General features: G+C 49.7%; 2 protein-coding genes and 1 pseudogene across 2 annotated transcripts; 2 read left to right on the plus strand and 1 right to left on the minus strand.

Moving 5' to 3' along the window:
* Nucleotides 1-4052: 4052 nt before the first annotated feature.
* On the plus strand, nt 4053-11977 carry R3HCC1 (R3H domain and coiled-coil containing 1). The gene is made up of 8 exons (XM_070417027.1): nt 4053-4181; nt 4603-4730; nt 5099-5236; nt 6203-6806; nt 7806-7978; nt 10104-10174; nt 10706-10801; nt 11670-11977. The coding sequence occupies exons 1-8, from the start codon at nt 4053-4055 to the stop codon at nt 11804-11806; spliced, it is 1476 nt and encodes a 491-aa protein (XP_070273128.1). The 3' UTR covers nt 11807-11977.
* Nucleotides 11978-12932: 955 nt separating this feature from the next.
* LOXL2 (lysyl oxidase like 2) lies at nt 12933-119450 on the minus strand. The gene is made up of 14 exons (XM_070416596.1): nt 119330-119450; nt 83694-84120; nt 75642-75817; nt 52812-53023; nt 46774-46996; nt 42393-42576; nt 33279-33430; nt 28131-28298; nt 25327-25489; nt 23395-23638; nt 18939-19054; nt 17860-17996; nt 14527-14638; nt 12933-13813 (listed from the first exon to the last, which is right to left on the minus strand). The coding sequence occupies exons 2-14, from the start codon at nt 84046-84048 to the stop codon at nt 13734-13736; spliced, it is 2322 nt and encodes a 773-aa protein (XP_070272697.1). The 5' UTR covers nt 84049-84120; nt 119330-119450; the 3' UTR covers nt 12933-13733.
* Nucleotides 63411-64815, plus strand: LOC139011208 (zinc finger protein 296 pseudogene; annotated as a pseudogene).
* Nucleotides 119451-142172: the final 22722 nt, after the last annotated feature.

Below are 142172 nucleotides of genomic sequence, written 5' to 3' on the forward strand. Positions count from 1 at the left end.
CTTGATTGTTGTCGGCAATACTGGGGGTGAATTGACCTCCAGGCTAACTGGCTATGAGAGTCAGCTGTATCTGCAGTGGGAGAGCTTCTGTCACTTGGTCTTGTCTTTAGTCTAGGTCCTTTTTATCTTGAAAAAAATTATTGGAAGGATAGTGTTTGTAAATGTGATATAATACCACCATCATTTTTAGAAATACTCTGTGAAAAGCTGCAAGGGGGCAAAATGCATCATAATTTTTCTCCTTTTTTCTGTTTCCAGCCTCTTGTCCCACCTGGCCTTTTGAGTCTACTCTTCCCTGACCTTGCCCACATAGCCTACCTAACAGCCCACTCAGGCTATCCTACCCCTGAGGGTCCTAGGCCTGGAACTTAAATGCTGGAAGCTCATGGCCCTGCTTGGCTCTAAGCTTCTGAATTCAGGATGGTCAAGGGGATTACAGTTCAGCACCTTTCAGAAAACAGTAGGATGGATTTCAACCTTGGTCTCCCAGGTTATTATAGCCCCTTGTTCCTTGGTAAGAATTACAAACCCTCTTTAAGATGGGTGCCAGAGTTTTTTCTGAATGTAGCAGGTAGTATATTTGATGGCCTGAAAATCACCATGTAAGTGGCTACCCTGCCTGTCACCCACAAGGCTGGGACACCTTGTAAATGGTTTGGACCTCTTTGCAGGTTCCATCAATGAGGAAGGGAAGTGATGCACAAAAGCTAGAGAAATATTTGGTGCCCACCTAAATGCCCCAATCAAAAGATATAAGGGAGCTGAATCAGATAAGAAAACAAGATGCATTTACGCACATACTGTCTACAAGAGACTCACCTCAGAATGAAGGATACACACAGACTAAAAGTAAAGGGTTGGAAAAGGACATTTCATGCAAATGGAAAGGGAATAAAAGCTGGGATAGCAATACTTACCTGTATATCTGAAAGAATAGGCTTTATAACAAAGGCCATAGTAGGAGACGAAGGAGAACACTATATAATGATAAAGGGAGCAATCCAACATGAGGATATAACACTTGTAAACATTTATGCACCCAACATACGAGCACCTAATATGTAAAGCAAATCTTGATGGACATAAAAGGAGAGATTGACAGCAGTGAAGTCATAGTAGGGGATTTTAACACCTAACTGACATCAATGGACAGATCTTCCAGACAGAAAATTAACAAGGAAACAGCAGCCTTAAATGACACACTAGATCAGATGAATTTAACTGATATCTTCAGAGCATTTCACACCTAAGTAGAGAATATATATTTTTTTCACATGCACATGGAAAATTTTCTAGGAGACACCACATGTTAGAACACAAAACAAGTCTCAATAAATTTAAGAAGATTGAAATCATATCAAGCATCTTCTCTGACCATAATGGTATGAAACTAGAAATTAATCACAAGAAAAAGCACACAAACACATGGAGGCTAAATAACATACTACTAAACAATGAATGGGTTAACAATGAGATCAAGGAAGAAATCAAAAGGTACCTTGAAACAAATGAAAATGAACACACAACAACCCAAAATCTATAGTTCACAGCTTAAATAATGCTAAGGGGAAGCTCATAACAATACAGGCGTACCTCAACCAACAAGAAATATCTCACACAATCTAACTTTATACCTAAAGGAACTAAGAAAAGAACAACAAACAAAGCCCAAAGTGAGTAAAAGGAAGGAAATAATAAAGATTAAAGCAGAAATAAACAAAATAGAGTCTTTAAATAAACAACACAAAAGATCAATGAAAACAAGAGTTGGTTCTTTGAAAAGATAAACAAGGTTGACAAACCATTAACCAGACTCATCAAGAAACAAAGAGAGATGACTCAAATAAGTAAAATTAGAAATGAAAGAGGAAAAGTAACAACTGACACCAAAGAAATACAAAAGATTATAAGAAAACATTACAAACAACTACATGACAACAAATTGGACAATCTGGAAGAGATGGATAAATTCCTAGAAACATACAATCTTCCAAAAATGAATCTGGATCAGAAAATCTGAATAGATAGGTTACAAGTAATGAAATTGAAGCAGTGATAATAATAATAAAAATTCCCAACAAACAAAAGTCCTGAATCAGATGGCTTCACAGGTGAATTTTATCAAACATATCTAACACCTATCCTTCTCAAACTCTTTCATAAAATTCAAGAGGGAAAACTCCCAAGCTCATTTTATGAGGCCAGCATTATTCTAATTCCAAAACCAGATAAAGACACCACAAAGAAAGAACATTATAGGCCAATGTCCCTGATAAACATAGATGCAAAAATCCTCAACAAAATATTAGCCAACAGGATCCAGCAATACATTAAAGAGATCATACACCATGATCAAGTGGGATTTATTCCTGGGATGCAAGGTTGGTACAATATCTGCAAATCAATAAACATGATACATTGCATAAGCAAAATGAAAAACAACAACACATGATCATTACAATAGATGCAGAAAAAGCACTTGATAAAACCCAGCACCCATTTATGATAAAAACAAACAAACAAACAAACACACACAACCCAACTCTTGGCAAAGTGGGAATAGAGGGAGCATATCTCAATATAATAAAGGCCATATATGACAAACCCACAGTAAACATCATACTCAAAGGGGAAAAACTACAAGCATGTTCCTTAAGATTGGGAACAAGACAGGGATGTCTGTTTTCACCACTCTTATTCAACATAGTACTGGAAGTGCTAGCCACAGCAATCAGACAAGAAGAAGAAATAAAAAGCATCCAAATTGAAAAGGAAAAAGTAAAACTGTCATTATTTGTAGATGACATGATACTGTATATAGAAAACCCTAAAGATTCCACCAAAAACTTACTAGAACTGATAAATGAATTCAGTAAAGCAGGAGGATATAAAGTAAATATCCAGAAATTGGTTGCATTTTTACTCGCCAATAATTAACCATCAGAAAGGGAAATTAAGAAAACAATCCTATTCACATTTGCTTCAAAAAGAATAAAATACCTAGGAATAAATTTAACCAAGGATGTAAAAAACCTGTACTTATAATTATAAGACACTGAAGAACGAAATTGAAGAAGCATATACTGTGTTCATGGATAGGAAGAATTAACATCATTAAAATGTCCATACAACCCAAAGCAATCTATAGATTCAACGCAATTCTTATCAAGATACCAATGGTGTATTTCACAGAACTAGAACAAATATTCCAGAAATTAATACGGAACCATAAAAGTCCCTGAATAGTCACAGCAATCTTGAGAAAGAAGAACAAAGTTGTAGGAATCATGCTACCTGATATCAAACTATACTACAAGGTCATAGTAATAAAAAACATCATAGTACAGGCATAAACAGAGACATATAGATCAATGGAACAGAATATAGAGCCTAGAAATAAACTCACACCTTTATGGTCAAATGATATTTGACAAAGGAGGCAAAAACATACAATGGAGTAAAGGTTGTCTATTCAATAAATGGTGTTGGGAACTTGGACAGATATGTGCAAAAAAATGAAACTCGACCACCTTCTTACACCACACACAAGAATAAATTAAAAATGGATTAAAGACTTAAATGTTAGACTTGAAACCATAGCAACCATAGAAGAAACCAAAAACAGTAAAATCTGGGGCATTTCTCGTAGCAACATTTTTTCAGATCTATCTCCTAGGGCCAGGGGGAAAAATAAACAAATGGGGAGATAAAAGGTGATGGATGGAGACTTGAGGTGGTGAACACACAATACAGTGCACAGATGATGTGGAATTGCACCTGAAACCTGTATAATTTTGTTAACCAGTCTCACCCCAATAATTCAATAACAAGGAATAAAAAAAGAAGAGAGAAATATTTTTGGTGCCCAGAAACTTCCTTTCTCTTTGTTACTCCGTTACTTCCCTAGGGAGGGAAACAAGGAACCGGAAAATCTGGTACCCGCAAGACCTATATAGGTGTCACTCAGAAGTGTTGGCTGGATTTAGAACACAGTGAGCGCTCAGGGGCAAAAAAAAAAAAAATCAATGACACGCCTCCGCTATAGTTGTGCAATGCCTCCCCCGGGCCGCGCAGTGGCGCTGCGCCTCCGTCGAGGCTTTGTCGGGCGCAAAGGGGCGCGCAGACTTCTGGGGATCCTCCGACCGTCGGCGGCGCGCAGGGCGGCTGCGGTGAGGGCTGCGGTGAGTGTGGCGGGCGGGCCTGGGGCGGGTACCCTCCATCGCGCCTGCCCGCGCTCTCCGGCTCCCTGGCTCCGGGCTGGGGAGGGCCGACCGCGCCCCCCAAGAGGCTCGAGGCGGCCCGGCCCGAGCCCTAGAGCCGGTGAGCCTGGGGCGAGCGTGCGCAGGTTGGGCACAAAGGCCCCGCAACATCGGGCTCGGGGGCGGGGGCAGCGTGCGCCAGCGGGGGCGGGGCCCCTCCGTGCAGAGCTGCTGTTGTGCCGGGAGGTCTGGACATGCTCCTTCCCCACCTCGGAGCCTGCTGCTCTCTGGTGGGAGGAGAGACCTGCACTCGATGCCTCGAGTCCCTTGCAGCGCCGACACTGCGGGGTTGGCGTGGCTCGGGTCTGTGCCCTGATCCTGCCCCTGGCCGTCTGCCCCACAGGCTCTCCCACCCATCACCCTGGCCCTCCTTTGCTTGGATGGCGTCTTCCTCTCCCCGACGGAGAATGACTTCGTGCACCGCGTCCAGGAAGAGCTGGACCGCTTCCTGCTGCAGAAGCAGCTGTCCAAGTAAGAGTGTTGGAGGGGCCCGCCCCCTGCCCCTTCCCCAGTGGTGCCTCCAGGGTAGCGGGCCTGCAGTCGTCTTTGACCTTGGCCTTTAGGTTTCCCAATCTGCACTCTGGCCTCTCCCAGATACATTTTTCGTTTGTAATTCTGAGCATTACCTGGAGACTGAAGGGGCCCAGCACAGGAATGGGGACAGGACAGTAACTCCCTGTGAGAACCGCTGTGCGCAGGTCCTTTGCAGTCGGCTTGAGACTCAAAGGGGCAGAGGGAGCCTGGTGTTAGGCCACCTTTAAACTGGGAGAGCACCTGGGGGGTCAGGCCTCAGAGGCTGCGCCTGGCGCCCCTGCTCAGACTCCTCTGCCCCTTCCCAGGGTCCTTCTTTTCCCCCCACTCTCCAGTCGCCTTCGGTACCTGATCCATAGGACGGCAGAGAATTTTGATCTTTTGAGCAGCTTCTCTGTTGGGGAAGGCTGGAAGAGGAGGACGGTCATCTGTCACCTGGACATCAGGTGTGTATCCTGCCTTCGAGGGTCCTCGGTAGTTCCTTGTGGGTGTGGGCAGGTGAGTGATCTGATCAGCCTCTGGGAGGAGGGAGTATAAGGCGGGGGGGTGGGGGGGCTGCGGCTTGTCAGGAAATTGGGGCAAAGAGCCCCCAGGCTGCTGCCTCTATCCCCAGCCTCAGTTGCTTAAAGTCAGCGGTGCCTGTTTCAGTAGTGGAATAGATGTGCATTGTTTGTGGAGTTCATTTAGCAAATTCAACTGTACTTGTTGGGCCAAAACAGAGAGAGAGAGAGAGAGAGAGAGAGCGCAGTTTAAGCAATGAGGGTGTCTGCGCATGACTCGGAGCAGGTGCCCTAGAGGCCATTCAATGAATGTGAGAAGCTCATCTGAGCCTTCACTCATCTCTGTGTCCATGTGCATCTCTTAGGATCTTATAATGACTAGGAGCCCAGTGCCATGGTTGGCAAACCGCGGCTTGCGAGCCACATGCGGCTCTTTGGCCCCTTGAGTGCGGCTCTTCCACAAAATACCAGGTGCGGGTGCGCACGTATTGTGCGATTGAAACTTCGTGGCCCATGCGCAGAAGTCGGTATTTTGTGGAAGAGCCGGTAGTTTGCCGACCACTGGCCCAGTGTTTGATTTTTTTTTTTTTTTTGGTTGCCAAAACCCAAGATGGAACCATGTTTAATATTTTCCTAATACCACCAGGTATTTACCTGGTACATAACGGAAGGTTCGGCCATCTCTAACTCAGTTTAAACACTGGAGGGAGAGCTTGGCTGCTTGGGGCTACTTCAGAGATAGCGCTCAGCCTCTGCTAGGGTGCCTTCCTAAGGTATTTTCAAGGGTTGTTTTGGCGTTGGGTTTTGCCTAATGCTGACTTGAGAGCCTCAGGCCTGAACGGCTGGTCGCTCCAGTAGATCATTTTCCTTGGGGCCCAGACATGCTCTGATCACCTTCTGTTCCTGCTTCAGGTTACCCAGTTCAGATGGACTCTCTGGCCCCTGCCGCCCTCCTGCCTCCCACCCTAGCAAGTCCCGAGGTCCGTGGCCCACCTCAAACCAGGGACCGGCTGCTGGTCCCCGAGGGGCGCGGGCAGGCAGGGGCCGGGGGCATCGAGGACGCAAGCCGGACCAGGCTTTGTACGTTCCTCGGGTACTGCGCAGGCCAGAAGAATGGGCGCCAACCCCTCCCCCGGGGCACAAGGTTGACGTTCCCGCTGGCAGACTCCTGGAAGAGCCTGGAGATGTTGGTGCTGGGGACCCCAGCGTTGCTCAGGAACCTCCTGTGTTGAAGACTCAGGCAACAGAGGACCTACAGGGCCCCGGCCCGCCATGCGAGAATGAGCAGCTGCAGGACCCAGGGGGAACTGAGCCCTCGGAGCCTGGGAGCCACTCAGGAACGGGAGACAGCCTGGAGAAGGCCACACAGCCTTTGTCCGGGGCGCAGCTGGACTTGGAAGAGGGGAATGGGAGTGAGCTGGAGAAGAGTGTGGCAGCAGAGGAGGAAGAGGAAGAGGTGGAAGTTGAGGGGCCTGGCAGCTTCTCCGAGGAAGATTACAGTGAGCTGCTGCAGGAGGTGATGAGCTCTTAAGCTTGGAAAAGGGAGGGGGGAAGTGAGGTGGGTGCAGTCCTGGGTGGCTGGGACCAAGGGTCATGGAGGGGCGGGGCACGAGCTGGCTGAGAAGGGCCGTGCGTTGGGTGATAGGGGTCCCTGAGGGGACATGGAGGTAAAGCACGGGGTTTTGGCCCGAAGGAGTCAGGACTGACACCGTGGAGGGAGGAGGCTCATGGATATGGGGTCAGGGGTGTGGATTTGGGTCCCAGCTCAACCACATAGAAGCTGTTTGACTACGGGCAAGTCCTTTTGCTTTTCTGAGTCTTGGTTTCCTCATCTGAAAAGCAGGTGATACTACATCCTTCACAAGGTAGCAGATAGGATGTGTGTGGGCTTGCTTTGTAAGGAACTACAGATGTTGGTCATGAAAATTGAAGACTGCAGATGTTGGTCATGAATTTTTTTCTTCCGCCTGAAGCTTTGTCTTACAAATCTTGTTTCCTTGGAACAGAGTCTCCCTGAGACTGGCTGTGGTGTTCAGATGGGAGGGCAGGTGTGTTTCATTGCTATTTTATAGATGAAGGATGGACACCAGAAGGACTTGCTTAATATCACGTCATTCATGAGGGAAGGAAAGATCCTGGACTTCCCCAGCTCTGTCTCCACTGACTGTGCATCTTTGGGCAGAATTACTTAATTCCTTGACTTACAGTGTCCCCTCTGTGAAGCAGACATAGAATAGAGCTTTCAGGATTCCATGAAACACAATGTGTGGGTGCCAGTCACCCAGTGGGGACTCCATAAAAGCAAGTTCCCTCACCCACTACCAGCCCTTCTCCATCTTCCACTCCTGTGTGCTGCCTTTCCTAGGCTCCTGCCAGGTGTGGCTCCCACGGGCACCCACCCTTAACTCTCCCCCCTGCCCACCCAGAAGCCTGCAGGCCTCTGTGTGGGTTTGCAAGCAGTTGTGTGGAGCCCTGTGCCAGAGCTCGCCTGGCTAAACAGCCTGATCTCCCCCAGATAACGGACAACCTGACCCAGAAGGAGATTCAGGTGGAGAAGGTTCATGTGGACACATCCTCCTTCGCAGAGGAGCTGCCGGGAGAGCAGGACTTTGCCCACGTGGTGGAGATCTACGACTTTGACTCGAAACTCAAGACGGAGGACCTGCTGGCAGCATTTTCCGAGTTCCAGTGAGTACAGGCCAGGTTTCGGGGAGGCAGAGGAGGCGGGGTGCTCCCTCTAGAGAGGAGCTAGGACACGCCTTTGTTGTTGGGCCCCTCTCCCGGTGCTCAGCCATCCAGAAAGAAAGGCAGAAAGTAGATGCCAGTGCTGTGGGCTCCATACTTCTGGGCCGTTCAGCCTACTGGCCGTGTGGGGGAAGAGGAGAGTGGTTTTTGGTTGTAGGCGTGTTCCAGAGGCCCTAGAGCTGGTCCTACTGGCACATCAGCACCCTTGCAGGCCCACATGCCTACCAGCCCCAGTGGGGCCCTCCTACCCATGCAGGACACAGGCAGCCCACCCCCCCACCTCCTTGTTCCACATCCCAGCTACCCAGTCAGTCCGTCAACAGAATGAGGGTCATCTCCGTGCAGGAACTGAGTCTGGGGAAGAGTCGGGTGGAAATGAGAGCTGAAGGGATATACCCAGAGAAAAGACTTCTCCTGTTTCCCCGAATTCCTTAACTCCAACTCCAGTCTTTTCTTCTTCTTTTTTTATTTTTATTTTATTTTTTTAAAATATATTTTATTGATTTTTTACAGAGAGGAAGGGAGAGAGATAGAGAGTTAGAAACATCGATCAGCTGCCTCCTGCACACCTCCTACTGGGGATGTGCCCACAACCACCGTACATGCCCTTGACCGGAATCGAACCTGGGACCCCTCAGTCCGCAGGCCGACGCTCTATCCACTGAGCCAAACCGGTTTCGGCTCTTCTTCTTTTTTTAAAAAAAATATATTTTATTGATTTTTTACAGAGAGGAAGGGAGAGGGATAGAGAGTCAGAAACATCGATGGGAGAGAAACATTGATCAGCTGCCCTCTGCACACCTCCCACTGGGGATGTGCCCGAAACCAAGGTACATGCCCTTGACTGGAATCGAACCTGGGCCCTTCAGTCCGCAGGCCGACGCTCCATCCACTTAGCCAAACCAGTTAGGGCTTCTTTTTTTTTTCTTTTTTTTAATGCTCATTTTCCTTTCTCTAGTCCCCCTTCTCTTTTCCTACGTATGCTTTTAAAAATCCCTTTCCTGCCCTAGCCAATATGGCTCAGTAGATAGAGCATAGGCCCCCAAACGAAGGGTCCTAGATTTGATTCCAGCGAAGGGCACGTACCTCGGTTGCAGGCTCCATCCCTGGCCCTGTTCAGAGCGCGTGCGGGAGGCAACGAATCGATGTGATTCTCACATGGGTGTTTCTCTGTCTCTTCCTTTCCCTTCCACTCTCTAAAAGTCAGTGGAGCCCTAGTCGGTCTTGCTCAATGGATAGAGGAGGTTTGGCTCAGTGGATAGAGCGTCAGCCTGTGGACCAAAGGGTCCCAGGTTCAATTCCGGTTAAGAGCACAAACCTTGGTTGTAGGCTCCTCCCCGGCCTGGAGGCAACCAATCGATGTGTTTCTCTCACATTGATGTTTCTCCCTGTCTTTCCCTCTTAAACTCTCCTTAAAAATCAGTGGAAAAATATCCTCGGGTGAGGATTAACAAAAGGAAATAAAATCAATGGAAAAAATATTCTCAGGTGAGAATTAACCAAAATAAGTAAATGAATAAATAAAAATCCCTTTTTCCACGTGGCCAACCAGGGCACCTGTGACTTCTTCAGCCAGCGGAGCCTCGGCCCGCAGAGGAGCCGGGTGGGAGCTGCTGTGTGGCCTCAGACTCGGGGCTGCTGGCCTGAGCACCGGGAGGAAAGTTGATGGGGAGCAGTAACACACACATGCGGATTTTAGGTCCTATCCCTTGTCCCTGCCACACAACCCTTTTGTCTCCAGCCTCAGACCCACGCCCTTGGGGGCTGTGCCAGCTCCAGTAGGAGCCTCCATCCCCCTGGGTGTTGCGTCTTTGAGTTCTCTCAGTCCTGGCTTCGCCAGACCCAGGAGTAGGGACCCACCCGACCAACGGGTGATTGGTCTTGCTGAAGCCAACCACATGGTCTTCAGAGAAGGTCTGTTGCGAATGATTGTCTCCTTCCCCAGGAGATGGAACTTGTCTTGGGCTCATAGTGTTTGTGGATTGGAGGTGGGAGGGAACTTCCTTTAGCAGAAAGGGTTTTGCCCGTTTGCTTTCATAATCTCTCTGCTTCCTCTTCCCCGACTCAGAGAGAAGGAGTTGAAGATTCAGTGGGTGGACGACACGCATGCGCTCGGCGTCTTTCCCTGCCTGTCCTCAGGTAGGCGGCTTCACCTGGGCTCGTTCCTTTCTCTGTCACTGAAAGGGAGGGGCCTGGTCTCCCTGGTGTAGACCGCCCAGGTCCAGGTTGCAGGCCACTCCCAGCCCTGATGCAGGAACCCAGGGAGCAGGGTGGGCTCGGCCAGGCAGTCACAGCCTTTCCTATTCACGTTAGTGCCCTCCGTCCAGAGGCTTTGGGTGCAGGTGACACTGAGCACATGTCACAGGCCAAACCCTAGGTGCTTCCACGTGTTGAAAGTGCTGTTTTTTTAGGTCTAAAGCAGCGCAGGGCGGAGGGTGGAAGCTGGACTCACAGGTTTTCCCTCTGAGAGCACTGGGCGGGGCCATGCAGGCATGTGGGGAGGGGGTGGGTGGGCAGCTGGCACAGTGGCCTCCAGGCAGCCCTGTCCCTGGGCTTTGAATGGGCGCATGAAGTGGCTGCATTGGTTTTGGGTGGTATGTGTGCTCCTGGGCCCTGAGGGGGCCTTTCCAGGAAGAGGAGAGGATGGCTCCAGATGTTTTCTTTCCACAGCTGCAGAAGCCCTGACCAGGGAGTTCTCAGGGCTCAAGATCCGGCCCCTCACGCAGGGAAGCAAGCAGTCGAAGCTGAAAGCCTTGCAGAGGCCAAGTAAGGGAGCGGCTGTCCCGCGGGGCAGGCCGTGTGCATTGGTCAGTCCCCCTTGTTCAGCTCTCTGCCTGAGGACCCCTGAGCTCAATGGCCAGTGGGGTGCTCCTCCCACACCCGGGTGCCGGGGACGCCCAGCAGGCGTCTGCCAGCTGCCCTGTTCGGGGCTTGCCCTCCCGCTCACACCTGCTCAGGGAGAAGCTGGGTCTTTTCCACAAGTCCGTGGGAACCATGTTGAGCAGTGGGGTAAAAGAGTCCGCCCTGCGTGTGATCCTGGCTTTGTCACTTACTTAAGTTGACCTTGAGTGAGCCACCTAATGTCTGTGAGTCGGTTTCTTTCTCTGTACAATAAGCAGATCATACAGAGTATGCTGGCGGCGTAGATACAAGAGCCTGGCAGACCCACCGGGAGAGGAGAGGCACACAAAAGGTGCCAAATAAGTGACGGCTCGTCCCTGGCCCTTTCTCCTTCCAGACAGCATGATGGGGACTTGTAGAGGCCAGCGACTGGCCCAGAAGAGGCCTGTCGACACCCTCCACACTGTAGATCGTGTGGCCTGTGCCCCGTGTTTCTTGGGGACAGTAAATACCCTGTCTGTCCAAGAGCTCTCGGTGTCCCACCCTGACGTGATTTCCCTCCCACTCCCACATGGCCCTACAGAGCAGGGCGGTGTACTGTGGAGGTGGAGAAACAGGGCACAGAGAGGTGGCAGGATTAGGTCAGGACCCGGCAGCCCGAGGCGGGCTCCTCTCACTGCATCTGGCCAGGTCCTAGAGGTTGGCTCAGATGGCCTCTGAGGCTGCTGTCACTGGGAGGGGAGGTGGTCATGGTCTTGAATTCGAGTCCCCACCCCACGGGGTTTCCTTTCAGAGCTCCTGCGTCTGGCGAAGGAGAGACCACAGACAAGTACAGCAGTGGCCCGGAGGCTGGTGGCCCGGGCCCTGGGGCTTCAACACAACAAGAAAGAGCGGCCTGCTGTTGAGTCTCCTACCTCCCCGAGGCCCTGAGAGGCCCGGCCAGCCTGAATCAACACCCCGTGACAAGCTGGTACCTCAACACCACAAGCCTTTTCATATCAGCCCTGTCCTCCCGTTGGAGCGTCACTGTGGAGTGTGGTGGGCTTCAATTTGGTCTACTTCCAGAAGTTGAGAAAAAATAAACACTTAAAGTTGTCATAATCTGCCCTGGCTGGTGTTGCTCAATGGTTAGATCGTCAGCCTGCATGCCAAAGGGTCATGGGTTTGATTCCCGGTCAAGGGCACCTGCCTGGGTTGCAGGTTCCATCCCTGGCCTGGCTGGGGAGCATGTGGGAGGCAACCAACTGATGTGTGTCTCTTTCCCCCTCCCTCCCTCCCTTCCACTCTCTCCATGGAAAAAATACCCTCAGGGTGAGAATTAAGAACAAAAATTCTGTGATTGCTTCAAAACATGGTCTGCCGTGGGACACTAGAGGGTGCTGTTTGCCTCCCGTTTTAGACCTGGGGACATTGAAGAAACTGGTCACTCACAAGACTGCCTGGAGGGATTCCGCATTTTTGGGCTGAACCTGCCCAGCTTGGAGAGGAGGTTGCACCAGTTGTGTGACACCTGTGCGGTTTCCCCTGATGAGCTGGGTGTCCTAACCTGCTTTGGGGAGTGCAGAGTGGCTGTGGCTATGGCAGTGCTGATGGCCCACCCTGGACCGGCCCCAATGTCTCCTGTCAGTACAGCTACAAAAGGGCTCCATGCAGAAATAAACACGAACAAGGCCATGTGGTGAAATCTGAAGTGGCCACCGAGTTTGCTTCCCCCACAAGAGCAGCTGCAAGGACAGGCCCCGGAGCACTCAGTTTTCTGGTTTGGACGGAGCCCGTGTGGAGGCTAGATGTCCCTTCTGGGCCTAACAACTGCTGTGCCCCCGACAAAAACCAGCAAAAAGCAAGAGCTCAGGAGAGGTGGTGACTTGTATTTTTGTGACCTTAGCTCTCAAGGGGCAGGTGTTGCTCCTTTGGGGGTGTACGGAGGGGACCCCCTGCAGCCACACCAAACCCCAGCTCTCCGCAGGAGTGGACCCGAGTGTCCGAGACTCCCGGCCGACTAGACAGGAGCTGTGCTGCTCAGGGGCGGGGCCGCGGTCCAAATGAAACACAGACGCACGTCGTAAATGTTTTATTCCAAGTTTCAAGTATGTGTAAGTGTCCGTGATGACACGGTGTTCGGTGAGTGTCCTCGTCACTCGGGACCCTGGTTATAGCACCGTTAGCAGTTACCCACCGCCTCGCAACGACAGAAACGGGAGCCACACGGGTGGGCGGGTTTTCCTTTGAGCTATATTTTCAAAGGCCTAGATCGCCAATATTAAATACCACTACTTTGTGTTTCAAAGTCCATGAAAATATAATATAATAATGTCTTGAAAATAGGACACAGGGGGTGCGGGGAGAAGCACCAACTCTGAGCTCACCTCTCAGAAAACATGTGGCAGCTTATTTTATACGGGGGTAGGACGGAGGGGAGGAGAGGCAGTGTAGCTGGAAGAGAGCTCTACACATTCAAGTTGGCTGGAAACGACCTAGGAGGAGGAGAAGCGAGTCAGCCTGACCCCTCAGGTTGTAAGCTGGCATCGCCAAAGTGGCACCTGAGGAGAAATGGCCCCATGTTATCAGTGGTCAGCAGAGCAGGGTGGTTGGTGTCAGGCTTGGGGGGCTGTGGTTTGGATGGGACACGTTGATGACAACCGGGGGTCCCGGACAGGATGGCTGGTGCGCTGCTCCCACGGCCTGCGGACACTCACTCCTGGGGGCCGCCGGGCTCTGCAGCAGCCCCTGCAAGTCAGGAGCACCCCTTCCTCCTGAGCGTGGCCGTGGCCGCAGGGTCCGGAGGGCGGGCGGGCGGGCGAGGGGAGGGTGGCGTCCATCGGTCAGAGCCCGCAGGCGGGAGCGGCCCGCAGCTGCCTTACCGCGGGGAGAGCTGGTTATTTATGAGTCCACTGAAGTGTTCAAACTTCTTTTCCGTCTCTTCACTGAAGGAACCACCTGCGGGGTGGGCATTGGAGAGACAGTTTAGCACATCAGACGCGCAGCCCTCTCCCTGGATGAAATGGTCAGCCGCCGGCCTGGGAGCTCTGGAGCCACCACCCTCCACCAGGGGGCCTGCCGGACACCTCTGTGTGCACCACCGGGCAGCACCAGGCGCTGCCAGGTGCTCTGGGAGTGGAGCGAAGGGGTGAATGAACACCGTGGGCTCAGGCTGCCCTTACCACGAGCAAGGACCACCCCTTCCTGCAGAGGAGAAGGCTCGGCCTCCCTCCTGTGCCCCAGGTTGTGTAACGCAAGGAAAGCTTTTCTGGCGACCAAGGCCACATTGGTTCACTAGTTTCTAGTTCTGGGCAAGGAAATGATACACAGAGCCACAGACTGCTGACGCCCACATGTTTGAGGTCACGTGCACGATGAGGTGTGGCCTCAGCTCCCGCCCCCAAATAGCTGTGGGGTCTGTGCTGGCCGCTGGTTCTGTGCCGCCCCCTCGGCCAGGCTGGTGTGAAAGCCCAACCCGCAGCCAGGCCATTCGTGTGTCCCCTGCGTGGGAAGGGGAGGCTGGTGGCATCCCGAGCTCTGCACCCAAATTAGGGAGCTGCTCTGGCTCCTTGAGAAAGCAGGGACGCCCTTGCCTGCCCCATGGGGGGCGGGGATGGGGAGCCTGGCAGGCCCGGGGGGGCCTGCCCGGGGGGCTCGTCCAGAGGCCTCACCTATGTGGCAGTTGTACATCCAGATGCGGTGGCCGTCGTAGCGGGTCCTGCACTTCATGATGTTGTTGGTGTAGTCAGACTCTGCCACCTCGTAGTTGGGGTTAATGACAACCTGGGGGAGAGTTGGTCGGACTGGCTGCCGAGTCCTGCCTCAGCCACCCACCACCCAGCCCAGGCCCTGCCGAGGCCGGCGCTGCCTCCAGAGCCGGTGGCCTTGGGAGAGGGAGCAGGGCAGTGCTGCTCACGAGGAGCCAGCGCAGGACGGGCCAGAGCAGGCCAGGCAGGCAGCAGGCAGGTCCTGGAGGAGGGAGAGGCCCATGACCTCAGTATGGTTCACACACAGCCTGCCTAAAGCAGCCTTCGGAAGGGGTCTCCGTCTCCCGCTGCCCTGGGAGGCCTGAGGTGGGGAGAGGCGGGAGTCGGGGCCTGGGGAGGGCACAGAACAGACTGTTGAGGAACAGAAGGGGCAGGACGTGCTGAGACGGGAGGGGCAAGGACAGGCACCGAGGGAGGTGGGAGAAGGGCCGCCCTGTGCATTGGAGACTGGACGAGGCTGGGGCGGTGTCACTTGAAGTGTCCCTCCTGCTGTCTGGGCTTTGGTGTTGCTCCCAGTGGTTCTCAACCTTCCTAATGCCGCGACCCTTTAATACAGTTCCTCATGTTGTGGTGACCCCCAACCATAAAATTATTTTCGTTGCTACTTCATAAGTGTAATTTTGCTACTGTTATGAATCGTAATGTAAATATCTGATATGCAGGATCTGTTTTCATTGTTCACGACCCACAGGTTGAGAACCGCTGCTAGGCAGTCCCTGAGCCCTCCCTGCTTGGCCAGCCCACGGGCCTGGGCTGTGTGGAGACTGGACCCCCTTGCACTCCTTCTGTGGATCACCCCAGCTGAAGGGCATAGTCCAAAGGGCAGGGATAAGGAGGGCCGTCATGTAGTGAGGGTTTCTATGAGGGACAGAAAAGGGACAGGAAAGGGAGACGGGAGTGGGGGACCCAGAGGAGAAAGGGAGGGGGAGGGGAGAATAGACCAGAGCTGCACCTGGGCTGTGGGTGAGGCACGGGGGACAAATGACAGGTTTTCCCTTGAGGGCCCTGCTGTGCCCAGCGGCTGAGGGGACAGTGCTGCCCTGGGTCTATGGGGATGAGGGAGCAGCATCCTGCCAGTTAAGGAACAGTTTCTCGGTTTGGGGCCTAAAGATCCTTCCGCCCAGGAGGGCTTGGGCATGGCCCTTTAGCAGGCTGGCTGGGCCTCCCAGAAGTACCGACACCTGGGGCCCCGCATCTGGCCCTCTTGTCAGACCTGCCCTAGGCCGTGTCCCACTTTGACATGGTCTTCTCTGCTAAGGCCGGTAAACGGTAAACGTCCCGCTCTGGGAAGGCCTTACTTTTCTTTGATCTCTTTTCTACCCAACAACCTAGCTGTCCCCTGTGGCCTGCCCCCAGCCACGCATGACTCATAGCACGGGGCAAACAAACCCCGCCCACTGAGGCCTGTGCAGCTCCTTGCCCACAGATAGCTGCGCCCCCAGGGAGCCCACCCCACAGTGTAGCCACGAGGGCAGCGGTACCGCCCGGGCTCATCTCTGGAGCCACCGGGGTCAGCTTGACCCACTTGGGGTGGGGGGTGGGGGGTGGGGACTGAAATGTGTGGTCTCCACGATCCCATTGGATTCTCATTCTATGATTCCAAACCTGGAGAGGACCTGTGGGATGGGGCTTTAGTTTATTAGATAAAAGATCTGCTGTGAATCCAGGGACGGTGAGAAGGCAGCTAGAGAAAGGCCTCCAGGAACCTAGTCACCCATGCAGCCACCTCAGCCTTGGCGCACAGCCCCTCTGCCTGGGGCCTGCTGCCCCCCTCCCCCAACCCCGCCCCTGCCACATGCAGCGTTTCTGATGTCTGCATGGGGATCCACGTGGGGATGGGGAGGGCTACACTACTGAAGCTTCGTGTCTACCCCAAGGGGAATATTCTTCTCCATTAATCAGAGGCATTAACGTGCCCACAGTGCACTAATTTGTGGATTGTATAGTTCAGGGGTAGAGAACGCAGAATACAGAGTAGGTGTGAGCTGGGTTTGCCTGGCTGTCAGATGAGTAACAGTGATGCCATCGCTGGTGATGACACCAGGCAGTGCCTGCCATTGGTCTCCGCTGGGCCAGGCATTACACAGAGGGCGTCCCTCAGGACAGAATGCACGATGGTACGCACGCACCCAGCAAAGTGACAGCAAACCTCCAACGCAAGCCACCCTCCACGGCGTACGTGCACAGACACAGAGATTCCGTTTTTAAAACACAGAGCACTGCCCTTTGGCGGGGCCTCTCCAAGTCTGCGGTTTTGGGCTTGTGGGTGGAAAAGTGCTTGGCTGTCTGATTTCTAGCCTCTGAAATTGCCAGGGAGACTCTTAAAGTCCCTCTGTGGTTACTTCTCTGCAGGTGTTGGTTCATCCCAGGGCTGCCATTGGGTGGGGACTGTGGGCGGGGCCCTGGGCTGGCTGAGTGCCCCCTGGGGAAAGCTTTCAAGGCACAATGACACATTTCTGGTCACCTACTTTGCCACCCATGGGGCAAGCTGGAAAGCAAGAAGGTGAGGGAATGAGAGGGTGTGAGGAAGCCTGTAAGGGCACAAGTGCACCTGCAAACCAGGAGGGGAGACCCGGGGCGGGGCTTGTCTCCCCACGGGTCGGGGCCTTGGCTGGAGCATAAAGCCATTTGCAGGAAGGTGTGGGGGGCAAGCCTCCTTGATTCCTCCCCAGGGCTGGCCTTCCCCCGAGACGGAGTACGTGGAAGCCCTGGCAAGTACACAGTCACTGGACAGGTTGTCTCTAGTGCCAGACATGCTCCGTTATAACAGCCTTTTTCTGTGACTGCTTTCAGCCTTGACAGCACAGACCACGGCAGGGTGAGGACGCCGGGAGAAGCCTGGGGTGGGGTTGAGGGCTGAGAGTGTAGCTCCAAGGGGAGCAAACGGGGCTGGTGGCCTTAGTGTCTGTGGGACAGATTCCTGGCCTGAGGACCACGTCTGGCTGCAGATGCATTTTGATTTGAAAGCACAAGATGTTAAGTGAATTGAGTGCCAACGTCTCGGGTCTGCAGTCCACCTCCCGCCCCCGCCCTGCCCAGCCTGCCTGCCTCACACACTCAGGTTCCCGGACTGAGCGCACAGGCCTCGGGGCGCAGGACTCCTGCACTTTAGACAGCCTGGCCTCCATGTACCCGTTTTGTATGGGCACCAACAGAAACGAGGCTGCCCTCCCCTCCCTGGGAAAAAGGCCCCTCCTTCCTTCCGCCGGGGCCCAGAACGCCTTCCTACGCCCTCACCTGAAACAGGTAGTCTCCAGGCGGCACGTCGGTGATGTCCACCCACTGGCAGTCGATATCATGGCGGTACACGTCCCAGCAGCCCATAGTGATGCCCTGCTCACCAAAGTTGGCACACTCGTAATTCTTCTGGATGTCTGCAGGCAGGTGCCGAGGGAACCCGTCACCAGGCACACGTGGTGCCTCTGCCCTCTGTGCCACCCTCCCCACAGGACCTCAAACAGCCCTGCTGGGTGTGTGACATCCCAGACCCCGCCCTCAGTGTCTCAGACCCCCCAGCCTCAGCTTCAGCAGAGCTCAGCATGCCACCTCATTGTGTGGTGTCTTTCAATAGAATCCCTTACCCAATTTCCTACCCACATCCCAGCCAGGGTCCCCCTCCTCCACGAAGCCTTCGCTGGCCACTATGGCCCACCTTGGCCTTTCTGAGGAACCATTGGCCTGGGAACGAAGCTCATGCTTGTCGGGAAAAGCATATGGCACACAGTAGGTGCTTAAAACCCACTTGTGTGGTCTCATGGCACATCAGTGGCAGCCACATTTATTGAGAGGCTCCACGTCGGACACTATGCACTGGATGTACTGAGAAGAATCCGGTGTCTCCCCTTGAAGAGCCCCAGGCATGCCGGGAGGGCAGGTGTGCCCACAGTGCCGGTGGGTGGCCTCTTAGCAGTGTGAGCAGGATGCTGCCTCTGCCTGGGGGAGCTGAGAGTCTTGGAGTTGCAGACGGGCTCGTTTGAGCTCCAACTTGAAGGGTAAGAGCCTGTGGGGCAGGGGCACTTGGTATTGGGACACAGGGAGAATGGCTGTGGCAGCCAGAGTGGGAGGGGACTATGTCTCTGGTCCAAGGGTTAGAGCCTGACCAGTGCCCATCAGCATAACTCTGGGGATCCTGGAGCCTTTATAGCCAGGCCTTGCCCACACCCCGAGTGTAGCCATGGAAGCCCCCATAGAGAAAGGTCATGTGGGGAGTCAGCAGTGGCCAGGGTCCAGCATCATACCTGGGCTCTGGGCTGGGTGGGCACAGCTGTTAGGGCATGGTGTCCCTCTGCAGCCCCCCAGAACCCCCACAAAGATACCTCCTTCACATTCCGTGTCCTCCAAGCAGAAGCTGGCCTTGTGGCCCTCAGCCACCTTGGTGCCATTGAGGTTCAGGAGATCGTAGTGGGTGAACACTTCCATGCTGTGGTAGTGCCTGGGGCGGGAGACAGGGCCAGGGAGTCAGTTTGGGGAGCAACTGCCACCTGCAAGCAACTGCCTGGCTGGCGATTTGCTTGTGGGGACACCTTGAGTAGCATGGTCCAAAGGCGTGGCTGATGGGAGAAGAGGGGTGACGGCATAAGGTGGTACCAGGGTGTTTACGTGGGGTCCAGAGTGAGGCAGCAGCTCCTGGGCCTCAGTTCTCTCATCAGCTAAATGGGAATAATAACGAACGGAATGAATGGGGTGCGGGAATTAGTGAGATGAATGGATGAGCACAGGGCCTGGTGTACAATAGCTCAATAAACTAAGGTATCTGTCCTGAGTGCCTCTAACACCCCCTCCCCCCTCCAGCACTCCAGTGGCTCTCACAGCCCCTTCCTATTTGGTACCCATCCCGCAGACTAGTAAAAGTTACTGTTCGATGTCTTTTGAAAACGTTTTGAAGTGGGAATATGGTGGAGAGGGAGAGAAGAGGATGGGGAGGGTCCGTGGAGTAGGCCCTAACGTGTCCCAGGGACAGGCCGGCAGGAGTGGGAGCAGGGTGCAGGGTGGTCAGGCACAGCTGGTGGCGAGCAGCAGGAAGTCTGTGCTCCCTGCACGGAGCAAATGCACACGAGGGGCCAGGCAGCTGTGGAGGGAGCGAAGCCGAGGAGGGGTTGCTGTGCAGCCGGCTCCCTGTTTACATACAGCGCCCCTTCTCGCTGGGTGGGGATGGGAGGAATTAAGAACAGATGCAGATTCCTGGAAAGTGATGTGTTTGGTGCAGAGCGCACGAGGGGAAAGTGGCTGCTGGGGCCTCTGAGGCATTGGCTGGCCCGGCTGTCCTGAGCTGCAACGTGTGTGTCAGTCTGCAACTGCCGAACACGCTCGCCTCCCTCTCACAGGGGACATCTGGGAACGGGGGAAATGGACAAGGCGCCAAGGCACGGGAGCAGGAGCCCTTGCGTTGCCTACGCGTGACCAGAGTTGTATCCTCGGGAAGAGAGAATGGCAACATGGCCCCACCTCAGGAGTAGGATAGGATCGGCAGGAGACAGTGCAGAAATGCCTAACCCTCGGCCGTGACAGAGGGGTACTCAGTACCTGTTCACTCTCTCCTTATTGCTAACCTTCCCTTAGTAAGAGGAGGAGTATTTTTATTATCACCACCACCGCAACCATTCCTGCCATTATTCCCAGGCCCACGGTAGCTTCTCCCCGCCCAAGCCGCCGCGGCTGGCCCCAGGCTCCCTCCGCTGGAACTGGCGCAGCAGAGGACTGAGGGAAGAGGGGAATTAGAAGGGTAGCTTTTCAGAGAGGAAATTAGAGGTTCTTTTCCTCTTCCTCCTGTGTTTGCCTTTGCTGAAAATAATGTCATAAGTTCCTACGCTGGGTTTTTCCCAGGTCACTCATGTTTCTGGGTAAACGAAGCCGAGCCAGGGCCACTGGCACTTTCACAAGGACACATTCTGTGGCAGCTGAGCGATGACTCTGAAAGTCTCTTTCGGCTCCTTGGAGGAGCAAGATGAGGCTGAGGTCTGACTCACTGCCTAAAATATGTCTGCATCTTTCTGAGAACAGCTTCTGTTACCCTGTTTACCAGCTGGAAGACGGAAGAGAAATAGGGTTATGTTCCGTTGTCTAAACAAAACTCAGACGGAGACCACAGACAAACTGTTGTGAGGCTGACCTCCTCCCGCTCCCCCTGCCTCTGTAAACTTGATTTAAGTCTTCCCCAGCTCTTCAGTTTCCCCCGTGAACCCCGGGGATGAAACAGCTGGTTTGAGCCTCCCAGCTGTAGCTCGCTGCAGTCTGAAGCCCCTCTGTCTTGCCTCTCCAGCATGTGGACACCACCCCTGGGTCACGTCTCCCTCCTAGCTGGCTGGCTGGAGGGCCCAGGGCACCCCAGGGGACCCCACCCCATCACCCATGCATGCCCCACCCTGGAAGGTGGGAAGATGCATCCTGGTAATGAGGGTTTATACTTCCTCTTCCCAGGCTGAGGTGTCCTAACCTTTGGGCGTCTGAGAGGAGAGGTAAAGACAGGAAAACTTTGCTTGGAAAGAAATACCAGAACACTAAGGAGACAGAATAATGTGACCCTTGATGGAGCCATTGTAAGATGGATAAAGGAAGCACGGCCTACTGACAAAAGACTCGAGCCCAGTGTTTGAGGAAGGAGACTGCTGCGGGGTCAACCTCTGTGTCATCTTGGGGCTTTCAAAGAACATAGCCCTGTTTCTCATTGCAGGACCAATTCAACTGGGAGCGATGGCTTTCCTCATTTGCGCTAATTCGGACCAGGGTTCTCAACTTTGGATCCAGGGATGGGCTCAGAGTATCTGTGGATCTGCTGAGCCAGGATGTTAAATATTCTAGAAAAAAATAATTTTTTTTGAGTGGAGGAAGGGCTAGCTTTCATCAGACTCCCACAGGGACCCCATAAAGGTTTGGGGCCAGAAGTCCTGTAGAAAGGCCTCCCGCGGAGCCTGGGGAGTCCCCAGAGCTCTGGGGGCTGGGCGGGGGCTCCCATGCTCCCTGGATCCTATGGCCACAGGTTCTCAGTTCTGGACCAGCAGGGGAGGTCTGAAGGGACACATGCTCAGCCACATGTTCTTCCCCTCCCAGCCTCCCAAACCATTTACTGGAACATGTGTAGGCAAGGAAATGACAGACCCCAGGCAAAGCAGGGGCGGCGATCGGAGCAGCACTTCCTCGATTCCCCTGGTGCTTTCTCAGAGGAGAGCCAGCATATGTCGCACAGACACACCAGCCATGTAATGTCTGGGTGGACTGTCATGTGTGGGGCAGAGATGCAATTATCTTCCACTTATAGACGCACAGGCGGCGTCCGCCCGCAGGCCCAGGCCTCCTCCATGTGTTCCCCACGGAAATCAGGCACCAAGGCAGTCATGACTCTCATTTTACCCTTTGCCTTCCACCCTGCACCGACACGCTTCCGTATGAAAAGCACAAGTTCTTTGGCCGATGACAACTTTCAGAACATAGGGACAGTCATTATAAAGGAAAACTGGCAACCCTACGTTCTGCCCTAGTCCTTTCTTTCGAAATGAGTTGAACAACTCTATCCCCAAACTGATTCGAATGGGACTAGGCCCTCAGTTGTTCTGTGATAAAGCAGACAGGTTTCTGATGAAGGGTCAGCGGAGGGGACGGAAAGAGCACACACGTTGGGGTCAGACAGGCCAGAGTGGGGTTCCCTGCCCAGTAACTTCTTGTGTCACACCAAGACGGAGCCTCCTTTTCCTTACCCCTGAAAATGAGGGTGCCCCGTGCCTGGCACTTAGAGGGGGTCCCTAACAGGGATCACCACATTATAGGGCAGGAAGGATGCCTGGAGATGAGTTAGACCGGGCTTCTCAGACTGCGGTGTGCACACAAGCGCGTGGTGAGCCTGTTAAATTAGATTAGAATGCACCGGGCCCCGGGGCGTAGCAGTGACGGCAGACACACCAGCCCATGGCCTCGCTGTGAGAAGCAGGGATCACGTGCCAAAGCTCTGCTGTGTAGATGGGATTCTGAAGATAGAGACGGGCACTCACTGGACCCACGCCTGGGCCTGCCTTTCTTCCTTTTCAAAAGTGTGCTCCTTCTGTTCCCTCTACCTGTCCAGCCAGGTCTGAGCAGGAAAACATGACAAGCAGGGCCAGCAGGCTCTGAATTAGAGTTAGAATCAAGGCAAAGAAAAAAAAAGGAAAATGCAGGAGATGAATGAGGTGGCTTCTGTTGGTTCCAGCCAGAGCTGGTTCCAGGATTTCACTCTGCTCTTGTCCAGGATTTACAGCCCTGGGATCAGACCCACAGACAGGCCTGGAAGGGACAGCAGAGGTCCTGGGTGATGTGGCCCAGATGTCCTGACATCACACAGCTTGTTAGAGGCACAGTGGGGTTGAGAGACCAGGTCTCTGGACTCCTGGGGTTAGAACACTTTTCTCCAAACCCACTGTCTTCCTAGAAATATTTAAAACACATACTGGTATTTAAAATATATTTCTAACTGAACCTAGAGTCCAATCATTGCAGACCCCCAAGCACCCTGTAGAGGACCAACCTCCTGTGGACACACTTGAACACTGCTGACAGGTCAGTGGAGGGGCATGGGGTACTCAAAACCAAGTCTCTTTCCTAGTGCTAGAGGCATAGGAGGCAAGAGAGAATGGGCTCAGGGAAGGGGGGGTGGGCCAGGGCGACTGGGAGTGGAGACTGGCAGGCCAGTGTGGCAGACCGACTCCCTCCAACTTAGGATCACCGGCCCCCTGGACTGTGAGGTCTCTCTGTGACCCTGTGATTCCCAGCCCCATCTGGGCCTTGCAGACGGAAGGGAGGCCTCACCTGTGGCAGTCATGCCAGATCCACGCATGGCGGCCGTTCTTGGGCCGGAAGTCGGACTGGCCGTTGTTGTGGATCTGGGAGGAAAAGCGCAGCAGCCGCCGGTGGCCCGTGGTGGGGTTGGTCTGGGCAGCCGAGGCGGAGAGGCAGTTCTCCTCCATGGCGCACTGGAGTATGAACATGGGCCGGTCCTCCAGGTAGGTGCTCTGCTGGACAATCTCCGCATTGAGGACCAGGTCAGGGGCGGCTGCGGAGGGCAGACACTGTGCTCAAGCAAGACCCGAGACCCCTCACCCCTTCCCAAGCGTTTGACTTTGATTCCTAACTAAGACAAACCCCTGTGCCTGCCTAGCACCACCTTCTGGAACTGACTCGCGGTCTCCCTCTCTCAAGGTCACCGTCCTTGAGGAACACCAGCCCACATTCCTCTTCCCCCTCTGAGTGTCCTGTTGGACGCCTCCGCAGGTATCAGTGCAGATGGGCAAAACGTTGGAAATTGTGCAATCTTTAACGGGTCCATTAGAGTTCATTATATTATTCTCTCTGCTTTTGAGTAGCTTGAGATGTCCCATATGAAAAGCAAATAATAATAAGGATGATGACAAACAATAACAATGTTCTCTCTACCAAAAAGAACCCTCTAATACGTGGGTCCAATTCTTTTGGGAGTGATATAGATCTATTTTCCAAGGTGTGTAATATTGTATGTAGACTTAGTCTTTTTGCCAATATCTACTTTTCTTTCATCAGCTTTTATTTTATGCTACCTTGAGTTTTATTTAGGTTTATGTTATCTAAATGACCTTTTTGGGGGGCGGGAGGTGTATTACAAATATAAATGAATTAATAAGCCAAGACAGCGGTGAGACCGCCTCTCTCTGCTTGGATGTGTTCCCCCAGGGGACTGTACGGGTGATGATCTCAGGCTCTCCTCTCAGACAGGATGCAATAGCTTGGGACGTCTGCCCGAAGAAGCCAGCGCTGGCATCCAGCGTCCTGCCTTAACAGGCTGAGGAAATGCTGAGTGAGTCTTAAGGGCGTTGATGAGAGAATTGAATTGACTGAACTCAAGGTTTAATCTTCTCCCTCGTGCTCCGTGATGGTAGATGACAGAGCATCATTTTTTATCAAGCACCTGCATATATTCATTGTCATGTTTAATTTTCAGTTTCTAGAAAAAACAACTGTAGATCATAGTGGTTAACTAACTTTGCCAAGATCAGCAGTAAGTGGCAGGCAGGGTCTGGTCTCAGATCCTGGGCCTCTCCTGCCTCCCTGATTCATGAGGGAGTGGTTTTACAAGGCCAGGGTTGGGGAGAGTGGAGTTTGGGGATCAGGAGATGACACTCCCAAAGGCCATCCTCTGGTCCTCTCTCTCAGAATGGGAGGGAGACTTCACACCCTCGGTCATTCTGAATCCTTGCAGGGCTTCCCCTTCTATATTTTCAGTCTTTCTAGAATGTCCACGGAGTCACCAGGAAGCAAAATCACCTCCAGGCTGTGCAACAGAAAATGACCTACAGAGGAACGCGGAAGGAAGAAAGGAGGTGGTGTGCGCCGAGCACCTAGCATGGTCTTCATGTTTCGCTAACCTCAGAACCATCCTCCTGCTAAGAGCAAGGAGTTCTCAGCCACGTAATTTGCCCAAGGTTGCTTAAAGAGTCTACAGTGGCCCTGAGATTCGAACCCAAGGCCTCCCAGACACCCTGGTTACTCTCTAACCCTAACCCACCCTGCCATCAAGCAAGGTTCTGTGGGTGGGGTTGGGGGAGTCCCTTTTGCCCCCACCTTCTCACTTAACAAGAATTAACCTCTGTGTTCCTTTTTTGCTCAGTCAATGGCAGAGGCCCCAGAGCCTTGCAAGGAATAACCATTGAGACTCTGGTCCTTTCCTGGAGCCTGGCAGGGAGGGTGGATCCGACCCCAGGAACTCACTTTCTGAGCAGGCAACTCCAGCCCCATAATGTGCTCCGCCCTGGGGGCAGGCCACGTCCTCATCCTGGCGACAGTGCGCCAGGGACAGCTCCGTTCCTGAGCACTTCACTCCGCTCATGACCACTTTGTTGGCATTGATGTTTTCCTGCCAATACCAGGTCTCCTGGGGAATCAACAAAAGAAATGGCCAGTATGTCACCTTGAATGGTCACTTTCTTATATTCTACTAGGGACCCAGTGCATGAATTCGTGCACTTTGAAAGGAACTGTGGGCTGCAAGGCTGCCGTGGGTGGGCACAGGGGCAGGTCTCAGCCTATCCTCTGCACCCCCACCTGGCCCCTCCAGCTTCGGCCCCAGGTCCCCTGTCTTCTGGCAGCCCTGCTCCCGTCACCACCACTTCCACATGCTGATGGCGCTGGCTCTGCTCTCGCCCACTGATGGTGCAGAGTGATTGGGCCGGTGCCATCAGCAGGTGAAAGCATCGGCTACTGCCCCAACCGCCCCTCAGGAACAGGGGGAGGTGGAGAAGCCCTCAGGGGCAATCTGGGCCGGCAGCCACAGCTCACACCTGCTGACGGCGCCAAGCGATCAGGACTGGCACCAGGCGCCGGCAGCGAGTGCGAGCGGCAGCTATGGCGCTGGCGACGGGTGCAAGCGGGGCTGTTGCCTGCAGTGGGTGGGAGAGGCAGCTACCAGCACTGATCACCCCTCAGAATCAGGGGGAGGTGGAGAAGCCCTGAGGGGCATCTGGGGCTGGCAGCCACCGTTGCACCCATTGATAGCGCTGAGCAATCGAGGCCAGACTTCTGTTCTAATTAGCATATTACGCTTTTATTATTATAGATCGTCTTTCAGCCTCACAAAAGTCTCAACGCTTTATGATCCCATTTGCCAGATGGAGATAACTGAGCACCAAGAAGCACTTACCCAAGCCATGCAGCTTGTTGTGGCAGAGTGAGTGAGACTCCAGGTCTTCTGACCATGAGCATTGGAGTCTGTCACACCCCCCTCCACCCTGGAGAGCATTGCTAAAGTAGCTTTGGTCAAACAACTGTTCAGTGCTGTGTGTCAGGAATGCCGACACCTGCAACTCATGCTGCTACTGACTTATCCTGAGCCCAGGGCAGACATTACTGATCAATCACGGCACTCTCCTCTGAGTCTGACTACGATCTCAGAATCCTTCTCAACACAATGCCCCAGGAAGACACTACCAATTGATCAGAATGGGCAGGAGAGAAGAAATGTATTCACATATTCAGTAGCTAGTTTGCTATCCATACATATAGAGAACCTGACTATACATCCCTTATCCTCTGGATAGAAAACTGGGGCCTCGAGAAGGGACAGATACCAGATGCAGGTCAATGCACAACCCCAGCTGAGGCCTGGGTGTCTTAGGAATGGGCTGATAAGGAACAAAAATAGCCAGACAGCCACTATGTGTAATGAGCACTGTTTTCTGCTCTCCTGGGAGAGACAGTGCCCTGGCTTGTCACAGGTGGTATTAGCGGAGACGCTGTGCTGCCCAGGGAGCCGGCTCCCAGAGGGTGTGGGCAGCAGTGGCAGAGGCCACGGGGCAGCCCTGCTCCGGGCTCACTGCCTTCCCGGACCTGGCCGACAGTCAGGCTCAGCAAGGCTGCCAGGCTTCTTCCAGGTCTCGCCCTTAGAATCCCTCTTCCCTAGCAGGGCCACCTGGGCACGGGAGCTGGAGTCGGGGTTAGCAAAGCGGGGGGCGGGGGTGCTCCAGCCATTCTCCTGCTCTGTGAGAAGCTTAAGGAAAGTGTTTGGAGCCAGGGTCCTCTGGACCTGGGACTGTCCATTCCAAGTCACAGGAGGAAAAGTGAGGCCAGGAAAGCTGGCTGCTCTGCCCCAATTGTTGTGCCGTGGCTGTTGGGACTACAGCTGGGAAGATTCCAGCCTTCTGTCTTCTGCCCCACCCCAGCCTCTTTCTGACACTCTTCTGCTCTGGGGGTGCCTGTTCCCTCACAGTAGGGTCCAGAGGGAATAATTTTTGAAGCCAAACGCTACTTGTCTTCTGCTGCCTTTCGGTAGGGCAGGAGCTTGGCTGCCCTCTGCTGAGTCACTCTGAGGAAGGGGCCCAGGAGGCAGGAGCAGTGGCTGTGACAGGGTTCTGGACGGGCGTGGAAACTTAGCAGCTGATCAACCCGAGAACGCATGAGCAGGGGCTACAGCTGGGCCTCCCAGGGAGCAAACTAAGGCCCGGGGTGTGTTGGGCCTCGGCGTGGGTGGTGTCCACTACCCCGTAGGACTGAGCTGCTTCCCTCTGCAAAGGGATGATTAGCCCTCGGCCTAGGGTGAATCCCAGTGCAAACTGAGTGGACTGGGAAACCAGAGTCTAGGCCAGCCGTGGGCAAACTACGGCCCGCAGGCCGGATCCGGCCCGTTTGAAATGAATAAAACTAAAAAAAAAAAAGACCGTGCCCTTTTATGTAATGATGTTTACTTTGAATTTATATTAGTTCACACAAACACTCCATCCATGCTTGTGTTCCGGCCCTCCGGTCCAGTTTAAGAACCCATTGTGGCCCTCGAGTCAAAAAGTTTGCCCACCCCTGGGCTAGGCCCTCGCTCTGCAGCGAGGGAAAGCAGAGGGTGACCCACCCCGGGACTCAGAGTCCTGAGGGGCAGAACTGAGGCTGGGAGGAGGTTGCTGCCTCCCACCCAGCCCATGGCACGAGGCTCTCCTTCTGGGTGGCTGGGGAAGGTCCGTGGGGGACGGGGGCTGACTAGAGGCGGGAGGATCAGACTGGATGGAGGGGCGGAAACCCGGGCTTCTCACCTGGAAGGCGTTGCTGGCGAACCCCAGGCCCAGCTGCCGGCAGACCACCATGGCCTCCACGATGCCCCAGTTCTCGCCGCACACGGTCCCCCATACAAGGGACCCATTCCTCTCCACCAGCACCTCCACCCGGCCTTCGAAGGGGTTTCGGCCCCCGTTCAGGCGCAGCTGTAGAGAGAAAGGCAGGCATGGTCAGCAGGAGGGATGGAGAGGAGCAGCGTCACTGACCTGCCACCAGTCCCAGTTCTCCCATAGGGTCCTGCCTGGGACACTCAGATTCAACAGTATCCCCCAGAGCCATGCTCTTACACATTAGGTCCCGCCGCAGGCATCCTGGGGCCCTCGCCTGTGTAGCCAGGAGGCCCCTGGACCACCACTGGGTACCACAGCAGAACCTGCCTCTTGGAAGGCGTTGCCTCAGTAATCAAAGCTCAGGTCAGGTGCTTGCCTGGCTCCCCACTGCTCCTCTGGAGTCCACCAGTGGGGAGCTACTCTTAGAATCAGACACGTGATAGGACGCGCTCAGGCTCCCTAAAATGTTAGAATTCCCTAAGATTTCTTCTGGAACCCTCTTCTCGCACACCCTCTGCTTGACTGGTTCCAGCTCCTGATCCTGTCTCCTCCCATAGTGCCCCCTGCTGCCCTCTCCACCCAGAACTCTCTTCTGGGACCAATAGAGCTAACTGCCTATTAGATAGTTACACTTGGTACCTCTGAGACTCTCAATCCGAACTTGTCCTCTTTTCTCTTTCCACCTAAACCTGTGCTGCATGTTCCCTATTTCAGCTAAAGTCACTACCATCTGCCCCAGGGCAGCAAACTTTGTACAAAGGCCAGCCGTGAAATATTTTAGGCTTTGCGGGCGTGTGCTCTCTGTTGTAAGCACATCTCTGCCATGTGGTGTGCAGGCAGTCACGGACGCCATGCAAATGACTGGGCGTGGCTGTGTTTCAATAAAGCTGTATTTACAAACACAGGCGGAATGATGGGTCTGGCCTGCAAGCTGTAGTCTGCTGATCCCTAATCCATTCTGTTATTCAAGCCAGAAATCTGGGAAGCACCCTCAGCATCGCCCGCCCTCTCTCTTGCGTGCCCCACATCCCGGTGGAATTATCTCCCAAGTCTCTTTCCAGCCCACCTACTTCCTTCCCTTCTCCCGGGCACCAACATCTCTCGCCTCTACTCTTACTTTCATCCCCGTCAAAGGAAAGAGAGAAACCTTTAATATAATTAATATATCTCACAGGATCCATGAGAAAGAAGCAAACCATGAGTCCAGAGAAGCCCATTCTACTCAGAAGCCAGTCATTTTTAAGAAGCACCTGCTCTGGTCCCTCCCCCGCTTAGAACAGGTGAGTGGCTTCCCAGGGCTCCACTGCTCTCCTCTGCCACCTGTCCCGTGTCTTTCTCATCCTTCTCCCCGACCTCCAGGCGTGTGGGCCTTCTTTCAGTTTCCGTGGCTCCCTAACTGTCTTGAACATGTCCCACGGTAAGTCACACATTTCACATGGAAGCCCACTACACACAGAGGCCCTTTCCTGGCTGATCTTGTTCCTCTTTCCAACTTCACACCCACCGACATTCCCCTCCGACTGGGGTCAGCGCCCCTTACATTCCACGGCTCCCACGGTGGTGAAAGCCTGACCGTGGGTTTTTCTCTTTGTATAAGGCAAGCGCCTGCCTTAGGCTGATTACCGAGGTGTCTCCTTCCAAGAAGCCCATCTCAAATGAGCACATTGCTGGCCATTCGACTAGATGATAAAGAGGCAGGCCCCTCTGCCCACGGGGGTCCCTTTGTTTCAGAGATCTTGGTTGATTTTTATAACTGACCATTTGGGCCACTTGTTTTTCCTACCTGCTCTTTAAAACCCATCTCTTACTTTTACAGCCAGCAATAAAAAGTGAGCCCACAGAACCCTCGGTTCCCATCCTTGACCCCAATAAAATCAGAACCCCTGCCCTGAGCACTCTCTCTCTCTACCTGTGACCTCACGGTGTGGCCCCAAGTGTGCTGTGTAATTTCAGTCTGTGAGTAATAAACCTACCTGTATGTGCTCAAAAGTCTCTGATGGTTATAGCTGAAGGGCATCTTGTAATCATAACAAGGACCACAGGGGCCAGTCCAACCACAACACTGGCTACTGGTAGGCTGAGCCCGGCACAAAACACCTACACATCCCCTTAGCACTTGTGACAGTCATACTTAAGCTACCTCACAATTTGTTTAAGGTCTGTGTCCTCCCCTAGAATATAAGATCCAAGGGCAGAGCTGACTCTGTCTGTTTTCCTGTGTGATCAATATCAAAGACAGCGCCTCAGGAATGTTAGGTACTGCACAACCATTTTTGCAATGAATGAATAAATAATCAGTCTTACAGAATGGAAGCATGGACCAACGTATATGAGCTCAAGCAGGGAGATCTGACATTTGGGGAAGGGTTCTAAAAATGCAAACCTTAATCCAAATACAGTACCTTGTTACCCTTCATGCTACTAACAATTCATGCCTTTGGGATAAGGCATGACACCTCCAGGAATCCTCAGCACCTCAAGCTGCCTGGTCAACAGTTCTTAGAAACAGCACAGCAACCAACCAATCCTTAGCTACAGTATGGCCCTTGGGGTTCAGGTCTTAATTCCTGTTATGGACTTAAGGGCTGCAAGGTCAATAGGTCAGCCGGCAAAGAGACAAGCCAAGGGCAGCCACAATGTTCCATCGACCTCCCAGGGTTGTTGAGTAGATGAATGAAATGAGATAGCTCACGGACACAGGGCCTGGCACTCAGGAAGTGCTCAAGAAATGTTAGGCACCGTCTTAGCTATCATCATTATCAGCTGCGAGTCCCATCAGAAAACAAAACGCTCCTCAGAGCAGATGGAAGGGCTCAGACAGGCAAGAGGCCTGGCCTTCAGGAGGCCGACACTGTCCTGATGCCTCCGGCTCCGCTGTGGCTGGATAGACAACCAGCTCCAAGTCTGTGGCCTGCATTAGCCATTTCCCGAAAAGTCAACTGATTTTTCTAGGAATCATCTCTCTTAGGTCCTTATTGCTAGAGGGGCAAACTGAAGCCTCAGAGATTAAGGAATTGGCTAGTGAGTGATTGTTATAAACTAATGTGTGCCCCTACCCCCTCCAATTCATACAGTGAATTAATATGCTAATCCCTAATGTAACTGTATTTGAAGAGCCTTTCCAGAGGTAATTAGGTTAAATGAGGTCATGTGGGTGGGGCCCTAATCCAACCTGACTGGTGCTCTTACTAGAAGAGGAAGAGACACCAGGGATGCACAAGCGCAGAGGAAAGGCCACGTAAGGACACAGTGAGAACTGAAAGCCCAGGAGAGAGGCCTCAGGAGAAACCAACCCTGCCAGCACCTTGATCTTGGACTTCCAGCCTCCAGAACTATGAGTCAATAAATTTTTATTATTTAAACTACCCAAGTCTGTGGTATTTTGTTCTGCCCTTGCCAGCAAACTAACAGTGATAAAACTCAGGAGTCTCTGCCTAGTGTTGCTGCCAGTATGAATGGGGGCCCTAAGCCGGCAGTGCAGGAGCCTGACCGTCTGCTGTGGCGAGAACTGGTGCAGCCCATAGGGATTTCTTTCAGAGGTGACTACCCTCATTCCCTTCCCAGGGGGCAGAAACAGCAGATCTAGGTGTAAAACTCTCCCACACGCTGTAGCTGAGAGCAGGGACCACCTTCTGGAGCCTGGAGGGCACCCGAAAGGGTGGGGGCTGTTTGTGCTGGGAGTTTGGTGCCTCTGCTGCCATCACTGGGCCTGGCTCAGCAATTCCCACCATAAAATAGTTCTGGAAAATTTCACTTCCTTTGGCCCAGATCTCTCATTTGGGTTGAAAATCCCACTCCACCCAACTCCAATCTGCCTGAAGTGAATGGTGCCACAGCAAGCCAGACTCAGCGCAGTCGGCATTTACAGCTGTTATGGCTATCAGAATACTGCGGGGCAATCACAGATGCTGGCCTTCCCGCCGCTGTGAGGCTGTGGCCCACACTCCTGCTCACACACCAGCAAATGTGTGGCTTGGCCGAGTGCTATTGGGTGCCCATTTTTGGCCTGTTGGGCAATGAGTTGCACAAGTTCAGTAGCACCTTTGGCATCACTGTCCAAGCAGGAGCCCAGCTGGGGAACCGTCCTGCACCCTGATGTGTCTATGTTTGCTCATTTAAAAAAAATATATATTTTTTTTATTGGTTTCAGAGAGGAAGGGAGAGGGAGAGAGAGATAGAAACACCAACAATGAGAGAGAATCATTGATTGGCCGCCTCCTGCACGCCCCCTACTGGGGATTGAGCCTGTAACCCATGCATGTGCTCTTGACTGGAATTGAACCTGGGTCCCTTCAGTCTGCAGGCTGATGCTCTATCCACTGAGCCAAACCATCTAGGGCCATGTTTGCTCATTTTAAAACATGCACTCAGAAAGCACTTCCAACGTGCCACCCACCAGATGATTCACAGACGTGACCACACTCGTGACATAATGAAGAACATTACATAGGCTTCCCCGGGCCTTTTGGTAACATTGGAGAGACCTCGTGGCAAAGAGGAAGTCATCTGTTGGCTACTCCTGTGGGCAAGGACATCCAAGCTAGGAGACACAATGTAGGTTTTCGAGGCCCTATCTCAGGACAGGAAGGTGTGTCTTTGGCTTAATGCTGTTAAGATTCCCTTTTCTTTCCCTCTGGTTACCAGCGTACTATCTGTACTTGCTTATATCTGTGTGGTTTGCAGATCTGCTGTCAATGTGGTTCCTCTGGGCCCTTGGAAAGGGCTCCTGCCAAGGGTGTCACAGGTGCTGTAGACCTGAGTCCCTCAGAAAGGACTGCCTTGCGCTCTCACCGTACGTCCAGTCCCAGTGCAGATGTGGCACCTGGCAGACGCTCAATGTCTGCCACTAAGGACAGTGGTGCTTATACATGTTTATTTTTGGCACATTTACAAATGCTAGGTGGCAATGCCATGAATAGTGATGCAGCAGAGCCTGACACCTTCCTGAGATCGCTGTCAGAGTACCCTCATACCACCTGCGAGAAACCTTCAGCGTGAGGCCAATGGGCCTGCAATTTCTGGAGCCTCAGTGACCTAAACATGACACGGTCCCATCTGTGTGTCCAGTCCCTTCACCTTCTTCTGGAAGCCCATGGCAGGGGTATTACATCTCACTCCAGCATCCTCCTCGTGGTTGCAGCCCTGGGACTCGGCATTGAACTTGCAGTCAATGATGGACTTCTCGTTCCCAGTGCACTCGATCTCATTGAGATGGATGGGTCCTATCCCTGGAGAAGAAAATAAACATGGGCTAGGAGAGCTCCTGAAGGAAAGTTTCCGCAGTTGGCAAGAAAATCCCAGATAATAAGAACACTTCTCTCCCATCCTCAGAACTCTCCCAACAGCCTCCCACAATCAGCTCAATGACCCAGGCTTTCCTCCCTGGAAAGAATTGCTTCTCCCATAAGAGCAAATGAGGATTGTACTAACTTGTGTGATCTTGGACAACTCACTCAGCCTCCTGAATATTGGTTTTCTCCCTTAAATAAAGGAGACGAACCAGAAGGTATCTAGGTTTCCTTCCCAACTTGCATTTATGAACCTGAAAAGGGTGACTATGGCTGCATGGTCGGGGTCCCTTTAGGAAGAGATGGCATGCTCAAATTGGATGATCTGAAGAAAGTTAGAAAAATAGATTTTTACAATAAAGGTATGAACAGAGTGTAGTGGACAAAGGACAGTCCAGTGGTCGGGGGCTACTAGCACTGGGCACAGATACCAGCCTAGACCTGCAGGAGTGAGGGGAGATGCCAGTATCTAAACCAGGAGAGCAAAGAGCTGTGTGGAAAGGCATCTGAAAAGAGCTGTTACCCTTGGTTGAGAGACAGGGTGGCCACAGGGACCTCACAGGGAGAAGAAATACCTGGCCTCTCTCTTCTCCCCATCTCCAGTCTGCTGTCAGTGCTCCCTGCTGGCCACACCCAAATGTGCCTCTTGATTTTATGGGTAAGGATTTTCTTGCCGAGCTGGAGGGGGCGATGGAAGAATCCTGCAAATGACCTAGGTGAGCACGCGGGACGCTCTCATACAGGCAGAGATAACAAGGGGAAGCTTCCCATTGCTTGGGAGAAAGAATTCCCAGGCTGACCAGCATTCAGCTCAACTCAGCCACGCATCACAACGGATCAAAGCCCACTGTTTCCAGCTGTGGGCTGCATCGACTCCCATCTTGGTCCCTGGCCTGTCTGTGACCTTCTCCCTCTCCCTCATCACTCAAAACCCGCTAAAACCTCCCATCTTTACAATGACCCTCCCCTGACCCCTGCACCTCCCTCTGGCTCATCACTTTCGCCCCCTTCAGAGAGAATTTCTTGAGAGCAACATCTGTTGTTCTGCTTCCATAGCCAACAGTAGGATTGTCCCCAGTCTGTTTCCTCGCCAGCCCTTCCCCATCCCAGGAAAAGGCCCCTCCACCCACCTGGTTATTCTCACCAGAACCCAGAGCTCATCTCTAGTACCGCCTCCTTTTTCACCAAAAGCAGCCCATTACCACATTCTGTTCACTCCCCCAAAGCCAAGTGCTTTTGTTTTTTTCATTTCTGCTACACTAGTCCAACCCTGCCGTCTCCCATTTGGATGAATTCAATAGTCTCTAGTCTTCCTCCCGTTTGCTTATTCCAAAATATTTTCCACACAGCAGCCCAAGAGATTTCTAATGCAAATGGAATTATGTCACTTCTCGTCTTAAATCCCTGCAGTAGCCTCTCACTGCCTAAAATCCACAGTCATAGGCAGCCACCTCCATCTTTTACCACATTATATGAGGTCTTTGTGGAAGTGTCTGCTTCCCCCAGGGGGCTTCCCAGGCCCTATGGAATCTGACCTCCACTTAGCCTTCTGGCTCTGCCAGCTCCTCGCCCTCAGCCATATCGTCTCCTGAGCCAAGTGTTTCCCTCTGCATGGACCCCCTGCCTGGACGGTCTTCCTCCCAGTCCTCACCACTAACTCCTGCTCATCTTTCAGGGCTCAGCGTCAATGCCATTTCCTTGGAGAAGCCTTTCTGACCCCATCTAAGCTGGGTCTTCTCAGGGAGCCTTCCACTGAGCACTCTGCTTCACGTTCACTCACGTGGCTCTCTGTTCAATGTCTGTGTGTCTCCCCACTAGGCCAGAGGGCCCACGAGAGCAGGCGCCATGTCTGTGTTCCTTTAGTTTCTTTTTATATTAGTTTCTATTTTAAATTGATTTCAGAGAGGACGGGAGAGGGAGAGATAGACACATCAATGATGAGAGAGAATCATAGATCAGCCACCTCCTGCACACCCCTTACTGGGATTGAGCCCACAACTGACCAGGAATCAAACTGTGACCTCCTGGTTCATAGGTCATGCTCAACCACCGAGCTGCACCGGCCAGCCTCTGTGTTCCTTTTGTATTCTCAACCAGGCCCCGGCAAATAAGAAGTGCTGCAAATAGTGTCTGGATGGATGTTGTCTCCACTGAGAACTTGTTGTATGTTGGCCTCTGTGCTAGGAGTTGGGGACACATACATGAGGAAGGCAGGCCCCTGCCATGAAGTGCTCAGTTAGTCTGTGGGGGAGGCAGACACTTGTGCAAGGACTTGTAATGTGGTAAAAGATGGAGGTGACTACCTATGATTTTTAAAAAAATTCTCACCTGAGGATATGTTTTATTGATTTTAGAGAGAAAGAGAGTGAGAGAGAAAACATCGAAGGGAGAAAGAAACATCAATTGGTTGCCTCCCATACACACCTGGGTCAAACCCACAACCTAGGTATATGCCCTGACCTGGAATCGAACCCTAAACCTTTTGGTGTTTGGGATGACACTCCAACCAACTGAGCCACCTGGCCAGGGCCTACCTATGTTTTGAACCTAAAGGAAGGGCCCTTGGCTATGCCACAGGGTCTGAAGACACCAGTATCTAGGCTCACTGAGGCCAAAAATTAACTTCTAAGAGCAACCCCTGTTATAAAAGCCAAGTTCCATTTCCTTGGAAATTCATAAGCGATGAAGCCTACAATTCCCTAGAATTTTACAAAATTTACAAAAAACACATCTGTAACTATGGCTGTAAGCATCCAAGGACTCAGATTGGAAAGGCTGTGACAAAATAGAGATTCTAAACAGGGCTCTTGAAGCAAGCGGAGGCCACAGCTCATGAATTAAGATGGGCGTAGAAGTGGGCAGCAACCCGGGACTCCAGTTAGATCAGGCAGAATTTGTTTGATGATTGTGAGGATCATGATGATGGTGGTGATGATGATGGTGATGATAATGGTGATGATGATGATGATAATGGTATAATGATGGTGGTGGTGATGATGGTGGTGGTAATAATGGTGGTGATGATGATGGTGATGGTATAATGATGGTGGTGGTTATGATGATGGTAATGATATAATGATGGTGGTGGTGATGATGAGGATGACAGTGAGGATGATGACTGTGGTGATGAGGATATCTAATATTTGAGCACTTACTCTGTGCTGGATTCTGTCCTATACACATTGCTTCTATTAAATCATTAAATCATCACAACAACCCAATAAAATGAGGAAACTGGAGATGAAAGATTAAATAACTGGCCCAGTGGTAGGTATTATTTTCATTATTATTATATTATTAGAGGCCCAGTGCACAAAAATTTGTGTACTGGGGGGGGGGGGGGGGTCCCCCAGCCCGGCCTGTGCCCTCTCACAGTCTGGGACCCCTCGGGAAATAACGACCTGCTGGCTTAGGCCTGCTCCCGGGTGGCAGAGGGCAGGCCCAATCCCTAAGTGCAGCCCCTGGTTGGGCTCAGAGAAGGGCCGATTGAGGAGTTGGGGCGCTGCCCCGTCATGCACAGAGCAGGGCGGATCGGGAGGTTGTGATGCCACCTTCAGTCACGCTCAGGGTAGGGCCGATTGGGGGGTTGGGGCACCGTCCCCTGTCACACTCAAGGCAGGGTCGATGGGGAGGTTTCGGCGCCACCCCCTGTCACACACAGAGCAGGGCGGATCAGGAGGTTGGGGCGCTGCCCCCTGTCACTCACAGAGCAGGGCCCATCAGGGGGGTTGGGGCTCCATACTCTGTCACACACAGAGCAGGGTCGATCAGGGGGTTGGGGAGCTCCCCCCTGTCACTCACAGAGCAGGGCCCATCAGGGGGTTGAGGAGCTCCCCCCTGTCACTCACAGAGTAGGGCCGATAGGGGAGTTGGGGCACCACCCCCTGTCACACACAGAGCAGGGCGGATCAGGGGGTTGGGGCACTGCACCCTGTCACACTCAGGGCAGGGCCAATGGGGAGGTTATGGCTCTACCCTGTCACACACAGAGCAGGGCCTGTGGGAGGGGGGAGGTTGGGGCGCCGCACACTGTCACACACAGAGCAGGGCCGATCAGGGGGTTGGTGCTCTGCACCCTGTCAAACACAGAGCTGCAGGGCAATCAGGGGATTGGGGAGCTCCCCCCTATCACGCACAGAGCAGGGCTGATCAGGGGATTGTGGCCCCGCCCCCTGTCACACACAGAGCCGCAGGGCGATCAGGGGGTTTGGGTGCTGCCCCCTGTCACGCTGATCCCGGTGCCGGGAGCCTTGCTGCTCTGTTGATCCCGGTGCCGGGAGGCATATTACCCTTTTATTATATAGGATAGAGGCCTGGTGCATGGGTGGGGGCTGGCTGGTTTGCCCTGAAGGGTGTCCTGGATCAGGGTGGGGGTCCCCACTGGGGTGCCTGGCCAGTCTGGGTGAGGGGCTGAGGGCTGTTTTCCGGAAGCGGGTGACTGAAGCTCCCAACCGCTCCTTGTTTTCTTTCTTTTTTTTTTTTAATTCTGGGCCAGCTTTAGCTCTGAGGCCTCGCTGCTGAAAACATCGATACAATGTTGTGGTCTGGCTGGATGAATCCCGGCCGAATGAAAGCCGGTTTCTGGGGTTTTGTTTAGCTTCTTATTTGCAACATAGTACATAGTTGCTTAGAGTTGCAGCTGAGAGGCCGGCAAGTTAGGCGGGGAACGTTGGAGTCTGCAGTCACTGGAGCAAGCGAGCCTCCCTGCTCGCTTCAGTGCATGGCTGCCGGCCGCCATCTTGGCTGACAGTTAATTTGCAGATACTCACGGATTAGCCAATGAAAAGGGTAGCGGTCGTACGCTAATTACCATGTTTCTCTTTTATTAGTGTAGATTTTGTTAATCCTCACCAGAGGATATTTTCTCCATTGATTTTCAGAGAGAGTGGAAGGGAAGGGGAGACAGAAAGAGAGAGAAACATAGATGTGAGAGAGACACATTAATTGGTTGCCCCCGTATGTGTTCCAAACAGAACTGGGGATCAAGTCTGCAACTGAGGTACATGCCCTTGACTGGAATCGAACCCGAGACCCTTCAGTCCACTGGTCGACACTCTGTCCACTGAGCCAAACCGGCTAGGGCTTTTTAGTATTAGTTCTTACATGTCATCACCTCTTTGTTAGTGTAAGTTATCTTTGGGGTTATATCATTTTCTCCACTTGAGATGAGCTCCTAGAGAACAGAAACGACTACCACAAGTGATTGTGGAATAAGTAAATTCTCCATTGCACCGTGTAGACCAAATACTAACTCAACGAGTGTTTGTGGATTGCTAGACTATAGAGGAAATATTAACACAAGAGTGTAGCATGCTTTAGACTCCAACAAACATCTGGTTAGTCTCCTTCTGGCCTAACTGATGTAAACTTACGTGGCTTTCTCAGACACCGGGGGCCGAGGCCCAGAGAGCAGCGCCTGCTTTCCAGCAGCATGCATATTCATGGGCACCAGGCAGAGCACCGAGCTGGGGAAAACAGTGCTTCTCACCCTTGTTTTCTGCACCACCCAGTTCTGAGGTGGGTTGGGCAGGGCAGGAGGTGTCAATGGAAGGCACTGGCTACAGCACAGCCAGTGGGGTCTGAGGCGCCTGCCTTCTCTTGTTGAGCAAGGTTTAACCTGCATCCTGATCCCCAGCTTTTCCTTATTCCTGGGCTCTGGACTGTACCCTGGATTGCTCCCCACCTCCACTTTGGCCCTGCTCTTCCTTCTTGTACAAGCCCTGGCCCCAGGTGACTACAGGGAGCCAGGTACGGACTCTGGATCCACAAACAACTCTGCAGGTTGCAATCACATTTTTAAGCGCCCAAAAGAAGAGACTAGGAGACAGCAGTGTTTTTTGCATGTTGTAAAGGTTAGCATTGTTTCACAAAGTTTTATTTCAGCTTTATGTGTCTGGCATACACTGTCACATGTATTTCTGATTGGGCATTGCAAGCAAAAGGGTTTTAAAGCTCTAGAGCAGTGATTTTCAACCTTTTCATCTCATGGTACACATAAACTAATTACTAAAATTCTGCGGCACACAAAAAATGTATTATATTTTTTGCTAATCAGACAAAAAAAGTTTTATAAATGTTGATTCATTCACACTGGACGGCTATTGTTGTATTGGCAGTTGTCACATTGGCACTTGATAATCTAAGGGAAAAGAGGTCAGTGCTCCTGACTAAATAGTCAGGTATCGCATGTTTTAAAAATTCTTGCAGTACACCAGTTGAAAATCGCTGTTCTAGCGCTTCCCTGTCCAATGCAGTAGCACTTGGACTGTGGCCAGTGCAGACTGAGATGTACTGTGAGTGTACATAACACCCTGGATTTCAAGGAGTTGGTACACAAAATGTCAACTATTTCATTAATAGCATTTATATTGATTTCATGTTGAAATAAAAATATTTCATATTTTCTAGGTAAAGAAAATATATTATTAAAAGTAATTTCACCTGCTTCTTTTTGTTAATATTTTTATTGATTTTTTTTTGAGAGAGAGAGGAAAGGAAAGGGAGAGAGAAAGATCAAAGTGGGAGCAAAACATCAATCAGCTGCCTCCAGCACGCTCCCCACTGAGGATTGAGCCTGCAACCCAGGCATGTGCCCTGACTGAGTATCAAACTGACAACTTTTTGATGGATGGGACGATGCCCAACCAACTGAGCCACCCTGGCCAGGGCTCTCCTGCTTTTTAGTTGTTTGTTTGTTTACTTATTTTACGTGGCTACTAGAAAACTTAAAATTATGTCTAGAAAATGTTAAATAGGTAAATGGCTTGCATAATATTTCTATTGGACAATGTAAGTCTGGAATGTGTAAACTTCTTTACTATGTTAGTTCAGCTGACCCTACTTGTGCAACCGGAACTCATTCATTCATCCATTCATTCACTCTTGATAAAATTAATATTCCTGGAGCACTACAAGCTGGACACAGACTTGGCACTAAGGACACAGAGATAACAGACAGAGGCCCTCCCCGACGGCCGGAAGGGAATGCGGTCTGGGTGCTGGGGGTCCCGCACCACAAGGTGCAGTGCCCGACTCTGACCTGACATCCATCCTGGTGAGAAGCACAAGTTTCAGAGAATCACAGGAGGCTGGAGTCAGACAGAACCTCAGACATAAATCCAGAAAAAACTCTGAGGCCCAGAAGGCCACTCAAAGGCACTGTGCAAGCAGGGGCAGGGCTGGGACTGGGACTCTCAGTGGTCACCCTCTCACTGCCCTCACTTGGGTGTGGTCACTGCTCTACCAGCCAGAGCCAGGACTGCGGGACAGACCCCATCTGCTCTGTGACCTGACACTGAATGCGGACTTTTCTCTTTCTGCCCATCAGAGTTGACCCCACCCAGTGTGGCAACAGATAGTAAATCATCCAATGGTTCTTTCGTGCATCATAAATGTCAAACATCTCATTCTCCCAGAGTTCCGCAGGCCCTTGGAAGCCTTTGGCTGCTCTGGGCAGTGCAGTAATTAGGTCAAACAGCACATACCCAGGAGACATGGGATATTTATGTTACCCAGTGCTTGTTTATTCCTCAAAACGAGCTTGGTCTCTGCCCTGTTGGCCTTGGGAGAGCACAAACCATCACATCAGCCAACCAGAAAAATGCTCTGTCCTACATATTCGAGATTTAAGGGAAGCCCATACCAGGAAGAAAGAGGACTGTCGCACGGCCTAACAGGTACACTGTGACATTAAAGTCCACCCTAGACCCCAAACTTCAGTGCATGCCCAGGAAGTCTGCAGAGTGACGGTAGAGAGGTGTTCTGAAAGTGAGCAAAACTTGTTGCATAGGGAAAGGCCCAAATCTGAGTCAGAGGACTGAGGTTTCAGTCTTTCTCTACCATTAACTATCAATTGACCTCGGGCTGTTCTCCAGAGCCTCAAATTCCTCATTGTTTGGAGTAGACAGCCTGAGCTCCCCTCCAGCAATGCTGCCTCACAAGCCAGCATTGCTATTATTTCCATCTCTGGGCTGGGATCTATGACCTCACTGCATTCCTTTTTGTGGGGCAATGGCCCTATGTCTGACAGCTTGGAAACATCCTTTCCCCTCAGGACAGGACACCGCACACCTCCTCCCTGCCCATGCTCCCTCCTCCCCGGCCCTCCAGCCAGGGGCACTGCAGCCACCCTGCAGGTCAGCACTGAGGGCTGCTCCCCTGCTCAGCCCACAGTTCCCAGGAGAGGCTGGGCACTCACTGGGCTGCAGTGTCTGGGTGAAGGGCCTCCTTCTGAAGACCCAGGGCCCGCACGGGTCAGTGGCCTTCATGGGCCGGGCGGGAAGGGACGCTCTGTTGTGTTGTCATGTCACGTCCACAACGTTGCTCTCAGCTTGAAAGTCCCTTGTGTTTTGTTCTTTGCTCAAACAGAACATTTGTTCAGGACACTTAATAAAAACCAGGCCCCTTCTCCTTAGCATCCCGTGACATCGGATAGGGGCATCATGTTCCCAGTGTGTGGAGGCAGGGAGGTTTGTGGGGCTGTGCGGAGTGGGAGAGTAAGAGGACATCGGGGGTTCCTTTGTGCCCGGGGTCGTCCACAGCCTGAGGAACCCTGAGGCCCTCTCCTGGAGGACCCTCCCAAGATTCCAGTTGCCCAGTGGGGCAGTGGGAGCCCTGGGTTAGGGGTTGGGAGACCCCTGTTACTCATTGATGGCTAATATGTTGTCTCATCTCCCTTCTTTGGGTCTCAGCTTCCAAATCCGGAACATGGGGACTCAGTTTCCCTAAGGCCCTTCCAGCTCTGACCACCCAGGGAGAGGCCTGCGAGTCTCTAAGACAAGCAGCCGCTGGGGGCAGGAGGAGACACAAGGAGAGCCAGGGAAGCCCCTGCAGCCAGCCGTGCTGGGCTCCTCTGCCATGGTCCCCGTGGAGAGAGGCCACCGCATGTCCTCCCACTCCTTACCTTGGCCCAGCCGGGAGCCAGTGATGGCCTCTTTGGCACTCCCAAAGCCCAGCTCTCGGCAGACCACGCTGGCAGACACCAGGTCCCACTTGTCATCACAGATGGTACCCCATTCGCCGTTCTTGAGCACCTCCACGCGGCCCTCCCCGATGTTGGCACCACCTCTCAACCGCACGAGGGGCTGCTGAAGAGACACACGATTCTGATGAGTGTGGAGGCTGATGCACGTTCAGCGGGCAGTCACTGCCCACCCCCTCCCTTCCTAACTGCCCACCCCAAGCCCAGGCACCAGGGCCAGGAGCTAAAACTGTCCTAGGTGTGTGTGTGTGTGTGTGTGTGTGTGTGTGTGTGTGGCCAGGACACTCACTCTGAAGGTCGGCTCTGCTTGGCGGTCTCTTATGGCGTTTTAGTTCTGGGCCACTGGGGAGCCCATCGGGACCCTCATCAGCTGGTCCCCCAAACCATGCCTGGCTCCAGGACCTTGCCACCAGCCCTTCCCTCCACCCCCTCATCCAGAACCTCAAGCTTTAGAGCTACAGAAAGAAGCTCCTACCCCCAAGTCTGCAGACCCCAGATGGATGTCATTCCATCCATGTAACAGCCTTGTAAAAGCAGGGCCCTGCCTGGCCACCGCTCTCAGTCTTGACCCACTCAAGTTCAATGGGCCCCACTCTTCGGAAGATGCAGACAGGGTGGGCGGTTACAGATTAAACACCCCTGACGCTCACTGGCAGCCTGGAAGCCTGATCACCTATGGGGTCTGCTTCATTGCGTAGGAGTCAGAGCCTCTCTCCACCAGCGTCGCAACCCACTGGACCACACCTTAGGAGATGGGAGCCGGGTCATCTGACCCCATCTGCCCACACACCCTGGTCTGCAACAGCTTCTGTGCATGCTTGGGTGTGCATGCGTGTGTGTACCTGTACATGTGTGTTGGGGTGGGGACTCCGAAGGCTTCGGGGCTCTGTTGACTCTCGTTTGATTCAACACAGAGGGAGTAAGGGGTGACTGCGCAGCTGTTCCATGTGTGTTGGATCAGACCCGTCATTGTTCCACTCTGGCCTGTGTAATCCTCAGCCCGGGGCTCCCTTCACCCCATCCCTACCCCACCGATGGCCCAGCCAAAGCAGGCCTGGTTGCAGTGGTGTTTTTAATATATTTTTTCAAAAATTGATTTTAGAAAGAGAGTAAGAAAGAGGAAGAGAAAGAGAGAGAGAAAGAAACATTGATGTGAGAGCTGACCATCAATTGACTGCCTCCTGCATTCCCCTTCCTTGGGCATGTTCCCTGACCCAGAATCGAGCCAGCAATCTTTTGGTGCACAGGATGACGCCCAACCCACTGAACCACACAGGCCAGGGCTGGAGGTGGAGGTTTTTAAACATTCACATATACACCAACCACCTTGAGGGCCCAGGGGTCAGACAAAACCCTGTGTCTCCATCCTCCAGCCGAGGTTCCCACTCGGTCACATCTCTTTCCCCCACTAACTGCGCCTCGCGCTGCCATGGCAGGGTGGGGTGCTGTGACAGCACCCAGTTCTACAGCTTGCAGGGACTGCTTGGACCCTGCCACTAGGGAGACAAAAAACGGGACGGGGTGGGTGCAAAATGCCCACTGGCTTCAGGAGCTCTAATTCTAGCAAAACAGTAACACTGCTGGCTCCAGCCCGTTCCCTGCGGCCTATGACCCTCGCTTCTCCCACCTCCCTTCCCAAGCTGTCTGGCTGGATGCCAGCCCCTTCCCAGGGAGCGGGCCATCCCTGACCCACGCTCAGTGGAGGCAGAGCGCCAGCAGCCTCGCCACAGCCTGCAGTGGCCAGGCCGAGTCAGCGGGCCCTGGAGGGAAGAGAGGAACCAAGGGAAAATGTGATGTAAGGCTCCCTTGCCTTTTTGCTTTTTTAATTGGTTTGGTATGAACTTGATTCATCTGCTTTAACCCACATAGTAAGAGGAATTTCCAAACAGTAGGACCTGGGATCGGACACATGAGGAAAGCTCAGAGGCTCAGGCTGAGGCCACACAAAGGATGTGGCCATGAAATCACATGGCAGGGGCCCAAGTGCGGGGGTGGGGTGGGGGTGGGTGGGTGGTGGACAGCGGGGGGCAGGGGTGCGGGCACTGTCCAGGGGTCGCAGGGCTGCACACCTGTGTGGTCAGGTTTGTACACTTTGGAGGCCCCTGTGGGGGGCCCTCTGGTTGATGCTGGGCTGCAATACTCACTTCACCCCTTTCCTTGAAGGCCTCTTCTTTTGTCCAAACACTCCACCCCCAGTGTGGGCGGGGCCCCAGTGTGGGCGGGGCCCCAGTGTGGGAGGGGCCCCAGTGTGGGAGGGGCCCCAGTGTGGGGGGGGCTCCAGTGTGAGAGGGGCACCAGTGTATTGTGGGCGGGGCCCCAGTGTGGGCGGGGCCCCAGTGTGGGAGGGGCCCCAGTGTGGGAGGGGCCCCAGTGTGGGGGGGGGCTCCAGTGTGAGAGGGGCACCAGTGTATTGTGGGCGGGGCCCCAGTGTGGGCGGGGCCCCAGTGTGGGAGGGGCCCCAGTGTGGGAGGGGCCCCAGTGTGGGGGGGGCTCCAGTGTGAGAGGGGCACCAGTGTATTGTGGGCGGGGCCCCAGTGTGAGAGGGGCACCAGTGTGGGAGGGACCCAGTGTGGGAGGGGCCCCAGTGTGGGAGGGACCCCAGTATGCTTTATTGTCTTCTGTCCTGGTTTCCCTTTCAGGGTGAATGTGTTGTTACCCCTTTTCCCAAAGCAGGTCATTGATGTGGGTGGGGAGGGGCAATTGGAGAGCTCGGAGAGGAGAGACAGGGGGGCAAGGAGAGGGGGAAGGGGAGGGAATGAAGCTGCCTCGGTCAACAAAACCTGCCAGGTTTGGGAGGGTCTGCTCTGGCCCCACTGCCTGGACACACCATCTGCCCCCATCATCACCTTTCCCCCTCCTCCTACCTCTGCCGTGGTCAGAGCTGGCTTGGAGCTCACCTCTGTCCAGCCACCTAATTCCTAAGTTCCAAGGTTTTATCTGGCACAGGGACTCATTCCCTAATAAGTGCTCAGTGCTCGTTTCCACCTCTCCCTCTCCTCTTGCATGTGCGATTTCCCACCCACTATTCCCAACCCCGGTCCCCATGAACATGCAGGTCCCAGGGACCCATTGGTGGACATAGGAAAAAAGAAGAGCAGGAACAAGGAAAGTTTCTCCCTGATTCTTGAGGGAAATAGAAGTGCACTCTCTCTTCAGGGAAGCGCCAAGCCTGCCCTGTTTGGGATAGTTCTCTTGTCCCAGGAAACCAGTCTGTTGAAATGGGATGTTCATTTATACTAGTACTAGTGGCCTGGTGCACAAAATTCATGCGGGGGGGGGGGGGGGGGGGAGACGGGGCGGGGGGGGGGGAGGGTGTTCCTCAGCCCGGCCTGCACTCTCTCCAATCTGGGACCCCTCGGGGGGAATCGGGCCTAAACCGGCAGTTGGACATACCTCTCGAAATCCAGGACCACTGGCTCCTAACCGCTCACCTGCCTGCCTGCCAGATTGCCCCTAACCACTCTGCTTGCTGGCCTGCGCACCCCCAACTGCCTCCCCCCACCGTCAGCCTGATGGCCCCAACTGCCCCCCCTCTGCCAGCCTGCTCGCCCCCAACTGCCTTTCCCTGATGGCCTGATCACCCCTAATCGCCTCTGCCTTGGCCCCGCCACCATGGTTTTGTCCAGAAGGAAGTCCGGAAGGTCTCCTGGTCTAATTAGCATATTACCCTTTTATTAGTATAAGAGCTACCCAGGAGGACTGTTGATAATTCTGAGAACCACTGCCCCTCCCCACTTCCGTCTCTGAACACACTCACACACATGCACACACATGTACAAGCACACACACTCACACACTCACAGGTGCTGGTGCACAAACATACGTATGGTAATGGCAGGTTTTCATTTCCTATCTTTGTGAGAGCTTTTAAAAATTGTAATCCTTTCTGTTGCAAAATAAACCAAAAATATGCTTGAAAACCTATGTAGCTCATGCCACGTGCTTCTGAGGGTTGTAGCGCATTTCCAAAAGCCCTAGAGCATTTGTCCTCCAGGGGCTGTGCAGAAGAACCGTGTGGGTAACCAGGCACTCCGCTCGCCTGGTATTTGTCTCACAGAGGGGACTGGGTCTCAGAGTGGGGCGGCGGTGGTGGAAGGGGTGCTAATGATTGGGGGCAGGGCCCAGCTGCCTGTCACACCTGGAAGTGGCTGTCGGTGAGGCCGGCCCTGACCTCTAGAAAGGGAGTCTGAGTTGGGGCTGGCTCTCCTCACTCTCTCCTGGGGATCCCTGTCTGTTCCTTTAACCGCCACCACCACCCCCAACACCCAGGCGCCCCGTGGCCAGACTCCGGCCCCATCCTTACCTCTGGCTTGTAGGCTTTCCGGAATCTGGAAGGTCCATCGGGGCTGAAGACCTGGCCAGGCACGCAGCTCACCACTGCCGGCAGCCCATTCTCACAGGTGACGTTCTTCACGGGGTCCCGCGTCACCTGTGGGCCCAGCTTGCAGCTGGAGATGTGGGCCTCCGTGCCCGTGCAGTCCATGGAGAACCGCCAGTAGCGTGGCTTCTTCCGGGCCGCGAACATTCTGCAGAGGGCCGGACGGGGCAGGTGACTGGGGGTCCTGGCACCCACCCCTCATTCCTTCTGCACTTGGGCATTGGGCACCTGCCCGGGGCCAGCCGCTGTGCTGGCTTCTGGGAACTTGCTGGGGGGACTGGTGGGCATGGTCTCTGCTCCTGGAGCTCAGCCGGCTTCATGGAAGGGGATCCGCACAGCTCGTCTGCAAGTGCCCCGCACACCGGCTCTGCACTGGGCACTGGGGGGGGGGGGCAGAATCTGGGAAGGGACGTGGCCTCCTGCCCGCCAGGCAGCTAGAAGACTAGGGACTGACTCGGTATAGTGAGATGATACCAAAGCCTATAAACACAAAATGCAAAAGGGATCTAAAAGAGATGAGACCCATCAGGGTACATACCTAGGTTGTGGGTTCAGTCCCCGGTCAGGGCATGTACAGGAGGCAACCAATCTCTCTCTCTCTCTCTCTCTAAATTTGTAAGATAAATACATAAAGCTGTATTGCCCAGATAATTTCAACATTTGTTGTCTTCCCCTGCGTTTATTTCCCTTTGTCAATGAGCAGTACAGCTTGATTATTAAGCTCTCTCCTGATGATATACAAGATCCCAAACGATGCAAATCCAATGAGGACAGTCTAGCGTTACGCCTTCTGCTGAATTGAAGTACAGTTTGCTTGATAAAAATATTATAATGGTGATGAAACTCAGCCACAGACCTCATCAACCCTCCACCCGGGACCAGAGGGGCTGCTTGTCTCCACACCTCGTCCAAGCAGGCTCTTACTGCAGCACCTTTTTCTGGAAGGCAGGGGAGGGAGTCCAAGCTTTTTCTAAAACAGTAGCTATCACTGAGCAATGAACTGGTTACCAGACAGGGTACTGTGCCCAGTTTCCCCATCTCCAAGTTAGAAGTAGCATTAGGATCCCCTCGATAAGACCGTTAGGAAAATTAAATGAGTTAATACTCAGAAAGCCCTGAGCACCGGTGTCCAACACATTGGAAATGCTACATACGTGTTTGTAAGATAAATAAGACTGTACTGGGTAAAGCAGAAAAGGAAGAGAGGAGAGAAGGGCGGCTGCAGTGACAAGGGACGACTTCACAGAGGGTAGGGTTGAACTGGGCTTGAATAATGGCGCGATTTGTGAAGGTGGAGTGCCGAGAGGACCCCTGTCGTCTCACACTGTCCTAGCGCAGCGGGGTCCGTGTGCTCGTCCCAGCTTGCCAGACCCCAGGGAGATGGCAGAGGGATAGATGCATCGGTGCTGGCTGCTCAGAGGGGCCCTGGGCGGCCTGGCCCCCGGAGTGGACAGAGCGAGGTCCTGTCCCTGAGGGTCCGGCAGGCCTGGGAGTTCCTGCTTTGTCTCAAAGTGGATGGGATGTGAACACAGAGGGAGGAAAAACCTTACGGCCACCACCCATATCTTTCCTTAACCAAAAATTGAGACTTGTAACAATTCTAGTATGCTTGTGGGCGCAATGGCACGGAATCTTTGAAACCAGGACTGTTCGGGAAAATTCTGGATGTGTGCTCAGCGGAGCTGCAGCCACCCAGGGGGACTGTTGATAATTCTGGGAACCTCTGCCCCGCCCCACTTCCTGCAGGCCCTGCACTTGGAACCTCAGCCTCCAGCGTGTTCCCCATGACACCCCCACATCAGGAAAGAGAGCACGCTCGGGTCAGCTGCACGAGGATTGGTCAGCTCCAGCGGCTTGGAGAATCCTTGCTCTCAGCTTTCAGGAAACACCAGCTCTGCCAGGAATAGACGTGCTGAATGCTGCCGCCTCCCCAGACAGCCCGGCCTCCCTCTTACGTCAGCTCACAGTAATGCACCCTGACCCTCCACAGGCTCCCATCGGCAGCACCCACCCCTCCCTCATGATTCACCCTAGACAGGCCCCGGGGGGTGCAGAGGAGCGCTGGGGAGGATGGGTGGGCAGCCCACTCCAGGCCCAGGGATTGGAGAGGGACCGGAGCTAGGGGAGAGCCATTGGCAGGGATGGGAAGCCCGCTTGAGAAAGAACTGTCCATTCTATGGCTGGCCTGATTCAATTAAAAATAAAAAGTCCTGCTGGCTCCCTCCCAGCCATGGGGAACCCTGCTTTCCCAGGAATTCTGCCAGCTGCTGAGCACGTCGGTTCCAATTACACACTTTGGAAGTAGGTGTGGATGAAAAGGGCCACATACTAAACCTGACAGGCTCAGGGGAGGCCTGCGATCTACTGTAAAGTAACCATACAGTCCGAAATGAACTTTCTAGCGAAAAGTGGGTCAGGAAAGGTAGTCATTTCCTAGGCCGGTATCTTCCCTGACAAAGGTCAATCTTTACCTTAATCGAGCCTGTCTATTGTCTTTGCATCCACCTTAACACACCCTTGGAATGTCGGGGTAAACCCCCCTCCTCATCCCCAGACTCCTCAGGGCATAACCACCCACCAGAGCAGAGACCACAGATTTCCTCATTGTTATTGTTATTGCACTATTGCTGACTGCTAGCTGTCCTGTACCCACCTGAAAAAGAAGTGTGTGTCTGTTCCTTATGCTTTTTATCCAATCCTACAGATTCCTCCCTCCTTTGTCTTCTCCAACCTAAAAGCCCTAAAAGCTGATCGTGGAGGGCAGTCACATCCTGTCCCTGTGTCCCTGACAAAGGTCAGTCTTTACCTAAGTGAGCCGGTCTATTGTCTCTGTGCATCTAAGATAACAGACCCTTAGACTATCAGCGTCATCTCCTTTCCAGACCCCTCAGGGCACACCCGCTGCACCAGTGTGTGAGACCACAGAACCCCTCATTGTTACCCTGTTGCCCAGATACTCTCTCTATGTGCTGGAAACATGAGTTGTTAACTGTCCTGTACCCGCAATGTAAAAGCACTTGCCTCTTCATTCCACCCAATGGCAAAGATTTCCCTGCTTTGCTTTCTCCAACAACGGATTTCATGTAACCCTCCTTACATCTACCAACAACGGATTTCATGTAACCCTCCTTACATCTTCTCCTTTTATTCTAATGTATAAAATAAGCTGTAAGACTGCCATTCTACACAGCATTTTCTCAATCCGTTGAGATTTTGCTTCCTGGCAAATGTCATCAGTCTGGCTCAAATAAACCCATTAAAATTCTCCACAGGTTTGGAAGTTTCTGACATTAATATTTTGAATTCCTTCCTCTACCTGAAACGAAAGGAGGCTGGCATTTCAGCCAACCAGCCAAGCAGAGCCCTTCCACTCTCCCAGATGCAGTGCTGGACGCAGAATTCCTGCTTGTGTCAAAAATTGGTATCAATAGTGGGATCCTGCTTTCAGGCGAAAAAGAAAAAACTACAATACAAAATGCTCCTGCCCCTGGATGGGCCCTGAGGCTACGAAGCCCCGCCCCACCCTGAGGCCAGAGCAGAAAGCTCACAGCAAAGCAGCCCATGTTGGGGAGCCCTGGACTCCATCTTGAGTGAGTCTTTGGGTGCAGGGGCCTCTGGGGACACGTGGGTACCTTCCTAGGTGCCTCTGACTTGGAGGACGGGGTGGCTGGCAGAGGCTGAGGAAGAGCTGCAGTCCAGCCTTGGGGAGACTCTGAGTGGCCACCAGGCCTGCAGGTCTGCGGAGGGAGCCAGGGTGGAGAGCCTTGGCCGTGGCCCTGGTGAGTCTCCAGGGCTGCCAAGCCCCTTAGGGGCCTGGTGCATGCAGAGAGATTACCAACACCATCCCAGACGCAATTACTTTGAAAACAATTTCCTTCCCAGAGTGGAAGGCTCCCCTGGGAAGCCGCTTCCCCTGGCCGGCTAGGAAGGGCCAAGGGAAATGGGAAAGATGTGACTGGCCTCAGATTCAGGGACCATGCGGGGGGTGACCCTCTCTCTGGCTCCCAGTTTTCCTCAACTTCTGAGCAGGCTCACAGACACCCCACCCTCAAGCCAGCCCTGCTCCAGCTCTGACATAACAGCAAGGCCCGTGGTGGGAGCCGGGGCCGAGGGGCCAGAGCTGGAGCAGGTCTGCAGGTGGAGGTAGCAATGTGGACAGCACTCCCGAGTAGCCCTGTGGACTCTGGCAGAAGAGGGCTCTGTGACCCCCAAATCCACTGTCCTCAGGCCTGGGTCTCTCATCGTGCAGACAGAGGGCTGGGATCGGGTGACCTCTGAGGCTGCCCCATGCCCTTTGCTAACAGCTTTCTCCAGCTGGCTGCCATCTCAACCCCTCACAGCATCACCGAGGCACAGAACACTTTCCCCAGCGCACCTTCTCTTCTGGGGCCCAGCTGTCAGCGGAGTCCCAGAGACGAACACAAAACAGCAGAGACCCGCCGAAGTTTTAGCCCGTGCTCCTGCCCTCCACACCACCTCCAGCTGGAGGTCCAAGGGAGGAGCTGGTTTGCAGCAGTCTGAGGCCAAAATACCACCCGCCAGCACCCGGATGCTCCCAGCCTTGAAGCCCTCTTCTGCCCTCATTTGAAAGAGCAAAGGCACAGACTCAGCCTGGGTGGGAGGTTCAGGGAGGCAGGTTTAAAACCAGCACGTGAGAGAATCTGCTGCCGACATAGATCTGAGCTCCCTCCTCAAAATCAGGAAAAGGACTCTGGACTGGCCACAGTTGGGGAGATGGCTTTCAAACGCCTTTGAACAGGCACATGCTGCCGGCCTCAGGGACCCCGTCCTGCCCTGGGCAGGGCTGATGGCAGCCTTCCCAGGCCCGGCACTGGACTCAGACCAGTTGTCAGCTGGGGTACTGTGGGGCAGCCAGATGGGAGCTGGTTGGGGTGGGGGGTAGGGGTGGGTGGGGTTTGCTTGTCTTGGCTCCAATGGTAGGAAAAGCTGAGAAGGTGTCTCCAGGGAGGAAGCTGGCCAGCTGGCAGGAATTCTCCAAAGTATTCAGAGGCCGGGAACCCCACTGCAAACAGGAAAGTCTGGGCCACATCTGAGGGTGTCTGGGGTGGGGATCACCACAAGGCTCACCCCTAGCGGGGCGGTGAGCCTGCCCAGCGGAGCCGCTCAGCCACCAGCACTCAGCCTCATGGTGGGCTGGGGACTCTGACCCAAAACAGCCAAGCCAAGCCCAGGACCTGCAGTCTGCCCTGACCCCGGGGATCTGGAGGGGGCGCTGGGTCTGGGTCCCACGTCTCCTGACTTCCTCTGGCTTGAAAGGAAAGAGTTTGGACCCCGTCGCTGGAGATGGGGGCTTGGATCTTAGATCTGCCACTTTCCTCCCTGACTTCCTTTCCTCGACTGTAAAATCGACCCCTAATTCCTGGCGCTGTGAGGATCAATGGCTAAGAACAGGCCCGGCTCACGGTCAGCCCTCAGTAAGCCAGTCACCATAAGAGGAGGAGACAGGAAGGCCCACTCCCACCCAGGTCCCGGCCCCCCGCCTGTCACGGGGTGAAGCCCTTCACCGGGCGAACTACTCGAAGTCCTGTTATTATCTGCTCCTTTCCCTGTGGGAGATATTAACTTTGGAAACCATAACTAAACTATAAGATTTCACTGGGATTGGTGTAACTGATCGAATTTCCTAACAGTTTCTGCGAGTTCCAGATTTTTCAAACTAATCATTTACTGAGGGCAAGTAAACATTTCTTAAGTTGGTGCTGTCCTGGTTTGGCCCCAGTGGTCACGGAGCTGGCTGTCGGCACTGACACCCACCCCCGCCCGCCCCCCTGCACACGCCCTGCACCCCCCCCCCCTCCCCCGCCGCCTCTGCATCCACAGGAGTGTGAGTTCCCCAGCGGCCAGGCCTGTACTGACAGCCGCTGGCAGAGCCCCACCGCAGGAGCCTTCTCTTCACAGAGTGGCAACCCCCCAGGAAACAGTGCTTTGGGGGGGCCTCTTACTTGTACACTTTGGTGTTGTAAGTCTTCTCCCCAGGGAAGCCGAACATGCCGCAGACCACGCGGGAGTTCTTGTCCGTCCAGTGCTTGTCACAGATCTGCTTCCAGGCCTTGCCCTCCTTCACCTCCACGTAGCCCTCCGTCACCGGGGTGCGCTTGCGGTAGGCGGAGAGGATGGCTCGGATCCGGATGTCCTCCACCTGGATGTTCAGGTTCTGGGAAGGAGGAGGCACCGAAGGACATGGTTACCTTCCTGGCCCGGTGTGGAGAGGGGTCTCGGCAAGCTTCCTCCACCCTCGGGCGCTGCAGGGGCCACGGGCACTGCCCAAGAGCACACAGCACAAGGCCGCGGTGATAAAGCGTCGCATGGGAGGCAGTGTGACTGCGGGGACCCGAGGAGAGGGAGCAGGGGCGACCTGGGCCATCAGGAGACTAGGAGGGCCCAGCAGCCTCTCCCATGTCCCACCACAAAGCCTGGAGGGAGAGGCAGCCCTCCTGCAGGCTCTCGAACTACAGCAGGAGAGAGAACGTGCTCTTTGAATTTTCACGTTCTACATTGTAACTAATTTGGGTTTTGTATTTACTCTAAAGCATATGTGTGCATGCATGTGTGTGACTGTGTGTGTGCATGACTGTGTGTGATTCTATGTGTGTGTGTGGGGGGGGGAGTCTGATTCTGTGTGTGTGTGTGTGTGGGTGACTGTGATTCTGTGTGTGTGTATGTGTGGGTGACTGTGATTCTGTGTGTGTGTATGTGTGGGTGACTGTGATTCTGTGTGTGTGTGTGTATGTGTCGGTGACTGTGATTCTGTGTGTGTGTGTGTGTATGTGTGGGTGACTGTGATTCTGTGTGTGTGTGTATGTGTCGGTGACTGTGATTCTGTGTGTGTGTGTGTGTGTATGTGTCGGTGACTGTGATTCTATGTGTGTGTGTGTGTGTGTGTGACTGTGATTCTGTGTGTGTGTGTATGTGTGGGTGACTGTGATTCTGTGTGTGTGTGTATGTGTCGGTGACTGTGATTCTGTGTGTGTATGTGTGTGTGACTGTGATTCTGTGTGTGTGTGTGTGTGGGTGACTGTGATTCTGTGTGTGTGTGTGCGTGCATGACTGTGATTCTGTGTGTGTGTGTGTGTGTGTGTATGACTGTGATTCTGTGTGTGTGAGTATGTGTGGGTGACTGTGATTCTGTGTGTGTGTGTATGTGTCGGTGACTGTGATTCTGTGTGTGTGTGTGTATGTGTCGGTGACTGTGATTGTGTGTGTGTGTGTATGTGTGGGTGACTGTGATTCTGTGTGTGTGTGTATGTGTCGGTGACTGTGATTCTGTGTGTGTATGTGTGTGTGTGTGTGTGACTGTGATTCTGTGTGTGTGTATGTGTGGGTGACTGTGATTCTGTGTGTGTGTGTGCGTGCATGACTGTGATTCTGTGTGTGTGTGTGTATGTGTCGGTGACTGTGATTCTGTGTGTGTGTGTATGTGTCGGTGACTGTGATTCTGTGTGTGTGTGTGTGTATGTGTCGGTGACTGATTGTGTGTGTGTGTGTATGTGTGGGTGACTGTGATTCTGTGTGTGTGTGTATGTGTCGGTGACTGTGATTCTGTGTGTGTGTGTGTATGTGTCGGTGACTGTGATTCTATGTGTGTGTGTGTGTGTGTGTGTGTGACTGTGATTCTATGTGTGTGTGTATGTGTGGGTGACTGTGATTCTGTGTGTGTGTGTATGTGTCGGTGACTGTGATTCTGTGTGTGTGTATGTGTGGGTGACTGTGATTCTGTGTGTGTGTGTATGTGTCGGTGACTGTGATTCTGTGTGTGTGTGTGTATGTGTGGGTGACTGTGATTCTGTGTATGTGTGTATGTGTGGGGACTGTGATTCTGTGTGTGTGTGCGTGCATGACTGTGATTCTGTGTGTGTGTGTGTGTGTATGACTGTGATTCTGTGTGTGTGTGTATGTGTGGGTGACTGTGATTCTGTGTATGTGTGTATGTGTGGGTGACTGTGATTCTGTGTGTGTGTGTATGTGTCGGTGACTGTGATTCTGTGTGTGTGTGTGTATGTGTCGGTGACTGTGATTCTATGTGTGTGTGTGTGTGTGTGTGACTGTGATTCTGTGTGTGTGTGTATGTGTGGGTGACTGTGATTCTGTGTGTGTGTGTGTATGTGTCGGTGACTGTGATTGTGTGTGTGTGTGTATGTGTGGGTGACTGTGATTCTATGTGTGTGTGTGTGTGTGTGTGTGTGACTGTGATTCTGTGTGTGTGTGTATGTGTGGGTGACTGATTCTGTGTGTGTGTGTATGTGTCGGTGACTGTGATTCTGTGTGTGTATGTGTGTGTGTGTGTGACTGTGATTCTATGTGTGTGTGTATGTGTGGGTGACTGTGATTCTGTGTGTGTGTGTGTGACTGTGATTCTGTGTGTGTGTGTATGTGTGGGTGACTGTGATTCTCTGTGTGTGTGTGTATGTGTCGGTGACTGTGATTCTCTGTGTGTGTGTGTGTGTGTGTGCGTGACTGTGATTCTATGTGTGTGTGTATGTGTGGGTGACTGTGATTCTGTGTGTGTGTGTGTATGTGTCGGTGACTGTGATTCTGTGTGTGTGTGTGTGTGTGTGTGTGCGTGACTGTGATTCTATGTGTGTGTGTATGTGTGGGTGACTGTGATTCTGTGTGTGTGTATGTGTGGGTGACTGTGATTCTGTGTGTGTGTGTGTGTGTGTGACTGTGATTCTCTGTGTGTATGTGTGTGACTGTGATTCTATGTGTGTGTATGTGTGGGTGACTGTGATTCTGTGTGTGTGTGTGTGTGTGTGTGTGTGTGACTGTGATTCTCTGTGTGTGTGTGTGTGTGTGTGTGTGACTGTGATTCTCTGTGTGTGTGTATGTGTCAGTGACTGTGATTCTGTGTGTGTGTGTGTGTGTGTGTGTGTGCGTGACTGTGATTCTATGTGTGTGTGTATGTGTGGGTGACTGTGATTCTGTGTGTGTGTATGTGTGGGTGACTGTGATTCTGTGTGTGTGTGTATGTGTCAGTGACTGTGATTCTCTGTGTGTGTGTGTGTGACTGTGATTCTGTGTGTGTGTGTATGTGTCGGTGACTGTGATTCTGTGTGTGTGTGTGTATGTGTGTGTGACTGTGATTCTATGTGTGTGTGTATGTGTGGGTGACTGTGATTCTGTGTGTGTGTATGTGTGGGTGACTGTGATTCTGTGTGTGTGTGTGTGTGCGTGACTGTGATTCTATGTGTGTGTATGTGTGGGTGACTGTGATTCTGTGTGTGTGTGTGTGTGTGTGTGTGTGCGTGACTGTGATTCTATGTGTGTGTGTATGTGTGGGTGACTGTGATTCTGTGTGTGTGTATGTGTGGGTGACTGTGATTCTGTGTGTGTGTGTGTGTGTGTGTGTGTGTATCTTTCCTAAGACTGAAGTTTCAGGCAGAGGAGCCTCAGCTACCCTGAGGCTGATGTGCCACCTTGCACACCACCCAGCCCGTATCCAGGGAGACATTTCTAAGTGAGAACATCCCAGGAGAGTAGGGGTAGGGCTTGGAGAGAAGCATGGAGGGGAGTGTGTGCAGGGACCCAGGCCTACTTAGTGGGGGACACGCCCTGGGGACCAGGAGGTAAGGGTGGACACAGTCTGTGGCAGGAAAGGGAACAATTCTTAATGCGTGGAGGCCTTTGGAAAGGCCCGACTCACCCCCAGCCCACCTGTCATTCTGAGACAGTGAGTGAGAGAGGCGGGTCCCGGTGGAGGAGGTAGAGGAGGCTCAGTGGGGGGCAGACTCCTGCCTCATCACAGCTGGGGGTGAGCTCTCCTCCCCACACCCCGACACTGAGCAGCAATGTCCCTGCCCCACGCCTCCTCCTGGGTCACAGGGATTCGGTAGGAGGACAGGGGCCTTGAGAGGCCACGCTGGGTGAGAGGAACGGGGGCTGCCCCGGAGTTTATGCTTTTCCGAGGCTCACCCAATCTCCCTCAAACACCGTGCTCCCTGCTAACCTCTCACTTCCAGCCCCTCCTCTCTGCCCCTGCCGCTGCACATGGAGCCACCACCAGCTCTGCAAGCCTCCCTGCTGAGCCCCTGCCTCCATCTCCCCCTCCATCCATCTGCCACAGGCCAGCCACCAGAAAGCTCTTTGTAATCTTGTCCCTTGACTGTCCGCTCGTGCCCATGCAGTAATGCCCAATTACTTAGAGAGGTGCCCACGGCCCGGCATGACTGATTCTGCCTCCCCTCCAGCCGCCCCCTGTCCCCAGTCCCACATGTACACTTGGATCCAACGAAATGAAAACTGATATCAGCTACTGCGCGTGAGCCCCACAGTGAGGCTTCATGAGCTTTCCCTCGTGTCGTCCTCACACTGCAGAACGAGGTGCATTCGAGCTGCTGCCCTCCCATGATCCATATGAGAAAGCTGGTTGGCTCCAACTGCCTCCCCAGGGCCACCCAGAGGCAGGGCTCCCGAGGTATGCGGCTCTGACCTGGGCTGTGGGGAAGAGGTGGGGCCCGGCTTGGCAGGGGGGAACCCAGAGACTCGACCCAAATGCCAGCAAAGGTGCAAATGCAAATGAACCACAAGGTTGAACAGGGCCATTATTTGGGTGCCCAGGCATTCGTGTCTCCTCACCACTGGCTTCAGGGTGCAAAGCCAGGCCCTGCCCACCAGTCCTGCTGGGCGGCGAAAGTATGTGGCTGGCAGTGTTGGCATTTGGCCCTGGTTCCTCTCCACGTGGAGTGAAAGGAAGGCCGCCAGTGGCAAGATGATGTTGGCCAGCTTGGATCTCAGATTCTTTACAGCTTCCATTCAGGCCACAGGACCCGTGCCACCAAGACACGTGGACAGAGGCAAGCCAAGAAAGGGCCTGACTGAGGGCTAAACCAGCCGCGGGCCCGGCCCCTCCTGCCTCTCCCCACCTCGGAAGCCAGGCTGGAATTCCAGCCAGCGATGCGTAATGCCCAGAAGGAAAGTTACCGCTGTAACATCAGCTCTGTGGCTTCACAGGGCAGGCAAACCCCAAAGACTTTATTACATTTACAGATCCTCCCCTCTCACCCCACCCCACAGCCCCACCAGGTGTGAAATGTGGATGTCAGCACCCCAGCTACAGCAGGAGAAGGAAGGCCTGGGTGGGGGGAGCTCAGCAGACCCCTGTACCCTTGTCCTGATGGAGGACAGCATCCCCTCAGCAGAAGTACGACTGGTGGGGGAAGCCAGGCGGGCTCTAGGATGTGGAAAATAGGCTTGGAGAGCCCTGGCTGGCATGGCTCAGTGGTTAGAGGGTCAGCCTGTGCACCAGAGGGTTGTGGGTTCGATTCCCGTCAATTCCCGCCCCCGGTCAGGGCATGTGTGAGAGGCAACATGTCTTTCTCACATCAATGTTTCTCTCCCTCTCTCTCTCTTCCCTCACTTCCACCCTCTCTAAAAATCAATGGAGCCCTAGCCGGTTTGGCTCAGTGGATAGAGTGTCAGCCTGTGGACTGAAGGGTCCCGGGTTTGATTCTGGTCAGGGCACATGCCCAGGTTGCAGGCTCGGTCCCCAGCCGGGGGTGGGGGAGGTGGGGGGGTGGGGGGGGGGAGGTGTGCAATCAAGGGTTCTCTCTTATCATTGATGTTTCTATTGCTTTCTCCCTCTCCCTTCCTCTCTGAAATCAACAAAAATAGATTTGAAAAATAAAAATAAATGGAAAAAATATCCTTACTCCCCCCCACCCCCCAAAAGGCTTGGAAAAGTGAAAGTGCTGGAACAGGTGTCACTGTCCTTGTTATTTCACCAGCTCACCTGTGTGTGATGGCGTGAGTGATGGCATGTATGTCTCTGTGTGTCTGTTTGTATCCATGCATCTGAACATGCCTCTGAGGGATGGGCCTTTGTGTGTGTGTCTGAGTGTGACCATGTGTACCCTCAGGGCTGTGCGTCTGTGCGTTGTGTGGTCTCTGTGTGTGCGGAGCATGTGTCTATTTGCGTACATACGTGGTGGAGGCCAGGTCCAGAGGGACTTGTTTCCTCCAAAGCCTTAGGAAAGCGGCCCGTGCAGGTTTATAATCATTGTTCCTTTAAAATGGGATGCCTTTCATTCACCCTCCATGGATCCAACTCCTTCTGGCTCTGTTGGGCTCAAATCCACCCCATTCATTCATTCATTCATTCATTCAACAAAAATACGGTCTCTCCCCTTCATGGACCCTGCCAGCCTTCCCAACCACAAAGCCTGCCTCTTCTCTGAACAATAATGACCACAGGAACACTTGTTTATCAAACACCAACCAAGTCATTACAGGTCAAGCTCCTGCTCAGAACTTCCCGTCCATCCCTCGCTCAATTCCCAGGACAACCTATGAGAAGGCTAATGGCGTACCACACTACAGGGGAAGAATGAGAAAACCTGGCCGGCTTTTGCAACTTCTCCAAGTTCACACAGCCAATCAGTGGGTAAACAAGGGTGGAAACAGCTCTGAGTCCAAGCCTGTGCTCTAGGCTCCCAGTTACCGGTCTCTGAGTGGTCCTGGCCCTCCACTCATACCCTGTCCACTGCCTGGTGTTGAGTTGACCCACACGGGGTAGGGCCTGAGGCTCAGGCCTCTGGGTGGTCCTTTAGGGCCTGCCCAGTGCTGTGCACATGTGTAGTCCGCCCTGCACCCACCCGGAGGAGCTGTGAGTCAGAACCGAGTGCGCACATTTGAGGGCAGAGCTGCCTCCCAGCTGCTCTTGGCTGGGACGGGGCGATGGGGAAACCCTGCGCAGGTCGAATTCAGTGCTCACTGCTGGTTACCGAGCTCACAAGGCCGCTCAGAGACACCGTGCAGGAAAACACGCAGACACACATCACTTCCCTGCTTATGTCACTGCTGTGGAATCCCTTCCATAACCACAAGTGCTAGGATTTTCCTCCCAGAAGTTCGACTCCAAAAGAGAAGAAAAGCTTTGAAACACTAAAACATACACATTTTTCTTGTCTAACTAAGGGCTCTCTAGACTTGCTAGTCTTACATTAAGGACAATAGCTCAGAAGCTGGGAACACATTTGGCACATTTTAAAATTCAAATTAAGATCTGAATTCTATCCCTCTTGCCAGAGACAGAAGTTCACCAAGCCCTCTTTTTTCCTCTAATATATTTTTATTGATTTCAGAGAGAAAGTGAGAGGGAGAGACAGAAACATCAATGATGAGAGAGAATCATTGATTGGCTGCCTCTTGCACGCCCCCAACTGGAGATCGAGCTTGCAGCCCTGGCATGTGCGCTTGACTGGAATCAAACCTGGGACCCTTCGGTCCGCAGGCCTATTCACTGAGCCAAACCCGCTGCTAGGGCACACCGAGCCCTCTTAAAGGCTTTCCCCCAGGGAATCCACAGGACCTTCTGTATTTGTCCTTCTCAGAGCTCATCACCTGCCCGGGAGTGATTATGGAAAAGCAAGCCCAGGCCGCCTGCTTCCGCCAGTGGGCTGGCCAAGAGCTTGGACCCCAGGCCCATGCCTGACTGATATTTCACACTTGCAGCTTCTGTGAATGACTTTCAAATTCCACAATGTGACTGTGTAGGGCTGTTGCCAATGAGGAAAAACCACTAGTTTTGGAAGTCTAGTTGGAGACTGCATCAGAGAAAGATACAGGGGGAGGCAAGGCAAAAATGCAAGCAAGCCTACAATGATATCAATCTATCACAGCCTTCCCGTGACTCCCAGGACTTAGGCTCCCAGTCAGGGGCCTCCCCGATCTTCCTATCTCATTCCCTCTCTTCCCTTTTCCCAGCCAACAAGCTTCTCCCACAGCCATGCCAACGTCACTCTTTGAAGCCCAGAGAGGCATGTCTGCAAGGACGCGGTCTTTGCCAAGGACCCTCCTTCCCTCTGCTGTAGAAGTTATAATTTACCATCAGCCCAGCCTTCCCACCTGAGACCTCCTCCTTGGAGTGGTGTTGGGGCGGGAGGACCATGGTGGACATACACCAGTCCTCCATCATCCCAACTAGAATGCACGACTGGTTAGTTCTACACAACCTCCGCTCGCTCAGCAAGCTCCTTCCCTCTGCTGCTAACAGGTTCCTCATCTTGCTCTCATAGCCCGCAGCTTTCCTTATTCAGCTCTTTTAAAAAACGGCCTTATGGGTGGAGATCTCTTTTCCCAACTGCCACACGGCACCGTCCTCAGCACCTCAAACCAAACACTTCCAGGATGGCCCCAGTCCTCTCTGCTTTCACTGCGGGAGGCTCCGCCCATCCACCTGGCAGACGGGAGCCTCAGGTGCCTTCTGCATGCTCTCTCTTCCTCACTCTTACAGCCCATTCTGCCCAGCAAGCCCTTTCCATCCTCCCACCGCCTTTCCAGCCGCACTTCTGTTTCCCAGTCAGCGGTGTAATGTGAATCCTGCAGGTAGAAGGGCATTATAATTCAGTAATCAAATTATATGGAGCCCTGGCTGGTCTGGCTCAGTGGATAGAGCTTCAGCCTGTGGACTGAAGGGTCCCTTCCCTTTTTCCAGCCAGTTATCTCACAGAACTTTCCAAGGTCATTCTTTGAACTCCTGCAATTCTCTCTTCTCTATCAGAATCCTACTGATCCTCAAGGACAATTTCATTCGTTCATTCAAAAAATATTTGTTGCGCCCTGGCCTGTGTGGCTCAGTTGGTTGGGCTTCATCCCGAGCACCAAAAGGTTGCCGGTTCGTGGGTTGCAGGCTTGATCCCCAGTAGGGGGAGGTCAAGAGGCAGCCAACTAATGTTTCTCTCTCATTGAAGTTTCTCTCTCTCTCCCTTTCCCTTCCTCTCTCTCTTAAAAAAAAAAAAATTTAATAAATGATCTTATTCATATGTGGAATCTAATGAACAAAATAAACTGAACAAAATAGATCCAGAGACATAGAAGCATGGAACAGAAGGTAGGGGGGGAGGGGGAGAGATTAACCAAAGGACTTATATGCATATATATAAACCGTGGACATAGACAATAGTGTGGTGAAGGTCAGGGGCGGGGGGGGGGGGGGGGGGGATGGAGGGAGTCAATGGGGAAAAAAAGGAGGGCATCTGTAATACTTTCAACAATAAAGATAGGCTGGGGAGTCTGGGGGAGGGCAGACTCCGTCCCTGACCTTAAGGAGCCTTGTATAGGGTGGGGGAAGGGAGCGGACAGTCAAGAAACCATTCCGTATTATGATGTGGTTGGTGTCAGGAAGAAAAGAAAACTTGTAAGGGTTGGAGGGTGGGGCAGGGTGTTGATGCCACTTCAAACAGTGATCTGAAAGAGCTGCTTTGAGGAGGGAAGTTCAAGGAGGCCGAGTGGAGAGAGGTAAGACAGTTGGCCATTTGGCTTTCATGGCTGTTCCAGGTGTAGAAGCAGAGTAGATGTGTACACGATTGTAATCCTCTTCTGCTCAACACCCCCCCTCCCCCAAGACTCATCTCTCCAAAAACCAAGACTTTCAAGTGGTCAAAAGACCCTCTCGCAGCTGACTCCATTTTCTCAGAGCTCAACCCCTCTCCTGTCCGTCTCCTCCCTCCTTATTTTTATTATTATTATTATCCTTATTATTTTGTATAGCGAAGGTGGAAATTTATTGAAGAACAAGTACAGACTCCCACGTGGGGAGGGGGAAAGAGTCCCCCTTCCTTGTTATTCTTGAACAGAGACTGGCTGACTCCCTCCCATCCCTCAGGTCTCAATTCCACCATACCTTTCCCTGGTGTGGGGAGAAAATTGAGCCCCCCCCCCCCCCCACCATGTCACCCTGCCCCTTTATAACCCTTCCTAGCTTTGTTTGGCTCCAGGTGACACTGGTCACCCAGGGAGGCACTCTCTTTTTACGCAGTTATCTTGTTGAGCGTAGTCTCCCTGAACCAGTAAACTCTGGGGCCAGGGATTAGTGTCTGTTGGGTTCGCTGCAGTGTTTCCAGTGCTTAGAACAGTACCTGGTGCACCACAGGCACGCAATAGAGGTTTGCCCAGTGAATTTTTATTATGTATTTACTGAAAAAGTCCAAGATACTGTTAGGGGCACAGTTAGAAACGTAGCCCCTACCATTTTCTCCCTCCTGGGTGTTTGTGAGGATGCTGTGCCTGTTTCACCAGCCCTAACACGGGATCTGAAGTCACCGTTTCTATGCTGGCCGCGTCAGCTCGATGCCCTTAGGTGTAGTCCTTAAGTGATGGCGAACCTTTTGAGCTCGGCGTGTCAGCATTTTGAAAAACCCTAACTTAACTCTGGTGCCGTGTCACATATAGAAATTTTTTGATATTTGCAACCATAGTAAAACAAAGACTTATATTTTTGATATTTATTTTATATATTTAAATGCCATTTAACAAAGAAAAATCAAGCAAAAAAATGAGTTCGTGTGTCACCTCTGACACACGTGTCATAGGTTCGCCATCACTGCCTTAAGCCAATTCCCCTTGGGCTAGGCTCAGACTGAGTTTAGCCTCCAGCCGCCCTTTCGGCTCCCATCAGGCCCCGCCCCGGTGGGCGGAGCCACGGCCGGGCCAGCACCTGTAAAAGTTCGGCCGGTCGCCGCAGTCACTCACCCGAGCGTCTTGGCCGAGCGCACACGCCTCGCGCGCCATCCGCCCGCCAGCCCGCCGGATCGTCAGCACCGCGACCCATGTCCCGCCACAAGGCCGGCTGCATGCCCCGCTGAGTCGACCCCGAGGAGCCCGCCGCCCACACCGACGACGAGACGGCGTGAAGCCCGAGCCACATCCGTGGCCCCTACAGGCCGCGGGACTGCAGCGGGGTTCCCCAAAGTTAGTGCCCGCGCCGGGCCGCCTCGAGGGCGCACCCCGCTCCTGCCCTAGCCTGGTGCCCGCCGTCGGTACCCTTCTCGCCCTCGGCTTGCAGAACCAGTCGGCGCCGTGGACTTCTCTGGTCCCTAATCCTCACGACCGCCAACCCTGGACTGACAAACACCCAGATACGTTGACCTGCGGCCTCTGCCTGCAGACCTTCCCGCTGAAGGCCATCGCGGCTTTCATGGACCACAAGCAGCAGGGCTGTCAGCCCTCTGGAGGCCCCAGCCCTGGCCCGGACTCAGAACTTGAGGACCCGAAGGTCTTCACTTGCCTCCGCTGTGGCCGACAGTTCACCAAGGCCTGGGATCTGCTGCGCCATGTCCAGTGGGACCACGGACTGTCCATCTGCCTGACGGAATCCGAGGCCCCAGAGACTCCACTGCTGCTCCTGGCCGAGGTGGCTGCAGCCATGTCAGCAGTGGTGGTGGGGCAGGAAGTGGAGGCAAAGGGCTCCCGGGCGAACAGCCTCCCCCGGCGGAGCCCCACCTGCTCTGTGTGCATGAAGACCCTCAGCTCCTTCAGGAGCCTCAAGGTGCACATGCGCTCGCACACGGGCGAGCGGCCCTACGCCTGTGACCAGTGTCCTTACGCCTGTGCCCAGAGCAGCAATCTCAACCGCCACAAGAAGACCCACCACCGGCAGCTGCAACCTCAGAGCCCCTACACGGCCAAGGCCAGTCAGGAACAGGCCTCAGCTGCCCCTCCGAAGCCAGCCGCCCATGCCGCTGCCCCAGCCAGCACTCTCCTGTGCAGCCGTGAAGGGGCTGGAGCAGCCGACACAGCAGGTGTGCAGGAACCTGGGGCTCTAGGTGGTGGAGCTCAGGCTGGTCCTGGTGGGGACGGTTGCGGCGTCGCCATCAAGGAAGAGAGAATCAACTCTGCCCAGATCCCAGAGAAGTTGCCTAAGAAGAGTCCAAAGACAGTGGGCAAGAGCCATGGGCCCGGGGGCAGTTCTGAGTTCTGTGGGAAACGTTTCACCAACATAGGAACCTGACTGTGCACCGGCGCTCACACACCGGGGAGCGGCCCTATACCTGCGAGCTCTGCCCCTATGCCTGTGCCCAGAGCAGCAAGCTTGACCGCCACCACCGCATGCACGGTCTGGGGCCTGGCGGTGCTCGCTTTGAGTGCTCCCACTGCCCTGTGCCCTTCCGCCTGCGGGCCACCCTGGACAAACACCTGCGGCAGAAGCACCCCCAAGCAGGTGGGGAGGCCTGAGTGGCAGGAATGCCCTTCCCCCCTGCCGTCCCTAGTACCACTGCTCATGTATCTGTTGATCATGTCCTGCTGTGAATAAATCCTCCCTCCCTCTAGTTAATAAATAAATAAATAAATAAAAAATAAATAAATAAAGATAAATTTTTTTAAAAATTACTGCCGAAACCGGTTTGGCTCAGTGGATAGAGCGTTGGCCTGCGGACTGAAGGGTCCCGGGTTCGATTCCAGTCAAGGGCATGTACCTTGGTTGCGGGCATATCCCCAGTAGGAGATGTGCAGGAGGCGGCTGATCGATGTTTCTCTCTCATCGATGTTTCTAACTCTCTATCTCTCTCCTTTCCTCTCTGTAAAAAATCAATAAAATATATTTAAAAAAAAAATTACTGTCGCCTGGCCAGCATGGCTCAGTGGTTGAGCATTGACCTATGAACCAGGAGGTCACAGTTTGAATCCCGGTCAGGGCATGTGCCCAGGTTGTGGGCTTGATCCCCATTGTGGGGCATGCAAGAGGCAGACAATCCATGATTCTCTGTCATCATTGATTGCCGGAAGCCGGTCCATCCTTGCTGCTTGACACAGTCGCTGCAGGGAAGAAACATCTGCACAGCATATGTTTCAAGGGACCTGGTGTATATGGCATACTGTTCTTAATATGTTTGCTCCCTTTCTTGGTGCTATGTGTTTTAACCAAGGTCACCTCTCTGAGAAAGGTTGTTTCCCCAGGTAGGGATTTTTCCCGGAGGTTAGGGAGGGAATAAAACCCCTTAACTAAGTGCCAGGCGGGTAGTTAATCACTTTAACTACGAACAATCATGCTTAAGCTACATAATCTTTACTCCCTGGAATGGAGATAAGAAACGCCCTAACCTTTGGAATAGAAATTGATAGGATTAAAACCAACTGGTATAAATACAGATGTAATAAGACAATAAAAGACAGAACCTGGCTACAGAATCTGGCGAGAGGAACCTGGCTATGATGATCACCTGAAAGCTGCCTCCGTGTCCTTCTTCGCCGACTCCGTTCACACCTTGGGGAACCCCTGGACCTGCTGGGGCTGGACCCCAACAATTGATGTTTCCACCTCTTTCTCCCTCTCCCTTCCTCTCTGAAATCAATAAAAATATTTTTTAAAATTTCTTTTGGGTTGAGCACTATGACATCCAGCACTGTTCAAGGCCCTGAGACAGGTCAACCAATTAGGCAAGTCTTGCTGTCACTCCTGACAGAGGGCAGACAGCACCACCTCCTGCACACAGCCCCCTCAGCCGAATATCTCATCCTCGAGGATCTGATTTCTCCTTCATCCCTCTAGCATTTGCTTTCTGAGTTGCTCCTTTGATCCTTGCTTATTCTGACTATCTTATGCTGCTCTTTATCTGTCCACATGTGTTTGCTGCCTCATTGGACGGTGAGTCCCTCAAGGGCAGGACTGTGCCACCTTCATTTTTGTATTACCCAAGGCTCCTTCTGCCAGACAGACACATAGTGGGTCCTCAATTATTTTTGGAATGACCCAATAATAATTTCTAAAAATCCAATTACAGGAATTCGGTTTAGCTAGAAACTTCAGGCTCCCAAGCCAAAAATTTAATAAAGACTCCCTTTATTCTTTGTTTAATGCAACATAAACAGCGAGGCAGCGTTTGCCTCCCTTCTTCATAGCATAAGCACTGCTTGTGTGATTTAATAGATGAACAAGAATGTCCTTTATCCATGCGTTCTCTTGTCATCTGGGCTACTTAACACCTCCTTTCCCCCCACTCGAAATCTGATGCGAATAGTTATTGAACTGAATTGAAAGCGGATCTGACCGTCAGCACACTTTAGACCAGCCGTGGGCAAACTACGGCCCGCGGGCCGGATCCGGCCCGTTTGAAATGAATAAAACTAAAAAAAAAAAAAAAAAGACCGTACCCTTTTATGTAATGATGTTTACTTTGAATTTATATTAGTTCACACAAACACTCCATCCATGCTTTTGTTCCGGCCCTCCGGTCCAGTTTAAGAACCCATTGTGGCCCTTGAGTCAAAAAGTTTGCCCACTCCTGCTTTAGACGGTTTAGCTAAGTGTAAATTTGTAAAGCGTCGGAGGCACGTTGTATTAGAAGGGTCTGGCTGCACGGTAATTATCCCCTTTGATGATCAAATCGGGGATTCGCAGTAAGAACTGCCTGTAACATTCTCAGCCTGTGACTTGTGTCAGACGGAGGAGAGGGGAGAGGGGCGGCATGGCCAGGGTGTCTGTTCCTCAGCTCTGTGATGGAGCCGAGTAGGGATGTGGGGGGAGGGGAGCGGGGGCGGGCCTGGGGTGGTGTGGAGAGCTGAGGTCATGCTGAGCTACCAGAGGAAAAAGCCGCAGTGTGTCTGGGCCCTCCTCCTATAAATCATGAGCTTTGCAGCGCTGCTGGAAAACCGAGTGCTCTGTTTCATTTTCCGACCCGAAGCACTGGGGTAGGTAACAGAGGCTGCTTCTTTGAGAACAGGCAAGCCCTGCTGTCTGCAGGAAGCTGGCAGGACACCTGCTCCAGCAGCCAGTCCCTCTGACCCAGCAGGAGGGCTGAGGCCACAGACCAGGCAAGTCTTGGGCCAGGCCCAACAGTCCGCCACACTCCCAGGTGGGATATCTGATGTTTCTCATAGCAATCATCACCATGGTAACAAAGTAATGATCTGTGAAATCATCTTCCTCCACTACTAAGCAGGACAGTCCATCAGGAAAAGACTGTCCATTCATTTCATTAATCCTTTATTCCCAGGGCCTAGCATTGGGTCTATGCTCAATGAATGAATGAATGAATGAATGAACGAACTGCTACAGCATCCAGCTGCCTTACCTATAGCCTCGTGGGGATCGGGCGGGTGGATTCCTTGGCATTGACCCCTCCAGCATGGATGAGGTGACCCAAATGAACCACTAGGGCCATTGCAGAGCCAGACTGGACACTACCAGCCTGCCCTCATCACATCTGCAGACCACCGACAGAGGCGTCCGCCCACCCACCTCAGCCCCACTCCTTCCACAGAGCATCCCTACCATTCTTTCCCCATTAACCCCGCCCTTTCCAAACTGCCACGCACTTTACCATCCACCCCACGCTGCTCAAAGTGCTGCACTGTTCATTCATTCACTTATTCCATCTAAAACAATTTATAATGCTACTTATTCACTTATTTCACCTCACAAACAATGATAATTGCATTTATGCTTTGGAAAGGGTTGCATGTGCCCTGGCCACCAACCAAGTTCCCAGACTCGCCAGGATGTGCGTAGTTTCAAACATTTCGTGTTAGCTGCATAAATGCCCTTTTGCTTTTCAGATGCCGTGACCTATTTTTAGTTGGGAAAATAGGTCACCTTAGAACTACTTCTCTTGTGTCCCTTGTGGTGGCTGGCATGCCTGGCCTCATGGAGGCCCTGGGCAAACAGCACCGTGGAATGTTAGCAGGAACAGGCTCTCACACATCCTCTCCCTGTGAGCGGGAGACCAGGCCCAGGACGGCCCGACAGTCAGCAGGACCAGGGATTTCACCGCCCTGCTGGAGAGGCTGGCTCACACTGCCCACTTGTTACCATTTCTCCTCCCGCCACAGAGGGAGGCCGTCCAGCTATCCTGTGGCCATTGGGGGAAGCAGGTCTATATTTAGGCCTGGAGGGACCACCACCTTCTCAGCTGCACAGAGATGAACACAGCCTCCCTTTCTCCCCTAAACCCCCAGTGCAGCCTGTTGCGCCATCTCTCTGGTGGGAGAACAGAACTCTGGTTGGGGGTGCTGGGACCTTTTAGAGTTGATTCCTCTCTTTTGGGCCCCAGGCCTCCACCCCAGATGCCTCAGATATTGATGAGATAAGGCTACTGCTAAGAAAAAAACACCCACAGTCGAAGCATTTGGTAGCTGTCTGTGACTAATAAAAACCTGGACTCCTGGAATCAAATTTTTGCAACAGCTTCAGTCCCTGTGGTTAAGAGAAGAAAAAGCTTTTTCAGGTCTCAGGCCCTTCCAGAAGGATGTGAGAGAGTGGAGGGCAGGGCACCCGCTTCTCCCAGCTCTGTCCTCCTCATCCCGCTGTTGGCCTCTGGGCTGTCTGCTGTCACAAAAGAGAAACTGAGTCTCTGGGGCCACCGGGGGAGAGGCCACTCCTAATCCTACAGCCTAGAGATTTCCAATCAGTTCTGGTAATCTAACTGCTTTTGCAAAGGAGCCTATAAAAAGTGGGTCAGGAAGAAGGTGAGGTGGGAGGTAGAGAAAAGGAAAAGACCTGACTGTTCCTGATCTAACCACACGTGGCCCCAGACACAAGCCTTTCTATGAGCACATGACTTAGCAATGCACAAAACAGCCAGTGAGAGGTTTGCGAAGAGGGCATCTGGATTTGTAATCTCTCCTTATCTAATGCTTTTTCCAATCAGTCTGCCCGCCAAAGACCGGAAACAAAGCCTCTCCATTTAAGAACCTCTGAAATCCTGGGGGCGGGGGGGGGGGGGGGGGGGGGGGTTGTTGGGGCTCTGTTTTCTAGGTTTAAAACAGATCTGTTCCCTTGGAACCAACAGTCTTCCCCTTTTATTTTTCGCTCCTGCTTACCTCTTGGCAAGATTTTGTGGTTTTAAGGTTTGAGACTCATTGTCCCTGTGAAAAGGCTGTTTTACAGCGAGGTGTCCAGAGACCTCTGAAGGGTTAGCTGCTTCAGACATACGGCTGCAAGCCTCAGGCTCCACTTGGACCACAACCCACGTGTCCTGCCTGCAGCTCTGGGGTCTAAAACTTAGAATACATAGGAAGAGGTGACAGAAAAGGGAGAGCTGAGACTTTGCCTGGCTAATTTTCTGGATGAAATGAACCCAGGCTGGTCAATCAGTTGTAGGACGAACTCCATAGTCTGCAAGCACTTTTACAAAGGCATCTGATTTCCCCCCCTTAAGAATATTTAAAAATATCTTGTAAATGATGAGTGCATGCTGTGTTGTTCTGACATTGTAATCATTGCCGCTCTGGATTAGCTAAAAGGATTGGGTTCAACCCGCTTATCTTAAAGAAGAGAATGGAGTTGCCCAGTGTCCTAGCTGCTGGCCAACAGGTAGCTCCGGGTCCATACCTGTGAACTCTCCCTTGGTGGGGTCATTCACACAAAGAAGGTGTGCTCTTTCCCGGCTTTAGAAGGAAATTTATGAAGTGTCAAGGGGCCACCGGGATGCCCCAAGCAGATGCAGGAGTCCACTGGAAGCAGTTAGCTCATTGAGTGAAATTCCATCAGCTGGGCCTCACGGCTTAGTGACTCATGCCTCTGGCATCCCAGAGTGGGATGAACTTGGTCTGGACTGATGCACAGTTTTCTTCCACTCTCTGCTTCAGAAATTCCAGTGTGTTCCTGAGAAGGCCCACGCCTATGAGGGTCATCTCTCATGGTCTGTGACCTGCCCCCATCCTCAAGAGGTCAAGGAGGATGGATATTCTAGAGCTGGCTACACCTCTGCAGAGTGAGGCTATGAAGGGATGGGATGTCCGCACCTCATTCATTGGACTAGTCCAGTCATTTACACCTGGGGTTCCAAGACACAGAGAAAGCCTTAACTGACCCTTCTCTTTGACCACACTCCACTCTTGGCCACATTTTTTCCCCACTTTTGAATGTATGGTTCCCTAACTGGGGGAAATTGAGAGAGGACTTTAGCTCTTACACTTTGTTGTAGAAGAGTGAGGACAAGAAGTCTGCTCCTACTTTCAAGACCAAGGATGTGAGGAGCCAGAGAAGAGGCAGGGAGAGAGGCAAGCACACACACTACCAGCATCCCATGTGTGTGTGTGTGAGAGAGAGAGAGAGAGAGAGAGAGAGAGAGACAGAGAGAGACAGAGACAGAGCGAGATTAATTCACACAATGGTAGACACTGCCAATAACCAGCTGTGGGCGCCTGCTGTGTGGGCTGGGTGGGTGCATTTTCGTAAGTGTGGAGTAACAAGGGATCTTAAAACTTGGCAATCTTAAAATGCCTTATCCTGTTTCCTCCCCAGTATAGAAATCTAGCTGCAATTTTCCTGATCAGAGGCCATCCAATTCCTGTTTGAGTCACTCCAGCGACAAGGAGCTCACCACTAACAGGGCAACATCACCCACTGCAAACGGGCAGCCCTCAGTGTGACAGAATTTTGATGCTGAGCTGAAATGTACATCCCATTACCTTCCCACCCATCTTAATTCTGGGAGTTAATACAAGCATTATAAGCATTGCCTCTAGGATAACACTTCAAATGTTTGAAGAGAGCCACCATGGCCCCCACCACCAGATTGCTTTTCTTGACCCAATATCTTCATTTTCTCATATGAAACAGTTTCCAGACCTATCCCCATCCTGCTGGTCCCTCCTCTGGGTGTCCTAGTTAAGAGATGGCCCCAGAACTGAACCCTGCATTCATTTCTTGGTCCAAAATGCAAAGACTTTAGGGAAATAACTCTTCTTTTACGTATGGGTTTATATTCACATTTTTTAGCTGCCATATCATCGCTGTGGCTTATACTGAGCTGTTAGTCAACCAACCCAACCCCCTTCAGGGATATTTGAAATATAATGAATACTTTCCAGTCACTTGCCATAGCTTTTGCTCTGTGGCTGATCGCCCTCCCCGCCCTCCACCCCCCTTAACCTTGATATAGGACCTTCTATTCATCCCTAATATGTTTTAGGGCCTATTATTTCAACCTACTGAGGTTTTTCTGCACCTCATTCCATAATGTTCTATTCCCACAACCCTTCATGGTTTTCTGTCTAAAATGAATTTGATCAGTACTCATTTTACTCTCCATGTAAATTTCTGAAACTTGATGGAGAGGCAGGAGAGGAGCCCTGGGAGACATCATAGAGCCCATCCACTGTGTTCACACTGGCCACTCAGCAGCTGTCCTGGGTACCATTAGTCAGCACACCGTGTCTCCGCCCACTGGCATGCCCAGCAAACCTCTATCTCGTCCTCTCGTCCACAACATTAATAAGAGACATTTCTTTAAGCCAAGAGAAGTGACTCCGTGACTTCAGCTCCTGACAGGCTATTACATGAGGTATTTCAGAGAAGCTTCCCAGCAGCTCACAGAAATCCCCTTAGGTGGTCTGGGCGGCTCCCTGCCCATTGGGCCAGCTCTGCCAGGAAGCACAGGCTTTAGCCACGAAATCCTGGATGGAAGAATTCTCTGGCAACTCTCAAAGGCTCTCCTCAGACATCCTGAGATCCGGGCCCTTTCATGACCTACTTTCATCAGACACCACAGGGAAGAGGTACAGGGCACTGCCCATCAGTTGAAAACTTTCTCAGTGTCTGTGGCTGGACATGAAAGCCCCCAGTCTGGCTTGTGGGAACCAATCATCTGTCTCGCAGGAACCAGTCTGGCTCGATTTGTAGATGGTAAGAGGGAGGCCTTCTAGGAAAGTGCAGAGTTTGAAAGGTGGTGGAAGTCATCTGGCCCTTCAACTCGATGTCGCCCAGGTAGTCCTCTCTGAGCTACTGTAATTCATTCAGGATCTAGGCCCCTTCCCGTTTCCCCAAAGGCATGCATCTTGCCTTCTCCGATTATAAGGCTGGAGGACAAGGGCCAAGTTTTCCTTCCCTAGTGGTGTCCCAGACTGTGATGTGCATACAGCAGACACCCAGCAAATGCCCAGCATAAGGGTGGGTACCAAGCTTTCCTACCATGGATTCTCTACCCTTCCAGAATGAGAAAGTACTGTCCAACATATTTTTTCAGTCATGTATCTACCTATTCTACCAATTAATTCTACCCAATTTTCATATGACCTCATTTCCCCTTCAAATGCTCAGCATTAGAAGTGCCCATAGAGGTAGCTAATAAAACTTCTCTGTTGAAGTGATACTCACAGAATCCTTTTCCAGAATCATTTTTGTACATTTTGGCCTTTTGCTTCAAACCATTAGTGACTTTCTTATGCCCAGAACCTGGATCTTCATTTGACAATCAAAGTGGATTATCCTAAGGTTCTAGGCTGAATAGAGGCCCGTTAAAGATGTTATAAATACGCTCAGTTTCTAGTAGGCAGGGCAATGCTATAAAGCAGTGGTTCTCAACCTTCCTAATGCCACGACCCTTTAATACAGTTCCTCATGTTGTGGTGACCCCCAACCATAAAATTATTTTCGTTGCTACTTCATAACTGTAATTTTGCTACTGTTATGAATCGTAATGTAAATATCTGATATGCTATATGTGTTTTCCGATGGTCGCGACCCACAGGTTGAGAATGAGTTGCATCTATGTACTTCTCATCGCTGTTTAGTTTGATGTTTCATCCTGGGAGACTCTTCACCTAGGGGATAATGGTCTTTGATTTGCATTCCTGGGAAGAAGAACATTTGGGAATCGGAGATATTGCTCCCATTAGGTACCTAGCATTATTTCTATTGGATAAAATGGTGACTTAGATAGAGCCCCATGCCCTCCAGGAGCTTCTAATCTCATTGGAAAGATGGGATACATATAAATGGTGCTAATTATTCTGTATGAGATTATGAAGAATGGAGATGAAAAGTGTGAAACTGGGTTGGAAAAGCCCAAATCATAGACTTCATGGTAAAGCAAAGTTGTCATCAGCACCTGGAGCACTAAATAAAATACAGCAACTATAAGAATCTCTTCTAGTTATTCCTAAAAAAATTGCATTTGAAGAATGTTGGCGAGAGGTGGTCTCATCCTGCCAGCTGAGAGAGGGCTAGAGATCCTTTCCCATGCTACAGTGCAGGCTTGGACAAGTTCCCAGCATGCTCTAGGAATATATGAGAAAAGAGCAGGACCGTGTGAGTCATGAGAGGAAACATGAAGACCACAGTCTGGGTAGAACTTCCTCTGAAGCCCAAATAGGGCAATTTCAAGAGTCACCTTTCTTCAGCATTAGTCTTGGGGTTAAAGCACAGTTCAGGCTCCTTGGCCTGGACTCATGCAGCTCCCACTGCCCCTTGGGGATGACATCCAGCATGTTCCTTGAGAAAGAGGCCTTGGCTGCCTCCGCCTCTGGCCCTATGCCCCACATTTCCTGCACAGAGGAGCAGTGCCATAAATATCTGCTAATTTCATTGTTTAAGTGGAGAGCTTGTTGAAAAGATAAATCTGAAATGAAGCCATAAATGTAGAAGAAGGGTCACGAGCCTCTTGCCTTTCCCAGATGCTGGCTCGGGCCAGGCTGGCAACCTCAGAGTCATCTGCGAGAGCTGGAAACAGTAACCGGGCCCCACAGTGGGAGGCGCTGATGCAGCGGGTCTGAAGGGAGACCCCAGGGCCTGCATTTTAATAACAGTGAATCGTACGTTTATACACAACTGGAATAAACAGTCCAGGAAATGTTTTCTCTATTTTTTTTATCAATGTCAAGAAACTTTAATATACATACTATTCAAACCCATGATTCCATAAATCCACTTCTTGTCAAAAATTCTATTGAAATGATAAAAAATGAAATCATAGATTATGAACAATGATATGTATAGTAATTCTATGTATACTGATCTATACATGTCCAATATGCAAGAAAGGATAACTACATTATAGCAGGTTCATAAGATAAAATATTTGGCAACTAATAAAAATAATGGTTTGGAGAATCTTTGATAACATGATAAAATTTTCATGATACATAACAGAATTAAAATTTTAGATAGAAAACTTGGAGTCATAAGATTTCAACATTATAAATATCACCTAATATCTGCATTTTTAAAGTGATTCTGCTCCCCAGCTACATTTGGGAACAACTTCCCTGTGGTAGCCACCCTCCACGATGGCCCCAGCGATCTCCACCTCCTGCGTTCACTCCCTCGGGTAACCTCCTCCCACACTGTACACAATTGTTTTGTGTGACTAACAGAATACAGCAGAAATGAAGGGGTAGCACTTCCGAGATTAGCTTAGGAAATACTGTGGCTTCTAAGTTTTGCTCCCTCTCTCTTTCTCTTTTAAATCACTCACTCTGGAGAAAAACATGTCTTAAGGAAACTTAGGCAGCCTGCGGAGAGGGCCAGAGGGCCCCCGCTGACAGCCAGAAAGAAACTAGAGCCTGCCAGCAACCACATGAGTCACCTCGGGAGAGGATCTCCCAGCCCCAGCAGCCCGACTGCAACCTCATCAGAGACTCTGAGCAGAATCAACCAGCTAAGCCACTCCTGGATTCCCGACCCTACGATCTATGCGAGATAATATAAGTTTGTTGTGTGAAGCTGCCAAATCTGGGTGGTAACTTGTTACGTAGCAACTGATAGCTAATACATTTCCCTAGTCCAAAGGGCAAGCTCCCGAACATAGCACAGAGGCCTTTCATGCCCACCTTTCCAGTTGAACTTCTCATGACCCCCAGATTCACATTTTTCTTGAGCAGTACTGGCCTGCTTATCCCCAGTTCACACCTCCATGCCTCTGTGCCTTTGCCCAAGCCATTCCCCACTGATGTCCTTTCCCCACTGATGGCATCCCCTTCTCCAGAAATCCTCCCTCACCGGCCCCCACACCAAATCATGTTGGCTTGGTCCCCCTCCTTAGTGCTCACACACTTCTTGAAATCAGTAAGCGAAAAGTGAGCTACATGTAGAAAAGGAAACATCTGCCCGACCAGTGTGGCTCAGTGGTTGAGTGTCGACCCAAGGCACATGCCTGGGTTGCAGGCTCGATCCCCAGTGTGGGGTGTGCAGGAGGCAGCTGGTCAATGATTCTCTCTCATCACTGATGTTTCTATATATCTCTCTCCCTCTCTCTTCCTCCCTCTGAAAACAATAAAAACATATTAAAAAGAGAAAAAGAAAACATCCACATGAAGGAGTCATCAAGAACACGACTTGCCTCTACGTGGTTGATCAACGAATTGTCGAATTTGAACCCAGGAATCCTTTTCTCACTGCACACCACACCCACGTCTTCGGTGTGCTTGCAGTCGGCGACACCCCACCCATTGGAGGTGCAGGCTGCGAGGGTTGCCTCTTTGCCGGTGCAGTAGACATTGTCCAACCAGATGGGCCCTGAAGGAAGCAGAGAAGAGAAAAACCAAGTGTGATGTCAAAGTAGGTTTGAATGTTGGGGGGGCACCAAAGTTGCACACAGAAAGAGAATTTTTCTCAAATCTGGGCAGCTGTGTGTGGTCACCAATTGATGTTTAGCATGTTAAGACATTGCATATAGTTCTAGACCAGCCGTGGGCAAACCACGGCCCGCGGGCCGGATCCGGCCCAATAAAACTAAAAAAAAAAGACCGTACCCTTTTATGTAATGATGTTTACTTTGAATTTATATTAGTTCACACAAACACTCCATCCATGCTTTTGTTCCGGCCCTCCGGTCCAGTTTAAGAACCCATTGTGGCCCTCGAGTCAAAAAGTTTGCCCACCCCTGCTCTAGACCATCTGGATTCCCTTGCCAGAGGGATGTGGTAGCTTGAACATGATCAGGGTAGAAATCAGCGTTGAGCCAGGATGTCACATGGTGTAGGGGAAGGAGTGGGGACTTTGGATACTAAGCTAGATTTGAATTCTGGCTCAGATTTGGTTAAAGCCTTTTCCTCATCAGTAAAGTGGGGATAATAAAGACCCTTGAATCGCAGGAGTTTGGGCAGGAGACATAATACATGGCACATGTCTAGTTTATTGTTGGCCCATAGTTACTGAAAAATGATAGCAATGATGATGATGATGATGATAGTTATACTGACTATGATGCAAGCCAGACTCACCTTCACCTGTAGCAGAGGCTGGACCGTGACCCCTCAGCCATCCTGCACTTGAGGCTTTGAAGGCATTTCCCTGTGTCACCTCCCCTGACTTCCCCATACTTCAGGGAAGAGGATGAGGTGACCTTGTTATTCACACTTCACAGATGCAGAGCTCTGGCTCAGAGAGCAACTCACTCTGCAGGCCACCCCCTGAGCCTGGTGCCCTGGTCCGTTCAGTGTTCTTCTCACTGCCTGAAACTTCCATCCACTGACTCCAAGACTAACCCACAGAGCCACCTCTTACTTTTCAGAAGTCAGGTGACAACGATGTGGAGAAATTGGAACCCTTGTGCACTACTGCTGGGACCGTAAAATGGTGCACCCACCATGGAAAGAGCATGGTAGTTCCTTAAGATATTAAAAACAGAATTGCCATATGATCCTGCAAGTCCCAGAAGAATTGAAAGCAGGGCCTCAAAGAGATATTATATTAGCACACCCATGTGTCTTACACCATTATTCACAATAGCCAAGAAGTGGTATATTCATACAGTGGAATATTATTCAGCCTTAAAAAGGAAGGAAATTCTAAAAAATAAAAAAGGCAAATCAGCATGTTTCCACTTACTAGGTACTGCGTGTAGTCAAAATGCATAGAGACAAACATAGAGTGGTGGCTGCCAGGGCTGGAGTAGTCGGGATGGGGAGTGGTTGTTCAATGGGGACAGAGTTTCAGTTTCCCAAGATAAGAAGTGTTCTGGAGATGGTTGCACCACCATGTGAATGTACTTAACACTACCCAACTGTACACTGGAAACTAGTCAAGGTGGCATGTTTGTTTTGTGTGTGTGTGTGTGTGTGTGTGTGTGTGTGTGTTTAATATTTTTATTGATTTCAGAGAGAAAGGTAGAGGGAGAGAGAGATTGAAACATCAATGATGAGAATCATTGATCGGCTGCCTCCTGAACGTCCCCACATCGAACCCACAACCCCCGCATGTGCCCTTGACTGAATCGAACCCGGAACCCTTCAGTGTGCAGACCAATGTGCTATCCACTGAGCCAAACCGGCTAGGGCAAGATGGCATGTTTGTTTGTTTTTTAAATATATTTTATTGATTTTTTACAGAGAGGAAGGGAGAGGGATAGAGAGTTAGAAACATCGATGAGAGAGAAACATCGACCAGCTGCCTCCTGCACACCCCCCACTGGGGATGTGCCCACAACCAAGGTACGAACCCGGGACCCTTCAGTCTGCAGGCCGTCGCTCTATCCACTGAGCCAAACCGATCAGGGCAAGATGGCATGTTTTTAATGTTATGTGCATTTTACCATAATTAAAATAAAAAGTTTTTAAAGTGCCACAGGGTGTTTCAAATAGTGATTTTTATAAGTGCCACTACAACATGAAAGGAAACAAAATCAGCTAAGCCTGTCACTCTTCCTAACGCTCCATGTAGAACCCTATAGTATAATGAGGTCAGATAACAGGGTTTCCCATTCTTTCTCAGGCTGGGTACTTCATTACTCGGTCAACTACTTAAACAAGCCTGTTCCCCATTTCCAAAGTGAAAACAATGACACCCAACAAACAGGTTGCCATGGATACTCAATGAGATAATCTTGCGCCTAGTACATGTTCAACCTCCCTTTCCCCTTCCTTCTCCCAGTAGGTCAGAAAAACAATGAATACTGTTGTTTCCATGATGCCAGGACGAAGCAGATAAAAACACTCCCATTGTAGAGATGAGAAAACCAAGGAGACCCTGAGGCTCTGAAGGTCAGGGAGAACGCAGGCCAGTCTCCTGACATCGATGTCCTGATGAAACGTGTCCACTGTGACCGATGGCTGCTCAGGGCCCCAACAGGAGTGCTTTGGACACAGTGAGGGGAACAAAGAGCTATTGAAAACATCTGGGCTGAGGTTTTCCAACTGGTTTCTCAATTTGGCCTGGTTTCCAAGCCATCAAGCTCCACTGAAACATATGCTCCCTACCCGATTGCTGTTTCAACAACAAACCAATGTTTGTCTTGCTAAGTAGCAGCAAGGACAAGACCCTCCACGGTGGACGCGGCCTCTTCCTGGGAACATTCTGAAGCAATGCTGCTGAAGGGACAGAGGTGGGGGAGAGAAGCAGCGCCCTTATTCTGTCTGCAATGAGAGGAACCATCCTTGTGAAGGGACAGGGAGCCAGATAGCACACGGCTAGAGGCAGCGTGAAAAGCTAAAAAATTTACACCAGGGTCTGCTTAACTTCTCATAAGGAATGTTTGCAATTAGCCCCTGGAGTGTTCGTGGGAACTGACTTAACCTCAAAGAACTGCTTTCTTTCTTTCTTTTTTAATGTTTTATTGATTTCAGAAAGAGGAAGGGAGAGGGAGAGATACAAACATCAATGATGAGAGAGAACCATTGACCAGCTGCCTCCCGCACGCCCCACACGGGGGATTGAGCCCACCACCTGGGCATGTGCCCTGACCGGGAATCGAACCGTGACCTCCTGATTCATGGGTCGCCGTTCAATCACTGAGCAACACCGGCCGGGCAGAACTGCTTTCTTAAGAAGCTTCAATTCACCCCCAATTATTCTACTCTTTGCACATTCTCACCAGTTATTTTTTTCTTAGATGGTGGAAACACAAACTTCTCTGTAGCCCAAGACAGCATCACCATGCGTGTATTCTCGTGTGGCCTGAATTCATTACAATTTCTTTCCTGTTTACTTAGTGCCCATCAACTAGACCAGGGGTGGACAAACTTTTTGACTCGAGGGCCACAATGGGTTCTTAAACTGGACCGGAGGGCCGGAACAAAAGCATGGATGGAGTGTTTGTGTGAACTAATATAAATTCAAAGTAAACATCATTACATAAAAGGGTACGGTCTTTTTTTTTTTTTTTAGTTTTATTCATTTCAAACGGGCCGGATCTGGCCCGCGGGCCGTAGTTTGCCCACGGCTGAACTAGACTGTCCTGATTCTAAAGCAGCCATCCCTGGCTCTGCCCACTGGAGACAGATCTAGGCTCAGTGCTGCAGATGCCATCTACCAGCTGCTAGGAAGGTGGCATTTGGGTCACATGGTGGGGGGTCAAACCTTGGACACAAAAGCCAATCAATCAGAAGCAAAACTTCGTTTCTCCCTTTCCACTCACGTACTCTAAGAAATGCTTCTGACATAAGCAGAAGAGATGTATAAACACATCCACAGACCATTTGCAAGAGGGAGATCAGAAATGAATTTCTACTTGAGCACCAGAGCTGTCAGGGAAATGGAAATTGTTCAAGTTAGAATCTTCCGTCACCTTGAGAGGAGTAGGTGACAGTGAGCCCTCCCGGAGGGTCTCCTCAGAGGGGAGCAGCTGCACATCCCAGCTCTTCCATAGAGCTGACTCTCGGGATCAGCCTAGGGCAGTGGTCGGCAAACTGCGGCTCGCGAGCCACATTAGGCTCTTTGGCCCCTTGAGCGTGGCTCTTCCACAAAATACCATGTGCCGGCGCGCATGTACAGTGCGATTGAAACTTCGTGGCCCATGCGCAGAAGTCGGTATTTTGTGGAAGAGCCACACTCAAGGGGCCAAAGAGCCGCATGTGGCTCTCGAGCCACAGTTTGCCGACCACTGGCCTAGGTGAACACACCCACAGCCTGGTCGAAATCTCTGGTCACTATGCCATGTACTGTTTGCCACCTGTTCTTAATAATCTCCCAAATTGACACGAATCAATATTGACTAAGTTACCACTATGAACCCAGTGCTAAAATCCTAACTGATTAAATCAGTGGTTCTCAACCTTGGCTTCACATTAGAATCACCTGGGAATCTTTTCAAAATCCTGATTTCTGGGCCTCATTCTCTGAAAATTCTGTTTCTTTGTTATGGGGTGGAGCCACAACATTAGTAACAAAGAAACAGAATTTCCGGAGGATGAGGCCCAGAAATCAGGATTTTGAAAAGATTCCCAAGTGATTCTAATGTGCAGACAAGGTTGAGAAACACTGGATTAAATCAAATATTTATATTTAAAAGGTCTCCCATCATATAAATCAATTTACCACTTTATATGGATAGCATGTTAAATTATTATAGCATCTGTTTCTCCCTTCCTCTCTTTGATACTTCTTTCCTATATCTTGATGGTTTCAATATGCACACAGATTACCTTTCCAGTACTTTTGGACTCATTGTCACTCAACCTCCTCTCTCCAGTGACTTTCCTCCACCCTACGTCAGCTACTATCCCATGGCCATAGACCTTGTCATTAGTAATAACCATACCCCCCCATCTTCATTTGTATCCTTGTGCCCTGTGCCTATGTCCCTACCCCATCTCTCTAGCAGACTTCTTCTAGTATTGCAATCTCTGCAGAGACCCACAATCCATTGATCCCAGCATGCGACTGTCGGTCACTCCTCCATGCAGCACCTTCCATGGACCATGATTTGAATTCCTCTACTCCCTTGAACTTTTCTCCCGTCCTCAAACCTGAATGACAAAATCTGAGCCAGGTCACCACCTCTCCAGCCACCCCTTGCCCACTCCTGGGCAGATGAAAGTGGAGGGGGGACCACACCCATTTTGTCTGATGACGGGTAAATTTTAAGTTTGGGTAGAAATAAAATAAAGTTATCGCTGTCAAAAACAAACAAACCCCACAGTCATTAGAAAGTACTTGTTATAAATATTTAGGCTTAGCTTGGCTGGTGTGGCTCAGTAGTTGAGCGTTGACTCATGTACCAAGAGGTCACGAGTTCAATTCCCAGTCAGGGCACATGCCCAGGTTGCAGGTTTAATCCCCAGTAGGGGGCGTGCAGGGGGCAGTGGATGGATGTTATTCTTATCAATGTTTCTATCTCTCTCTCTCCCTCTCCCTTCTTCTATTTCTAAAATCAATTAAAAAAACATCGAAAATAATAAAATAAATAAAATATTTAGGTTTAGACAGCCTGGAATAGAAAACAAAGTTGATGTTACCCCCAGATCACTCAACTAGCAGAATAAACAGAGATGTGTGACTTCAGAGAAGTGTCTGGAGTTTTATAAAGAAGACAGGAAATGGGTTTAAGAGCCCAGCACTTGCTAACTCGTTCCTCCTAGAAACCCAGAGTCAGAGTCAGAGAACATGTCACTCTAAGTGCAGTTACTCCAACAGGGTATGTTCAATTGCACAGAAGTGAAACATGCATGACATGGGATTTTCTTTCTCTGATAACTTCTAGAATAACAGAAAGCCAGGGTCTCAAGGGACCATAACTATGACCTAATTCACTGAACCCCAAACCTGGCTATGTACACAGTCACTTGAGAGGTTTCCAAAAGCCACAGGGTCCTAGACTCCAGCCCAGACCCTAGCCCAGAATACCATGGGTTAGGCCCCCCAGGGATGCTTATGCCATCAGCTGGCATTACTCCATCGGTCCCAGATGAGACTCTGGGCACTTCTGCTTTCGTCCAGGCAGTCAAGTTGCTTTACCAACTCAGGGATGCCAACTCTCCGCTTCTGGATTATTTTTTTTTAAATAATGCTCTCCATCTGAATTTACTTTCCAACTTAGGCTCATAAACTATGAAAGTTTCAAAAGTTCTTTACATATATATATGTATATATAGATAGATATATATTGATTTCAGAGAGGAAGAGAAAGGGAGAGAGAAAATCATTGGTCAGCTGCTTCCTGCATGCTCCCCACTAGGGGTCCAGCCCGCAACCCAGGCATGTGCCCTTGACCGGAATTGAACCTGGGACCTTTCAGTCTGCAGGCCGACGCTCTATCCACTGAGCCAAACCAGCCAAGGCTCAAAAGTTCTTGAGACCCAACTTCCAGAGTGGGAAACTGAGGGCCAAGAAGAATAGCATTTTGTGCTTAAGGACAGAGTTAGTTAGGTCAGCAGCAGGACTGTACTCAGGTTCTAGGCTCCAACACCTGCCCTCCCTCTAAGCTCTTCCCCCTGCCCCATTCTATATAATAAAGAGGTAATATGCAAATTAATCCTCACACCCTCACAATGGCTGCCTATGACCAGGCCTGCAGGGGGATTAGTGAGGGACAACCAAATGACTGAACAGCAGGCTGCATGGGGTGACTAGACTGGCAGGGGGGTTAGTGAAGGATGACCAAACAACTGAACAGCAGGCTGCGTGGGGTGACCAGGCTGGTGGGGGGGCCATGAGGGACAGTTGGGGGTGACCAGGCCAGAAAGGGGTGCAGTTGGGGGCAATGAGGCTGGCAGGGGGGCCAGTGAGGGGTGACTAGGCCAGTGGGAGGGGGCAGTTGGGGGTGACGAGGCTGGCAGGGGCAGTAAGGGGTGACCAGGCCAGAGGGGGGGCAGTTAGGAGCACAAGGCCAGCAGGAAGGGGGCAGTTAGGGGCAACCTGGCTGGCAGCGGGGGGCAGTTAGGGGTGACCAGGCTACACGCAGAGGCAGTGAGGGGTGATCAGGCTGGCAGGCGGAAGAGGGGACAGTTAGAGGCGACCAGGCAGGCAGGCAGGTGAGCGATTAAGATCCAGTGGTCCAGGATTGTGAGAGGAATGTCCGACTGTCTGTTTAAGGATTGGGCCTAAACTAGCAGTTGGACATCCCCCAAGGGGTCCTGGATTGGAGAGGGTGCAGGCTGGGCTGCGGGGACACCCCCCCCCCCCCCCACCCCCCGAGTGCATGAATTTCATGCACCAGGCCTCTAGTTAGTGATTAACCCAAAGCAACTATGTTCCTGCTATGGCCAAGCTCAAAATAGCACCTGAGTGTTGAACTAGGGACAGGAGCGTGTGGAGTCAGAACGTGGCCTCTGGCAGCCTTTGTAAGAAAGAGCAGAAGGAAGCCCTTGGAAAGTTGGTGGGGAGGAAGGCACCAGCTCCTCTGGCCGCTGCAGCCCCAGCCAGGCCACATGCTGGGGGAGAGGAGCACAGACTGACTCAGCCCCTGCCTAAGGCACCCACCAGTTTGGTTCACCAAGGACACCAGACTTTTCGCACTAAAACTGGGGAATCTGGCAAGCAGGCCCGTTTGACACTGTAGGGTTCCCCAGCACCCGCCTCTCCTACCTTCTTGCACAAACACAGAAGGCTGCCCAGATGGAATTATCAGGAATTTAGACTTGACAGCGACTGCAGATTTCTTTCCCAGGCTAACCGCATGCAGCCCATCCCGGGTTTTCCAGGGGACGTGCACTAGTTCCAAAGCACAGAGTGTTACCTTCCCCTTTGCCGTAGGAGGAGCTGGGCGTCCAGGACTTGGCCTCCACGTATCCCAGCTCCCGGCAGACGACGTGGGCAGCATGGATGGAGAAGTCATCATCGCACACGGTGCCCCACTGGCCCTGATAGTACACCTCCACCCGCCCCTCACTGTGCTTCCTCTTCTGCCCCGCCAGGCGCAGCTGGATCTTGGCGACATCGGAGGGCACCTGAGGCCGGTGGTACTCGGGCGCGGGCTGCTGGAAGTACTCCGGGTAGTGGGGCCAGCTCTCGTACTGCGCCAGGCTCCGCAAGGGGAGGAGGGAGAGCACAGCCAGGCAGCTGCAGAGGCAGGGGCCTCCCAGCCTCGCCATGCCTACCCTCTGGCTGGACAGCCTCTCGGAGCAGGGAAGGCAGCGGGTGCTTCGGGCTACAGGCAGGAGCTCCTAGAAGAGAGGAGAGATGCAGGTTACAGAACTCTCCAGAATCTCCAGGGACTTCCTACTCTTTTGCTTAGTAGTTAAAGCCCTTCACACTCAAGACTCCAACCTCCTCTCTTCTCCCACCTTTCATTTCAGCCAGAAAGGTCTGTGCACTCCCTTCCCCTCTGCCCACCCAGCTTCCCCTATCTCTGAATTGCCTTTTCCCCCACAAGGTTCCTGGCAGAAAATGAAGCACACGAAGACTTAATTTGAGGCGAGTGTTTTAAAAGGCTATTTACAGAGCCAGGAGCAGAGATAACAGTAATACCCGGGCTGGCCATAGAGAGGCGCTGTTGGCACCCAGGCTGGAAGCGCAGGGAGGACATGGTTACCAGAGCTGGCGGAGTGGCTAAGCTCAGAGGGCCACCTGTTTGGAGCTGTGGCCTTAGGGAGGGATCTCAGAGCCAACCCACAGCAACAGAGGCAGGGGCCTCACTCTCCTCCTCTCTCCCCTCCCGGGGCCTCCCATTGGGCAAACCCAAGCCCATTGGTGGAGTCTGCATGGATTGGCCTCCTGGGCACAGGGGATGGTGGAGGGAGAGAGCAGGTGGGAAGGGCTAGCAGAGGGTCCCCAGCACTCTCTCTCTCTGCCCACCTCTTACACCTCCTCAAGCTCCAGGGCCCAGCTCAAATCCCTCCTTGGGCAACATCCCGCTTCCAAATCAGGCTTATTATCTAGACATTCTTCTCACCCTTCCCAGATGTCCCCAAGGTCACAAACTTCTTAAGGGCAGGACTTCTCTGGCTCCTCCAGAGTGAACAGTATAGGTTCATGGACCTGTTTCTTGAATGAGAGGGTGATTTGTTCCAGGGCCCAAGCCGCCGGGGAAATGCTACATGACTCTCAGGGACTCCCATGTAAGGTCCTCCCTCCCTCTGGACCGTCGCTGACCTGGATGGAAGTAGCCTCTTCCGGGGCCTGAGAATAACAGCGGGAGGCCTGGAGTCTGTCCCTACTTGCTCCTGGGCAGCTGTTCCCTCTGAGCACACATCTGACCCCCTGGGCTCTGCCTTCAGACATCAGCACATGCCCACTGTGCCTCTGGTCGCAGCATGTCTTATACTGTGGACCACGAGACGGTGTGAGAAGGTCAGTAGCAAAGCCCCTTGAACAGCTGGACACAGGGCTTATCCTTGGCTGAACTGTGGCTTCTGCAAGCAGCAGCCTCGGAGTGCAGCCTTCATGCACATCTCACCCTCGGGGAGGCCAAGGGTGCCCTGGTAACAGTTCATAGATCCTGTCCCCGCGGGGTGCAGGGCTGAGAGCCGCCTGCTCTTTGTACAGAGGAGAGGCATAGAGTTCTTCAGGGCAAACGGAAAAGAGGCCGAGTGGCCTGTCACCGGGGAAAGGAGGGCTGCACAGCAGAGTGGGGAAGAGCGGATTCTGGAGCCAGATAATCGGAGTGTGAATCCGAATTCTGGCCCTTACTAGCTCTATGACCTTGGGCAAAATGCTTCCCTTCTCTGCGCTTCAGTTTCCCGTATGTCGAGTGGATGATAATTATATCTAGCTCATAGCATTGTTTTGAAGATTGAATGAATGACATCTAACAAACACTACAGGAGCATCTGATAAATAAAAATGTAAAATTCTCAAGATCATGGTCACCAGGCCCAGACTGAGCCCGCCTCCCAGAGTTCCAGAGTAAGGTCATGAAACAAGACCATGTGCCTTGGCCCTTTCATAATTCAGAGAGAGGGAACAACTATCTTAAAGGGACTGCAGGTGTGTCTTGTGGAAAAGGAAATATGCTTGGCATATGGGGCCCCCCAAAACAAAACCAGGACCAGGAGGTGGAAACTAAAGGGTGACATCGTACATTTCATTTTAACCAGGTCCAGAGGGTAGGCCAATCGTACTCCTCATGGCTCACCACCATCAAACGAAGGACCAGATAACTGCCCAGAGCTGCCCAGGAGGGATGATGTCACTTGGCGAGAGGCAGTTTCACAGCTGCGGCCCCAAGGGGCAAAAGCCATCACTGTGTCTTTTACACACAGCACCTCATGTTTCTGGCTTCAGCAGACCAGCTTGTATTAGATAAACTGGAATAGGCAGATAAAGTTCTGAAGGCATATATTTGAAGACACTGGAACCCTAGAGGCAGCAAGAGTCAAGAATCCCCGAGAGATAGGAAGTGTACTGAGGTGAGCCCAGCACCTCTGTCTGCTTTTCCCCTCCAGGCATTCGCCAGTTCCCAAGGCATTGGCCAGGAGGCTGAGGAGCTTGCTTGGGGCAGCCTCCCAGAACAAAACCAGGAGTTCAGAGCCTTCTAACAGGAGGTGGGGCTCTGTTAATTAGGCCCGGGCTGGAGTGGAAAGGGCCCAAGTCAGAGCAGAGCTGTGTTCTATTGTTAGAAAGCTCTGGCATCCACATACTTGGAATTCCCCGGGAGAGGAGAGAGAGAACGTAGAAAAGAACTGTTTGAAGAGATAACAGCCAAGAATTATTTAAAATTGATGACAGATTATCAGCCCAAGCAGTATAGTTTATGTAGAAACCACGTCTGAGCACGTCAAAACCCAGCTGCAGAAAATCCAAGGCAGAAAACCTTAAAAGCAGCCAGAGTATAAAAGGAGCATTACCTCCAAAGGAGCAACAGAAGACGAACAGCTGAACTCTTAACAGAAAACAAGGAGACGAGGGAGGCAATGGCATGACATTTTCAAAAGGATGAAAACAATAGCAGTGAACCTAGAATTCTGGAACTGCTGGAGAGAATGAAGGTAAAACAATGACACTGCAGACAAACAAAAATGGAGAGAATTTGTTAGCAGAGGATCCATAAAATGTTAATAGTAAAAAAAGTTCTTCAGGCCAAAGGAAAACTGACCCAAGCTGTTAGTATGGAGAAGCAGGAGGAATGAGGGTATAGGAGGGGCAGCTATGTAAGTAAATCTAAATGAGGATCAACCTTGTGAAAACAATAAAATGACTCATAGGGTTTAAAATATGGGTGGGCACAAGTAGGTTTACAGTTAAAATACAAACAAGTAATACAATAATTAATAAATAATATAATACAAGAATAAACTCTGTTTCGCATACCCACAACTGTAAAGCTCATTTTGCCCACCCCAGACTATGCATCATTAAAAGCATGGCAACAACAGCACAAAAGGTAGGAGGGGGTTAAATGAACCGCGTTTCAAGGTTCTTGCATTGTCTGGAAGTGGTAAAAGTACAATTTTCTATTAGACTTTATAAAGTCTAATAGGTGCATGTTGTAATCACCATAAGAGTAAAAGCAAAGTAGCATGAAGAGGGTACTAAGGGGAGGAGTGATGAAACTATTAAAAAACCTAGAGGCCCGGTGCACAAAATCTGTGCAAGGGGGAGGGAATCCCTCAGCCCGGCCTGCACCCTCTTCCAATCCAGGACCCCTCGGGGGAAGTCTAACTGCCAGGTTAGGCTCAATCCTGCAATCCAGGACCACTGGCTCCTAACTGCTTGCCTGCCTGCCTGCCTGCCTGATCACCCCTAACCACCATGCCTGCCTGCCTGATCACCCCTAACCACTCGCCTGCCTGCCTCATCACCTCTAACCGCCTCTGCCTTGGCCCCCGCCACACAACTTCATCCAGAAGGACATCAGGCTATCCGGCCTAATTAGCATATTATGCTTTTATTATTATAGATACTGATTAATTCAAATTAAAGTAGAGGAAAAAGTAACACAAAATAGTTGTCACAATAAAAAAAAATAGTAAGATGGGGGATTTAAACCCAAATATATCAAGAATGACATCAGATGATTTAACAAAACAATATTACTTTATGTTTTTTTCAGAAGACAGAGGTTTACAGTAAAAGGGTGGAAAAAGATATTCAATGCAGACAATAACTGGTACGAAGTCAGATAAAGTCACTTTCAGACAAGAAACATTACTGTAGACAAAAAGGGACAGATTATGATGATGCAAGAGCCAATCTGCCAAGAAGACATAGACTCAATATAATAAAATAAATATTGACAGATGTAACAGGAAAAAATTGAGAAATCTGTAATCATAGAGGGAGGTTCTACACACCTCTGTCAGTCACTGATGGAGCAGGCAAAAAGATCCTTGCGCTGAGATGTGAAGGACATGATTAACAAACGTGGCTAATTGACAAGGTTTTATCAACCGTATTCAACGACTACAGAAGACAGATTCACTTCAAGTTCACATGCAAAATTAACCCAAAGGGACCCTAAGTTGGGTCATAAAGCAAGATTCACCACATTTAATGAAGTCACACCGAATGTGTTGCCTGACTATAATAGAATTAAGCTAGAAACCAATAATAAGAGAATAGCTAGAAAATCTACAAATATTTGCAAATGTGATAAAAGGGAAAATGAACTATTAGGGCATTCATTCACTTAATAAACACCATTGTTAGCCCAGGAGGATAGGAGGCAAAGAGGGGTTCAGCGAGTTGCCTGAGGTTGCACCAATGGAAAGTGGCAAGCGAGGATGTGGACGAGGGCAGCAGGCTGACCTGGGCTGCGTCCTTCGCCGCTGTGCTTACTGCCCCAGACAGCTTCCCCGCAGGCCAGCCTGTGCCTGCTACCTCCCACAGTCTCCCTCTCACCAGAGCTACAGAGGCCTCCAGTCCACCTATTCTTATCTCAAAAAGAAATGAAAGAAAGTGTTCCTTTGTTTTTAAAAAAGAAATCTTAATCTCTGGGTGTGCATATCTATAAACTGCTCCACCCATCATCTTGGAATCTCTAATCTGTGGGAATGGCCAGTGTTCAACTCCTAAATCTTTCTAGAAAAGTGCTCCTGAAATGTTTGCTTCTTTGTACGGCTTTCTCCTACTCCTTGCTCTGGGGAATTGTAAATGATTGCACCCAGCTGCTTCTCTCCTCTTTTAAAAATAACTTTTATGGGGTTTTGTTGTTGTTGCTTCTTATTGCCAAAGTTATACCAGCTGGAGATAAAAATGTGGACAATGCCATAAGTAAAAGAAAGAAAAACATTTGCAGCACCACTGCCAGAGGTAACTGTTAATACCACTGTGGTGTGTACCTCTTACAACCCTTTTCTGTACATAAATATTTGCTTTTCAAAATTGGAATCATCAAATATCACATGATCTCACTTACATGTGGAGTGTAAGGAACAAAATAAATTGATGAACAAGATAGGACCAGTGACATGGAAGCGTGAAACAGACTAACAGATCTGAGGGAGGGCGGGAAGGAGGGTGGGAAGAGATTAACCAAAGAATTTATAAGCGCATGGACACAGACAATAGGCAGGTGAAGGCGTGGGGTGGGGTGGGAGATGGGTGGAGGCAGGGCAGAGGGGGAAAAAGAGGGGACATCTGTAATACTTTCAACAATAAAATAAAATTTTAAAAAACTGGAATCATCTACATAGTGCTTTGTAAACTGCTCTTCACATTTCTCAGTATATTGCAAACATTATGCCTCATTGTCTCTTATTTTACGAAACTTTTATTATACAGTATTCAATATTTTTTAATATATTTTTATTTATTTCAGAGAGGAAGGGATAGATAAAGATAGAAACATCAATGATGGAGAGAATCATTGATCGGCTGCCTCCTGCACACTCCCTACTGGGGATCAAGCCCACAACCCGGGCATGTGCCCTTCAGTCCACAGGCCCACGCTCTATTCACTGAGCCAAACCAGCTAGGGCTTCAATATTCCATCTTATAATGTAGCAGTGGGAACTGTAACCCACCCCACCATTCATTTGGCATTGTTTCTGTAGATGCTGACTCTGACTAACAGGTAGCTTGCAGCATGTTTGTATAAGAAGCCTAGGAACTAACCAGAAGATAAAGACTCCGGCCTGCAGTGAGCCCAGTTCCGGGAAGTTTGCTGACCTTCAAACAGAGAACCAGGATGATGAAGGCCAGGAGGACGCACAACAGACCATCTCTTGACCGGTTTCCAGGTCCTGATTGGAATGACTGTCTGGCCTGCACTTAGAGAACTTTTCAATCCCGTCCCCTTGATCTCTTTGTTCTGACTTGCCTCACCCTCCTTATAAAAACCTCTGCCTGCTCTGGGATGGGGAGATGGGCTTTGTGACAAGAGTCCCGCTCTATGTAACGAGTTTGGTTTTTGTGACGGCAGGCAACAGAACTGGGTTTCGGTTACAATAATCTTATCACTTTTTTCTTAATTTTTAATTTATTGATTGACTTGAGAGAGAGAGAGAGAGAGAGAAACATCCATTTCTTGTACCACTTATTCATGCATTCATTGGTTGATTCTTGTATGTGTCTGGACCGGGGAACGAACCTACAACCTTGGAGTATCAGGATGACGCTCTCACCAACTGAGCTACCTGGCCAGGGCTATCACTATTTTTTGTTTTTACTGCTATAAAGATGTTTGAAATTAATATCTTTGTCCATCGTCTTGGAATAAATTCCCAATAGTAAAATTGCGGGGGTCAAAGAGCTGGTGAAAAGTGAACACTTTTGTATATTAACTGCCCTTCAGAAAGACTGTGCCAATATCCATGTCAATGGCAGGATGTAGGTTCCCCATATCCTCAAACATTCCAGCTATGACCATGTTTTCAAACTTTCTCCCACCTGATAAGCAGAAAAAGGTATCTTGTCGTGACTAGCATTTCTTTTGTTGCTAGTGAGGTTGAGCCTCGTGCCCCCTCCCCCGACCCCTCCACCCCCGGTTATTGGTCACTTATATTGCTTTTTTTAGGAAATTGCCTCTTCATGTTATTTATCCCTTTTTCTATTAAATGCTCATCTTTCATTTGCTCTAGCTGGTTTGGCTCAGTGGATAGAGGGTCAGCCTGTGAACTGAAGGGTCCCAGGTTTGATTCTGTCAGGGGCACATGCCCAGGTTGCAGGCTCGATCCCCAGTGGGGGGAAGCAGGAGGTAGCCGATCAATGATTCTCTCTCATCATTGATGTTTCTATCACTCTCTCTCCCTCTCCCTTCCTCTCTGAAATCAATAAAAATATATATATTTAAAGAAACTGAACATTTAAAAACAAAATGTCCATTTTTCCCTTAATGCTTTGACAAAATTCATTTTTCATGGGCATCCATGCAGCCCTCAGGAGCGAAAAACCTCCAGGTAGAAGCCAACGTCCAGAGCAGAGCTTGGGTAGATGGAGTGCTGGGCCACCCCTTCCACAAGGCCTTCATTCTACCATAACCCACTGCAGCCCCAAGGCCTTGCCCGCTCCCCTGGTGGTCGCCTGCCAACCAGGATAGGTCCAGGGGTGGGCAAACTTTTTGACTCGAGGGCCACAATGGGTTCTTAAACTGGACCGGAGGGCCAGAACAAAAGCATGGATGGAGTGTTTGTGTGAACTAATATAAATTCAAAGTAAACATCATTACATAAAAGGGTACGGTCTTTTTTTTTTTAGTTTTATTCATTTCAAACGGGCCGGATGCGGCCCGCGGGCCGTAGTTTGCCCACGGCTGGGTCAGGCTGTTTCCTGGTGGCTGTTGCAGGTCTGAGCTTGAGCTCAGGTGCAGCCCTCCATCCCAGACCCTAGCTGCAAGGAGTGAGGTGGCCTGTGGGGAACCAGCTCAGGGTGGTCCCACCGCTGCAGCTCAGCTGGTTCACCTGGGCATTGGCAGCATGGGCCACCTGCCACCCACATGATGCATTTAGACCTGAGCCCTGGCTGGAGGTGCAGAGGAGGCAGGTGGCACAATGTCAGTCCAACTGCTGAGGGCAGCACCGGGACGGACTCTGCAGTCCATAGGTCATAGGTGCTCGGGCCCGGGTGGTCCTGTGGCTGGGGGCAGCGGCACATGTGAGCCTGCGGGGCACAGGCATGGCCTACCAGGGTCCTACCAGGGTCCCGAGGCGGGAACTGCCCACAGGCTCTGCGCCTGGCTTTTCCCACCAGCCTGCAGCAGCTGTGCTGGAGCCGCGCCAGGTGGGCGCCTGCCAACCGGGGTGGGTCAGGCTGTTTCCTGGTGGCTGAAGAAGTCCTTTCTCTGCTAATGTTGCAGGGGTGCTGTGGGCCCCGGCCTGGCACAGGTCAGGCGCTTGTTAAAAGTGTGTTGGACAGACTGATGTTGCCAAAGGGGAGAGGGGAGGGGGGCAGGGCGAAAAAGGTGAAGGGATTAAGAAATACAAGTTGGTAGTTATGGTATAGGCGTGGGGATGTAAAGTACAACATAGGGAATATAGTCAATAATATTGTAATAACTATGTATGGGGCCAGGTGGATACTTGAAATAGCAGGGGGATCTCTTTGTAATGTATATGATTGCCCAACCACTGTACACCTGAAACTAATACAAAATAATATTGAATGTAATTGAAAAAGAAAATTAAAAATATTTTAAAAAGCAGAATGCAAAGCTGTCATACAAAAATTTTCCATTTCAAATTTAAAAAGACCCCACAAACTTCCACTATGTCTCAAATCATAAACAAATATGGTAAATTCATTCTCCTTTGACCCTTCTGAACATTTGATGACATTGGGATTGATGGAGGACACTTTTCTCCTCCTCACACCTGCTCTTACTCTTCGCTCAAAGAGTTGTACTTCTCTAAAGACATCAGAAAGCCTGGTGGAGCCCTTAGCCAGGTGGCTTAGCTGGTTGGATGGTTGGAGTGTCGTTCCCTACACCAAAAAGTTGTGGGTTCGATTCCTAGTCAGGGCCCTAGGTTGTGTGTTTGATGCCCAGTTGGGGCACGTATGGGAGCCAACCAATGGGTGTTTCCCTCCTCTCTCTCTAAAATCAATAGAAACATATCCTCGGGTAAGGATAAAAATAAAAATAATAATAATAAAGGCCTGGTGGAAACATTTATGTGATACGCAGTTGGGAGAGTTTTTAAACAGGAAGATCTATTCTCAACCTTCACCTTTGAAAATCTCCAAGGTCATTGGCAACCCAGGAAGAACCTGCACCAGTGAGATTGCACTACCACCCACCATGGAAACTCCAGGGCCACCCTCTGCCTGACCACAGCCAGCATCTCTGCAGCCCAGGTCTCACCAACCCTCTCCAGGCACGTGGAGGACCGCCCCAGGGGGAAGGCCCACCTTGGAAAGGATTCTGTGAAAACCTCACCCACGTGAAGTCTAGGAACTATGGAGCAGACGGTTTTAATTGCTCACACAGATTAGCTCACGAGAGGGTTCAAGGCAAGATGCCCAAGGACTGCAGTATTTGACTGACACAAATAAGAGCCAGCACACGCCAGAGGAGTGTGGCCAGGGCTCAGCAGAAAGTGGTAAATGATCTTTCCCAGTATGTTTTCATGGGACTCTTGATTGAGCAGTTGAAGACATTCTTACATTCAATTCAATTCCTTGGAGGATACAACATTCACACAGTTGACGCTGGTATAAACTTGCTGACAGAGGGACTTGGACCTCAGGGGGTGTCTGGAACAGCCAGGGATAGAATTCCTCCATATCACTGCGACTCCAGGTCCCAAGCATTCCTGATAATAGCAGCCAGAATCAGCTCCCCGCATGCAGCGACTCATCCAGCCAGCCTGCCCATCTTCTCCACAAAGAAGGGGCCGGACAGGCGGCCACCTTTCTATTGCCAGAAGCAACATGGACCACCAGCTTAGAGTCACACAGAAGTGGGTTCAAATCCCATTTCTTCTACTTATTAGCTCTGTGACCTCAGGCACGCTCTGATTTCCTAAGTCTCAGTATTTTTATAAAATGGAAATATGTACTTAAAAGCAAATTTTTTAAGGGAAAACAAGAAACACCCACCTTCAGTACTGTTTTGTTTTTTTAAATCGCCCTAGTCAATTTGGCTCAGTTGATAGAGCATCGGCCTGTGGCCTGAAGGGTCCCAGATTCCATTCTGGTCAAGGGCACATGCCCAGGATGTGGGCTCAATCCCCAGTAGGGGGCGTGCAGGAGGCAGCCAATCAATGATTCTCTCTTATCATTGATGTTTCTATCTCTCCCTCTCCCTTCCTCTCTGAAATATATATATATATATATATATATATATATATATATATAAAATCAAAGATTATATTTCTTAAATTCCTGACCTATAGTAGGTGGTCAAAAAATATCGGGTAAGCCCTAGCCAATTTGGCTCAGTGGTTAGGGTGTCCACCCAAGAACTGAAGGGTCACAGGTTCAATTCTGGTCAAGGACACATACCTCCTCGGCTGCAGGCTTGATCCCTGGCCCCAGCTGGGGTGTATGCAGGAGGCAACCAATCGATGTGTCTGTCTCACATTGATGTTTCTCTCTCCTTGTCTCTTCCCTTCCCTTCCACTCTCTCTAAATGGAAAAAATATATCCTCAGGTGAAGATGAACAAATATATATGACGTTTTGGTTCAAACATTTCGGTTCAAACAGGCACTGCTTGCTAGAATTGGGTCAGGCTGTCCAAGTGCCAACTACAAGATGCTAAGCCGCATTACGCAATTGGTCATATTTAATTTTTTTCTTCCGACTTCCCCAAGTGTTATTTGGGGAACTGGGAACTCCCAAGAATGAGCTTAGGTAGTTCCCTCCTGGATCCATCTCTTGAAACAATATATTTGCAAAATAGAAATAAACATTTGCCCCAAAGAATACACAATATTGGAGAAAGCTTAATTACTTAAATAAAAAGGTGTCTTCCCTTGTGCTATATAAACTAGGCAGGTGCTAAGTCGTGCTGAGTTCAATGGGAGGGTGGGCTCCAGGGAGTCTGCAGTGTCTGCAAATAAGACTTCTAAGCAGGACATGAGCCAGCCTGTGCTTCTGGCCCTGTGAGGGGTTGAGGCTGAGGGTATGGCCAGAGGGGAAGAAAGAGGTTCTCAGCCTGGATCTTGCCCAAGTTTCTCAGTTGATCCTGAACAGTGTTACTTCCATTGCTTGATAAACATCCTTTATTGGAAGACATCTTTAGTTTCAAAGCATATGTCACCCAAGGAACTTCCTAGTACATTATGGAGACAATGATTTCTATGATTCCAGGAGTGGCATTGTACTGATAGTGAATGAATATTTGAAAATCCTTTACTTAATTTTGACCCAACAAGGTTCCAAAAGGAAAAAGAGAAAAATGTAAAATGGGAATTTCCAGGGTCCTTTTCTTAGGTTTCTCGTTTGACAGCTGAATCACTCTACCTCAGAAAGAATATGCAAGGCCTGCTCCCCAAAACATCTCTGAGTCTCAAGATATCCTGGGGCTACTCCAATGTTCTTCCCCGCTGCTCCAAAGCAACCCCACTTGAATCACTTCATCATCTACCTGAAGAAGGCATTCTGTGCTGTAGCACTTGCCTGCCGAGCAATATTTTCTGAAAATCAAGTGGCTACTGACTTCACCAGCACATTCTTAAACAATATCACAGACTGTGGCCTCTTCCCACTGACATCTCACTTTGTGGCCCAATCAAAAAATGCCCAGTGTGACCTACCGAGTCCTAGTTAATAGCACAGATAAGTGGGGGAAACACGTAAAATTTGTACACTGCTGTGCATAGTGCATTTCATACATTAAGCAAAAAGCACTGTTCTTACACAGCTGATTCTCTAAACTGTCCTCCATCCCTACACCGATGAACATGACTATCCACGGCATAGGACCCTCCTAAAGCCGGCCTCACTCTGGCTCCAGCTTTGCATGACAGCTCTGCTGCTGCTGAGGCCCCTGGTGAGGGAAATGATTCATTCCTCCCATCACTTGCTCCATACCGTGTGCTCTGGAGCTCCCAGTAACTGGCTTGCCTAAGCCAATGGGATGCATCACATAAACAACAATGCCACTCCCCAGCTAGGAGCAGTGGCCACGAGGAAAAGGGCACTTGCTTAGTGTATTCAACAGTGAAGTGTGGGGCTCAGCTGAATTCTTTCACCCAGATGGAACAGTCAAATCAACGCCTCTGCCGGATGTAGGCATGCAGATCTGGGGTCAGGGGGTGTGGTGGGAGTTGTCTACTCCATCCCCCGCAGGCCACCAGGGACCCTTGCTCAACCAGCAGCAGTGATGAATGGTTCTCATTCAGGGCCCACAGTGCACCACAGCGGGGCTACCCCAGCTGTGGTCTGGGTGCTGCTCTGACCCCACATGGAACACATTCCTTTGTGGAGAAGGGCTGTTTTGGGTGAGTGGGGTGTGCTCAGAGGATGAAGGAAGTGAGTGGCAGACAAGGGGGCCCTTCTGAACCACATCAGACAAGATCACCGACTTTGACAACATACTTGGCCAGGGCTGGTCCATTGGGCTCCTGGCCAAAGATTTCACCTCAGTCCCATCTCTTTCTGGCCACAGAGCATGAATGTTCAGGACACAGTTTAATGGTGAGAAGGTAGGCATGCAAAGCTGAATTTTTTTTCAGCTTCCAGAAAGAGGCCTTTGTGAGGAATAATTTGTTATGACCGATGGGGGTTCCCCACAATCCATGTCTAGCTCTGGGTGGAATCTCATTTTGACCAGGCTGTTTCCTGGTGAGGCTGAGGATACAATTTTAAACACTTTAAAATGTGCCTGCTGGCGACACTCAAATTGGATCAGGAAGAGAGAGCCAAATATATAGTGTCTGTAAGAGACAAATCTTATCTCTACAGCACATAGCCCATAAAGAAGGGTTAAGGAAAATCCAAAATCAGTGCTGCTGCTTAAAGGCGATACTATATGCCCTGGCCCGATAGCTCAATTGGTCGGAGCATCATTCCGATACGCCAAGGTTGTGGGTTTGATCCACTGGTCAGGGCACATGCAAGAATCAACCAATGAATGCATAAGTGAGTGTAACAACAAATCAATGTTCCTCTCTCTCTCAAATCAATAATATAAAATAAATTTTAAAGGCGTTTTATGGTTTAAACCTAAGCATCTCAGTCCATATTCCTATGCGTGAAGCCTTAGTGTCACTACCAAAGTTGAAATCCCTACAACTGTGTCTCCTACAGTAATTTAATTCTAAAGACTATTGTTTTCTGAGGCAGAAGAGGAAAGAAAGGAGGGTTCAGCAATGGCTCTTTCTCAACACCTGTACAACAACTCACATGACCTTGGGGTTGAGCCTCACAGTCAGCTAGCCTAAGGTGAGATCCAACCCATGAAGGGGAAAACAATCAAGACCCAGTTACAACAGGAAAGCCCAAATAACCCACACAAGGGACATTCCTAGAGCATCCAGATCAGGAGATCAAAGAGACTGCACCACTGGGTCCCACAGGACACTTACTGCATAAGGCCACCCATGAAGACTGGGAGGCATAGCAGTTCCATCTAATATGTAGAAACAAACACAAAGAGACAGTTAAAATGGGGAGACAAAGAGCCAGGCTCCAAATGAAAGACAAGGAGGAATCTCCAGAAAAAGAGGTAAATGAAGTGAAGGCAAGCAATTTATGAGACATAGAATTTAAAGTAATGGTTATACGGATGCTCAAGGAATTTAGTAAGAACAACAAGGAACTTAGTGGGAACTACATCAGCATGAGAAAGGACATAGACACTGTGAATAAGAACCAGTTAGAAATTAAGAATACCATCTGACATCAAGAACACACTGTAAGGAATTAAAAGTGCTGAATGAAGCAGAGGATAGAATCAGTGATTTGGAAGACAAGGTAGAAAAAAATACCCAATCAGAGCAACAAAAGAAAACAGATTTTTAAAGAAGAGGATAGTTTAAGGGAATGTTGGGACAACATAAAACATAACAATATTATAGGGGTCCCAGAAGGAGAAGAAAGTGAGCAAGGGATAGAAAACCTGTTTGAAGAGATGACAGAAAACTTCCCTAACCTGTGAAGGAAAAAGTCACACAAGTCCAGAAAGCACAGAGAGTACAATCAAGACAAACCCCAAAAGAACCACACCAGACACATCCTAAAGCAAATGTTAAAGACAAAGAGAGAATCTTAAAGGCAGCAAGAGAGGAACAGTTAGGTACCTACAAGAGAATTCCCATAAGGCTGTCAGCTGATTTCTCAACAGAAACCCTTCAGGCCAGGAGGGATTGGCATGGAGTATTCAAAGTAATAAAAGCAAGGACCTAAATCCAAGACTACTCTATCCAGAAAGGCTATCCTTTAAAATTGAAGGCAAAATAAAGAGCTTTCCAGACCAAAAATAAATAAATAAAAGGCTAAAGGAGTTCATTACCACCAAACTAGCTTTGCAAGAAATGTTAGAGGGACTGTTTTAAGAAGAAGAAGACATAAAGAGAGATAGGACATAGGTATAAATAAAAAAGGGCAATAAATAAGTACTTATCAATAATAACCTTAAATATAAATGGATTAAATGCTCCAATCAAAAGACATAGGGTAGTTGAATGGATAAGAAAACATGACCCATATATATGCTGTCTACAAGAAACCCACCTCAGAACAAAAACTCACATACTGAAAGTGACGGGATGAAAAAAATATGCCATGAAAATGAAAATTTAAAAAAGCTGGGGTAGCAATATTCATATCTGACAAAATAGACTTCAGAACAAAGGCCAAGAGAAAATGAAGGCCACTTCATAATACTAAAAGGATCAATACAACAAGAGAATATAACTCTGATAAACATATATGCACCCAATACAGGAGCATCCAGATATATAAAAAAATTTCGGGAGGATTTTAAGAGAGATTGATGGCAATACAAATATAGTAGTGGACTTTAACACTCCACTGACATCACTGAATAGATCTTCCAGACAAAACATCAATAAGGAAACAGCAACCTAAATGGAACACTAGATCAGATAGATTTAATTGATATTTACAGAACATTTCAACCCAAAGCAGAAGAATATACATTCTTCTCAAGTGCACATGGGACATTCTCAAAGATGAACCACATGTTAGGACACAAAATAAGTCTTAACAAGTTTAAGAATACTCAAATCATACTAAGCATCTTCTCAGATCAGAATGGTATGAAATTATATATCAACTATAATGAAAACACTCAAAAGCACTCAAATTCATGGAGGCTAAATAGCATGTTATTAAACAATAAATGGGTTATTCGGGAGATCAAGGAAGAAATAAAAAAATTACCTGGAGCCTGGCTGGCATGGATCAGTGGTTGAGCATTGACCTATGAACCTGGAGGTCACAGTTTGATTCCCAGTCAGGGCAGATGCCCGGGTTGCAGGCTTGATCTCCAGTGGGAGAGGGGTGCAGGAGGCAGCCAATCAATGATTCTCTCTCATCATTGATGTTTCTGTTTCTCTCTCCTTCTCCCTTCCTCTCTGAAATCAATAAAAATATTACCCGGAAAGCCCTGACTCCTGTGGCTCAGTGATTAGTGTCGGCACCAAAGCATTGCAGGTTCAATCCCTGGCTTCAGTCCTTCAGTCGGGACACATGTGGAGGCAATCAGTTGATGTGACAAATTGATCTTTCTCTCACTTTCTCTCTGTCTCTCTTCCCTCCTTTCTCCCTCCCTTCAACTCCCTTTAAAAAAGAAATCAATGGAAAATACCCTCAGGTGAGGAATAACAAATAAAAATGAACACACAACAACCCAAAATCGATGGGACACAGCAAAAGCAGTCCTGAGAGGGAAGTTCATAGCATTACAGGCCTACCTCACAAAGTAACAAAAATCTCAAATAAACAATCTAACCCCACACCTAAACGAACTAGAAAAAGAACAACAAGAAAAGCTCAGAGTAAGCAGAAGGAAGGAAATAACAGAGATCAGAGTGGAAATAAATGACATAGAGTCTAAAAACAAAAAGTCAATGAAACCAAGATTTGATTCTTTGAAAAGATAAACAAGAATGAAGAACCACTAGCCAGACTCACTAAGAAACAGACATAGGACCCAAATAAGTAAAATCAGAAATGAAAGAGGTGAAGTAACAACTGACATTACAGAAATACAAATGATTGTAAGAAAATACTATGAACAACTATATGCCAACAAATTGGGCAACCTGGGCAAAATGGACAAATTCCTAGAATCATACTATCTTCCAAAACAGAATCAGGAAGAATCAGAAAACCTGAATACATTAATGACAACTAATGGAATTGAAGTAGTAATAAAAAAAATAATAATAAATTAAAAAAAAACACCTCCCAGAAAACAAAAAGTTCTGAACCTGATGGTTTCACAAGTGAATTTTACCAAACATTCAAAGAAGAACTAACATCCTCAAACTATTCTAAAAAATTCAAGAGGAGGGAAGACTTCCAAGCTCTTTTTATGAGTCCAGCATTATCCTAATTCCAAAACCAGATAAAGAAACTAAAAAGAAAGGAAATTACAGGCCAATATCCCTGATGAACATAGGTGCTAAAATCCTCAACAAAATATTAGCAAATAGGATGCAGCAATATACTCAAAGATCATACACAATAACCAAGTGGAATTTATTCCTGGATGCAAGCGTGGTATAATATATACAAATCAATAAATGTGATACATCACATAAACAAAATTAAAGATAAAAATTACGTGATGCCCTAGCTGGTTTGGCTTAGTGGATAGAGCATCAGCCTGCAGACCAAAAGGTCCTGGATTCAATTCAGGTCAAGGGCACAGACTTTGGTTGCAGGCTCCTCCCCAGCCCAGACCCTGGTCAGGGCATGTGTGGGAGGCAACCAATCGATGTGTTTCTCTCACATTGATGTTTCTCTCTGTCTTTCCCTCTCTCTTCCACTCTGTACAAATCAGTGGAAAAATATTCTCCGGTGAGGATTAACAAAAAAATAAAATAAAAATTACATGATCCTAAGTGGAAATGGAGGTAATATACCTTAACATAATAAAGGCCATATATGACAACTTACAGCCAATATCATTCTCAATGGGCAAAAACTAAAAGTGTTTCCCTTAAAATCAGGAACAAGACAGAAATGTCCGTTTTTTTGACTCTTATTCAACATAGTATTGGCAGTCCTAGCCACAGCGATCAGATAAGAAGAAGAAGAAAAAAGGCATCCAAATTAAAAAGAAAGAAGTAAAACTGTCATTATTTGCAGAAGACATGATATTGTACATAGAAAACCCTAAACACTCCAACAAAAAAATTACTAGATCTAATAAATGAATTCAGCAAAGTAGCAGGATACAAAGTTAATATCCAGAAATCAGTGAAATCTCATACACTAATAATAAACTCTCGGAAAGAGAAAGGAAGAAAACAATTCCACTTACTATTGCAACAAAAAAATAAGGTACCTATGAATAAACTTAACCAAGGAGGTAAAAGACCTATACTCAGAAAACTGTAGGACATTAAAGAAAGAAATAGAGGAAGCATATACCATGTTCATGGAAGAATTAACATCATTAAAATGTCCATACTACACAAAGCAATCTATAGACTCAATGCAATTAAATACCAATGGCATATTTTCACAGATCTAGAGCAAATATTCCAAAAATGTATATGGAACCAAAAAAAAAAAAAAAAAGAAAAAGACCCCAAATCGCCTCAGCAATCTTAAGAAAGAAGAACAAAGTTGGAGGGATCATAATGGCAGAAATCAAACTATACTACAAAGCCACTGTAATAAAAACAGAGTGGTACTGGCACAAGAACAGGCAGATAGATCAATGGAACAAAACAAAGAGCCCAGCCCTACCTGGTTTTGCTCAGTGAATAGAGTGTCGGCCTGCAAACTGAAGGGTACCGGGTTTGATTCTGGTCAAGGGTACGGACCTTGGTTGCAGGCTCGATCCCTGGCCCTAGCTGGGGCTTGTGCGGGAGACAACCAATGATGTGTCTCTCTCACATCAATATTTCTGTCTCTCCCGCTCCCTTCCATTAAGAATCTAAAAATCAGTGGAAAAGTATCTTCTCTAAAAATCAATGGAAAAGTATCCTTGGGTGAGGATTAACCAAAAACAAACAAACAAAACCACAGAGAGCCCAGCCCCGCTGATGTGGCTCAGTGATTGAGCGTTGACGTGTGAACCAAGCGGTCATGATTCAATTCCTGGTCAGGGCACATACCCAGGTTTCAGGCTCAATCTCCAGTAGGGGGTGTGCAGGAGGAAACCAATCAATGATTCTCTCTCATCATTGATGTTTCTATCTCTCTCCCTCTCCCTTCCTCTCTGAAATCAATAAAAATATATTAAAAAACAAAACAAACAAAAACCCAGAGAGGCCAGAAATCAACGCATGCCTTTATGGTCAATTAATATTTGACAAAGGAGGCAAAAGCATACAATGGAGTAAAAACAGTCTCTTCAATTAATGGTGTTGGGGAAATTGAACCGGTACATGCAAAAAAAGAAAAAGAAAAAGAAACTAGACCACCATCTTATACCATACACAAGAATAAACTCAAAATAGATAAAAGACTTAAACATAAGTTGTGAAACCATAAAAATCCAGAAAAAAACATAGGCAGTGAAATTTCAGACATCTCTCGGGGCAATATTTTGCCAATATGTCTCTAAGGGCAAGGGAAACACAGGAAAAAATAAACAAACGAGACTACATCAAACCCAAAAGCTTCTGCACAGCAAAAGAAACCATCAACAAAATGAAATGGGAGCCCCCTGTATGGGAGGACATATTTGCCAATGATTCATCTGATAAGGGGTTAATCTTCAAATATATAAAGACTGTATACAACTCAACACCAGGAAGACAAACAACCCAGTTTTTCTAAGAGATGGTCCCTCCAAAGTGGTCAAGGTGGCATCTTGTGAGCTCAGTTCCTAAGTGATGGTTTCCCCAAGCCCTTCCTGTTTAGCTTCCTCGTGCCTCAGGGAACATTAATCATAGCAGGGCTCACTCTTGGCTTTGAACACCTTCTGTGCTCCTGGAGCTTCCAGGCCAGGCTCTCATCCAAGCGATGCAACCTGGGCCAACAGTCACTTCTTCAGGCATGAGCCCCTCAGATGAGATCAAGACCCGGGGACCCAGAGGGAGGAAGCAGTTGGTACAGAGACCACACCCATCTTTGGCTTGTCTGGAAATGTCTGGCTACAGTGGTCGGGGGTAAGAGTTTGTTAAGAGCCTGCGATCTGGGCTTCTGTTTTCCATAGAAACGCTGTCTCCCTTCCAGAAGCCCAGTGAGCAATAGCAGGCACCAACTGCCACATCACCAAAGCTGGCCAGGCTCGGCTGCACAATGCCAGCGGTAGCGTGTCGCTGGCGCTCATTCCTGGAGATAATGGCATCCAGAGAGTAGTGGCATATACCCAGAGACCTTTAAGTTCTTGCTCTTCCTGAGGAAAGCAGGCTTTCTCAGCTACCTTTGGGCCTGATCAATGTTATACATGCTTTTCTGGGCCTCCTTCTAAGAATGATTCTAATATTCTTATTGGAATAGCATGGCATGGCTCCCACTGTCTTTAACATGACACGCACCAGCTTTAACCCCGAATCCTTAGCTCTAGCCACAGTGACCTGAGTGTGTATGTTCCCAGAGACACCTGCTTTCACAGTACCCTGCCTTTGGACTTGCTGTTCCCTGGTTTAGGATATTACATATCCACCCTCTGAACACCTACTTTTTGTTTAAGAATCTACTCACACGAGTATGGCAGTTCCTCAAAAAATTAAGAAGAGAGTTACCATATGACCCAGCAAACCCAGCAATCCTTTTTCTGGGTATCTACCTAAAAAAGTTAAAAACATCCAGCTTGGCTCAGTAGATAAAGCGTCAGCCTGCAGACTGAAGGGTCCCAGGTTCGATTCCAGCCAAGGGCACATGCCTGGGTTGAGGGCTCGATCCCCAGTAGGAGGCGTGCAGAAGGCAACCAATCAATGATTCTCACTCATCATTGATGTTTTTATCTCTCTCTCCTTCTCCCTTCCTCTCTGAAATCAATAAAGAAATATATATTTTTTTAAAAAGAAATGTTAAAAAAAATTTATTCACAAAGATATATGCACTCCTATGTTCACTGCAGCACTATTCATGGTGGCCAAGGCATGAAAACAACTAAAGCGTCCTTTGATAGATGACTGGATAAAGATGATGTGGTACATATATACTATGGAATACTACTCAGCTATAAGATGGAATATTGCCATTTGTGACAACATGGGTGGACCTTGAGAATATTATACTAAGCAAGATAATTCAGTCAGAAAAAGCTAAGAATCATATGATTTCACTCATATATGGGACATAAAACTGAAACTCATAGACACAGACAACAGTGTGGTCATTGCCAGAGGGAAGGGGGTAGTGGGGGAAAAGGGAGCCAAATACTAGTATATGGTGATGGAAGATTATTTGACTTTGCATGGTGGGCACACAATGCAATATACAGATCATGTATTATAGAAATCTAAACTTGAAACATAATCTTTTCAAAAAAATATGTTCTTATTGATTTTAAGGAGAGAGAGAGAAAGAGATCGATGGGTTGCCTCCCGTATACACTCTGACTGGGGATCAAACCCTCAATCCAGGCATATGCCTTGACTGGGAATTGAACTGGTGACCTTTACATGCACAGGACAATGCTCAACCAACAGTGCCACACAGGCCAGGGCAAAGCCTACATAATCAAATTAACCAAAGTCACCCCAATAAATTTAATTTAAAAATGAAATTAAATTAAAAGAAAGAATCTACTCACACGAGTAAATAACAAATCCTAAAGAATCTACTAAAAGACTATAAGAGCTGATAAAAGCATTCAGCAAGGTTATACACTGAGTAGCCAGATTATTACGACCACCCCATCAGTACTTCGTTGGGCCACCTTTTGCCTTCAATACTGCGGCGATTCTTCTTGGCATTGACTCCATGAGATGTTGAAAGGTGATGGGAGGAATCTAACACCATGACTGATGAATAGCACTGTCCAGTTCTGTGAGATTTGATGGTTGTGGAACCAGCTGCCTGATGGCTCTTTTAACTTCATCCCACAAATGCTCAATTGGATTGAGATCTGGTGATTGTGGGGCCACCTAAGCAAGGTAAAGTCTCCCTCATGTTCTTGCATGAGGGAGCACAATACGAGCACCGTGGCATGGCCCATTGGAAGAAGCCATCTTCATTGGGATACGCCATCAACATGATAGGATGAATGTGATCAGCAACGATACTTAGGTATGTTGTGCTGTTCAGACGTTGTTCCACATGAATTAAAGGGCCAAAATCATGCCAGGAAACATGCCCCAAACCATAACAATGCTTCCACCAGCTTGAAGGGTTGTACTCATGCATGTGGGGTGCATGCTTACATGCTGTTTCCGCCAAATTCTCACTCTGCCATCTGCATGATGCAACTGGAAACGTAATTCATCGGACCACATGACTTTTTTCCAATGCTCGACTGTCCAATCCTTGTGTTCCTGTGCGAATTGGAGATGATTTATCTTGGTAACTGAAGACTGCAAAGGTGTTCGAACAGCCCTTCGGCTTCTATATCCCATACGATGCAGTGTACGGCTAATTTGCCTACAAATGTCAGGTGGTCATAATAATCTGGCCACTCAGTGTATAAGATCAATATATAAAAACTAACTATTTTTATATATTTTCAAAACACAATTCAAAAAGGGAGTACCCATACAACTGTCGGCTGATTTCTCAACAGAAACTTTGCAGGCCAGAAGGGAGTGGCAAGAAATATTCAAAGTGATAAAGACCAAGAACCTACAACCAAGATTACTTTATCCAGCAAAGCTATCGTTCAGAAGTGAAGGTCAGATAAAGAGCTTCACAGATAAGAAAAAGCTAAAGGAGTTCATCACCACCAAACCAGTATTATATGAAATGCTGAAAGGTATCCTTTAAGAAGAGGAAGAAGAAGAAAAAGGTAAAGATACAAATTATGAACAACAAATACACGTCTATCAACAAGTGAATCTAAAAATCAAGTGAATAAATAATCTGATGAACAGTATGAACTGGTGATTGTAATAGAATCAGGGACATAGAAAGGGAATGGACTGACTATTCTTGGGGGGGGGAGGGGAATAGGGGGTGCAGGAAGAGATTGGACAATAATCGTGCACCTATGGATGAGGACAGTGGGTGGGGAGTGAGGGCGGAGGGTGGGGTGGGAACTGGGTGGAGGGGAGTTATGGTGGGAAAAAAGAGGAACCAATGTAATAATCTGAACAATAAAGATTTAATTTAAAAAAAATAAAAAATAAAATAATAAGTACATTTACGATAGCATCAAAAAGAATAAAATACTTAGAAATAAATTTATTAAATTAGATGCAAAATTTATACTCAGAAAATTACAAAACATTGTTGAAAGATTATTAAAGAAGATCTAAATAAATGGAAAAACATATCATGTTCCCGGATTGGAAGACAATATTGAAAAGATATATATATATATATATATATATATATATATATATATATAATTTATTTATTTATTTTAATTTCAGAGAGGATGAGAGAAGGAGGAAGAGATAGAAACATCAATGATGAGAGAGAATCATTGATTGGTTGCCTCCTGCACGCCCCCCACCCCCACTGCGGACCAAGCCCGAAACCTGGGCATGTGCCCTAAGCAGGAATCGATCAGTGAACTCCTGCTTCATTGGTAGACACTCAACCACTGAGCCACGCAGGCCAGGTGACAATATTGTTTTGTTTTGTTTTTTGAAAGACTTAATATTGTTAAGATGAGAAATTGACGAACTGACTCTAAATTCACATGGAATTGTAAGGGACCCAGAATAATCAAGGCAATTCTGAGATAGAATAACAAAATGGAAGAACTCACACTTCCCAGTTTCAAAAGGTGCTACAAAGCAATGGTTATCAAGACCATGGTGCTAGCACAAGGCAAATGTATAGATTGAGGAATAGAACTGAGAGTCCAGTAATAAACTCAGATATCTACGATCAGTTGATTTGGACAAGGGTACAGAGACCACTCAATGGGGGAAAGAAGAGTCTTTGCAAAAAGTGGTGCTGGAGCCCAGCCGATATGGCTCAGTGGTGGACCGTTGACCTGTGGACCAGGAGGTCTCCATTCGATTCCCAGTCAGAGTCAGAGCACATGCCTGGGTTGTGGACTCCATCCCTGGCGGGTGGTGTGCAGGAGGCAACCTATCAGTGGTTACTTCACATCATTGATGTTTCTGTCTCTCTCTCCCTCTCCTTTCCTCTCTGAAATCAATAAAAATATATTTTTAAAATGGTGCTGGAATAACTGGAAAGCCACATGTAAAAGAAAGAAGTTGGACCCTTACCTCACACTATTTACAATAATTAATTCAATATGGCTCAAAGACCTAAACATAAAAGCAAAAATTTTAGAAGTAACTGTTAGAAGAAAACACAGGGGTAAATCTTCATGACTTTGGATTTGGAAATGGTTTCTTAGATAAGACACCAACAACACAAGGCAACAAGAAGAAAAATATTGGATTCCATCAAAGTTAAAAACTGTTGTGTATCACAGGGACTGTCAAATGGTTCATGAGCCAGGGCAGCAGAAGTGGGGATAGCAAAAAGGGCATATTAATCAAGTATTTATTGTACTATTTGTATGTCTATCTTCCTTCTAAAGCTGTGAACCACCAGAGGGCACATACATCTCAGATCCCCTGTGCCCAGCACAGAATAAATGTTTAGTAAATGTGATGTGAATTGAGGAAGAAAAGAGCACTATTAAGAAAGAGGAAAGACAATTCACGGAATGGGAGAAAATATTTGTGAAGCATACACCTGATAAGGAACTAGTATTCAGAATATTAAAAAAAAATGCTTACAAGTCAATCCTATATAATAAAGAGGTAATATGCAAATTGACCATCACACCCTCATAAGACGGCTGCCTAGGACCAGGCTGGCAAGGGGGATAGTGAGGGATGACCAAACGACTGAACATGCAGACTGTGTGGGGCCACCAGGCTGGCGGAGGAGGGGGGTACAGTTGGGGATGACCAGGTAGGTGGGGGGAGGGGGCACTTGGGGGCAATTAGGCTGGTGGAGGGGCAGTTGGGGGCAAGCAGGCTGGCAGGGGGTCAGTAAGGGGTGACCAGGCCAGCATAGGGGGGGGCAGTTAGGAGTGACCAGGCAGGCAGGGAGGGGACAGTTGGGGCAAACTGGCCAGCAGAGAGAGGCAGTTAGGGGTGACCAGGCTGGCAGGGGGGACAGTTAGGGGCGATTCGGGCTGGCACACAGAGGCAGTGAGGGGCAATCAGGCAGGCAGGCAGGTGAGTGGTTAGGAGCCTGTGGTCCAGGATTGTGAGAGGGATGTCCAACTGCTGGTTTAGGGATCGGGCCTAAACCAGAAGTCGGACATCCCCAAAGGGGTCCCCGATTAGAGAGGGTGAAGGCTGGGCTGAGGGACCTCCCTCCCCCAAGAGGTGCACAAATTTTGTGCACCGGGCCTCTAGTAAGGAAATAAAAAGCAAACCAACTTGAAAGTGGACACAGGACTTGGATAGACATTTCCTCAAAGATATACAAATGGCCAACAAAGCACATGAAAGTTGCTAAATATCATTAGTCAGTAGGGCAAATGCAATGGAACAGCACTTTACACCCACTAGGATGGCTATAATTTTTTAAAAAACTGGAAAAAGTAGGTGTTGGTGTAGACACAGAGAAATGGTAACCCTCATAGATTGTTGGTGGGACTGTACAATGGTGCATCCACTGTGAACAACAATTTGGCAGCTCCATATGACCCAGTAATTCCACTCCTACTTACATACCCAGGAGAATGGAAAACAGATGTTCAAACAAAAACTTGTACACAACTGTGTACAGCAGCAGTATTCTTAATAGCCAAAAGGTGGAAAAACCCAACTGTCCACCAGCAGTGAATAATAAACAATGTGGCACATGCAGACAATGGAATAGTAGTTGGCCATCCACAGGAATGAAGTGTGTACACATGCCACAACATGGATGAAGCTCAAACACATTACATGAAGTAAAAGGAGCCAGACAAAAGACCATCTGTTATATGATTCCATTTATATGAAATACCTAGAACTGGAAATATAGACAGAAGGTAGATCAGTGGCGGTTTAGGAGTGGGGGTGGGGAGGTGGAGGAAAAGGGGATGATGAAATGTTCTAAAATTGGCCGCGGTGATGGTTGCACATACCTGTGAATCTACTCAAATCCAGTGACTTGAACACTATAAATGGGTGAATTGTATGGTATATGAATTATATCTTGATTAAGCTGTTCAAAAACTACTTAAATGACACTTCAGTTTAGCAGCATCTATCTATTAAGCACTGTATTAGGCACCAGAAATCCAAAGATGAATGTGACATGGGTTCATAAGGAGGACACTGTATATGTAGAGAAGCAGTAACAGTACAGACATAGGCACAGAAATAGAACTGGGAGGCAGTGATTATAACTGGGGATGAGGAACAGGGAAAGCTTTAGACATTTGATACCTGAGCAGGTTTTGAAGTTAAGTGAGTTTGACAGGTGGGGGCGGGGTGGGGAGATCATTCCAGGCCAGTCTGAAATAGCACAGGGTATTCTGGGAGCCCAGTGTGGTTCAGAATTACAAGATGAAAAGTGAAAGGGCTGGGCGAGTGGGTGTGGTGAGGGGACGTGGAAGACATGAGGCTGGAGACAAGCGGAGGACGTGAGGACGTGTGAATGTTCTGCTGAGACATGTCGCGTTTTCCTTTGGGGAATGAAGACGGAGCCAATGAAAGGGAAGCAGGAGGGTGATGGGCAGACTGTGATCTAGAGCAGGAGTCGACAGACCACAGCCCACAGGCCCACTCTGGAAATAACATTTTTGAAAATAAGGTTTTATTGGAACCCAACCAAGCTTGTTTCCTTCCTGGTTACCCGTGGCTGCTTTCTCACTAATACCGCAGCGTTGATGGTTGCGACATAGGCTGTATGGACTGTGAAATCTAAAATACTTGCTACCTGGCCTGACCAGCGTGACTCAATGGTTGAGCGTCAACCTATGAACCAGGAGGCCATGGTTCGATTCCCAGTCAGGGCACATGCCTGGGTTGAGGGCTTGATTCCCAGTAGGGGGAGGGGGGAGTGCAGGAGGCAGCCAATCAATGATTCGCTCTCATCATTGATGTTTCTATCTATCTCTCCCTCTCCCCTCCTCTCTGAAATCAATAAAAATATATTTTGAAAACATAACAATAAAATATTTGCTATCTGGCCCTTAGAGAAAAAGTTGACCAACCCCGGCTCTAAAAGTGTCACTGTGGCTACTACATAAAGGTTGGTTTCGCATGGGTTAGGACTGAGGGAAAGGCCCTGGCCGGTTTGGCTCAGTGGCTAGAGCATTGGCCCACAGACACGGGTTTGGTTCCTGATCAAGGGCATGTATCTTGGTTGCAGGTACACCAGCCCATGTAGGGGTGTGTTCAGGAGGCAACTAATCAATGTGTATGTGTCTCTCTCTCCCCCTCCTCCCTCCCTTCCACTCTCTCTAGAAATCAATAGAAAAAATATTCTCGAGTGAGAATTTTAAAAAAAATGATGGAGGAAAAGGAGGCCAGTTCGGAAACTAGCTGCTCTCCAGGCAATGGATGGCACTTTGGTATATCATGATGTTATTACATTGTTGCAACAGATGATGTAGGGGGTTGGGAGTTGGGTGGAGAGGTGGGCATGGCTTTGAGAGCTTCCAGAAGGGAAAAAAACACACATGGAGAAGATTAACTTAAGAAAATGAAGAGCCATTGAAAAGGATGACAGACCCAATAGGGTTTCACTGATGTATAAATTCTAGTTTCTCCTGCTTGATCATTAAAATGTACTAAACTTGCTTAGCAGAAGGCTCTCTCAGACAGACCTCCTGAATTCAGGACAGCTTAAAAGTATCTACACTAATCTACACTAATAAAAGAGAAACATGGTAATTAGCGTACGACCACTACCCTTTTCATTGGTTAATCAGTGAGTATATGCAAATTAACTGTCAGCCAAGATGGCGGCTGACAGCCATGCACTGAAGCAAACAGGGAGGCTTGCTTGCTCCAGTGACTGTGGACTCCAATGTTCCCCACCTAACTTGCCGACCTCTCAGCTGCAACTCTAAGCAACTATGTACTATGTTGCAAATAAGAAGCTAAACAAAACCCCAGAAACCAGCCGGACTGAAAGCCAGCCAGACCGCAACATTGTATCGATGTTTTCAGCAGCGAGGCCTCAGAGCTAAAGCTGGCCCAGAATTTAAAAAAAAAGAAAAGAAAACAAGGAGCGGTTGGGAGCTTCAGTCACTGGCCAGCCAGAAAACAGCCCTCAGCCCCTCACCCAGACTGGCCAGGCACCCCAGTGGGGACCCCCACCCTGGTCCAGGACACCCTTCAGGGCAAACCAGCCGGCCCCCAACCCATGCACCAGGCCTCTATTCTATATAGTAAAAGAGTAATATGCCTCCCGGCACTGGGATCAACGGAGCAGCGAGGCTCCCGGCACCAGGATCAGCGTGACAAGGGGCAGCACCCAAACCCCCTGATCGTCCTGTGGCTCTGTGTGTGACAGGGGGCAGGGCCACAACCTCCCTATCCGCCCTGCTCTGTTCGTGACAGGGGAAGGCGCCCCAACCCCCTGATCAGCCCTGCTCTGTGCCTGATAGGGGGGAGCTCCCCAACCCCCTGATTGCCCTGCGGCTCTGTGTGTGACAGGGTGCAGTGCACCAACCCCCGCCCCCCCACGGGCCCTGCTCTGTGTGTGACAGGGTAGAGCCATAACCTCTCCATCGGCCCTGCCCTGAGTGTGACAGTGGCGGCGCCCCAACCCCCTGATCAGCCCTGCTCTGTGGGTGATAGAGGGCAGTGTCCCAACCCCCCTCCACGGGCCTTGCTCTGTGTGTGACAGGGTAGAGCCATAACCTCCCCATTGGCCCTGCCCTGAGTGTGACAGGGTGCAGCGCCTCAACCCCCTGATCCGCCCTGCTGTGTGTGTGACAGGGGGGAGCTCCCCAGCCCCCTAATCGACCCTGCTCTGTGTGTGACAGTGTACGGAGCCCCAACCCCCCTGATGGGCCCTGCTCTGTGAGTGACAGGGGGCAGCACCCCAACCCCCTGATTGGCCCTGCTCTGTGAGTGACAGGGGGCAGCGCCCCAACCCCCTGATCAGCCCTGCTCTGTGCGTGACAGGGGGTGGAGCCGCAACCTCCGCATCGACCCTGCCTTGAGTGTGACAGGGGGCGGTGCCCCAACCCCCCAATTGGCCCTACCCTGAGGGTGACTGAGGGTGGCATCACAACCTCCCGATCCGCCCTGCTCTGTGCATGATGGGGCGGCGCCCCAACTCCCCAATCGACCCTGCTCTGAGCCTGACCAGGGGCTGCACTTAGGGATTGGGCGTGCCCTCTGCCACCCGGGAGCAGGCCTAAGCCAGCAGGTTGTTATCTCCCGAGGGGTTCCAGACTGTGAGAGGGCACAGGCCAGGCTGGGGGACCCCCCTCCCCACCCCCCCGAGTGCACAAATTTTTGTGCACCGAGCCTCTAGTTTTAAAAGATTATTCTTAGAACTTGTTAATGGGCCTGTCAGAGCAATTCCAGCTAACCTGATGACAAAGGTCTGTCCAGACAAAGGCTTGGGATTGGTGGCGTTTACCCAGGTATGCCACCATTATTCTTGGGAGGAAGGGAGAAGAGTTTACTTTAAAAATGTACTTCACTCAAATGTATATTGTGTTGGTTTTATAAAAGCTTTGAGCCCTAGCTGGTTTGGCTCAGTGGATAGAGTGTCAACCTATGGACTGAAGGGTCCCAGGTTCGGTTCTGGTCAAGGGCACATGGCTGAGTTGTGGGCTCAATCCCCAGTGTGGGGCATGCAGAAGGCAGCTGATCAATGTTTCTCTCACATTATTGATGTTTCTATCTCTCTCTCCCTCTCCCTCTCCCTTCCTCTCTGAAATCAATAAAAATATATATATATATATTTTAAAAAGCTTTGAGAAGATATATAGGGAAACAGCTTTCTTTCTATCTTTGCGTCGTGCAGGCACTCTGGAAAGCTGTGCTGTTTCTGCCAGGACATCCGTGTACCCGGGACAAGGCTGGGGCGGGGAAAGTTCATGGATCCAAGTTCAAGAAGGACAGTATAAAGAAACTGTCGGAGCAAATTAAGTTGTTCACAAGTCATCGACACAAGTTATCTTCTCATAAAACACAGGCTTTGTAAGCAAGCGACGTGATTTCCTCAGAAGATTCACTTAGTATTACATTGGCAACACATCAGGGGAACATGGGAGCTGCTGCCATGGGACAGCCACGTGGCCAGCTGTGTCTGCTTGTCTAACAGAGATTGTGACAATGAAAAAACAAAAAAGAAAAGTCACCACTGACATCTAAAATTACAAATTATAATATCAAAGGTATTCCAGGGGAGGGACGAAAAAGCCTTGGGCAAGAAGAACTTATTAACTGTGGTCCTAATCACGTCTCATTATCCCCTGAGTTAGTTCTTACGCCACACCTGTACTTGCCACACACAATTTGCTGGGGGTAGATTGTTTCTGCCAAGGGAAATGCAAAATGTTTTCAAAAACTCCGGGCAGAGCCCTAGCCGGTTTGGCTCAGTGGTAGAGCATTGGCCTGCGGACTGAAGGGTCCTGGGTTCGATTTCGGTCAAGGGCACATGCCCAGGTTGCGGGCTCGATCCCCAGTAGGGGGCGTGCAGGAGGCAGCCGATCAATGATTCTCTCACATTACTGATGTTTCTGTCTCTTTCCGTTCCCCTTCCTCTCTGAAATCAATAAAAATATATTTTTAAAAAGAAACAAGAAACTCTGGCAGAAATCTTATCTAAGCGGTCACCATCATGCTTTCTCACCCTTGGACAAGGGGCTATTCTGAAAGGGTGGTCCTGGTGTGTAAAGACTTCTCTGAAGCAGGTGGTGTGGGGGAGAGGAGGAGGAGACTGGCCAGCACACCCGGCCAGGTGTGTCCCCTGCCACCCAGGTACCACGCTCATCAGCAGGAGCACAACTGGAATTACTAGGAAGACAAAGTCTGAAGACTCGCGTCAATGCAGACATGGCTGGAGACTTAGAAGACAGGCAATGCGTTGCTGCAGCGGTGTCTCTGTGGACATCTGTGTGGCTCTGCCTTTTCTGCCCACACTCGCCAGTCCTGCTGGTTCTGTGGCCTGGAGCAGGGCAGAACCCAGCCACGCCATCTGAGACCTCATGGCCCACCCAGGTCCAGAGCGCAGGGGGCCTGTGTGACACTGCCCTGAGGACTGAGCAGGAAGGGCTACCTCCCGAGGGAAATGAACAAGTATAATTACAAGCTGTTCTTCTGAACCCAGGCAGGCACGGGACAGGGCACTCTACCGCCTAACGCTCCCAAAACGATAAAAGGAAGGAAGCTGCTGAAGCTGCTGATGGGAACCACTTAGGAGTTCCACCCCACGGGGCAGCCTGTTAGCGAAGGGGAGGAGCATGTCTGGTTGCCAGCAGACAGTGTGGTCTAAGGTGGATGTTTTGCCCCTTTGAGTTCTGCTGTTGAATAAGGGGATTGGAGCAACCATTCGTCCATCCCCGACTGACTGTTTCATGGAAGGTCTGCCCTTTCCATGTCTATTTCAGGGCAATGAACAGAAGAGCAGAAAATCTAAGAGTCAAGCCCTAGGTGGTTTGGCTCAGTGGATAGAGCGTCAGCCTGCAGTCTGAGGGGTCCTGGGTTCAATTCCAGTCAAGGGCACAACCCTTGGTTGTGGGCTCAATCCCCAGTAGGGAGCGTGCAGGAGGCAGCCAATCAATGATTCTTTCTCATCATTGATGTTTCTCTCTCTCTTCCTTCCTTTCTGAAATCAATAAGAATATATTAAAAAAAATCTAAGAGTCAATAAATGTGATTCATCTTCCTACAGCCAGCCAAGGAGGGAGAATTCTGAGTCATGAGCCTTGTTTAGCCTATACAATGAAGAGGTAATATGCAAATTAACCCTCATGCCCTCACAAGATGGCTGCCTAGGAGGCGGAGCTTTTGATGCTAACTGACCGACCAGAACCTAATTTGGGTGAACTGCAAAGGCAGAACCTAAGGTGGGGGCTGAGGAAGGGTTTTAAGGGCAACAGCTGTTTGGTATAAGGTGTAAGAAAGCAGTTCAATGTTTTAATACCAGTTTGGCAGTATAGTGCATATGGCTGGCTATCAGTCCAGATATAGGGATTATGCATTTTTTGTCTGCAAAGAGCATCTCCTCCTGCTGAAAAAGGCGTTCCCCAACCCCATTTTAGCAATCCTATCCTATATAATCTATTTATACTAATAAAAGGATAATATGCTAATTAGACCTGGTCGACCGGCCACCTTCCGAACGTCCAACTTCCTTCCGGACAAAGCCATGGTGGTAGGGGCTGAGGCAGAGGGAGTTAGGGGCGATCAAGCCGGCAGGGGAGGGCAGTTGGGGGCGAGATCAGGCCAGCAGGGGGTTAGGGGCAACCAGGCTGGCAGGGGAGAGCAGTTGGGGATGAGACAGACCTGCAGGGGAGGGCAGTTGGGGGCAAGATCAGGCCAGCAGGGGAGGGCAGTTAGGGGCGATCAGACAGGCAGGCAGAGGCAGTTAGGGACGATCAGGCAGGCAGGCAGGTGAGCGGTTAGGAGCCAGGGGTCCCAGATTTTGAGAAGGAGTCGGACATCCCCCAAGGGGTCTCCGATTGGAGAGGGTGCAGGCTAGGCTGAAGGAACCCCCCACCCTCATGCACAAAGTTCATGCACCATGCCACTAGTAAAATATAAAAATGATTTTTTTTATTTTATTGATTTTTTACAGAGAGGAAGGGAGAGAGATAGATAGTTAGAAACATCGATGGGAGAGAAACATCTACCAGCTGCCTCCTGCACATCTCCCAGGGGGGATGTGCCCGCAACCCAGGTACATGCCCTTGACCGGAATCGAACCCGGGACCCTTCAGTCCACAGGCCGACGCTCTATCCACTGAGCCAAACCGGTTTTGGCTAAAAATGATTTCTTTACCACCCCATCTCAAAGTGAATGAAAATGCTAAAAGTAAAAATTCTGGTGTTCTGCATCCTCATCAGACAAAGGCAGACTCAACAAAGTTGTCCATAAACGAAGAACTGTGGATGGGAGCCTCTGCTGTCTCAGAATTTAGGAGGCGATGAACAATATCTCCTGCCAGTCCTCATTGTTCGCAATGAGATTTCTTCCCGGGGCCTTTGCCTTTGTCTGTCCCAGGAATTCCAGCTGCAGCCATTTCACTCATCCCACCTATTTTCAAACCCTGGAGCCAGAGGATGGGGAAATACTCTGCCACCTCTGAGGCCCTCAGACATAAGTCTCTTTTTGTACAGTTTTACAATGAACTGGGAAATAAACCCAGGCTTCCTGACTTTGCAGCCAATTTATCTCCAGCACCAAATGGCCAATTACTAAACATTCCCACAGGGATTTCTCATGGCAGGTGTATGAGAAGTGATAAGCCTGGGATGAAGCCAGAGCCAAATGAATGCTTCTGAGAGCAGCTGACACCCCTCCCCAGGGCCCAGGGGTGCGGAGGCCAGGGCAGGTCCTGGCCCGCCAACTGCAGCTGTGCCATCTTCACAGCTTATCTGTTTGTCAGTTTACTCACTTATAAAATGAACTCAAAAATACCCATCTTGCCCTGCCAGTGTGGCTCAGTGGTTGAGCGTCAACCTATGAACCAGGAGGTCATGTTTTGATTCCCGGTCAGGGCATATGCCCAGGTTGCAGGCTTGATCCCCAGTGGGGAGCATGCAGGATGCAGTTAATCAATGATTCTCTCACATCAATGATGTTTCTATGTCTCTCTCCCTCTCCCTTTCTCTCTGAAATCAATAAAAACATTTTTAAAAAGCAAACTAAAAAAAAATACCCATTTTACTCTTTAGTGGGACATTGTGAAACTCAAGTAAGGAACAACATACAATATGAATAAGTTATAAAAATCAACAGACCTCAGATCAACTGTAAAAAAGCATTTGGGGGAACGTTTTGAATATGAACTGGGTATTAGATGATACCAAAGAATGATTGCTAATTTTCCTAGGTACAATAATGGCATAATGATTATTTAATATTTTTAGAGATGCAATGACTGGATGTCTGGGAGTTGCTTTAAAATATTTCAGTAAAAAAAGAAAGAGAAAAGAGATAAAGCAAGGGTGGCAACATGCTGCTAACTGCTGACCCTGAGGGCCTTTCTCTACTATAGTGCATATTTAAATTTTTCAGGAAAATGCCTTTTAAGTAAACAAAGCAGAATTTTCTGGAACATTAGAAAGCTTCACTGATGGTCATCTCTAGAGCACAGAAAATCTGTTTAGTTCACAAGGCCTCTCCACATTGGCCATCCAGTGGTTGGAGGACAGGGACTTGGGGCCGGGCAGGAAGGGGCCAGGCAAGGAGCCCAGATGTCAGGAGATAGAGGGAAGTGACTTCATGGAATTTTCTATCTGCCCTGCATCAAAACGCCAAGTGCATACTTGGTCTGCAGACCTAAGTTTCATTCAGCTTTGCCACTTAATGGCTAAGTGGCCTTAGACCAAGTCACTTTTTAAAAAAATATATATATTTTATTGATTTTTTTACAGAGAGGAAGGAAGAGGGATAGAGAGCTAGAAACATCGATGAGAGAGAAGCATCCATCAGCTGCCTCCCACGCAACCCCTACTGGGGATGTGCCCGCAACCAACGTACATGCCCTTGACCGGAATCGAACCTGGGACCCTCCAGTCTGTAGTCCGATGCTCTATCCAGTGAGCCAAACCAGCCAGGGCAGACCAAGTCACTTTTTAACACAAAGTCACAGAGAGACAAACAGATGTGCTTTCTCTCTCTCTCTCTCTGTGACTTTGTGTTAAAAAGTTACACACACACACACCACTGAGACTCAATTCCGAGGGGTCCACAGGGCGCATGGGTGCATTTTGCCCTGGGTTTGATGGTCATTCCAGGGACCAGGAAGGGGAACATGACAAAGGGATGAAGGAGAGTAATAATTTAGCTAAGGCACTGGCCAGTAAGTCAGTCATTCATCTGGGAGCTGACCAGACAAATGAAGTACACAACACACCATAAACAAACGAAATAATTCCACCAAGAGTGACAGGTGGGCTCTGGGGCTCCCGGTCGGACCCACCGGCTGTGGTGTAAGGAATATGAGTTCGAGTCCCACACTGACTAACCCAGTGGCCTTTTCCTCTTCTGCAGAAAGAAACGACTGAACTGATCTCCACAGTTCCAAGATTTTAGATGTCGAAATTAATTTGGGGCATGTTTCTGACTTCAAAGCACATCTCTGAGGCTTCCAGCACGAGTAGTTCAGTCCCCCACCCCCCATCCGCCGTGCGCTGCACCGTGTCCCTCCCCCCACCCCGCTGGTATTTGGTGATGTTTACTGGGGTGGGAGTGGGGGGATGAGAGAGAGAAAAGAATCGCAATCACGCTTGTTTCTTCCGATCATTTCTACTCCGGCGCTGATTTACAGCGACACACACCTCAGACAGGCAGCTACACCCAGGGCTCCCAGATTTTTGAGGGGTTGGGGGCGGAGCGCAGTGGCCAAAGAGCCTGCGTAAAAGTTGCAGTCACCGAGGACCGCAGGAGTATCTCGCAAGACTAGGAATAGCTCTACCCCGGAGCGATCCTGCCCACACGACCCATGGGTTCGTTTGTGCTGGTTCTTTCCTGCTCCAGGCCTCTCAGTCCAAACGGCGGGAGAGGCTCCCTGGTCCCCGGACGAGCCAGGGCGGCTTGGGAGTAAGTACCTGGGGTGCGAACCGCGCCTCCATTCCCACAGGACTCGGTGCTCGGGCGCTCAGATGAGCCTAACTGGAAGGCTGAAGAGAAACCCAATTCCAGGCAGCGGGCGCTGGAGCTCACAGGCTCAGGCCCGGTAGCCCCCACCCCCACCCCCACCCCGCTCAGCTCCGTGCGCTCCACATTTCCAAAGCCCCAACTCAGTGCGACGCCCATCCCCTGCGCCCTCCACGTCCCTCAAAGCCAGAACTCCGGGCACGAACGCAGCCCCCGTGTCCCTGGCCCCACGCGGCACCCTCCTAGGCACCGATCGCACATTGAGCTTCCACTGGCTCTGTCCTGCCTGGTGGTAGGCGCCCCAGGCGAGCTAGGAACCGAGCGCCCCACTTCCTAGGGCGCGCCGGCGGCTTCCCGGCCCGGCTCAGCGAGGTGGGGCTGGGTGGGTCCGCTCCAGTCGAGAGGGGGACCCGTCAGCCTGCACGTCCCGCATCTCTCATCTTCACTGTGTGTGCCGCCCCCCGGGTCCCCGGCACCCCGAACACGCGAAGAGACTGGCCTCGCGGGGAGTGGAGCCTGAGGACTGGCGTGGGCGCTCCCCCGCCCTCGAGCCACTGCGCTCCCTGGGAGTTGCAGGGAGCGCGCTTACTTGGTAGGAGGGGTCCGCCCTGGCTTGGCTGGGGCCACGTTTCCCTCCGTGGCCCCCCGTCTGCACCCGCGTCGCCGCCGAGCCCCTTTCCCGAGCAGAGGGGCGGCTGGAGAGAGCGAGCTCCAAGTGCCGGGAGCCGCGAGCTGGAGTAGCGCCTTCACTCTTTCCCCGGGACTTTTAAGGGGCTAGAGCAGCAAACCCCTCCCCGGACCCACCCCTTCCGAGGGCGGCCACCGCAGGGCCCGCCCCGGCTCCTTTTGTTGTAATCGGAGAGCGGTCACCCCCAGCCCAGTGCCGGCGACCGCGCGCCGGGCGCAGCCGCTTCCAGGCTCTTCACACCCGGCTTTCCGAAGCCTGGGAAGCGGGGAGGGGGTTTTCCTCCGGAAGATTCCTCTACTCCCCACCCCCTCAACGCGCCTGGAATTTAACCCCTTGACGTCCTTCTCTTCCTGCATTAGGGTCCGAGGCTAATCCAGCTCCCGGTCCAGAGAGCAGCACTGCCTGGCGCGTAGTAGACGCTCAATAAAAACGGATAAATGAAGGAGTTCAGAAACTGTCATCCATCTCTCCTGGGTTTCTCCTCGATGGGAAAGCAGATTCCAACGTGAAACCAGCCGCCCCTTTCTCCCAGCAGATCACCTCCCTGGCTTCCACAAACCTCTCTGCCCTGAGGATCGTGCTCTCCTTTGTGAATTCAAGGCTTCGGACTCAGTGACCTCTAACATCTCTCCCCTCCCTCCTCCTCCCCCCTTCCTCCCCCCCTCCTCCCCCCTCCCCCCTGCGAGGCAGGGCCAGGATTAACAACCCTGCACTCAGGAACTGAATAGGACCCAGCTAAGGGAGTGTATATTGTGCAGAGGACATTCCAGGCCCGGCTTTGCGGCTCACACTAGGGGCAGAGAGGTGGTCATGCTGGGGGGGGGGGGGGGGGGGGGGGGCGGGCGGAGAATCCCTCTGTGCAGAATCCCAGGGCTTCTTAAACAAGGGCCAGGCTTCACCAGGCGTGAAGCAGATAGCTTTATGTTCATTTTTTATTTAGACCTCATGCAGCCCCCGTGGGGCAAGAAGAGACTTCAGTCAGGGAGGGGAGCATCCACCAGAAGAAGGAACGGCACAGCGAGCCTGGGCCAGCGGAGCCAGAGCGGTGGGAGGGCCAGGAACCTGGTCGGGCTCCCTCCCCACCTCCAGCACAGGCACTGCCCTGACAGGCAAGGCCGGCAGTGGCCCCTCTCGGCTGGGAGGCGGGAAGCGGCCCCTGTGACAGAGGTTGCTGGCTTTCTGGCTCCAGCTCCTGGGCATGGCTGGTGGCCAGTGGTTCAGTCCTTCCCCCGACCCCCCACCCCACCTCCAACCCCGCCGGTGCTGGTGGCCATCTTCAGACGGAGCTCAGGACACTGGCCCCCGCTTCCACTGGGCCCGAGGTGGCTGGAGAATGAGAGGGCAAGGGAGAGGAACTGGAGTCTGAGACCTCCCTCCCTCCCCACAGGGCGTGGCTTGGGGGAAGAACAGTAGCCCCTTCTGGCTCCCACCCGCCCACAGTGACCAATAAGGTCCCAGCCACGGCACTGGAGGTGGAGGTTGTTTGGGGAAGCCGATAGCTTTAAAGCAAGGCGCCAGGCTGTGAGCCTCTGTGCAGAGGGAACCAAAGTGGACTGACCACAGATGCTGTCTGTATCCTCCCCGGGCTCCTTCCTCCGCCCTCCCCTCACTCCGCTCCCTCCCTAGCACACCTAGGGCACCAGAGGTGATAGGTGGTGACTTCCACCACAGCCTCAGCTCAGACTTCTCCCCTCAGCTTAGATCTGTAAATCCACTGGAATCCCCTTGGCCCTATGGACATGCCCATGGCCACAGCTAACCTAGCAAGCCCCAAACTTGGCACCCTAACTCACCGCCCACCCCAACCACGGTGAGCTCTGCCTGGCAGCAATGGTGTCTTCTCAGGCCCCTCCTCCCTACCCTGGTCTAGTCGGCAGTGGGAGGAGGAAGGAGGCCGGTGTGATTGATTATAAGTTTCTGTGGTTGGAACTGTTCGATACCTTGACAGCAGTGGTGGATATAAGAACCTACACAGGTGATAAAATTATACAGAACTTAATACACACACATGCACATTACAGGCAAAACTGGGGAAATCTGAGGCAGATCAGTGGGTTGTACCCATGTCAATCTTATGTCACCACTGGGGGGAAATGGGCAAAGTATATGAGGGTTTCTCTGTATTTCTTAGAACTGCATGTGCATCTACAATTATCTCAATAGAATTTCAACTAAAAAAAAAGAAAGAAAAGAAACCACAGTAGCTCCAGGACCCACAGAATGTAATTGGAACCTTTAAGACCTCTGATATTCCTCTCCAGACTGCTCATCTCCCAGCCACATTCTCTCCTCTCCCCTATAGGCCCTACTGGCTGTTCTCTAAGCCTGCTGTTTCATACCCCAGGGCCTTTGCACATGCCATGCTCTTGCCTTGTCTGCACAGCAATGCCTAGTTCTATGAGACCTTTCTCAGCTGTCAGTCAGTACCTTCCACAGAGTCTGCACGTAGCAAATGTTCAATAAATGCCAGTGGGACTGAGCTCTTTCCTCTCCCCTCACCCTTTTCTCTGATCCCTCCACTTCTAGTCCTATCTCTCCTGCTAAAATGTTCATCAAAAAGGCATAAAATGAAAGGGAATTAACTTTATAAAAAATGTTTTGTCTTACCCTAACCGGTTTGGCTCAGTGGATAGAACATCAGCCTGCATTCGATTCTGGTGGGGGACATGTACCTTGATTGCAGGCACATCCCCAGTAGTAGGTGTGCAGGAGGCAGCTGATTGATGTTTCTCTCCCATCGATGTTTCTGACTCTCTATCCCTCTCCCTTCCTTTCTGTAAAAAATCAATAAAATATATATTTTTAAAAAATGTTTTGTCTCATTCTGAACACAGCAAACTCCTTGTGGAACATTCAGAAAATGTGGAGGAAAAATGGAGAAGCCTGTCACCCCAGCATCCTTCCCCCCACAAATGAACACCTAACATTTGGAGTATTTCCTTCAGGATATTTTTTTTTAACCAAAGTAGATACAGTTCTTGTGCCCAGCTTTTAAAACTTTTAACTATTTTATCTTGTATGCAGTTTTCAATCTGCTTTTAATGGTGTTAGACTGTTCCAGGGTCTAAAACTGCCATGTTCTATGGCATCATTTCCCTATAGTTAGACATCAAGTTGTGTACAACTTTTAACTGGCATAAATTACACCATGACCATTACCCCTGGGAAAGGAATAGTTATTGAGCAGCGATTACATGGTTTCTACTAATTGTTCCAGACCAGAAAGCCAAGCCTCGGAGACGCCCAGTAATTTCCCCAGAGCCACAAAGCTGGTAAGCGGTCAAGCTGGGGCAACTGAAGGTGCCTGACCTCTCCCTCAAGTCCGTAGTGGCCGCACACCGGAGGCCTCAGGAAGTCCCCCTGTGCCTTACTGCCCCCTCCAAGAGACAGCGAGCTCGGGTAGTTCATTGGCGCGCTGTGGTTGAATTGAACCAAGACCTGGGAGACCCCTTGCAGAGGGCAGCAGGCCTCTGCTCTAGAGGAGATAAAATCATGACCGCATGCTCACGTCTGTAGGTTCGTCTGTGCCATCCCCCATCTTCCAGGCCCTGTGCTGCAGCAGAGGCACAACCACACCGTGGATTCAGAGTCGTCAGGGGATCTGGGTTCAAATCCCAACTCCCCCTGGACGAGGGCATGGCACTGTGTGAGCCAGAGTGGGAGGGAAGCAGCACCCTCCTGCCCTCCCCGCGCCCCCTTCAAGGGAATGACTTTCTTAGGACACAGTCCAGGAGGTGAGACTGTCTGCCGTGTTCTATCACAACCACTACTGAGCGAGGACACTACGGGAGTGGCTGGGAACAAGTCCCACTTTCTCCTGGGAGGCAGCGCCCCCTCGTGGTCCACGTCTCATACCGCAGTGTGCGTTTCCAGTTTTCAGGGCCAAATTAGAAAACTAACCGGTTTTAGAGAACATCCTGCATCTTGTTTAGACCTGGAACCAGAAACCCGGAAAGCTGCTGACTGGCCACGGCCCCTGGGCAGGGCAGCAGCCGTGCTGCCCGCAGATGCAGATGCAGATGCAGGTGTCTGCCCCTGGGAGCCTCCCCCGTCTGCTCAGAGCTCAGAGCCTTGCACCGCACGTGTGTGCCCTCAGGGGCGGCGAGGATGCCTTTGCCTCTGCAGGAAGCACATGTGTGTGTTTCTAAAGCATCACTTCATTCGTGTAACCTGTTTTCTAGGATGTGGTCATCCTTTGTTTCGCACTGTGGGCGGAGCTTCCCCCATTTCTTTCCTTTTCCTTATCCATTCATCCACTAAAGACTATTCTGGTTGCTTCCAAGTTTGGGCCATTAGGAATAAAACTGCTATAAGTATCTGTGTGCAGGTTTTTGTGTGAACATAAATTTTCAACTCATTTGGCTAAATACCAGATTGTGGAATTGTTAGATTATGTAGTAAGAATATGTTTAGTTTAAATGGTATATACACACAGTGGAATAGTACACAGCCTTGAAAAGGAAAGGAAATTCTGAAAGATGCTACAGCATGGATGAAACAAGGATATTATGCTAACTGAAATAAGCCAGTCACAAAAAGACAAAAATTACACGATTCACTTAGTCAAATTCATAGGCAAAATAGAATGGTGGTTGTCAGCGGGTGGGGGACAGGGCGTTATTATTTAATGAGTACAGAGCTTCAGTTTTACAGATGAAGGAGCTAGAGTTATGGGATGTCATAGAGAGTTATGGAGCTGGATGGGGTGATTATTGCACAACATTATAAATGTATTTAATAACACTGAACTGTACACTTAAAAATAGTTAAGAGGGTAAATTTTATGTTATGTGTATTTTACCACAATAAAAACAATTAGCGCCCCGAATGGTGTAAGTCAGTGGTTAACGCATTGGCCGGTGCACCAAAGGGTCTCAGGTTTGATTCCTGGTCAAGAGCACGTACCTAGGTTGCAGGTTCAAACTCCACCCCACCCAGGGCATGTGTGGGAGGCAACCAATCATTGATTCCTCTCTCTCTCTCTCTCTCCCTCCCTCCCTTCCTTCCACTCTCTCTGAAAAAATCAATGGAAAAAATATCCTCAGGTGAGAATTAACAAAAACAATTAGAAAAAAGTCACATAACGCAGTTATTGGGGTTTGGGGAGAGTTAGTTTATTAAGCAACTGCCAAACTGTTTTCCAAAGTGGCTGTACCATTTGCATTCCCACCAGCAATGAAGGGGAGTCCCCGCTGTCCGCGTCCTCACCGGCACTGGTGCCGTCAGGGTTCTAGGCTTTGCCATTCCTGTAGGTTTATGCTGCCGTGTCACTGCTGTCTTAATGTGCTTTCCCCGGATCATGTATGATGTGGAGCATCTTCTCATGTACTTGCTTGCCATCTGCTTATCTTTTTTGGTGACGTATCTTTTCAGGTATTTTCTCCTTTTTTACAAATGTTTTAACTTAATTTTAGAAAGAGAGAAAGGGAGAGGGAGGTTGTTTGTTTTCTTATTGTTGAATTTTGAGGGTTTTTTTGTGTATATTTTGGACACAGTCCTTTACAAAGATTTTCTCCCAGTATGTGGCTTGTCTTCTTATTTTCTGAACAATTTTCACAAAGCACCGTCTTGTAGTATCATACCTTTCTCTCTCTCTCTCTCTCTCTCTCTCTCTCTCTCTCTCTCTCTTGCTCTCTGTACTAGGAATAAATAAAAATTAATGCAGTGTCCAAGGGGCTTACATTATGATTTGGGGGAGAAGATAACATAGAAATTAAATAGCAATACAAAGCCATATGAGACTCAGTTCAAAATGCCTGGCTACAAGTGGTGAGCAGAGACCTGAAGGACGGGGGGGGGGGGGGGGGGGGGGGGGAGGAGGGACTAGACAGGCAGGAGAGAAGAGCCAATCCTCTCCAGGCTGGGCCTGGAGTGGCGAGAGAAAGCCCAGACCTGGAAAGCCAGCTCATCCTTGCCTAGGGAGGTGCCCTGGGACACCTGGGAACAGGTGGGACACGGCTGGCATAGACTGGACCCTGGAAATTTGGCAAAGGCATGAAACACAGGGCAGATTCTGAAGACGAGCTTTGCCCACATTATAATTTTGCTGCTCCTTCACTTCCCATTTGCCCCCTCCACCAAGAAAGCCTCCTGCTCAGAGGAAGACTCACTTAGCGCAGTGATTTAGGGGAGCAGGGGGGAGGAGTAAAAAAACAACAAAAACTGGTCCAAATCTCATTTCCAGACACCTGGCTTCTGCCAGCTCTGACCACCTTGTCTCAAAGACGCAGCCCAAACAGGGAGGGGTGGGGGTGCAGACATAAAAGGCAGCTTTTCTGTAGTGCGATGCGCTGGCACCTGGCAGGGCCCTCGCTCCAGGCCACGGCCCAGCAAAGCCTTGCTGACTCCCAGAAAGCATTTGAGCGGCTGCCCAGGTCACTCAGGGTTGGCTGAGGACACAGCCTGGCTGTTCATTCCAGCCACTGGCATTTACGAGGCTTCTGAATGCCCAGGCCAGTTCAGCACCCGAGGGGAGGGAGGGAGGGAGGGCGAATCTTGCTCTGCTTGCCAGCCCCCAGCCTGGGGGAGCAGGCCCAGGACAAGCCCACAGGGCACCTACATTATTGTAAATATCTGGAGAAGATAAGAGGTTCAGAAAAAAAGTCCCCAAACCCCCACAGGGCTAGTCACCAAGACGGCAGGAACGCTGCTGGCACTGAATTGTGTCCCCGGTTAAGGTAAGAAACATTCAAACCCGTGAAGAATTTGTGTGAGTTTATTTGAGCCAAACTGTTGACAATTGGAGAATCTCAATGGATTGAGCTAATGCTCCGGAGAATGGCAGTTTTCACCGTGTCTTATACATTGTCATAAAAAGAGAAGTGGGTCACATGAAATCCACTGGTGATGGATTAGGGAGGTCACCAAAGCACAGCAGGGAAACCTCTTGCATTGGCTACAAAGTAAAATGATAGACACACACTTCTTTTACTTGGGTGGGTGCAGGACAGTTAACAGTCAACAATTCACTCATTGACAATGAGGGGATGTATGGTCTCCACAGAGCGGTGCCTGTGCTTTGGGGGGCCTGGAAAAAGGAAAATTACTTTGACATTCCAACAATATGTTATCGTAGATGCAGAAAGACAATAGGCTCAGTTAAGGTAAAGATTAACCTCTGTTGGGAAGATGCCTAGGACATGACCACCCACCAAAAATTACTTTTAGTTTAAATTTTAATTTCAGACCATCCTGAGTTTGCAAGGCCGCCATGCAGGCTTTCCCGGAGCTTGTCAGGTTAGCATGTGGCCCCTTTTTGTCCACAACCTCTAGATTCATCTGCTGAAGCCCTAAGCCCCCAGCGTGATGGATCTGGACCTGGCCTTTGGGAGGCAATAAGGGTTAGATGAGGTCATGAGGGTGGGGCCTTCATGATGGGATTTGTGGCTTTATAAGAGGAAGAGAGACCAAAGCCCTCTCTCTCCTCCCATCATGTGTGGACATGGCAACAAGGCTGCCATCTGCAAGCTGGGAAGCAAGTCCTCACTAGGCACCTTGATCATGGCCCTCCAGCTTCCAGAACCGTGAGACATAAATGCCTGTTGTTCAAGCCCCCAGTCTGTGGTATTTTGTTTCAGCAGCCTGAGCTCCAGACAATACAGAGACTTGTTAGGGGCGGGAGGGAGAAATAGAATAGTGGGGACTAGTTATAGTTGTAAGAAATGTTAATCATGTTCTGTTAACTGCGATTGTTTGGTTCTGATTAAAGAAAGCACATTCCGACCTGCCTGGAGTTGTTCGCCCTGAGACCTGGGAGTCAACCTCCAAACGCAGTCCATTCTCCTTACCGAGAACTGCCTATGGTCATGGAAAGATGGAGAAAGCAATGGGGTCCTGGGGTGCTCAGCCTTTGCAACCCCCCAGCCCAGTAGCCTGTGATCTGTAACCATTACACACATTCTTATTCCTTTGCCCTGTAATCGTTGTCCTTCTATCCAATATACTAGTAAGCAGCTGGCTTATGGGAATTAAGGGAGAGCAGAGTTTTGACCTGCTGCTCTCCCATACTGCCGCAGTATTGGAAAATAAAAACACTCATATTCAACTCAACCCTGTCTCTGCATAATTGGCTCAAATAGTGACAGGCACAGCCCTGACCCATGCATTGTCTGGTTTCGCTTGGACCCAAGAATGGAAAAATACAGGGTAGCCAGGAATCCAAGTTAAGACCAAGAGGATAGAAGACGTTGAAACCACTGTTCTGCATGTGCAGTTGATCAAGGTCTGGCTGCTATACGTCATTGTTGGGATGATGGCAATGAGCAACACCATCATCTCATCCCACCCCCCACCCTAGCACTGGTGCAGAGATGGTTGCCATGGGCTTCTCCTCTCCATCCCCCCTCTGTTGTAGGCAGTGGGAACAGCACTGGGTGTTAAACCTATGGGGTCAGACGGGACCTGGGTTTAGCAACCTCGGTACTTGAGTTCTGGCTAGGAAAGAATTCAGAGCTAAGGCTCAAATTATGAGAACATTTATTTATAAAATCACATAGGTAGAAGTAATTTGTAGAAGAAATGGGGTGAGGAAAAAAGTTATAGAGGTAAAGGAAGTGCCCATGGAGCTGGAAGTGAGGAAGGTAAAGGTGACTGACAGGCCTCGGGACAAGGAGGAGGGAGGGAGGGGGAAAGGCTCAGGTGTGGGGTCACTGGTCTGGCTTTGCTGCTTTTCTGGGCCTGGAGCTGAAATACAACTGAGGCCTAGACGTTACCCCTAGAGAGGAAAGGTCAGGGGGTTCAAAGCACATGACCAGCGATATGCTAGGGGAGGAAAGCTCTCCCTGGAGTGAGGTGCTGTGGTGGGCAGGTAGACAGGCATGAGCAGAGCAAGGAGGATGGGTCGGGTACAGGAGGCCACCAGGGCGGAAAGCCCCGGGCGCCTAGCAAAGGACAATTAAAGGTTGGGACCTGGGCCCCAGGTGCAGCTTGGGGAGGTTACCAAGACCCTTCTGGGGGCCGAGGTCAAGCTGTTTTCATAATAAAACTAGGATCTTGTTTTCCTTTTATGCTCATTCTCTGGAGCTGACAATTTACCGGGCGAAACCAGAGCCACTTCCTCCCGACGGGCGGACGTGTGGAGAGCTCCAGGAACGCCCGGCAACTTGGGTTCCAGTCCCAGTTTTCCTCCTCAGGAAACAAGGGGTTGAATTAGATAACAAAGTCCCCTCCCAGCTGTCAAAGTGCATGGTCCCCACCTACCTCACAGAGCTGTTGAGCAGGTAAAAGAAATGAAATGTGCATGTACTCTAAAGAGGGGGAGGTGCTCCATTGTTCTTAGGTGTGATTATGAAGAGAGGAGCAACCCAGGGAAATCAGTGTAGTTACAGGCGCATCCCTGGTGACCAGCTTCCTCTGTTGCTAGGAGACCACATTCGGGATGCTCAAGGCAATGCAGCATTCGTCTTTGAACGTAGCCCCTCTCTCCACTGGCTTCTACCTGGAAAATTGGAATCATTTTTTTTCTTAAAGGATCATGGGTGTTCCTGAGCTGAAGTAAAATAATAATAAATAGTAACAAATAAATAAATAATTTTTTTTAAAAGCAATTCCTTGTGGTTCAACATAAATAATTTCGGCCATTCTGTCTCATTCTCCTGGGTTTTCCTTATTTGGCAGATATCTATCTCAAAAATTTTAAAGTTATGACATATAACCTATATACACAAAAGTGCATAAAATATAAACATGAGCATAATGAACTAACATAAAGCAAACAGCCATAGAATTACCACCCAGCTCAAGAACTAGACTATTACTGCCATCCCAGAAGCATCTCCACAAACCACAAGTTCTTTCTCAAAACTGCCTCCCCACTCTGAAGGTGAACACTCTTTTTTAAAATTTTTTTATAGTAATGACTTCCTAATGTCTGGAGGGCTCCAGGGCTGCCTCTGGTATGAGCTGTGACCTGGGATTGAACCCTCTACCTAGGCATGTGCCCTCACTGGGAATACAACCCTCAGTCCTTTGCTGCACAGGATGATGCTTCAACCGACTGAGCCACCTGGCCAGGGCGTGTCTGATATTTTCAAAGTATTACTTAAAATACTGGAGTGATCCCATCTGGGCACCTTGGTCTAAATGCTTGTAGATGCTGCCAATTCACGAATGTGTGTCTCCAGCCTGCCCTCTCCCATACTCTTCAAACTCCTGTGGCCAACTCCGCACTTAACCTCACCACCGGGTATCTAAGCGACAACTGTGTTATGTCCCAAACTGCGCTCCTGATCCTCTCCCCACATCTGCCCACGTCAGGAAGGGTAAGGCCATCCGTCCTGATGTTTGACTCTTGATTGACTCCAAAACTCGTGGGCTCCGCCTTTGCAGGATCTCCAGAGTGGGACCCTCCTCACCTCCTCTACTGGCGTCTCATCGAGAGGACCGGAAGAGCCTAACTGAGCTCTTTGCTCCTGCCTTTGCCCCAACAGTCTATTTTCAAGCTCACAGGCCAAGTAATACTTTGAAAATATCAGTCATGCCCTGGCCAGGTGGCTCAGTCAGTTGGGGCATCATCCTGTGCACCAAAATGTTGCAGGTTCAATTCCCAGTCAGGGTACATGCCTAGGTTGCGGGTTCGATCCCAGGTCAGGGCAGCCAATTGATGTTTCTCCCTCACATCAGTGTTTCTCTCTTCCTCTTCCTCTCCCTTCCTCTTTCTTTAAAATCAATGGAAACATATTCTTTGTGAGGATAAAAAGTACATACCAGTCAGATTCTGTCACTCTTCTGATGACCACCATGTGATGGCTTCCCACCACATTGAGAGTGAAAGCAAAGTGTAAGGACAGAAAAAAGGCCTTTCCCTTTATTTGATGTGGACTTCCACAATTTATGAGAAGCACCTGGCAACTAAACCCTAAGATTGTGAGCGCCTCTGATTCAAACAGACCCTCTGTTCAAGACAAGTTTCTCTAAAGCAGCGGTTCTCAACCTGTGGGTCGCCACCCCTTTGGGGGTCGAACGACCCTTTCACAGGAGTCTCCTAAGACCATCGGAAAACACATATATAATTACATATTGTTTTTGGGATTAATCACTATGCTTTAATTATGTTCAATTTGTAACAATGAAAATATATCCTGCATATCAGATATTTACATTACGATTCATAACAGTAGCAAAATTACAGTTATGAAGTAGCAACGCAAATAATTTTATGGTTGGGGGTCACCACAACATGAGGAACTGTATTAAAGGGTAGTGGCATTAGGAAGGTTGAGAACCACTGCTCTAAAAACTACATTCCTTCGTACATACCCCTCCTCCCTGCTGTTTTTACAACTCAGGAATTATTAGTAGAATGTTCCCTTTCCCCCTCCTCTTTAAGAAAGCCTCTTTTGAACTTCATAACTTTTACTCTAAACATGTTTTACAGACACCTCCCTAGGACATCTGCCTGGTCTATCTCTTAAAAAAAAAAAAAAAAAAAAAAAAAAGCAGACAAGCTCGGCTGGCGTGGCTCGGTGAACCAGGAGGTCACGGTTCAATTCCCGGGCTGGTCAGGGCACATGCCCGGGTTTTGGGCTCTATCCCTCAGTGTGGGGCATACAGGTGGCAGCCGATCAATGATTCTCTCTCATCATTGACATTTCTATATATCTCTCTCCCTTCCTCTCTGAAATAAATAAAAATATATTTACATTAAAAAAGCAAACTTTTCAAAGACAACCCTCCTGATGCCTGCTCCATTTCAGCCCCCAAATCCCCTCTCTTCTTTTTTATGTAGCAACAGCTTTAAAAGGTGGAGCCACTGTTTATTTCTTGCTCTTGTAATGATTAACAAAGTACCAGCTCTTTCCCTTCGAGGAAAGTAAAACAAACTTTCTCTCTGCGTCCATCTCTTCTTTTAGTTCTGAATTCTTTCACAGCCCGTGTCACCAGCCAAACCCTAACACAAAGTTATTGCAACAGCCCACAGACTCCTACATTCTCTGCCCCAAACCCATACTTCTCTAACCTCCTCTCCTCTTGGATTTCTCTGCTTTAGTCCCACTGCCCAAACTGTTGTTTCTCAAATGCCCCAGGGCCTTTGCACAGTCCTCTCTGCTGGGACTCTTTCCTTGGGTCTCTTGGGCTTCCTCTCATGCCTCCTTCAATGCCACCGTTCACAATTAGGGAGTTCCCTCCTCTTCCTTGTTTGTAAATGGATTTTTATTATTACAGGTTCGTTGCATTTTATCCTATGTCTAGTGATGTGATTGTTTGGTTTTTCTCCTTTAATATTGAGTTATTGAATTTTATAAATACATTTCTTGGCTCTTCCTTTTCCTATGGCCCTTTTCTAGTATTAAGGTGCTTAATAAATGGCCATCTGATGCTGTGGGATAAATTGTGCCCCCAAAAGATACTAAGTTGAACCCACAGTGCCTGTCAATGTGACTTTGCCTAGAAACTGAGTCTTTACAGATGCTGTTGACCTAAAATGAGACTGTACTGGATTAGGATGGGCCCTAATGACTGGTGTTCTTGGAAGGAGAGATTTGAAGACACAAAAGAGACTTACAGAGGAGGTGGAGGCAGAGGTAAGAGTGATGCTGCCACAGCCAGGGAGGTCAAGGGTTGCCGGCAACAACCAGAAGCTGGAAGAGGCCAGGAGGATTCTTCTCAGAGCCCTAGGGAGGAACGCGGCCCTATCGACACCCTGATTTTAGAGTTCTAGCCCCCAGAACTGTGAGAGAATACCTTTCTCTTGCTTTAAGCCACCAACTTTTTGGTAATTGGTTACAGTAGCCACCGAAATGAATATACCTGCTATTCCAGCTTGTTGAAGTACTTTTTCTCTAGCCTGCCACTCACACCTCACCACATGGGTTAGGCCCTCCACATGGGGCAGTGAGGGGTGAGCGATGCTAGGCTGGACCTTGGCTCCTCAGGTCCTCGACCAGCCCCTACTCTGGTGAGAAGCAGTTGGAGCTCCTGGACAGGCCTGGGCAGCACGGATGCTTCCTCCAGGGGAGCTAACAGGTCAGGTCATCACATTTTCTGGCTCCCTCTGAGGAATGAGTGGAGAAAACAAGATGAAGTCAGTATAGCTAAGCTGACTTCAGATGGTGTCTGTAGAGTCAAGCTGACAAAACTGGTTCAGATCAAATGGGCTGAAGCATGGGGAATAGACTTTACTTTTCTCTAGCCTGGGGGCTTAAGCTTTTGAACGTTTCAGTTGTGCATCGATACCTGGAGAGATATAGGAACCCTATAGGTAACCCTCTGAAGAACTTAGGAGAGAATGTTCACGTATCCAGACAACCTGGCATCCACTATCCAGACCACTGGTCATCCAGAGGATGAGCCTCTCGGACCAATCCAGAGTCTGATTCTTCTCAAGAATGTACGTTTTACTAGAAGAACTCTTAGCTTTTCTTTCTGTTCTGGAACATTCTATTGCATAGTTTTGTTTCGGGTTTGCAAACCCTACGACCCCTGAAGAAATCTTCATCACTTATTTCTAGCCAAAGCCTCCTGACTCTGTGCTCTGTGGATACACTAGCAGTTGCAGTGACAAGGACTTTTAGTTCAGGTTCAGAGCGAGCTAGCGCCTCCACGCAGCCACTAGGTGGCGACATCTCTTTCTGTAGCTGACAGCCTGACCAGGGGACGCCCCAGGCCCCACTCAGGCCCTTGGTCAGCCTCTGAGGGGGAACTATCCAGACGGAATGACTGAGCTGCACCTGGAACCTTATATTTTTTTAAAAAGGTGGGTCTGATACTTGATTGGTGACTGGTGATTGATTAGATGGAGAAAGAGGGTGATAAGAAAGAAATCATATGGAATGAATTCCAGGTTTCCGGTCTGAGTTGCCAGGTGGTGCATAGGAAGAGAAGGTGCGGTGCAGGAAGGGCTCCTACCTGGACATGAGTTTTAGGATTCTATGGGACATCTAAGTAACATCTAGTAGGAACCTCGTAAGAAGAAAATGAAAGGCAGAGAATGGCATCTTGGAGGCAGGGCGTCCTTCCTTAATATTAGGCCCAGCATAGGCCTCGTATCTGGGTTGGCAAACTACTGCCCAGGGGCAGAATTGGCCCACCGGCTGCTTTTTGTAAAGAAAAAAAAAAAAATTGTTAGAACAAAGCCACACCTATTCATTGGCATATTCCTATGACTCATTTCTCATTATAAAAGCAGAGTTTCAGACAAATGTCAGACGGTCTGCAGAGCTGAAGTGTTTACCATCTGGCCCTTTGGAGGAGAATTTCCTGCCTCCTGGTCTAGACAGCACTTGTCAGTGTCCAGTGTCATTGTGAGTGACCTGGAGGCCGTGTAACAGGAAGAAACTGGCTCAGGTCTGACACTGGCCCTGACGTTCCGCATTCCCACCGGGCCTCGGTGACACCGATGCTGGGGCCCAAGGACCACGCTGTCCGATAGAAACGTACTGTGAGCACACAGATCAGTTGAAGTTTCTAGTCTCCACGTTGAAAAAGGAAAGAGAAACAGGTGACAGTACTCTACCGACAGTTTATTGAACTCCATAGAGCCAAAATATTATCATCCGCACCCAATATAAACAAACTGAGCGATTTGACTTGCTTTTTGTTCTAAGTCTTTGAAACCTGGTGTATTGTTTGCACTCACAGCCATCACAATTGGACTGGCCACACTGGACAGGGCAGCTCTACAGCACAGACTGGCCTGGCAGTCAGCCCCCCTGGCATTATGCAACAGATCCCATTTCTTTAAGCATTCGACATTAGTTTTAAGATCCATCCATTTTGCTGTACTTATCTCAAGTTCATGCCTCTAAAGGCTGCCCAGTATTCAATGGTATGCATCTGTTACCATCTACTTATCCAAGAGCTGGCTTGCCTCCAGCACAGTAACTCCAACAGCATCCTTCTGCAGTCCCCTTACGGACCCAGGTGGGGCTTTCTCGGGGGAACACTGGCTCATGGACATATGCACATCTAACTTCAAAGTGCTGCTTTTGCTTTCCAGAGTGCCTGTGGGGTTTACATGGCCATCAGCAATACCTGAGTGCTGTCCCCATAGCATGGTCAACATTTAAGTTCGGCAACTCTGAGGGCCATAGGTAGTGGATCTTTAATTTCATTTGCATTTCTCTGGCTTTCTCGGTTATTTCTCTTGTTTTAAATAGAGGTTGTGCATTTAATTATTACTCTCCATATGTCATCAAAGTGACTATGAGGCACATTCTCACTTTCACTTTTTCTTCTCGATCTTGTTACCATTTGGACTTGCCCTTCTTTGAATCACCTGTTAATACCTATAACTCATTTTTCTTTTGATTTCCTTTTTCTTGTTGATTTGCAAGAAATCTTGTATAATATATATTAATCCCTTTTCAGTTTTAGTCACTGAAAATATCTTCCTGGTCTGCCATCTGTTAGCTTTGACTGTGATGGCTTTCGAACTTCTGATGTAACTAAATCTATCCTTTCTCCCCTTACACTTGGTGCTTTTGGGGGAAGATTCCAAATGTAACTAACTTTTAAGGACAATTTAGAATGGATAACATTTTGAAGCTATGCTTAGAATAAGATCAATATACTGAAATTATTTTCTCTATGCTGGGCTTCAGAAAACACCCATCTTACTTTTGCCCTTACTCATCGCTACCTAATTCTGGGGCTTCGTTTTCCTTCCCCCACCGCCCCCCAAGACTGAATGGGTTAAGAAAGGAAATCAAGTCGTTTGAAGTAATTTTGGTTCTCCTAGTTTTTTTCTAAATATAGCTTTAAAATGCAACACTCCACCCTGACCAGTGTGGCTCGGGTGGACCATTGGCTTGTGAACCATGGGTTCGATTCCCTGTTGGGGTGTATATGAGAGGCAACTGATCAATGTATCTCTCTCACATCAATGTTTATCTCTCTCTCCCTCTTCCCTCCTCCCTCACTAAAATAAAATCATTAAGATGTAACACTCCCTTAATAAACTTCATGGTGGGAAAGAAGTGGACAGATCACTGAGAGAGGCTGGGAATTCCATTTCACCCTTCACCTCACATAGTTTGTGGTTTGAAAAATGCACAAAACTCTGCAATCTGGAAAGAGGATTAAAAATAAAATATTTGTAAACTATTTGTTTTACAAACCCTAGAAACATAAACAGGTGATTTGACCAAGAAGTTAGATTTTGTTCACTACAAATATATACGAAGCACTATGCACTACAAACGATTCTTTACTAGATTATAGAGAAATAGAGAAAGTTAACATGATCCCTGAGCCCAAGGAGGCTCAAGGATGGTACAGCTACACTGGCACACAATAGGGCCACAGAAGATTGAAGAGAATTTAAAAATGTAATTTGAACATTATGGAGAGCAGCCAGGAAATTCCAGAAAATTCTCTTGTGATGTCTTGACCACAATAAAGGGCATACAAGGCTGAGTAGAGCCCATTAAACATGTAAGAGTCTCGATCTTTTTGAATGACATGTATAATCTAGGTAATAAAGCTTGTGCCAGGTGGAGAAGGCGGAATCTCAGGAGAAGTGCTGAGTCGGGTTCCTGGGGTTTGTGTCATCACAGGCAAGAATTTTCCAAAAATGCCCACTTCAAACTGATTATCACGAAGACAAAGATAGGTGAAAAGTGGCATTAAAACTGCCAATTACAACCGTACTAGAGGCCCGGTGCATGCGGTGGGGTCCCTCAGCCTGGCCTGCGGGGATTGGGAGGAAACTGGCTCTCCGACATCCCCCAAGGGGTCCCGGATTGCGAGAGGGCGGTTCTCAGGTGACTCGCCCTGGAATCGGGCTCCCTCCTCTTTGGGTCTGAGGTGCTTGTGAAGCAGATTTGGGCCGATAGTGCTCCAGCAGCAACCTAACCCACGGCCGATTCCTCTAGGAATTGGGTTCCCTCTTCTACTGGTCGGAGCATCTGCCCCCTGGTGGTCATTGTGCATCATAGCTACTAGGCGAACAGTCAAATGGTAGGTAGGACGGCCGCTTAGGCTTTTATATATACAGATGAGAAGAGCAAGAAAAGCCAGCCTGGGTACTTCCTAGAGTTAATACAAGGAAGAGTAAGTCCCACACCAGGAATTAGGAAGACATTCTGGTCTTCTGATGACCTGGCCACAAACTAACTTTTCCCACGCCTTTTGAGAGAAAAACCAAAAGCTGCCTCCCCCTTCCTTTAGTTGAGTTGACATGTTTAAACAAGAAACCTGTCTTTTGTGCCTGTCACCATGATGTTCTGTGAGGAGCGGTCAGTATTTTCCTCAACGCAGACACCCTTCGCAGGGCCTGGGTTCTTGGCTGGGCTTCGGCAGGTCTGACAGCAACGTTTATGGCCAGGAAGTCTGGAGCCCAGACAGGATCAATGAAAGGCACCGGGGGGGGGGGGGGGGGGGGGGACCAAGCAGCCCGCCCCTCTGTGGCAGGTCTGCCAACCTTGATGGATATATTAATAGAAAGAGCATTTCATCCTGCCCCTGAAGCTCCGGGAAAACTGCTGAGGGGCTTTGGGATGACAGGTGGCACCTGTCTTTTTAGGACCTTTCTGAAGAAGAGTCTGACTCTGACAGATGACGTTCACTTCTCTGCTCCCAGACCAGTGTGAGTGCCACAAACCCCGCTGTGCTACCATTAGCATTCCAGGGTCTCAAAAATAAGTAAATAAATAAAAATGGACCCACCTGCATTCCAGGTTCATGGGACAAATGGAAACCAGTGAAAAACAAAAAACCAGAACCACTGTCTTTCAGATGGGACACAGGCACGCACTTCCCTTCAATCAAGTGTAGTAATTCAGGCCTCTTTAGGTGCCTTGGAGATGCATTTGCCCTCCAGCACAAAGACCCATACTTACTGCACTGCCTCAGAAATACTTTAAGTTCTCTTTGGACAACTCTCCCAGTCCTCACGTGCACTTCACTCACTCCTCTCTGCTCTCCCATCTTGTCTGCCTTCCCCTCCCCTCACACACACTTACTAGGTTTTTATTTTTGTTCTTAACAAAAGGGTCCCCTTCCCTTTCCATCTGTGTCCATCATCTATTTTCAGCCCCACCTCCCTCCACTAGGAAAACCTTTATTTATATATTCTCAAACAGCTGAAAAAAGTTTTAGCTTCTAAGAGTTATTAGCACCATTAATAAGGTTCAAATTTCTCTGGAAATAAGCCAATGGCTTTAAGCTTAGCTTGAAATGCAAAATGGTGTAACATAAAGTCAGCACTTGTTTTTACTATAAGAGGAAATACATAAGTTAGTTCATTTCTTGTCTTTACATATAATTAATAGGTATTGTTTTAAAAATAATTTTTTTTATTGATTTCAGAGAGGAAGGGAGAGGGAGAGATATAGAAACATCAATGATGAGAGAGAATCATTGATAGGCTGCCTCCTGCACACCCCCTATTGGGGATCAAGTCCGAAACTTGGGCATGTACCCTGACTGGGAATCAAACTGTGACTTCCTGGTTCATAGGTTGATGCTCAATCATTGAGCTACATCAGCCGGGCAATAGGTACTTAAAGTGCTTTAGACATGCCCTAGCCAGTGTGGCTCAGTGGACAGTGTCAAACCGTGGACTGAAGGGTCCTGGGTTCGATTCCGGGCAAGGGCACATACCAGTTGCAGGTTCAATCCCTGGCCCTGGTCAGGGTGTGTGCAGGAGGCAACCAATTGGTGTGTCTCTCTTACATCAATGTTTTTCTCTCTGTCTCTCCCCCTCCTTTCCATTCTCTCTAAAAACCAAAGGGAAAATATCCTCGGGGGTGAGGATTAACAACAACAAAAAATATCTTAGACATTGTTTTTCTTGGTGTGACCTTTATTGCTGATGAATGGCTTAGTGTTGTTTCCCTTGGTAAATACTTCTCCTTGTGGTGTGTTTGGTCTCTGTGGCCCAGGACACACAGACCCCTCTCTCCACGATGCACACGGGCACTTCACCACATGCACACCGGACACAGCAAACGCACAAGCGCCCTCAGATTCAGATAATTTATTTTGCTGAATTTAGAATCAAGTTCAACTAAGCATTGCCAACAGTTAACAAGATTCAAAGGTCAGAAAAATCTAGTTAAATCACAAGGAAGCAAGCTCACACAACTCTGTGGGCCATTGGTGGACTTTCAGTTTGATTCTCAACACCAACTAATGTGCAAGTGTGGCCACGTGAGGTTACTATAAATGAAAAGTGACACACCACAAGAATCCCCCAGAGAGAATTATTCTTATCTCAAATGGAAAACGTTAAACAGAACACATTTATGCTCCCTTATTCTTTTTGTAATTCCTAAGTGCAAAAATAACATTTTAACAGAACAAAGATTTCTCCTTGGTTGGTCACGTCATTTATTATTGAAAGGGAAAATCAATATCATAAAAAAGAAAACACTGAAATAGAAATAAATAACCAAATAATTTACTTGTAGTTTTGCTGAATTGCACATTACCACACAAAATCCTAAAGCTGATTTTTTTTTAAAGCTTGGAAAACACATTTGCCTTTTTGAGTTTCTTGCTAAGTGAAATGCACGCTTCTTATAAGGAAAACACTTCTACGTAAGGCCGAGTTAAAATTTGAGTATCTGTTAATCTAGAGCTTTCCACCTGAGTGCACAGGTGTGGACAACAGGTGGTGAACAAGTGATCTCGGCCTCCAAGGTGGCCAGCTGAGCCACCAGCAGCCTCTTCGGTTTACCCCCAGGTTGGGGGTGCTGCCTCAAGGTAGGAGTAGGGGGTGAAATGTGCAAAAACCACTGGTACAAAACAGTATGTTTGTACTTTTACTGTGATTTCCTTAAATGGACTGTAAAATCTTGAGAACAGCCTCTGGGGTCTTCACAGGAGCAGCACACAGTATGACCACAGGAGCAGCACACAGTATGACAGTGGAACAGAGTGTTATTGCAGTGGCTGCTGCCAAGACTGAACACAGAATGTCTTCCTTTGGCAAGGCTTCTAGCAAGTACCCACCAGTCTAATTTCTTTTGCTTTCAATTACAAGTATTCAGAGTTTACAGCCTTCTTGGCCGGCCCTAAGTGACATTAATTCTTCCCCTGAATTAAGTTCTCCACTGCTTGCCTCTCACAGAAACCCATCCCTGCACCGCTGAGAAAGCACCTGGCCGTCTCTCTCCTGTGGTATAAGGTGGTGAAAAAGGATGTGAGTTCTTGTGATTGCAGGTATTTCAACACAGCATAGTGAGCCCTCCTGAATAGCACTTTTTAAATGTGTGTGTGGGGGGAAGGGGGGCTGGGGGGCGGGGGAGAAGGACATGATTCCTGGTTTATTAGAAAAGTGATCTTGAAAATAATCTAGAGGAAAGGTTAAGAAATGAAATTCTGGTGCATAAACAAATATTTTAAAATTGAAGTTTGGTCACTTGTCTTGCCCATCATTTTTGTGCCCATGAAATGGTAACCCCTAAATTAAGGGGAATTCTGTGTGTCCTTTCTTGAATGTGACTACTCATGCAGGGACAGTAAAGGGACAGTCAGTAAATATTTTAGGCTCTATAGGCCACAGGGTCTCTGTTGCATATTCTTAATTTCTTTTTGTCTCTAAGTTCCCTTTAAAAATTGAATCATAGTCTCAGCTCAAGGGTCTTCAGATTTTCCCCGTGGGCAACGATCTGTCAAGCTCTCTGTTCAGGGAGCTCCCTGGCAGGGAGCACGGGCACTGAGCTGTGCCACGTCTAAGGCTGTTTGGGCCTTGGATCCCCAATTTGGGGATTTCTTTCAGTGAGTGAGGTGGCTCCTTGCAGAGGGATCCTGAGGCCGGGTGTCGAGCAGGGCTCCAGGGTCCGTCTTGCACTGCTCCCTGAACAGTACAGAGCAGGACCAGCGGGCATCCTTTACTCAAACAGTAGCTATTTACGGAAGGAAGTTGTAATTCAGGCCTATTTAAGCCTGTGCCTTGATTGTAAAGGCAAAATCACGTACTAGGCATTTAAAATTCTTTATTCTGCAGTTTTGGGCCTTACTATTCCAAATGGTTGGTGGAGAAAAGCTCCAGTGTAAACTTACTTCTTCTTCACCACTAATGCCACCCCCAGTCTAAGAGCAAACCCAACTAAGAACTCGAGGAGACGCAGGCCAGCTCACTCTATCTCCAGAAGCTTGCTTGTGGCTGGCTTCTGATAAGAAAAGGGTTTACCAGGGACCAAAGATTCAGTATCTGGAGACCAGCATTTCTAAGCTGGCTCCTTGTGGGGGACAATTATCTCCATCCTCTCTGAAATAAGATTCTCTCCACATTAGCTGCTGTAACACCACACAGCTCCTCCAAATGATTCCATTTTAAAAACTTTTCTTATATACAGTATATGCCTAATGTAGTTTAATGTACTAATAAACACTTTTTAAAATTTGTCGAACTACCCCTTCCTAGCCGTAAAGGAATCACTTTCAGGACTCATTCCAGGGTGTCTTTCAGGTCAGCATGCAGCATCTTTGCTTGTTCATACATCACTGCCTCTCAAATGCTGTCACTGGCTAACTGCTTTCCTTTTATCCAAATCTACCTCTTTAATCATTGTTTCTTTCACACCCTTAGCAACATTAGCACTCTTGATGGCCTCTTTATGTTTTAAAATTGTGCTAATCATTGATTTTGCCAGCAACAAAAGCATTCTCTCCTTTGTTGCCTGAGATACACTTTTTGTCACACTGAGGTATCAGCATGAAAGTGTTGTCAGGTGGAAGTTTGGTTCAACAACAATGGAGACCTTCTTTCTGTGAACAACCTGATCGAGAACCAAATTGTTGAAGATGGAAGACATTCGAGAAATGAGGTTTGACTGTATTCTACCAATAATTCTTTCCTTGTTAGGATATTCATTTTGAGGAACATAAGAGAATCTGCATTTCTTTCACAAATCTGTAATCTTTTAAAATCATCAATATACAGTATGCCATGATTTTAAGTAATTAATAAACAAGATAAAAATCCCACTTAGAATCTCAATTCTTTCTCTAATCAGTGATTTTTTTTTAAAGCAGCTGATAGTTCTCAAAATATACATCTGGTACCAACTAGACAGATTTAACTCTTCTGGGGTTAAACAGCGCGCGCGCGCACACACACACACACACACACACACACACACACGTAATTCAACTAAAAAATCTAAGCATTCCCAATGGTTCCAAACTCAATGAATTGGTAAAAAACTGATCTCACATATGCCAATCCAGTTGTCTTTTTTAGATTTCTATTTAAAATTATCAGATTTGTTTTCTTCAAAATGTGGATTTATAGTAGCATTGCCAATGCAGCCTTAACCCCAACAGTAATAAAGAGAAGTTATCAAGTTAAGTATGGGGTCTTCAGAATAAAACTGCAGAGACAACGTTTAATTAAGAGGGGGAATACCAACTTAAGTTGGAAGAAACGTGAGCACAATTAAACAAGCAAAGATGCACTACTAAGAAATGCTGGCGGGCCCAGCCAGTGTGGCTCAGTGGTTGAGTGTTGACCTATGAACCAGGAGGTCATAGTTCGATTCCAGATCAGGGCACATGCCCAGGTTGCAGGCAAGACCCTCAGTAGAGAAAGTGTAGGAGGCAGCCAATCAATGATTCTCTCTCATCATTGTCATCATTGACGTTTCTCTCTCTCTCTCCCTCTCTGAAGTCAATAAAAGTATATATATAAAAAAAATACTGGCGTACCTGTCCGTTGGCACCAGCTCAATTTCTAGTAACATCAAAACCAGTGAAACTACAAATTTTCCAACTCTTTCAAAGCCCCAGTATTCTAAGGCCACTGGAAAATGGGATAAAGAAAGTAATTACCTATGGTCAGAAAAAGATAATAGTAATG

This window comes from Myotis yumanensis, unplaced genomic scaffold (genome assembly GCF_028538775.1).
Source record: "Myotis yumanensis isolate MYYU_CA2020_CCGP unplaced genomic scaffold, mMyoYum1.0.hap1 SCAF_5, whole genome shotgun sequence".
Lineage (NCBI taxonomy): Eukaryota > Metazoa > Chordata > Mammalia > Chiroptera > Vespertilionidae > Myotis > Myotis yumanensis.

Coding starts and splice junctions, on each gene's coding strand:
- R3HCC1 (XM_070417027.1), top strand. CDS start 4,053: ATGCCTCCCCCGGGCCGCGCAGTGGCGCTGCGCCTCCGTCGAGGCTTT. Junction 7,979..10,103: donor GCAGCATTTTCCGAGTTCCA/GTGAGTACAGGC, acceptor TCCCCGACTCAG/AGAGAAGGAGTTGAAGATTC. Junction 10,175..10,705: donor CTTTCCCTGCCTGTCCTCAG/GTAGGCGGCTTC, acceptor TTCTTTCCACAG/CTGCAGAAGCCCTGACCAGG.
- LOXL2 (XM_070416596.1), bottom strand. CDS start 84,048: ATGGCGAGGCTGGGAGGCCCCTGCCTCTGCAGCTGCCTGGCTGTGCTC. Junction 23,639..25,326: donor TGGAGTTGCCTGCTCAGAAA/GTGAGTTCCTGG, acceptor TGCCCTCCGCAG/CCGCCCCTGACCTGGTCCTC. Junction 19,055..23,394: donor ATCTGGCATGACTGCCACAG/GTGAGGCCTCCC, acceptor CTCCCGCCCCAG/GCACTACCACAGCATGGAAG.